The sequence below is a fragment of the Eschrichtius robustus genome, chromosome 11 (assembly GCF_028021215.1).
Source record: "Eschrichtius robustus isolate mEscRob2 chromosome 11, mEscRob2.pri, whole genome shotgun sequence".
Lineage (NCBI taxonomy): Eukaryota > Metazoa > Chordata > Mammalia > Artiodactyla > Eschrichtiidae > Eschrichtius > Eschrichtius robustus.
Window position 1 is genome coordinate 108,778,636 of NC_090834.1, and position 118,835 is coordinate 108,897,470.

The window sequence follows — 118,835 nt, forward strand, 5'->3', positions numbered from 1 at the left end:
TAACCAAATAACCATCCCCTACAAAGGACAAAGCCCCATCCACTTGCTGAATATGGTGGGAGAAGTCCTCTAGGCTAGGATTCCCTCTGTAGGCTCGGTCCTTGTCAGCTGTTCTGCTGTGTCTAGAGCACACCAAGGATGGGAAGCACCCTTCCTCCACCATCTTCTTGGTGAACATCAAAACCTCAGTAACTTCAAGCATCACCTCCTCCATGAAGCCTTCCCTGCCTGGACACCCCTCCCCCACAGCGACTTGGCCCCTCCCACCTCTGTGCCCTCACAGTATCCTGTACAGGCCGTGTATATATCCTGCATAGACCTGGCGTCCATCAGGGCACTTGTCTTGGATTACACCTGATGTGCATATAGTTATCATTAGACCCTTTCACTGTTTCAAAGGGTCTCAGCTTGGTGGTTAATTTATATGGTCACCTGACCCGCCCCAACGTGGTCTCATTCGCACTCACCTTGCAACCCCAGTGCCAAACACACTGTCTCAAACAGGCAGGTGCTCTTTCTTAGGAAGGAACGAATGAACAAATATTTGATCTGATGGTGAAAAATGCCATCAATCTGAGGAGTAGCAGCAAAAGCAACTATCAGAAGACATGGTTTATGGTTCCAATGTCATTACTAAACTAGCTGCATGACCTTGGCCAAGCTGCTTAACATCTTTGGGCCTCAGACTGCCAGTTTTTTAAAATGAGCAGGTTGGATTAAATGACCTATGAGCTCCATGCCAACTCTAAGATTCTATAATTCAGTGCTAATATCCCCTTTAAATAGAGGAGGACCTAGTAGGCACCATAGGGAAAAAGTTAATGCAGCACCTGAGTAAACACACCATGAAGTCCTGGAGGAGAGAGGAGTACTGCTGCAGCTCCTGGGGCTGTGCGGGAACTCTCTTCACTCCTCCTTTCTGAGCTCTGCCATGCTGTTGCTTGTCGCTGCAGGTTGGCATTTTTGAAATGGTCATTTTTTTCTTCTCTAAACTGTAAGCTCCTTGAGGGCAGGGTCTAAGTCTTACATTTTAAATCTTGAAGACCCAGCAGGTAGTTAGAAACTGGCATGTATTTTGTGGTTGCTGATGATAATGGTCATATAGAGATCCAGTCAAGTGTGAGACACTGGGTGGCAGATTTAATGAGTAATAAACCAGAGAATGAAGAGAAAGCCCTGGAAATTAGCAGCATTGTTCTACTATCAATAGCATTCAAATTGCATGCCTGTGTATTAAGGAGCAACTTAAATGCATATAGAAAGAAATATGGTCCCTTCAAGAGGAATAACGTGGATTCAGAACAAGGAAACCTCTGCCAATTCTATATTTATCTTCCAGCAAGCCGGAACTGAGAATTCAATTTGCCCACTTTTCTGAATTTGTTGACTATAAAAATTCATAAAATATAGGAAATAGTAAATAAGTACTTAATAGTGAAATGAAATAGAAAATGCTAAAATATATTATAAAAATATTAACTTTTATACAAAACATAAACCTTCACTGGTATAAACATATGCATTAAAAACATTGATGTGTAAATCTTGTAAGCAGTTTCAATAATAAAGGACTAAGGTATAGCTCTAGTATCTCCCACATTCCTTATACCAATAAAATTATACAGGAATAGAAAGTTAACTAAGGATATGCAGCTTACCAATAAGAAGAGAATTAGATCAACAGTAGCAGCAGATCTAGTAATTATGACCAAATCAAAACATGAACACTAAGCCGTGGCAAATCAAGCATAGCTGCAAAAAATATGTGGAAATCTCACCTTAAACGCAGTCAATAATTTCTTGCAGTCCCCCAGAGAGGGTAAAAATAGATTTAGCCAGAAAGAAAAAGAAGACTGAATACATTTCATAGTTTAAATATTTAGCGAGCATTTTGGGAAAAAAGGAGATTGTCATTTTAAAATTACATACTTCAAAGATAATGAACAGTAGTATAATTAAGAAACGTTTTGAAAAAAAGTTGGCTGGAGATATTAAGTCTATAATATTACATCAAAAGCTGTGCTCTGATGTGGACTCTATAGAGGACACCAGAAACTGGAGACGGCAGAGATAAGCAGAACAGAAAGACTAGATTACAAGAGAAGCTGGAATAAAGAGGGTGTAGTACTTGGCCTAAGATTTGCAAACTTACATTCTGGCTCGGTTTGCAGTAGTAGGGGTTTTAGTTTCTATCACCTCTATTCCAGCTGAAGTGACAGCTGCAGGAACAGTTTACCTGGAACAATTGCTATTACACCAACTCTCTGCTGCAGAACATATGTGCCTCTCTTACTCTGTCAAAATCAAACTTTTCTGCAAGCGTTCAAAGCCCTGCAGCCTTCACACTCTTCTGTCCCTCAGAAGCATCACTGCTTTCTTCATTGATTCAATAAACACCAATGAGTGAGTAAGTGCCGACTCTGCCTGGCACTGTTCTAGGCACTGGGCATGCATCAGTGAACATGAACAAAATGAACAAAACTTCCTGCCCCATGGGGCCTACAGCCAAGGGGAATTCTATACCCAGTTCTTATTGTCTACCTTATCTTCCAGTGATTCACTGTAATGACCAACGTTCTCTTAGTATGTCATATCTTCATGGCATCTCCTCCATGATACAAAGCCTTCAAGGGTAAAAGCCAAGCTTTCTAAATTTTCAAATCTCCTTTTTCCATCCAAGCCCTTAATTTAGTGTTAAGCACAAAGTACTCAGTAACAAAACAAATCCTTCTTGTAGGAAAATAAATAAATAAAAAGAAATAGTAGAACCAGCAATCCTTTCTTTTTTATATATATATAAATTTATTTATTTATTTATTTATTTATTTATTGTTTGGCTGTATTGGGTCTTCGTTGTTGCGCGTGGGCTTTCTCTAGTTGCGGCAAGCGGGGGGCTACTCTTCGTTGCAATACGCGGGCTTCTCACTGCGGTGGCTTCTCTTGCCGCGGAGCACGGGCTCTAGGTGTGCGGGCTTCAGTAGTTGTGGCACGCGGGCTCAATAGTTGTGGCTCGCGGGCTCTAGAGTGCAGGCTCAGTAGTTGTGGCACACAGGCTTAGTTGCTCCACGGCATGTGGGATCTTCCCGGACCAGGGTTCGAACCCAAGTCCCCTGCACTGGCAGGCGGATTCTTAACCACTGCGCCACCAGGGAAGTCCCAATCCTTTCTAAATATATTGTCTTCCAGCTTCCATAGGAAGCTGTTCATTAGTCCATTTGACTCCACAATAATCCTAGGAGGAAACAGGGCAGGAGTCATGATCTCTGTTTTATTAAAGAAAGAAGTCCCTTATAGGTTAAGGGACTGGACTAATAACACACAGCTGGTAAGGCCCCTCACGAAGCAGCTGAAACAGTACCAGACTTAACCGAAGCTGACAAAAGGCAGTGAATGCCTTCAAAGAAGATGGGCAAAGATCAGACCCTCTGGGAGGATCTAGGAACAGGCCTAAGTGTTTAGGCAACTAGCCCTTTGCGGATGTGGCTGGGGCACCCCACAGCTAACAGCCGTCACCAGATGCCAGCAAACAAGCACAGGGTTGAAAACACACCCTGGAACTCTAGGGTGACAGAAACGTCCCCCTACCAAATACAGGTGTCATGAGGCACAGGGCTCAGCATCTTTCAGGCCCACTCTCGGAAAGGAAGTCTCTCCCTTTTAGAAGTGGAAGTGAGGGTGGCCTGGCCCCAAGGCAAAGCTAAGGCTGCTAAAAGAGCGGGTGGATCCCAGATGCTGCTGCAGCTGCCCCACAGCCGGTCAACCCCATGACTCAGGAGAGGTGGGTCTGCACAAAAGCAGGCCAAATGCCTGGTGAAAATGGCAGCAAGGAGAGACTGGGCCAGGGAGGGCTTTTGTCCCATAGTCCCAAGGAAAGGGTCAACCGTGTTCCATGAAATTTAAAAGAATCTCACGTGCCACTGATGTTCAACGATACAAGAAACTGCAGGGCATTTCTGGCTTCCTTTCTTTTCTTGATCAATTCAGATTTTACTTTCAGACTCAAAAGAAAACTTTCTATCCTTTAAAACTCACAATCACCCAACACCTAATTTTTATCCCTCCTAGGGTTGACACAGTAAGTATCTGATATTGATTTTGGAAGGTCTTTTGAGGGACTCAGATGTGGCCTGGCCCCTGCCTTCAAGGAACTTACAGTCCAGTGAAGGGGGGTGGAAGAAGATGTTCAGGAAATGATTAAGTTACAAAACTAGAGAGCACACGATTAGGGTGCACCAAACATGGGTAAAGGGAAGTGGGCAAGCAAGGTCTACTCCGCTGATGACAGAGTGGATGACATGGGCATGGCTGGAGAGAGGAATGAACACAGCAGGTGGGGAGCAGCAGAGTGATGGAGAGAATGATGAAAAGAAAGAGACCTCAGGATGATCAGGTGATGATCAGGGAGAGGCAGACAGAGTCAGGGACGAGAGAAAACTGGAGATCAGAGACACCAGGGGTTGGAGAGGAGAGACTAGGATCCAGGAAAAGAAAGAGGAAAAGCTATGAATAAGTCACTCCTTACACTCTAAATTTGCTTAAACAGTGAAGCATCTGTACTTAAAACTTTCCTCGAAACTGGAGGTCAGAAACACAGTAAATGCTCATAATCCATGGCTACTATGTGTCAGACACTGGGCTTTAAGACATTATTCACTTCATCCTGAGAGTTAGGTATTTTTCCCACTGTATAGATGAAAAACCCAGGCTTTGAGGAGTTCATTAGGACTGACTAGCTGGTAGCCAGCAGAGTAGACCTTCTGTCTTTGACGCCAAAACTTTTTAATTACTGGCTATGCTACCTCCCAGGGGCTCTTCAAGACCAGTTCTTCTATTTCGGTTTAGACCTACACTGTCTGGGACATCCCTACTTCCTCCTGAACATTTAGGGAGTGCAGAGAAATCAGAAATAGCTTAACTTAATTGACCAGACTACAGGGTTCTCTTTTCTCTCACTAAAGTCTCTCCAAGGAAGTGGGTGATCTGAATTTTGACTCTCAGCATTTGATGGGTCTTAGCTTTGCTCAAGAAAGCAGAGGTTTGTTAATATCTTATTAAGGCACCAGCTTATTCCAGTCAGGGATTCTCTTCTCAATGCTTCTAGAAGGAATTTTTCTTTCCTTCTTTCCATCTACTACTCTCCCCCTCTCCCTGCAGCTGCAGGTGAAGTCAAATAGCTGTTCACAGGTCTAGCGGCCTTCTTGGGGAATCCCCAATCTCTGTTCTCCTTGAAAATGGCTCTTTTAGGGCAAAGCAGTGAGCCTCATGATATGCCCTTGCCAACCAGAGCCATTGTGATTTTGTGGGGAGGGGGGGAATCACTGGCCATCTGCCTATCTCTTATCTCACCCTGCACATCTGCTTTGGAATATTAACAAAGCCTGCCTGTGAAGAAACCACTGTGTATATGTTTAAACGTCATGTCGCCCAGTGCAGACTAGTTAACAAATGGTTTTCAACTGGAAAAGAGCTGGCTGCAATCTGACAAACCTTTACTAGCAGTCCTGTTCAAAGTAAGTATTACTATTATTGTTCTTGGAGCCTTCTTAGGTTTCGTCCCAGCATACCCACCTGAGTTAAACCTGTAGGAGGCAGCTGTTATCTGAAGGTGAGCAACTCAGTTCACTGATGGTTAATTACTTTAAGGGGTCCTGGATCTTAAGACCAAGTTGAGTTTCTGCTAGAGAACTCCTTCTCTCTCTCTTTGCCCCCAAGTATCTCATGGGTTTATAGGGATGAGTGGGAAGGAAATAAAGCCGTTTATTTTGCAAATAGCAATGAGGCCTGACACTTACTCAATCTGACAATGGCAAAAGTCTTTCTCTCCTTCTTAAAGACAAAACAAACAAGCTGCTGCCTTTTTCTATACCTGCAGAGAGCCAGATGCCTATGGGATCGCATCTGGTAGTGCCAATGTTAAAGACTGCTGCCTTTTAAATATATTTTACTATAGTCTGAAAGGCTTAGGCTTTAGGCCTGATAATTTTGGGTGAAGCTCTTCATTTGCTCCGAAAATCTAAGAAGTCTGAACAAAACTAGTATTGGAATAAAGAATATTTCCCAGTGACTGGAACGCAAGAGGGTGATACCATGTTAACAAACCTTTTGTGTTGTTTGTGAGAAGTTGCAGTCTGGTGTGGCAAAGCACTAAACTCTTCTCTGTTAGAGTAGTCATGCAAGCTGTTTAGCCTTTCTGTACTTCAAGTGTCTATCTTTGAAATGAGTGTAATGCTACCTGCACTTTAGCTTGTCCCCTACGGATGTTGTGAGACAAAGCAGAGAATGTCTGTAAAGCTCCCCAAGTTTGCATGTAGAAAAACCTCATGTGCTAATAAATAATGATACCTTGGGTTTACATACTGCCTTTACCCTAGAGTCCAAACGTTGACAGAAATAGAAGATATCATTATTTCAATTACTGTCTTTCTCTAACGTATTCCTAAAAGAGTTCCATGTTGTTCGTGGAAGTTATATGATTCACTCCATGCCCTCCCTCTCTCCTACATCCCCGGATCCCAGGAATCAAGAGTTTAAAAGGTAGGAAACCAAGGCAGGGAGAAAAAAGATCTGTGTGACACCTCTCAGCAAGAGTGTAGTGAAGCCAACAGAGCTGACCCGGGTGCGTAACGCCCAAGCCACGGTCCTTTACGGGATTTATAATTTAAACGGGCCCCAAAGCACGAGATTGGCTGGGGAAATGCCCTGATCGCGGATGGGCTGCTCGCATGGCGTTGCTCAGATACCTCTGGCCGGGCTCCGTCGACGTCCCCAGCCTGCTAGCCCGTCGGGCAGCTGTCGAGCCGCGGGAGCCCGTTCGTGGGCAGGGCTGGCGCGGCTCGGCGGCCGCTGCCCCGTCGCTGACCCTCGCGCGAAGCTGCGCGCACCGAGAGAAGACATCTTCCCGGCCGGGCCTCCAGCGACCGCCGCGGCCCGGGGCGGCGGGGTCGGCCCGCGGGCCGCGGACGGCTCGCGCACCCCTCCATGGGGGGCGCCCCGACTCGCCGGGGGCGGGGTCACGTCCCACCCGGGCCGCCGGGGGCACGGGCGCTGCGGAAACCTGAGCGTGGCCGAGGAGCGGGGGCTTGCAGGGCCACCTCCCCGGGCGCCTCGGGCCCGCGGTGGGCGCGCCGGCCGCCACCGCCCCCGGGCCGTCGCGGCGACCACTCGCGCGCCTGGTACCTGTGGACGCCCTTGTCAAGCGCCCGGAGCTCCCCCGGGGGAGCCGAGCCCAGGACAGACATGCTACTCCCGTTTCCTGCCCCTTCGGAGCGGCGAGGAGTGGGTGAGGCGGGGCCGGGCTGCTGCACCGAGGAGCCCCCCGAGCCGAGGGCGGGCTGGCCCCGCGGCGGGGGCGCCAGGGCCTGCCCGGTGATGGCGGGCAGGCCGGCCTCGGCCCATCGGCGGGCGCGCGAGGGGAGGGCAGCCGGCGGGAAGGCGCCCCTTCCCTTCGCCCCCTCGCCCTGGGCAGTCTGGCCGGCCGGGCCCAGCAGCCTGACCCCGGGAGACCCCGCTTTGAGGCGGGCAACGGCTGCCCTCGCCCAGGCCGCCCGGCCCTCAGGTTGTGCGACTGTGACGGGCTGACTCGCGCAGAGGGCGGTTGAAGGGGAATGGGGCGCTTCTCCCCTCTGCTTGGGGGGGTGTTGTGCTTTGTGGGGGGTCGGGGGTCACCACCCTCCCAGAAGAGGTGGGGGAGGGCCGCCGGCGCAGCTGGCCGGCGAGGGGCGGGGTCACAGAGGCGAAGTGTGTGTTCGAGCGAGGGCGTGTGGGGGGCAGGGCGCGCGCGGAGGAGGATCTGTGGCCTGCGCGCAGGCGCGAGCAGCGGGCCGGGCCCGAGCCCTGGAAGAAGGCCGACGGGGAGCGGGGGCGGTGGGCCGGCGGGAGGGCGGGCAGGCTGACGCGAGGGGGGGCGGGGAGCCGCCGTCGGCGTCGCGGGGGCGCGGGCGATTCGAGGCCGACGCATCCGCGCGTGCGCGCGCCGGCAAAGTGTCCGCGTTAGAGGGGAGTGACGCGTGCGCGTTCACGTGCACCCCGGAGAGCGGTAAGAAGCGAAGAGAGGCTTGAAGGGGGGTGGGGGGTGGAGAGGCTAGCCGAAGGAGGGGTGGGGAGGCGGCGCCTGCGCAGTGCGCCGCGGAGGAGCTGTGTGTATGTGAGAGTCTGACGGGTTCAAAATGGCGGCGGCTGCTTCAGCGGCTCCTCCTGTGTGAGGGAAACAACACCCCTCCCCGGCAGCGGCGGCGGCGGCGGCGGCTGCGGCTCGCAGAGCACCTTCCCAGCGGCTGGGCCTGTCGCCGCTCTGTCTATCCTGGGCAGGGGGCGCTCCGGGAGGAGGGGCAACGCCAGGGGGCCCATCCCCCGGAATCGCTCCTCTGCGACTGGGGAGTAGCCGGGGGCTCGTCCCGCAGCGCGGAGCCCAGGCTGAGGGGGAGACGCGAGGGGAGCCGGGGCCCCCAGCCCGGCGCGCCGCGCCGCTCCCGCCCTCTCCGCCCCCCGGGGCCGGGGCCCGCGTTCCGGGGGGCCGGGGCGGCGCGGGCAGCCTCGGGTCGGCCGGTCTCAGCTGATCGGCCGCCGCTCCCGGGCTCCGGAGGTGGCCGAGCGGTTGCTTGTCTCGGGCACGGCGGCCCCGCGGCCGGGGCTGGCCCGGGGCTCGGGCTCGGGCTGCTGACCGCTGGCCCGGGGGAGGCGGGGGCGCCCCGGGCTCGGCGCCGAGGGGTCGCGCTCCCCTCTCCTGACGCCTCAGACTCCCGGTCTCCAAAGCCAGAAGAGGAGGTTTGATTCAGCAACTGTTTCCTCTCTTTTCCGGGTCGCTGTGACCCTCTGGATACTGGGTTGATCCACGGAAAAAACCCGAAGACGACGTTTGGGATTTAATTTTTCCTCTCAGTTTTTGGAATCTTTTACTTCTCACTTGGACAAGAACTCACGAGCAAAATCCCCGGTGAGATTCCCCCTCCTGTCGCCCCCCCCCCTTTGGAAGTTTTGGTTCGCTGTGTTATCTAAAGACTTAATGTAAAGTTTCTATTTCTTTTTCCGATGGGTGAACGAACCATTGAAACGCCTTTTCCTGGGGGAACCCGGCGAGATTTTCCATTTTTCCTCTCCGGCCCTGGCTGCTCTCAAGCCCGGGCGGTCTTCGCCCAGGGGGTGCAAACACGGTTTCCCTCCCGACTTGGGGCGAGGGCTTCCTCCAGGAGGGCTCTGCCACGAACTGCTCTTGCAAACTGTGTCATTAGGTCCAGTGGTCTCGTAGCAGTTTTGAAAGGATGCTGTTAACGTGGCCTTAATGTAGTTACAAAAAAGAAAAAAAAAATCTGCATTCTCTATGGAAGCCATTATCCCTGAGAATATTTAGGAAAAAGAAAAACCTTTCTTGGTATTAGGGATCGGCCGTCGCGCAAACCGGTCTTTAATGTTTGGAAAAGATGAATTTACTTATGTCTCTAGGTAAAATCGTTTATTACTTTACACAGAAAGATCTGATAAATTTTTGTGTCTGATTTGCAACTCCCTTGAATTTGTTTCAGAGTTGTACACATCTTGTGTTGGGGTGGAGGGTTGGTTTGGGAATGAAAAGATCCGGGGAGTCTAGGAAGGAAGGCGACGATTGCATACGGATTTACTAGAGGTGTATGGGAAATTGTTTTGGAGTCTTTATTTAAATCCTGATTTCCTGTTCTCTTCTTATATAGTCAGTCTGTCCTTTTCTTTAGTTTCTAATTACGGGTGAGAGAGAACTAATTTGGTTAGGATCTGGATTAGTTCAGTGGCTGCTTCACCTGGCCAGCTCTCTAAGAGAGAAAAGTCCTGTCCACCCCCCGCCCCCCGCCCCTTTCTTTTTTTTTTTTTTTTGCTAATGCTGCCATGAAGGGGAGCCTTGCGTATTGTAATCCTGTGGGGAGAAACAAGTGGTATAGCCCGTCAGTAAGGAACTGAAACCAACATCTTCTTTTGCCTATAGGCCTCAGACAGTTGTAATGTGATTAATGTTGATCTTGACATGGAACCACTTACCCCAGAGCTGAGAGGTCCCAAACTGATGAAGAGGAACCAGATTTCTCAGGAAGCCTTTAACTTACACATATCCTAAACACTTCATTCCGAGGAAAGAAAGGTTGAGTTCGAGGATGAGTTCTCATCTCTGCTCATATCGTTATTCTTTAGTGTTGCAATCTGGTTCCTAAGGAGGAAGAGGAAGGCAGCCCTGGAGTGGTTTCTTTCTGTAATTTCAACAGAAGAGTGAGAGATGGAACCCGAAGAAGAAAGGATTCGTTACAGCCAGAGATTGGTTAGTATTTTCTTGTCTTTTTTTTTTCTTTTCTTTTCTTTTTTTTCCAATTTTGAAGCAGAATAACTATTTTGTTTCCATTTGTGAACATACTGTGATTAAAAATTTCAGGTGGCTTTTCTCTGCACCAGAGGAGGGAAGGTGTATTAGTATCTCATTTGAATTTTAGGCCAAGTAGTTAGAGTCTTAGTAGTCACCCTATTTGGAAATGGATTTATAGGTAGCTTTTAACTTCTGCTGAAACCGTTGTAAATCAAAGGATTTTGTGGATTACAGTGTGACAAGGATTCCTAATTTTGCAATACTGACATTGTAATAAATCTAATTGATTAAGTTAGATTTGAATGTAAATTTGAGGGGCAAAACTGTTTGAGGAAGGATAGTTCTGTATAATTTTTTTAGATTATTGTGTACCAAGATTTTTGGCTTTGAGCTGGGGAGTGGAACTGTGGATTTTTTTTTTTTTTTTTTTTTAACACAAATTAACACTGATAGGGTTGAAGGGGATTGATTGAGAGAAGGTAGAATACTGGATGCTGGTAAAGTTCTGTATTTTGTATTTTGGGAGGGATGTATGTGATATATCTTATAGAAATACATTTTTACTTAGTAATGATTTGGAAGGAATTAGCTTGTATGTGCATATGAATACTTTGTCCTTTAGGCCCCCGCTTTCCTCTCAAGGTTTCCCTACTGGAGTTTAAGAATATGATTTTTGTTTTCCCTAGTCAAAGAGAGCTTTATTAATATTCTCACCATATATTCGTTTCAGAAATTTGAATTTATGTTTGTAGAGTGGGGAATGAGGAAAGCCACAGAACTGTATGCATTATGTAAAATTTGGTGAACTGAAAGACCTAGAAAATTACTAAAGGAATTTATGCTGGTTTTATTTGGCTCTGCATTATAGACTGAATTTGGAGGAAAAAAGAGTGATTCTTTAATTCATTTTCTGATAATCTCCAGACTCTTTGAGAAAAGGCTGTTCTCCCCCGCGCGCTGCCCGCCCCCATGCCCCAGTGTGACTGTTGAAAAGGTGTGGTGTGTATTGGCAAGTGTATCCAGTAGGCAATATGTTCTGGCAAGCTTTATTTTAGAGATTTGCTTCTTGTCTCCTAATCTGTGTGTTGACATTATAATTCTTTAACTTTTAGAAATAAAGTATATCATCAGTGGAATTTTGTACGTTTAGGATTTATTTTTGTTTTGACATTTCTTGAATTCAGTTTTTTGGGGGGAAAAGAAAGAAGATGCTGCAAAACTCTTTTCTCGGTTAGTTACTGCTATATGGATTTTCATTTTTATCATGTCAGGCTGGTAGAGTTGCTGAGCTGTTTCATAAATATCTGAGAGATCTTGGGATCCAGTCTTTCAAAGCAAGTTTTCATATTTTTTAACAAGATAGGGAGGTAGTGGTAAGGAGATCCAAGGAATCTGTGATTTTTGTCCTGGTAAGATTTTTTTTTAATTGTAAAATGATTGCTACCTGTTGCACACATTAACCTTTTCCTTATCTAGCATATTTTTTCTTTTGGTTTATGTGCTTTTGTAGCAGTGTTGTGTAAGAGGGTACAGCAAATATTTTGGGAGAATCTTTCTCACTTAGAATTTTGAGCAATAATCTTGGAGTTTAGGGTGACTGATGTCTGTTTTCCTTTTTTAAATTACATGACAAAATTATATTCAAAGTGTAAATCCCTTCCGTAACAACTTTTGATATGAGAGCATATTGGTGGCTAATTTGAATGGCAGTCTGCCTACCAAACTTTTAAATTTATTTATTTTATTTTATTTATTTTTGGCTGTGTCAGGTCTTGTTGCTGTGCGCGGGCTTTCTCTAGTTGCGGCAGCGGGGGCTACTCTTCGTTGCGGTGCGCGGGCTTCTCATTGCGGAGCATGGGCTCTAGGCGCATGGGCTTCAGTAGTTGTGGCTCGTGGGCTCTAGAGCGCAGGCTCAGGAGTTGTGGTGTACGGCCTTAGTTGCTCTGCAGCATGTGGGATCTTCCTGGACCAGGGCTCAAACCCGTGTCCCCCGCATTGGCAGGCAGATTCCTAACCACTGCGCCACCAGGGAAGCCCTGCCTACCAAAATTGTAATGTCTCTGTGGCAAGTGCTTATATTACAGAATTCTCTATTGATGAAGTTAGATATTTGAGGAATTTTAAGACTAACATGAAGGCATAAAGGCTAATTTTTACAGTAGCTATAACACTGTATCTCTTTAAAGTAAGTCAAAGTATAGAATTTAGTTTTGTTTTGCAGTTACTGGCCATGGAACATAAAGTTTGAAAGAGAGACAAAATGACAGGTGTGCTAATTTGGCTTGGTGATTAAACTTTGTGTGGTCTCATACTATATGTTTGTCAGATTGAATTGAATTACCTAGTGCATTGATTATAGTGTTATTGGCTATTACTTCCATATTGTTTTAGAGGACAAAACCTAAATGGTTATCCCTCGGTGACATACTTTCAAAATAGCCTCTTGGGAGAGAAAATGTAGTATACCAGTATTAACAGTCTGAGGCCAAACTCATTTCAGAACAAGAGTGACTTTTTAATATTGAGGACCTTTTACCTATCTTTAAAAAAAAAAAAAAGTTGTATCCTTACTTATAAGAATATGTATTATTCATGATTGAATAGATCCTTTTTAATGCTTTTAACTGACATAGCTATTTCAAGTTCACAGACTAGATTTGATGAGATAAATTTTGATATGTTTGTATCATCTTTGTGACAAGCCATTTTTAAAAAAATCAGACATAGCTAGTTTTTAAAAATTGGCTTGTCTTTTGTCAAATAATATTTATCTATTACATGTGGAAGAGAATTATACCCTTGAATTTGGTATGTACGTGTAGATTTGGGGCATAAGCTCTTCTTTCTGGAACTAGAACATTTACTTATTTTGCAGTGTAGGGAATACAAGGGAGGGTAAACGCTGTTTTGACTTTTTTAAACAAGCCACTGTTTTGTTTTGTTTTTAATGAAAAGATTAGTAGTTTTGTGTATAGATTCCTAGAAGAAAGCCAGATAGATCTCCATGGGAAGTTGACATAGTTGAGGAGGTATTCAAGTGAGAAGGATAGAAGATTCAGTTTGGTGATGGGTGGATATTTGGTTATCCTGAGGTAACGATGATTTATTTCTGTATTTCTAGTAAATTAAGATGTAGGACCTTACTGAGGAACATGGACAGGTACTAATTTTAGAACTTTTTTTTCTTCATTTGGTTTCAGGAGCCGAAGTGTTGGAGTATTTTTGAATGTTTGTCACAGCCATGTATATTTAAGTGTTCGTTTATAGGGAATGTTCAACATAATATCTTACAGTTTCTTAATCTAAAATGTTAGTTAAATCCTCAGCAATTGTAGTCAATGATCTTTTAAGTTTTTGAAATCACACCAATTCTGAGTAATCCTTATTATTGCATAGAAGAAAATCAAGGGCAAAATAATGTGCATCTGAAGTAAATGCTTAAGGTATAGTTACATTTAGTATGGAAAAAATTCACTAACCCCTGCCAAAGGCAATTGTAGAAACAAATGAATGCCTAAATCAATGTAAAAGAAGGTGAAGACAATATACTTCAGGGTAAAAGAAGTTATATGACCTGAATATTTTTTTCCCTTGACTTCACCTAAGCCTAGTGCTGTTATCTGAAGGGAGAGGTGCTGATTTACTTGAGAATTCAGCTCGCTTGTCAATCTTGATGCTAAGATTAAGAGATTTTCTAAAGGATGTTATTATACTACTGGATGCTCAATCCTGTTAATGTGCCTTACATATGATTCCCTCTGAAATAGCTAAATCATTTATCTGTTGCAAGAAACTGAGGGCACTGAGTCCTTATAATAGTCTCACCTTTCTTTGGGTCATCCTTAAAATTGTCTCCCCAGATTCAGGAGCGATGAACAGATTATCCCTTTTACAAACAGTTGCACTTTGAATGTCCCCGCTCTAAGGTCTTTCTGCCCAGGAATAGACCAGGCAAAATAAAAACCTAATTTTAAGCAATTTTTTCCATAGTTTGTTAACAGTTAAAAAAAATTATAGATGGTCTAAATTGTTGAATTTGCTTATTTATCATTATTCCATTAGACTTAACTGTCAGTCTCTATTGGTGGAGGAGTACATTGTTCGGAGTGTTGCAGTCTCCTTCCTGGTGATGTAGGAAAAGCTTGTTGCCCATTTTTGGCATTCAAAATGCAGGTGATGAGGGAGCTAATTCTTTATACTTACGCATCAGTCTTCCACAGTTACCCGTATTTTGGGGACCCAGAATACAGGGCTGTATTTAAGCCCCATTACTTTCTCTTGTTTATTTTGCTGAGCACTAATCACTACCATACTTAAGTTTGTTTGTGCATATCTCTCCATTAGAGTACAAGCTCCTTGAGAGTTGGGACTTTGTTTTTGTTTATGGTGTCTACTGGATGCTTCGAATAGTGCCTGACACACAGAAAGTGCTCAATAATTAGCCTCGAAAAGAGAGAAGAAAGTACTCTCAGTCTGCAATGTAGAAAATGCTTAATAAGTATTTGTTGATATTGTTGAAAGCCCTCATAAGTATTTACTTTTCTTTGCTATGAGTTTTCTTGACTGCTAGGAATAGATCACTAGAATGGAGGAGAGTTTGGTATACAGGGATGAACAAAATATCGGGGTATTGGGTTCTGTAGTATACATAAGAACCAGAAGGCCTAAGCTCTAACAAATAAAAACTTATGCTTAGCACACATGCCACATGAACACATTTATAGTATTTAAGCCATTAGAACAAATAAGAAAATATTTAGTTAACTGTAAAAGCTCAATCTGAATTTTAAGTTTCCTATCTCAAATCCTGTCCTAAACCCTCCATGTTAAGGTTTTTGCTGACTTTAAGACAGCCTTAAAGTTGTGAAGTTGCAAGCGACGGTGTTTGTGTTACTCTCAAGTCTTGGTTTTTGTAAACTGATACAGCCACTATGGAGAACAGTATGGAGGTTCCTTAAAAACTAAAAATAGAACTACCGTACGACCCAGCAGTCCCACTACTGGGCATATACCCTGAGAAAACCATAATTCAAAAAGAGTCATGTACCACAATGTTCATTGCAGCTCTATTTACAATAGCCAGGACATGGAAGCAACCTAAGTGTTCATCAACAGATGAATGGATAAAGAAGATGTGGCACATATATACAATGGAATATTACTCGGCCATAAAAAGAAACAAAATTGAGTTATTTGTAGTGAGGTGGATGGAGTTAGAGTCTGTCATACAGAGTGAAGTAAGTCAAAGAGAAAAACAAATACCATATGCTAACATATACATATGGAATCTAAAAAAAAAAAAATAAAAGGGCTCTGAAGAACCTAGGGGCAGGACAGGAATAAAGACGCAGACGTAGAGAATGGACTTGAGGACATGTGGAGGAGGAAGGGTAAGCTGGGACGAAGTGAGAGAGTGGCATGGACATATATACACTGCCAAATGTAAAATAGATAGCTAGTGGGAAGCAGCCACATAGCACAGGGAGATCAGCTCTGTGCTTTGTTACCACCTAGAGGGGTGGGATAGGGAGGAGATATGGGGATATATGTATAGCTGGTTCACTTTGTTATAAAGCAGAAACTAACACACCATTATAAAGCAACTATACTCCAATAAAGATGTTAAAAAAAAAAGTCTTGGTTTTGACCATTAAGTCAGGGAATGGATACATTTGCTGTATACCATGCAGAGGGACATAACATTCTTATTTTATGTTCCTTTTTATTTTTCTTCTTGGGGAATGGACATCCTTAGTCAGGTTTTATTAATGTGCTCTCTTTATCTCATTTTTGGGATAATACAGTGTTTTTGCATTGTGCTTTCACATCAACAGAGGTTAAAATTCAATAAACATTTATCACGTGTCAAATACTAGGCTAGGTTCTTTCAAATGCGTTACCTTATTTAATCTTCAAAACAGCCCTGTAAGGTAGGTGGTATAGTTTCAAACCTTAATTTTTTGTATTATGGTAATGGAGGCTTGGGGAGCTGCCTTGACTTGACCAGGATCACAAAGTTGGTAAGGGGTGGAACCAGACTTTGAACCCTGTGTTTCTTCTTTCACACCTTATCATCTCTCTTGCAGTGTATTTCATACAGAAAACAAATGATAGGTACTCCTGTTGTAGGAAGTTGTAAACTGAGTACTTCATCTTTTTTTGAGGCTACTGTTACAATTTCTTTCCTAACAAATATCTGCTTAATATCCTAAATGAGATAGCTACAAATATTTGACAGCTAACATTTGATTATGTTTTTTAAAAATTGGCACGTTCTTTCTTTTTTGTGAACTTTGAACTTACTGCACTTGATCTATTAAAATAGCAATATTCATGCAGTTTGTGTATATGTCAAGCCTTTTATTTATGCATGTCACTCATATCATTGTTTTCTGTTTTAAATTTTAGATTCTTGGGGGTTTTCTCTATCTGTGAGTACTTGGTAAAAACTTAAAGCATAAAGATAAAAGGCAGCAGATAGTGACCAAATGAGTGGTTTTGGCAAATACAGTGGTGAAGGCCTCCTTCAGGTAGGTAGAAAGGAGGAGGGAAGAGGGTGGTCTTGTAGGAGCTAAAGAGAGCATAAGCTTTACTATGGAGTGGGAAGCCTATAGGCTGTTAGATTAGTAGGACTAAAGTAGAAGATTTGTTTGGGAGGTAGTGTTGATAATATAGGGAACACATTTTAAACAATTACGAAAGCCAGGTATGGAAAATAGAGAGCCGTTAGAAGCTGTGGTTTGTTTTTAATTGAACACTAATTTGATCAAAGTGGTTTTTTAGGAGTAATATTTTTGTAGTTTTAAGTCAGGGAGGTGTCTAGAAGAATACTGAAATAGATTACCTCTTGAGGTGATAGGTTACCTGAACTCTAGGGCAGTGGTTCTTGAAGTGTGATCCACTTACCAGCAAAGTAAACATTATCTGGGTGTCTGGGAACTAGTTAGAAATGCATATTTTTGGGCCCTGCCCCATACTTGCTAGATTAGAAACTCTGGGGTTGGGACCCAGTGATCTGTGTTTTAACAAGCCAGGTGATTCTGATGTGTGCAGAAGTTTGAGAACTACTGCTCTGGGGTATAGATAGTAGAAATGGAAAGGAAGAGATAGAAGCAAGACACTTCGGCAGTGAAGGACTGACAGAACTTGGTGAATGATAGATACCAGCATGTTAGGATGGAAAAGAGTGCTTGATTGGGGATCATGAGCCCAGAGTCCTAGTACCAATTCTATTACCAACTATAGTTTTGAGCAAGAGAACTGACCTGTTATTGAGGGAGTTGTACTAAGTGATTTCTGAGGATTTTGGAAGCAAAGACAAATGAATTAAGGTGGACTCTGGGATTAAGTCTGGATTATCAGGAAGATCAGAGGGAGGAGTGAATGTGGGTGGATGTTTTAGACATTTGGAACAGATTTGTTTAAAGCAGAGGTTCTCAGCTGGGGGTGATTTTTGCCCCCCCCCCCAGGAGACATTTGGCAATATCTGGAGACATTTTTGATTGTCAGACTAGGAGAGGACTACTGGTATGTTAGTGAGTAGAGGCTAGGGATGCTGTTAAAACACCCCATTAAACATTCCCTACAACAGAACCTGCCGTATAGCGCAGGGAGCTCAGCTCGGTCCTCTGTGGTGACCTAAATGGGTGGGATGGGGTGATGGTGGGAGGGAGGTCCAAGAGGGAGGGGATATATGTATACATATAGCTGATTCACTTCGTTGTACAGCAGGAACTAACACAACATTGTAAAGCAACTATACCCCCAAAACAAAAACAAATTGCCCATAACAAAGAATTATCCAGTGTTAATTGGGTGAGATTGAAAACTCTGATTTAAAGAGAGCTATCCAGTAGATGGGTTCTAGGTTTCCATCCTGATTATCTGCTGTTAATCTTAGAGTTTTAAGTCCAACACAAAACATCTTGAAAGCATCTCAGATTGTGTTTCTCAGGGCTTTGCCCAAATAAGCATGAAGTGGTTTTTTTGTTGTTGAATTTTTGCAAAAGGAACTTCATGGTCATGGCAAATCCTCAACCTAGTTGCAGATTTCTTTATTATTCCTTTTAATTTATTCTAAGATCCCTTGATTTGGGTAACCAAAGTAAGTACTCACTGTCTTGAGATGAATAGTTAAGTTATAACAATAAATCATCTTTTGGTATTCTCTTTGAAGTATAGCAAAAAATGAGCTAAAAGCTGTGGGTGTTGATGTGAACAAATATTGAAATACTTTTGATTACCCTGTGGCTGAATAAACCCATGGCCATTCCTGAGAAACAACCTCATGAGCTGGTTGTGGCCCTCAGTGTGAATTTAAGGTAGCCCCAACTTTAATTTATCTCTTTATATCCCTGGATCACAGAAGTTACGAAGTCTTTTGTGTCAGGTCAGTAATCTAGCCAACCCTTTCTTGTTTCTGACAGTAACTTCAAGAGAATGTAGATTCATAAATATGGTGATTGTATTATAGTACTTTAATCATTTCCAAAGTACCTCTGTGTTTATTGTCTTTTGATCATCTTATTCTTTTGATCATCACCATTGCGGGGGTTGCTAGGACATGGGGATGGTGCTACCATGTTGCACAATTCCTGAGGGACCCATTCACTTTTCTTAATCTATGTGAAAGATGCTCTTGGAGTTGGGCAGTGTGCAAAATAAAAAAAGGGACCCTTTCTGGGTGGATAAGATAAAAGGAAGGGCTTCCCTCAAGGCGCAGTGGTTAAGAATCCGCCTGCCAATGCAGGGGACACAGGTTTGAACCCCGGTCCAGGAAGATCCCACATGCTGCAGAGCAACTAAGCCTGTGCGCCACAACTACTGAGCCCGTGCACCTAGAGCCCGTGCTCTGCAACAAGAGAAGCCACGGCAATGAGAAGCCCGCGTACCGCAATGAAGAGTAACTCCTGCTCTCCGCAACTAGAGAAAAGCCCGTGCAGCAACGAAGACCCAATGCAGCCAAAAATAAATATAAATAAAATAAATAAATTTCTTTCAAAAAAAAGATAAAGGGAAAGCCACCTTGTATATTTGAAACAAAGGGAGAAAAGAGTCCAGTCTGATGAATAATAGCACACATTAATTGAGTGTATACTATGTGCTTGGTACTGACCTTTTACATATATTAACTACTTTAATTTTCAGCAGCCCTTTGAGGTAGGTTCTGTGATTCCCATTTTCTGGTTTGGAGACTGAGGCATAGCACAGTTAAGTAACTTGTCCCAGGTTATTCAGCTAAGTAGGGAAAGAGCCAGGATTTATAGTAGGCAGTCTAAGATATACTGCCTCTTTTTCAACTTTGTTGGAATACAGTTTGTAAATGTTCTGCTGTTGAATTTAGGGTGTTCCCCAAGTCATCTTTTCTCACTCAAGATATTCATTCACTTAAATGTTTGCTGAGTGCTTACACTGTGTCAGGCACTTAACATGGGCCTTGCTTTTTTAGAACTTCCAAATAACTGTGGTTTCAGGTAGTGCTGAATACTTTGAAGAAATTAAGAGGGGGATGAAATACTTGTAGGGTGGGGATCACTCCTTGAGTTGGGTCATCGGTAAAGGCTCCCTGAGAAGATGGTGTTTGTAACTGAGACCTGAGTGATGAAGAGCCAGTCTTGTGAAGGTCAAGGCCTTGGGGGACCATATCTGGGTCAGCAGAGCTCTAGGTTGAGGGACCAGTTAATGCAAAGCCCTATGGTAGGAATGAGAAAATATTACAAGCACTTAACCACATGTCAGACACCATGCAGGGCACTTGGGATACGGATACAGTGATGAGCAAGATAGGCATGGTCCCTCTATCATCAAGATTACGGTCTGTTAGGGAAGTCAGACACTAAATACTCACAATGTTAATTATAGTTATGCAAAGCACTACAAAGATAAATATAGGAGGCAATGAAAGTGTATAATAGAGTGACCTAATCTAAACTTCAGGAGTGGGAAGAGGCATCAGGGAACACTTTTCCTGAGAAAACCTTTAAAGCTGAGACCTGAAGGGTGAGTAAGAGGTAACCAGGCAAAAAGGAGAAGTGATTATCGTATGCAAAACCTCCGAGGTTGGAAGGAATCTGACATGTTTGAGGAGCCTACCAACCAAACAAAACCAAAAAGGACAGTGTAACTGGAGAGAGGAAGTAAGTGGTGGAGACAGTTAAAATCCTGACAAAGGTAATCAGGGGTCAGGTCAAGTAGGGCTTTATTCTTTTCTTTTTAAATAAATAAATTTATTTATTTATTTATGTTTGATTGCGTTGGGTCCTTGTTGCTGGACGCGGGCTTTCTCTAGTTGCAGCTAACGGGGGTACTCTTTGTTGCGATGCGCAGGCTTCTCACTGCGATGGCTTCTCTTGTTGCGGAGCACGGGCTCTAGGTGCACGGGCTTCAGTAGTTGCAGCACGCTGGCTCAGTAGTTGTGGCTCGCGGGCTCTAGAGCACAGGCTCAGTAGTTGAGGCGCACAGGCTTAGTTGCTCCATGGCATGTGGGATCTTCCTGGACCAGGGCTCAAAGGGTAGAGCTTTATTCTGAAGGCAGTGGGAATGCAAAGTTCAGCAGAGGAGTATAACATGCTTGGACTAATATCAGTAGCTGCAGTGTAGAGAAGGGATCAGGGAGAGAGCAAGAATGGATTTGGTGAGAACAATTAGGAGGCTACTGCGGTTCTGGTAAGATAAGATGGTAGTATGGTTGAGAGTGCTGACAGAATTATAGAGGTCTTCAGGAATATTTAGGAAATGGAATCAAAGGACTTTGGTTCATTGGTTGTGTGGAGGGTGAGGTTAAGGGGTGCATATAAGCATGACTCCCACGTTTTTCTCATGTGAGTGGTTTGTGGTGCAATCCTTTTATTGAGATACAGGGCGCACTGAAGGAAGAGCAGGTTTGGAGATTGAGGGGAAGAGCTTACGTTCAGTTTCGAGTTAAGTTTGGACAGGTTGAGTGTGAAGTGCCTGTGAGACATCCTGGTAGAACTGTTGAGTAGGTAACTGGCTGCGGTTCTGGGCTTCAGGAAGGGCTTATTGGCATATAGCTGGATCTTACTGGCATACGTGTGGTAGTTGAAGTTGGGTAGACAGGGAGTGACTTACAAAGGGGGTGAGAAGAAGGGACCAGAGGGATATGAGGAAAATCAGGAGTAGTGGTGCTGGGACTTCCCTGGTGGTCCAGTGGGTAAGACTCCTCACTCCCAATGCAGGGGGCCCAGGTTTAATCCCTGTTCGGGGCACTAGATCCCACATGCAGGCCGCAACTAAGAGTTCACATGCCGCAACGAAGATCCTGCATGCCACAACTAAGGCCCGGTGTGGCCTAAATAAATAAATAAATAAATTCTTTAAAAAAAAAAAAAGAGTAGTGGTGCCTTGGGGACTTCCCTTGCGGTCCAGTGGTTAAGACTCCACGCTTCCAAGCAGGGGCATGGGTTCAATCCCTGGTCGGGGAACTAAGATCCCACATGCCATGCGGTGGGGCCAAAAGATTTTTTTTTAAAAAAAAGGATAAACAGTGTTTATCAGGCACTGTTCTAACCATCAGTGTATTTTTACTCATTTAAAGCTTGTAACTCTATGAAGTAGGTGCTTTTATTATCTCTATTTTATAGATCAGGAAAATGATACAAGAAGGGACTGTATAATTTGCTCAAGACCACTGGGTAGTAACTGGAGAAGTTGGTTTTCGAACCCAGGTTTGTCTGGCTCCAGTTTGCATTCTCTTTTTTTTTTATAAATTTGTTTATTTAGGTTTTTTGTTTTTTTTTTTTGGCCGCGTTGGGTCTTCGTTGCTGTGCGCGGGCTTTCTCTAGTTGCAGCGAGCAGGGGATACTCTTCATTGTGGTGCGTGGGCTTCTCATTGCGGTGGCTTCTCTTGTTGTGGAGCATGGGCTCTAGGCGCACGGGCTTCAGTAGTTGTGGCACGTGGGCTCAGTAGTTGTGGCACGTGGGCTCAGTAGTTGTGGCTCGCGGGCTCTAGAGCGCAGGTTCATAGTTGTGGCTCATGGGCTTAGTTGCTCTGTGGCATGTGGTTTCTTCCTGGACCAGGGCTTGAACCCGTGTCCCCTGCATTGGCAGGCAGATTCTTAAGCACTGCGCCACCAGGGAAGTCCCCAGTTTATATTCTTAAACACCACTTTACACTAATAGTGTTTCAAAGAGGAGGGAGTGGTCAGCTGAGGTGGATGCTGCTTACGGGCTGAGTATACTGAAGACAGATTTCCATTGGATTTGGCAACATAGAGGTTATTGGTGACTTTAAACAGGAGTTTTGGTGGCATTTGGGGGCAAAAGACATTCTTCAAAATAAATGTGAGATTAAACAGAGACAGTGAATGAAGAGAAGTTTAGAGAAGTTTGGCTGTGAACAGAGAAGTGGAGCAAGTCGTTAGCTACAAGTGTAGGATGCAGAGAATGTTCTCTTCAATGTTTATTTGTTTGCTATGTTTTGTTTTAAGATAGAAGAGACCACTGCATTGTTTTGTTAATGGTGTTATCAACTATTACTCCTTCTTCTGTTACTCTCCATATTTAATCAGTTGCTAAGGCCTGCTGGATTTCTGATATTCATCTCTTTGTAGTTCCTACTGCCACTTCTAGTTCTTACTCTTAGCCTGGACTATTGTAGTAGCCTCTTTCTTAGATTTTTTTTTTTTTTTTTTTAAGTATCCTTTTTTTTTTTTTAAGTTTATTTATTTATTAATTTATTTTGGCTGTGTTGGGTCTTCATTGCTGCGTGTGGGTTTTCTCTAGTTGCGGAGAGCGGGGGCTACTCTTCGTCGTGGTGCACGGGCTTCTCATTGTGGTGCGTGGGCTTCTCTTGTTGCAGAGCATGGGCTCTAGGCTCACGGGCTTCAGTAGTTGTGGCACGCAGGCTCAGTATTTGCGGCTCGCGGGCTCTAGGGCGCGGGCTCAGTAGCTGTGGCGCACGGACTTAGTTACCCCGCAGCATGTGGGATCTTCCCAGACCAGGGCTCGAACACGTGTCCCCTGCATTGGCAGGCGGCTTCTTAACCAGTGCGTCACCAAGGAAGTCCCTCCATTATTTCTTATATTGTGCTTCTAAGGTTCTGATAATGTTATTCCCATCCTCTGTGACATTTCCATTCTATAAAGTCACTGGTGGCATGGGACAGACACTGGACCTTGGTTCATGAAACTTGGCTTTGAATTTCAGCTTATAAACTGTGTAATCTTGAGCAAGTTACTTAACCTTGATGAACTTTCATTTTTCATGTGTGGAATTAGTAAAAATAAAACTTACATTTTGGAAATAGCTTATTAGTGCTTGGTTAACTTTAAAGGTTTGCCACTATAGGCGCAAACTCCTTAGCCTGGTATTCAGGCTTTCCTGCACACTTGTGATATCCTGTCCCCTGTCCCTACCCTAGTTCTCATCCTCTAAAACCCATTTGCAGTATTGTTTTCTTAATCCTATATGTTGAAGGAAACCTCTTTTCTTAACACTCATAGTTTTTTCTCGCTATCTCTTGTGATATCTAACTGGATACAAGATAGAAAGTTTAATTATGTCTAGATTATATGCTCCTTGAGGATAGAGCATGGCACATAGATAGCACAGAACTATTTACATCACTGAGACTCTGACATTACGAGTTGGTTAACTTCGTCATGAACACAAGGTAGAATGTAATCAAATTAATTTACTGCATTCTCTTGTTAAGTGCTGACGGTACCGCTGTAATTATCAGGAGGGTGGTGGTCAGACAAAAGAGAAGGGAGCCAAGGAACAAGAATTTGCCACGTCTGGTTGCCCCACTTGTTCTGATCAGTAGAGAAAGGTGGAACAGACTGCTCCTGTTCTTGAGAGCATCCAATTACCTTATTTCTTATACTGTGCTCACCAGGCTACTTTCATAATTAGGTTGGTTCCCCTGTTCCTTGATATTGGGAAATGGGTTCCCTGGATAATGGGCATGAGTATTCATAGTGCTAGGCATTGTGAAGAAGTTAACTGACAATCCTTTTATCTTGCAGAGTTGAGTACTAGCCTACCAAGATCTCTCCTCTGAACCTTAAAGGAGACAAAAATGTCCACTTAACAGTAGTAGTGTCTACACTCTTCTTATGTACAAAGGTTTGAACACGGTGTGTAGAATGCTAAGGTACCATCATACCTTAGCTCAGACCCTTTTCTCCGGGGAGCATTTCTTTGACTAGGTCAGATCTTCCAGTTATTCTCATAGTATAGAATACCTCTTATGCGTAGCACTTCTCAAAATTGCCACTTTGCTTGGGTTATTATTTGCTTGTCTGTTTCCCTTTTAGAATATAAGCATCATTAAAGGCTGCTACAGTGCCTTTTCTCACCTTTTTATCCCCGTGCTTGGTACAGGTCCTGGTCCACAGTAGGTTCTTGATGGATTTTTTTTCTGTGAATGTGCATATCTAAAATGTTTTCCCTCCCACCCTATTCTGTCTTCTTGGGTAAGCTCTTAGTAAGCTCTTAATTGTCCTTTAAGACCCCCAGATGTTGCTCTTCTCTTGCGTTCTCCTCAGTTACACTCCCAAGACACTTCTTATGCATTTTTGCTCTGGGACTAGTCACTTTGTGTTGTAATTATTTGACCACGAGTCTCTTTTCACCCAGCTAGAGTAGACTCTTTTCCAGTTGTATTGAGAAATAATTGACATACATCACTGTGTAAGTTTAAGGCATACAGCATGATGGTGTGATTTACATATATTGTGAAATGATTACCGCAGTAGGTTCAGCTAATATCCATCTTCTCATACAGATACAATAAAAAGAAGAGAAGGGGACTTCCCTGCCGGTCCAGTGGTTCAGACTCTGCACTTCCAGTGCAGGGGGCCCGGGTTCAATCCCTGGTTAGGGAACTAAGATCCCACATGCTGTGCGGTGTGGCAAAAAAAAAAAAGAGAAGAAAGGAAAAAAAATTTTTTCTCGTGATGAGAACTCTTAGGAATTTCTCTTCTAACAACTTTCCTGCGTAGCATACAGCCGTGTTAGCTGTAGACATCATGTTGCACATTACATCCCTAGTACTTTTTTTTTTTTTGTAACATCCCTAGCACTTATTTATCTTCTAACTGTAAGTTTGTACCTTTTGACCACCTTCCTCCAGTTTCCCCTCCCCCCGCACCTCATCTCTGGTAAGCTCTAGAGTAGACTTCTTTAAGGCAAGAACCATGTCTTTTTCAAGTGCTCAAGTGCATTTTATTGTGCTTAGGTTTATTGTGCTTAGCAAATATTGCAGGTTTTACAAATTGAAGGTTTGTGGCAACCCTGCATTGTCAGATGATGGTTAGCATTTTTTAGCAATAAAATATTTTTAAATTAAGGTATATATATATGTTTTTAGACAATACTTTTGCACACTTAATAGATTATAGTGTAGTATAAACATAACTTTTATGTATCTCCGAGGTATGCTTGTATGTCTATTGAAATGAACAGAAATGTGTTGTGCACTTCCTTGAAAGTACATGGACCATCATATATAACATAATAACCCTAACAATTAAAAAAACCTTAGCTTGGTAATCAGGAAGCCTGTATTAGTTATCTCAGCTTTATTTTATTTACCTGCAAGGTCCTTCTCAGTTCTAATAGTTTAAACCAGTTGTTTTCAAAGTGTGACCCAGACCACGTCATCTGGGAACTTGTTAGAAATGCAGATTCACAGGTCCTACCCCAAACTTACTGAATCGGAAACTCTGGGAGCGGGACCTGGACTTGTTTCAACAAGTCCACCAGGTGATTCTGGTAGATGGTAAACAGAACCACTGAAATTATTTTAACAGTTAGTTTTTCTGTGCATTAGAAAAAAAAAAAAATAGAGTTAACGACCTTAATTTAAACTTCATAGCTTAAAGTTATTTTTAAAACTTTTCTTTATATGTGTTTCGTACCAGTTGAATTTGAGGACATTCTTCTAAACTAGTTGTAGCTAAATATCAAGGTATCTTTGAATCAGAGGCAGTAGATTCAGAAGTATTTGAAGACTGCTGCTTGCACAAAGTATGAGTGTGTGTATGTGCTTATATTTATATCTGTATATATGCATCTAGCATACATACATGTTTTTCTCTCTATCACTGGAAAATTCTCCATGATGAGTGGTTAAAGGAAGGAAAGGGTACAGTACAGGCCTCTATTAGGCAGACTTGAATGAGTGGTATGGCAGAATAAGAAGTATCAAAAAGTAGAAGTTGCTTTTTTACAGTAGCAGATACACATCTGCTACACAGAGTCGGCCCTCTGTGTTCTTGTATCCTGCATCCATGGATTCAGCCAACCATGGATTGAAAATACTCAGGGGAAAAATTCCAGAAAGTTTCAAAGAGCAAAACTTGAATTTGCTGCGGTGGCAACTACTTACATAGCACTTATATTGTATTTACAATCATTTATATAGTATTGTATTAGGTATTATAAGTAATCTAGAGATGGTTTACAGCATACGGGAGGATGTGCATAGGTTATATGCAAATACCACACCATTTTATGTAAGGGCCTTGAACATTTGTGGATTTTGGTATCCCGTGGTGGGAGGTGGGGGTTAAGGGGAGTTCCTGGAACAAATCCCATGTGGATGCTTAGGGACAACTATATTTACCTCCTATACCAAGGAGCTCTCTCAGCAACAGATGTTTACCTCTGTGCTACCTGCAACGGGTTGTTGTTGTGGACTGAAAGGTACTGATTATTGTTGATGTTCATTTACTTCCTGTAGAGGGAGTTGCACACTTTACTATTGGAAACCATAATAATGGCATATCTCAGATGCATATTTTGTGTTTGGCACTATGCTAAGTGCTTTTATATGTGGCCCACTTCCACCACTGTTGTTTTGGCTTAATACCTTGAGTTTAAATTTACTCTCCGTTAAATAAAAGGGAACCTTTTGGAAATAGAGTTCCTAAAAAGAACTCCTTTTTTTTTTTTTTTTTTAATAGAGTTATTTATTTTTGTTTATTTATTTTTGGCTGTGTTGGGTTTTCTTTGCTGCGCGCGGGCTTTCTCTAGTTGCGGTGAGTGGGGGCTACTCTTCATTGCGGTGCGTGGGCTTCGCATTGCGGTGGCTTCTCTTCTTGCGGAGCACGGAATCTAGGCGTGCGGGCTTCAGTAGTTGTGGCACACGGGCTCAGCAGTTGTGGCGCACGGGCTTAGTTGCTCTGTGGCATGTGGTATCTTCCCAGACCAGGGCTCAAACCCGTGTCCCCTGCGTTGGCAGGCGGATTCTTAACCACTGTGCCACCAGGGAAGCCCAAGAACTCCTTTTAAGATACCTAGTTGAACAGTTTCAGGATTTAGTAAACAGTATCATGTTTGCTTCATTTACCTCTTGTACCTTTTTTTGTGTGTGTGTGATTCATTATTTTTATAGATTATACTCCATGTAAAGTCATTACAGAACAGTAGCTATATTTCCCTGTGCTTTACAATATATCCTTGTTGCTTATTTATTTTATACATAGTAGCTTGTACCTTTAGTTTATTACCCATCTCATACTTTCTAAATTGAAGAAGCCTGTTTTCTTTCATCTTTCCTTACATGGAAGTTGCTTCTTCTTTTTTTCTTTAATTACTGTAATGGCCTTTCTCCAAGTCTTTTCTACCTATTAACTATTTCTTAGTGTGGTTACCAAAACTATAAGAATTGTCATAGGTTCAGAAGTTTTGTTGTTTTTGGTTTTTTGCTCATTTATTTATTTATTCAGCAAACATTGTTGGGTGTACTGTTGATGTTTAATGCATGTGCTGGGTATACAGAAATGAATATCTCTACCCCATCTTCATAGTCTGGTAAGAGCCATATAAACAAATAATTATGCTCTACTGTGATAAATGAAATTTAGGAGGTATAAAGTACCAGAGGCAAGAGAAAGGAGGGTATGACTGAGGAAAGAAGGTCTTCAAAGAGGAGGTAAACTATTTACTAAGTTCGATATTGGAACATTAAGGGTTGTCCAAGAGGACAGAGGGTGAGGGGGAAAATTCCAAGCAGAGGAACCAGCATGTCCAGAGGCAAAGAAATATGAAACAGCACTACAAGCTCAAAACAGCATTGCCAGTAGTTCAGTGTTACTAGCACATACAAATGGGAGAGGATCTGAGATCTGAAGACTCCTGTTAAGTTGTTTGTACCTTATGCAGTAGGTAGTGAGGAGACATTATCGGAACTAGAAACATGGGGATACTTGATGGTATCTGTTTTAGAAAGATCGCCCTGGAAGGGTGTTGTGGTGGATAGACTAGTGAGGGAAGAATTGCAGCGGTAAGGAAATCAGATAAGAATTTATGATAATATTTTAGAAAGAAATGATAACCAAACCTTGGTACCAAGAATGGAGATGGAGAAGAGACTGAGTCGAGGTGCTTTAGGACAGAGTTGATGGGACTTGGTGATCCTGTTAGATGCCCTCGGAGAGGAAGATGACTCCTGAGTTCTTGGCTTGTGTTCCCGGTTGATGGGTGGTGTCACTCATTGAGAGAGAATACCATGGTTCTATGCAAAGGCAAGAATGTAATTTTGATATATTTATATTGATCTTTATGTCTACATTAGCGTATTTATTTATTTCTTTAATTTATTTATTTAAAAAATTTTTTTTCTGCGTTGGGTCTTCGTTGCTGCACGTGGGCTTTCTCTAGTTGCGGCGAGCAGGAGGGGCTACGCGGGGGCTACTCTTTGTTGCAGTGTGCAGGCTTTTCCTTGTGGTGGCTTCTTTCTTTGTTGCAGAGCACGGGCTCTAGGCGCATGGGCTTCAGTAGTTGTGGCATGTGGGCTCAGTAGTTGTGGCTTGCAGGCTCTAGAGCGCAGGCTCAGTAGTTGTGGCTCATGGGCTTAGTTGCTCCGCGGCGTGTGAGATCGTCCTGGACCAGGGCTCAAACCCGTGTCCCCTGCATTGGCAGGCGGCTTCTTAACCACTGCACCACCAGGGAAGCCCTACATTAGCGTATTTAAATCACCAATTATTTTTTGGGTCTGCTCTATGAAGAGAATCTCTTACTAGAGATTCTGGGCTAATGTCACGAGGTATCAACATAGATTTGGATGACTTTTTATTAGGTAAAACTAGTTCAGAAACCATTGTATTTTTTAATTAATTAATTAATTAATTATTTACTTATGTATTTTGGCTGCACTGGGTCTTAGCTGCAACACTCGGGATCTTTAGTTGCGGCATGCAGACTCTTAGTTGCGGCATGCCTGCAGGATCTAGTTCCCTGACCAGGGATCAAACCTGGGCCCCCTGCACTGGGAGCGCAGAGTCTTACCCATTGGACCACCAGGGAAGTCCCAGAAACCATTGTATTTTAATTACTACATGGATTAATTATTTTTTCTCTAGGCCTTTTACTTTAAACTTGCCCAAATCAAGGGCAAATCGTATAATACTGATTCATGTGGCTTTTTAAGCCCTTTCTCAGTTCATCTCCCTCTGTTTGGAATATTACTCCATGTTGTCTGCTATATCATTTATGAAAATATTCGGAACTGTCCCAAACATTATATTGTGGGAAACATAAACATCTGGAAACATTCATTTACTTCTGTTCCTTCTTTTTAAGTTTTTTTACCAGTTCTTCATATATGATACAAAATTCTTCCAGATTCTATGTTTTAAAAATTCTATAGAGAAACTTTGTTTGTTAAGAATTTTTATAATTCTAAATAAATTATATTTCTCTTGAGTTTCTCCCTTCATGGAATCCATGTGGCCATTCTAACAGCACATTTGGGAAAGCCCCTGTTGATACTTTGCCATCCTAAGTCAAGTTGGAACTGTGAGGAACTCTCAGTTAACAGCCATGAGCCAACGAACTCTGCTTTCACTGGGTAAAAGTAGAATAGGAGTTTATAGTGCCATGGTCAAGTGTCAAGTGGGTGGTGGTGGTAGTTTTAGATCTGGGAATGCATCACATCTCTAGGCCTCTCAGCCTTTCCTGTGTGAGAACAGGCTTCTTTCTCATTTTTTATAGATTGAGAGTTTTCTAATCACCTGGATACAGCTCCTTAATTTGATGACTTTTTTGATGGGTTTTTAAGACCCATTTGAAAACCGAAAACTATTGGCTAAAATCTCTCAATCTTGTTCTATGTTAATAATCATTTGAATGACTTATGTATGCCCACCCATATTAATCAAATTCATTGGCTTCTGCTAAAGCTCTAATGGGAATAGAATGGCAAGCTGACACATGTCCATTTGAATCAAAACTTGTCTGTTCATTTCACAAGTGACTGATAGGTTCATTACCACAGGACTTTAAACTAGGCACACTGGCTTACGTGTGAAATAGGCTCTATTCGGTTTCTGAAAAGGAGGAGTTCCTTTGGGTATAATGCTTCTTTATATGCTATTAAATCCTAAAAATAGTCTATTGGTTAGTTGTACTATGGGATTAATATGACTCCTATTGAAATTGTAATTAAATACAGGAATAATACAAAGGAATGGAGAAAAATTCAAATAGGATTTTCCCATGGGTAAGATTTTGTTTACCTTTTCCCATACTGATCAGTCTTTTGGAATGTAATACTGATGACTCTTCCACAATTTATTAGTGTTTTTGCTTTCTTCCCTCAACTTTGATAGAATCGATATTTTGGGTGAGTGAATGAGGAAGAAGTTTAAAGGATTTTACCCTGTCTAGTGATAAAAGGTACACATGCTGGTTGTGAAAAATACAAGACAATCACTCATAATCTTAAACTTAACCATCATCAGCATTTTAGCATATCTCCTTCCAGTTTTTTTTCCCATGCATAAAAGTATTTTTATGTAGCTGGGATAATGCTTGATATCATTTTATATCTTGCTTTCTAAATTTATCATAATCATTTTCCAGTCACTAAAAAATCTTACAAGAGTTTTTAGTGACTAAAGGTATGCTGTGATTTCCTGTAGTTTATTTGCCCATTTCTGTTATCGAACATTAGGTTGTATCTACTTTTGGGGAGCATTAAAAATAAAAATACAGTGAACTTATATATTTTTTTATGTTTCTGAGTATATCCTTATCATTCCTACAAGTACAGTAATTAAGGTTATGAACATTAAAAAAACTTACTGTTGAAAATTTAAACATACGCAAAATAAATAATAGTGTAATGAGCTCCATCACCAGCTGTAACGATTATCAACATATGGAACTCTTTTATCTGTATCCTCCGCTCCCTCTCAATTATTTTAAATTAAATCACAGATACTTTTATTTAAGTAATTTATTTCATCTGTAACATCCTTCAGTTATGTATATCTGAGTTTTTAGTAAAACTTACCTGTTTGTGAAATATAAAGCACATACAAAAAAGAATGTAAAACATAAATTTCTAGTTCAGTGCATGATCACAGAAAATACCCTTGTAACTACCACTCATCAAGATTTGGAATTGCCACTACCTCAGGAGCTTCCTCATGCCTCTCCCAGTCACTAGTTCATTTTTCTTTCCCAGTGGAGACTTCTAGCGTTATAATTTAGTTTTAGTTGATTTTGAACTTTTAAAATTGGAATAATACAGTGCGTATTTTGTGTCTGGCTTGTTTTACCCAACATTTTGAGATTTATCCATTGTTGCTCTGTAATACAGACTTTTAAAAAGCATAACAGCATTACTGGGCTTCCCTGGTGGCATAGTGGTTAAGAATCTGCCTGCCAGTGCAGAGGACACAGGTTTGACTAGATTTGCCAGTTTTCTTCCCTGGTCCGGGAAGATCCCACATGCTGCGGAGCAACTGAGCCGGTGAGCCACAACCACTGAGCCCACGCGCCAGAACTACTGAAGCCTGTGTGCCTAGAGCCTGTGCTCTGCAACAAGAGAAGCCACCGCAATGAGAAGCCCGCGCACCGCAATGAAGAGTAGCCCCCGCTCGCTGCAACTGGAGAAAGCCCACACGCAGCAACGAAGACCCAGCGCAGCCAAAAAAAAAAATGGATGAGAAACAACATTACTAGTATCACAGTAAATGCACAACTTCTTAATACCTTCATTGTTCAAATTTCCCTAATGGTTTTTCTTTTTTTTTTTTTTTAATTTTAATGATTGGTTTGTTTGAATCATGAGTCAGACAAGGTCCATCCACATGTTGTGTATGGTTGATATGTGTCTGAAAACTCTCTTAACCTATAAGTCACTATTCCCCCCTTTTCTTTTTCTTGTATTGTGGAAAGATCTGGTCACTTGGCCTGTAGAATTTCCCACTTCCTGGATTTTGCTGATTGCATATCCATGTTGTTTTTTTTTAAATTGAGATATATGTAACATATAATGAAATATACAGGTCTTGTGTTCCGTTTGGTGAGTTTTGACAGAATAATCACTATTCAAAATAAGATATAGATAGAGAACATTTCCATCTTCATGGAAATTTCCTTTGTGTCCCTTTGTATTTAGTGTCCTCTTCCATCCCTATATCTGACTTCTATCACCATAGACTAAACTTGCCAGTTTTCATAAATATAGAATCACAGCATGTGCTCTTCTGTGAGGGGCTTCTTTCACTTAACATTACGTTTTTGAGATGTGTCCATGTGTTTCCAGAGTTTTTTCCTTTTTATTGCTGAATATATTCCATTGTGTATATATACCATAATTTGTTTATTCTCCTTTTGATGGACACTTTGGTGGTTTTCAGTTTTTGGCTATTATGAATAAGGCTGTGATAAATATTCTCGTATAAGTCTTGATGTGGACATGTTTTCATTTTTTTTTTTGAGAAACTACAAAAGAGTGGTTGCTGGGTTATATGGTAAATATATGTATAACTTTATAAGAAATTGCCAAACTATTTAAAGTGCTGTTCCATTTTATACTCCCCCAGCAGTGTATGAGATCTGCACTTGCTCCATATGCTTGTCAACCTTTTTTTTTTTTTTTGGCCGCGCCATGTGGCAAGCGGGATCTTAGTTCCCTGACCAGGGATGGAACCCATGCCCCCTGCATTGGGAGCACGGAGTCTTAACCACTGGACCACCAGGGAAGTCCCCTTAACCAACATTTTTGACATTAGCGATTCTAGTGAGTGTGAAATAGTATCTCATGATTATAATTTGTATTTCTCTGATAACTAATAATGTTGAGCACCTTTTTATGTGCTTACTGAGCATTTGTGTATCTTTGATGAAGTATCTGTTCAAGTCTTTTGCCCCCTTTTTTATTGGTTCATCTTTTAATTGTTGATTTGTAGTTCTTTATATATTTGGATACAAGTCCTTTGTTAGACTTATGTGCTGCAAATATTTTTATCCAGTCTGTGACTTATTTTATTTTTTTAATGGTGTATTTTGGTGAACAGAATTTTTTAAATAATTTTTTTTTTGTTTTATGGTTTGTTACATGCTTTTTAAAACTTGATCTATGAGATAACCCTTTGAGGGGAAATATGGTAGTGTCCTCATTTTGCTCATTAGGAAATAGAGGCCCAGAGAGGTAAAAAGACTTGTCCTAAAGTTATACAACTAATAAGTGGTAGAGCAAAGCTTGGAAACCAGGTCTTTTTACTTCGGGTTGAATTTCTTTCCATTACACCTTATTCTCCCTTTCTCTTTTCCCATTACCTGAAAATGGTACTGTACTCAGCTGCTTTCTTTTTCTTGAAGTTCTCTGTCCTATTTTACTTTGGGGCCTTTGCGTATGCAGTTCTGAGTTGAACACTTTCCTTCCTCTCTCGAATTTGATTTATCCTTCAGATTTCAGCTTAGATGTTACATCCTTTGGGAAAATTTTGACATTTCTTTCTTTTCCTGCTAGATAAGGTACCTCTTCTCCCTGTTTCTTTAACATTAGATTTTTCTGCTGTCATAACAAATAATACCCTGATTGTCTTTCTACTTACTCTCTCTAGATTCTGAGGGCAGGAACCATTACCATCTTATTTACCAGAAAATTGACAATGTCTGGCACATGGGAGATGATTAAAATATAATGAATTCGATTGAATATAATTCTCTCTTTATCTACTAGTGACAGATTTTTTTGTACCGTATACTTAAACCCTATTGTGTACTTAATTTAGCATTTTTGTGTAGTGTCATGATGTTTCACTTGTGATTGCTGAATTCCTGAAAGGATTGTAACATATTTTAAAGTGAAGATGATAAAAATTTATTTTTTATTCCCTATATACCTAAGGAGCATTAAAACTTATTGAATTGAATATTTGACTAGCTTTAGGAAGTTTTCTTTATCCATTTACTTTATTTTTATTCATTTACTTTTACTATTGACAATGTCTTAAACTGCATATTTAAACTATATAATTGCCTGAAAGATATTATATCTGAAAAACTAATTTATACATTTCACAGCAGCTGCTATCTTTGACACTGAACAGCAGGCATAGACTCCATCTTTTATTCCTAAAGAGTAGATAGGTTCTTAAAAAGTAACTTATAGAATTTACTGACAACTGGTCTGTGGTGTGGTTAAAAAAAAAATCCTTATTCTTAGGAAATGCACACTTAAGTATTTAGGAGTAAAGGGCCATCGTATATACAACTTACTCTCAGATGGTTTGGGAGTAAGTGGGGAAAAAAATACACAGCTGTGGAATGTAAATTGGTGCAGCCACTGTGGAAAACAGTATGGCGGTTCCTTAAAAAACTAAAAATAGAGTTGCCATATGATCCAGCAATCTCACTACTGGGCATATATCTGGAGAAAACCATAATTAGAAAAAATAAATGCACCCCAGTGTTCACAGCAGCACTATTTACAATAGCCAAGACATGGAAGCAACCTAAATGTCCATCGACAGATGAATGGCTAAAGAAGATGTGGTGTGTAGGCACAGTGGAATATTACTCAGCCATAAAAAAGAATGAACTAATGGGGAGTTCTCTGATGGCCTAGTGGTGAGGATTCAGCCCTTTCACTGCCATGGCCTGGGTTCAATCCCTGGTCGGGGAACTGAGGTCCTGCAAGCTGCATGGCGTGCCCCCCCAAAAAAGAATGAAATAATGCCATTTGCAGCAACGTGGATGGACCTAGAGATTATCATATTAAGTGAAGTAAGTTAGAAAGAGAAAGACAAATACCATATGATATCACTTATATGTGGGATCTAAAGAATGACACAAATGAACTTATCTGTGAAACAGAAACAGACTCATGGACACAGAAAACAAACTTATGGTTACCAAAAGGGAAAGAAGGTGGGGGAGGGATAAATTAGGCAGATACAACCTGTTATATATAAAAGAGATAAACAAAAAGGTCCTACTGTATAGCATTGGGAGCTATATTCAATATCCTATAATAACACCATAATGGAAAAGAATATGAAAAAGAATATGTATATATATGTATAAGTGAATCACTTTGCTATATACCAGAAACTAACACAACATTGTAAATCAACCATACTTCAATAAAGAAATAAATAAACAAAAATTCCACACCTGTATACACACACACGCACTCTTGTGTATATCCTCAAGCAGTCCCCACTTTGCATGGTAGTGTGGGACTATAAAAACGACCATGAAGACTAAGGCCATGCAAGATGACCAATGGGAAAAGTTATGATGTGCCCTTTAAAATTTTTGTCAAAATATTAAAAACGATTTCATTGTTGGTATGAGGAAATGAAAAAGTAAAACTAGTATTTATTTGATACACTGTAATCTAAAGCATTAGAAACATTGAATATTAAAGTGTTCTATATCTTTGTTAAAATTTATCAAGAGTAGTTTGAGCAGTGTTTGCCTGCTTCTTGTGCTATAACTTAAGATATGGAGCAAACATCTTTTGGATGCCTTGGTTTCCAGCATTTTATCCTTTGTACTTTCTTTTTTTTTCTTTTTAATAAATTTATCTTATTTATTTTTGGCTGTGTTGGGTCTTCGTTGCAGCGTGTGGGCTTTCTCTAGTTGTGGCGAGCGGGGGCTACTCTTTGTTGTGGTGCGTGGGCTTCTCATTGTGGTGGCTTCTCTTGTTGCAGAGCACGGGCCCTAGGCGCGCGGGCTTTAGTAGTTGTGGCTCACGGGCTCTAGAGCGCAGGCTCAGTAGTTGTGGCTCATGGGCTGTAGAGCGCAGGCTCAACAGTTGTGGCGCACGGGCTTAGTTGCTCCGCGGCATGTGGGATTTCCTGGACCAGGGATCGAACCCGCGTCCCCTGCATTGGCAGGTGGAGTCTCAACCACTGCACCACCAGGGAAGCCCCTATCCTTTGTTGTTTTTTTTTAAAATTTAATTTTATTTATTTATTTTTTACAACAGGGTCTTATTAATTATCTATTTTGTACATATAAGTGTACATATGTCAATCCCAGTCTCCCAGTTCATCACACCACCACCACACCCCACCCTACCCCCGCCACTTTCCCCGCTTGGTGTCCATACATTTGTGCCCCCTATCCTTTGTACTTTCAATGTCATGAAATATCATTGAGAGTTCCTTTTTTTTTTGCTGGTGTCAGTTCCTCTGGGACATCCTCATCCTTTTCATCATCATCATCATCACTTTCCTTATGTGTATGTTGATAAGTTTGCCTGTACTAAGCTCCTCTGATGCATGTTAACTCTGTTTATTTTCTATTCAGATTTTACTTTCAGCATTACCACTTTTTACCTCTTTGCTTCATTTTTATCTCTGTAGGCCAGTTCCCTTTTTTGATTATCCATTTTTATAAAATGTCACATGGGTTTATTACTGGAGACCAGGAGTCAACACAGCTACACGCTGTGCTGTCTGTGTGTGAACTGAATAGCATGCCCAGTGACTCATCACTAACAGACTTTGAAAGAAGTGATGTGATTGGTCACTGGTCATAATGCACATCTTCACTTACATAGCCATTTCTGGAGTGAAGAACTAGCAGTAAAATTTGTACTTGAACCTAGGGGCAGGACAGGAATAAAGACGCAGATGTAGAGAATGGACTTGAGGACACAGGGAGGGGGAAGGGTAAGCTGGGACGAAGTGAGAGAGTGGCATGCACTTACATATACTACCAAATGTAAAATAGATAGCTAGTGGGAAGCAGCCGCATAGCGAAGGGAGATCAGCTCTGTGCTTTGTGACCACCTAGAGGGGTGGGATAGGGAGGGTGGGAGGGAGACGCAAGAGAGAGGCGATATGGGGATATATGTATATGTATAGCTGACTCATTTTGTTATAAAGCAGAAACTAACCCACCATTGTAAAGGAGTTATACTCCAATAAAGATGTTAAAACAAATTTGTACTTTATGCAGCTACTTGTGGTTCATATACCATGGTAACTGAAATTTGAACTATGTTGTTGGGAGACTGATGTTATTTAACTAAAGTGTGGCTACTGAAATTTGGGCATATGGGATTGTGGAAAACAAGTACTACCAGTAAAAAGAGCATGTGTGAATGAGTGCAAATCCTTCCATTTTTATAATGTTAAAAGATTAATAACTCCTTGCAGGAAGATTTATGTCATTGTATTCACTTTTAGTGACTTGTAGCTGTTATTTACAGGGAGCATCAGATGATGAGACACTGTATGTATATAAAAGTTTTTTGTTAATCGTGACATATTACAGAGAACAATATATGGTATGATAGGGCAACCAACATTTGCTGAATCGCTCTAATATGCCAAGCAGTATTTTAGATATTTTACATTATTAGATATGCCATTTAATCCTTGTAACAATCTCTGAAATTGGTGGTATTTTATATAACCTCATTTTATAGAGGAGGAAACTGAGGCTCAAGGCTTACGTAGGCTTAGTAAGTAACAGTTCCAGGATTCAAACTTAGGTCTGCCTGGCCCCAAACCCACTCATTCTACTACCCCGTTTTTCATGGTGGTTGTTGGCGCTCCACCAGAGTCCCTTTGATCGTGACTAAACTGAGACTAAAACATCAGAAAGGAGCACTTTAGATATATTTCAAGTTTATGGAGCTTTAGATGATTAGCTTCAGGTTAAACACATTGGCAAAAATACTACATAGGTCACCGCCTGTGTTTATTTATTGCATCATACCAGGAGACAGTTTCAGGTTGTCTCATTTTTGGCATTGCTGTGTTTGATCACTTTGTTACAGGTGCGACTGTCATATCTTTCCTTTAAAAATGTGTCTTCTTTGTAATTAGAAAATAATTTGTGAGATGGTACTTTGAGATTCCCAACAACTTTTTACTAATCATCCGTTTATTGTCCTTGCTGTGGTATACTTTTTTTTTTTTTTTTTTTGTAGCATGGATCAGTATGTCATTCCTTTTTATTGATGAATAATACCTCATTGTATAGATATACACCATTTTATTTATCCACTCATCAGTTGATGGATATTTGGGTTGTTTCCACTTTTTAGTTATTATGAATAATGCAACTATAAACATTCACATGCAAGTTTTTATGTAAATGTATGCTTTCAGTTCTCTTGGGTATATACCTAGAGTGGAATTGCTGGATCATATGGTAACTTTAATATTTTGAGGAATTGCCAACTATTGTCCAAAGCAGCCGCTGTGGTATACTTTTATTGATATCTTTAAAAGTTTATTACCAAAAATTTAGAAAATTAAACAAATAATGTATTTTTCATTGTAGGAGATAATAGGTGATCTCCAAAGAAGAGAAAAAGTTCAAAGGCACCGTTGAGCTTTTATTCTTTTATGATACCTTTGCAATTCCTAAATTATTTTTGAACTGTGTACTCTGAAGTATGTCAAAGGCACTGTTCTGTATTCTGATTGTTCTCTAGTAGAACACAGCACAACACACACACACATTTGGCCTGTTAAACCTTTCTGAGTTTTCTTTTTAAATAATAAATAATCAATAATCAGAATATAGCACTCAATTGCAGAAACTTTCAGGAGAAGACAGAATTTAAGATCTACTGATGTAGTGGCAAAGAAAAGAGAAGAGTTATTTTATGGTTATAAATAGATAGAGCTGGGTGATTGTGATGATAGGTATTCAAGAATCAGAATTAAATAATGGCTTCTCTGGAAATAGTGGATCTTAAACTGGTGAGGACAGAGAGCCAGAGAAATAATTTTAGAAAGTAAAGCACAAAAGGCACATCTTAGAACTTAGTTGTCTTGAAATTTGAGTGAATTTACTGAGACTCAGTGAGAGGGTGAGAAGGTACCTTGATAATGGGGGTAGGATGAAAGAGGCAAGGGTTGGCCCAACATTGTGGCGAAGAAAAACTATAATTGCTAGGTTTTAAAGTTTTGATGTTCTTTATAAAGTAAGTCACGAGGTCATCATTTGTAAGGAAAGGTGGTAGAACTGGGAACAGAGTTTAGGAAAGGAACTTGAAACAGCATGTGTAATATAAACCGAAGCCACTGAATACAGAATGAGCAATATTGAAATGGTGGATGGAAAATAACCATTTATTCTCTCTCTCTCTCTTTTTTTTTTTTTTTTTTTTTTGCTGTAGAAAACTCTTCAGTTTAATATTGGTTATAAAAAAAATTGGTTATAAACTATAATACCATGCTTTCCCCCCTCATTTTAGTGGGTTTTATCTATTGATTTCTTAACATGAGTATAAAAATGTTTTATAAAAGCTTTTAAAGGTACATAGCTTTTTTATTTCATTTGGAATTGGGTTAATATGTTTGAAACTCCCTCAGAATCCTGCCCAGGACTAAAGTTAATTTGTAGCACTGGCAGTAAAAATTTCCTGAACCAGATACGGAACTTGAAATAGAACTAAGATTTGTGAAAGTGTCTGACATATAAGTCCAGAGTATGTAATCAACTTAAAAACAATGTTGTGTGGAAGACTTGGCATATGGGAGTAGAGATAAATCTTGTTTTATATTTCATCCAGGCTTAACCACAGCTCTTGTTCCATCCTGGGAAAGGTCAGGTTAAAAGAGATGCCCTTCACTGGATTTCAGGAGTCAGTGAACCTAGCTAAACTTGATTAAAGTGAGAAGGAAAGAGAATTTCAAGGATCATGAGCTTCGGAGACACTGTATATATTTCCCTTACATTAGAGATTCTTGTAGCAAGACTTCTAGCTGATCTTCTAGTGGTAATGTAACTTGACTGAATACACACATATCAATTGATTAAGTTAATTTTTACTAGATCAGTTATAGTTGGTACAAATACTTGTCATTGTTGCTGTCCTTTAAGAAAATTATGGGGGTTTTGGTAGTTAAAACTCAAATCATAGGGTTTTTCCTTTGTCAGAAACAAATAATCCACACCCTAAAGTGCAATCCAGCTGAATTTATCTGCTGTACTTTGCTTAGAATTAACCAAAAGAGCTGAGGTGGGGGCTGGTGGTACATGGCTTGTCACTACAGCTCTACTTACATCTCTCAAGCTTTCAATAGGTTCAGGACGCTGCGGCCACGTTCAGCGGAGTTAGTAAGCCAGTCAGGAGATACCGCAAAGTGGTCTTATGGCTTCTTTTACTCAGTCTGGCAGATAAATAAGCAAATTTTTTTCTTTAACAATAGCAAAAGTTAAAAAGTGTTTTCTCTTTACTCCTGAATTAACTGAATATTCCCTTAGCAAGGCTATAACTAATCTGTCAAATTCCCTGTGGATTTGCTTTAGTGTGGTTTTGGGGTCCCTTCCAGACCCTGACATTTGTGTGACCTTAAACAGGGCACTTCTTAACCTCTCTGAGTCTCAGTTTACTCATTTCTAAATTGGGGGTAATAATGATACTTGCCTTTTTAGAGTTGTTTGAGGATTTAATGGGATAATGAATATAGACTGCTTTGCAAACAATGACCTTTGAATAAATGGTATCTGTTATAATTTTCAGAACTTAAGTTATATAACCAGCTAGTTCTACATATTTCAAATCTGACTTTTTTTTTTTCTTTTTAAACTTTATTTATTTTATTTTATTTTTGGCTGCGTTGGGTCTTCGTTGCTGCACACGGGCTTTCTCTAGTTGGGGCGAGCGGGAGCTACTCTTCGTTGCAGTGTGCGGGCTTCTCATTGCAGTGGCTTCTCTTGTTGCGGAGCATGGGCTCTAGGCACACGGGCTTCAGTAGTTGTGGTACGTGGGCTCGGTAGTTGTGGCGCACGGGCTTAGTTGCTCCGAGGCATGTGGGATCTTCCCGGACCAGGGCTCAAACCCATGTCCCTTGCATTGGCAGGCGGATTCTTAACCACCGCGCCACCAGGGAAGCCCCCTGACCGGTTTTTAATTATACAAATAGAATAGGAACACATTATTATATAAAGTTAAAGTATTATAGATAAGGCTAAAGAGCCCCTTAAATGGCTCTAGTCCCAATCCCTTCCCCAGAAGTAACTATTTTATCAGGTCATGTATCCTTCCATGTCGTCTTCTTTGCCTTTAAACACACATACACATGCACATGCGCACACGTGTACACAAATAATACACAGGTATATATATTTTCTACTTCATAGATCTATAAAAAGATAGTGAGTTAGTAATTTTGTATATATTACAAGTACTAGTTATTAGAATCTGTATTTTATAAGCTCAGTAAACAAAGGATAGCAAAATTCAACAATTTTTAATGTAGTGTCAGATCTTAGGCCAAATTATAGAATTCTTTTTTATTATTATTATTATTAATTTGTTTATTTTTTGGCTGCATTGGGTCTTCGTTGCTGCACACGGGCTTTCTCTAGTTGCGGCGAGCCGGGGCTACTCTTCGTTGCGGTACGCGGGCTTCTCATTGTGGTGGCTTCTCTTGTTGCAGAGCACGGGGTCTAGGCTCGCAGGCTTCAGTAGTTGTGGCGCATGGGCTTAGTTGCTCCGCAGCATGTGGGATCTTCCTGGACCAGGGCTCAAACCCGTGTCCCCTGCATTGGCAGACAGATTCTTAACCACTGCGCCACCAGGGAAGTCCTAGAATTCTTATAACCCTGGAAAGGTTTATTCAAAGGGAAGAAGCTGGAAGAAATAAGAAATATAGTTTCAGTCATTTAGCTCAAAAATACACATTTGCTAAAAGGCCAATAAAAGATCAGAACTTAGGAAATTCACTGTCTCTCAGTTTACCTGAAGCTCTACAATTGGGGGTCAAAGATACTGTTTGTTAGTCTGACAAGTAAGAAATGATGTTTCCTTTTTTCAAAAATGTGAAAAATTTGCTCTCATCTTTGTGGGGCAAGGGAGACATTTGAGGGGGGATAGTAGGGAAGAGTAATTGAAACTACTATTTGTATATAATTGATCCTAAGTACATTTAAATTATATTTTGTTGCCTGTGGTATTTTTGAAATAGATAGACATTGGGAAGTGGATTCCAGGCCACTTATGGAAGGAGATTGATCTTGAAGTGATGTTAGTTCCTCTCCTAAAGCCACTTTCTGGCAGAATTTTCTTTTTAAGTAAGGGAATGTCAAGAGGAAGAGGCCACAGTTACTTTGGCAGCAGGAATCTAAGAGTTGGAGAATATGGATTTAACATGATCTCTCTTCTCTGGGGAATTGGAGGTCAGTTGGACAAAACAATGGGGGAAGGGGTTAGTAGACAAAGACAAATGCCAAGGTAAAATGGTGCTAATTCTAACCATTAGCACCTTTTTCTTTTTTCATCCGAGTCTTCAGACTGAACCTAGTAATGAAAGCCAAAGGACAGAACTCCCAGGCCCACCCAGTATGTGTGTAGAGGATGTGGAGTAAAGCCTCCCCTGCCCACATAGAGATGTGATAACCCCCTTTGCTTAGAGGATATCGTGGAGGGTACCAGAGCAGGATTGAGTTTAGTTTGTAAATTAAACCTTGGTAAATGGTTGTTTGGCTGATTATCATATGTAAATATAGAACAATTCCAGCATTTGTTGCTTTTGGAGATTCATATACATACATTAAATCCCTTTCTTGGTAGCTCACTTTCTAAGCTTTGCTTCTGTCGCTTCTTCCAAGAGCTAGATTGTTTTGTTCAGCATAGTAAGCCACTAGCCACATGTGGCTATTGAGCACATGAAACGTGGCTAGTGTAATTTGAGATGTGAGTGTAAAATACACAATGAACCCTGAAGACTTAATATGAAAAAATAAAGATCTCAGTAATTTTTTATAATGATAACAGTGAAATGATATTATTGATTACATATGAAATGATTTATTGGATTAAATAAAATATATTATTAAAATTAATTTCACCTTGGGCTTCCCTGGTGGCGCAGTGGTTGAGAATCCGCCTGCCAATGCAGGGGACACGGGTTCGAGCCCTGGTCTGGGAAGATCCCACATGCCGCGGAGCAACTGGGCCCGTGAGCCACAACTACTGAGCCTGCGCGTCTGGAGCCTGTGCTCCGCAACAAGAGAGGCCGCGATAGTGAAGCGGCCCGCGCACCGCGATGAAGAGTGGCCCCCGCTTGCCGCAACTAGAGAAAGCCCTCGCACAGAAACGAAGACCCAACACAGCCAAAAATAAATATAAAAATAAATAAATAAATAAAAGATTACTATTTTTTAAAAAAATTAATTTCACCTTAAAAATATGGCTACTAGAAAAAATTTACATATGTGGCTCACATTACTTTCTGTTGGAGCCCGCTGGTCTAGAACAACCTGCACCAGTGATGAGTACTTGCTGTAGAATTTCACGTGGGTCATTCTTGCTGTAGAATTTCATGTGGGTCAGTCCATAGACATTGAGTGATTTTAGTTCAGTAAGAACATTTAAGCCATCATTTAACTTTTATAGTCAGAGTTTTTCCCTTGGCTGGGGAAACAGCATTTGAAATTTAATTTTGTAAGTCAATGAGAATATAGGATTGCAGTGCCAAATTGTGTGTGTGTGTGTGTTACGTGCATGCACGTGTGCATGTGTTATTTTTCAGGAATTCCTCTTGCAGTGCTTGTGGTGCATCTTATACCCATGTCCACAAGGAATGGGTCCTACCAATCTTCCTACCTGATTAAGCCTGTCCTTGGAAAAGCGATGCTTTTCTGTCCCAGAAAAGGATCCTAGAACCAGGTATATTCCTCAGTGCCGTTCTCATAAGTCCTTACTCCCAAGGAATTTGGGACATTAGGCTTAATATGTTGTCAACCTTTGTATTCAGCTGTCTAGAGCCAGTTTTCTACCTTCACAAAATAAAGTTGCTCCCAAACTTTTTTAGTTTGAAAAAGCTCTAATACAGAAAAGTTGAAAGAGTAGTATAATGAACATCTGTATATTCTTCCCCTAGAGTCCCCAAATGCTTTTTGAAAATTGCCACGTTGTTTCTATATATAGTTTTTTGAGGCAGAATTATTTGAAAGTAATTTGCACATCATGACACATATTTATCACCCCTAAATATTTCAGCATGTCTTCCCTAAGAATAAGGGTATGACCTTATCACAAATCTATTGTCATAACCTAAGAAAATAACAATAGTTCCCTGATATCTAATATTCACATTTTCCTAAATAGCTTTTTTCTGACTTTTTAAAACTCTGGATTCAGTCCAAGTTTATGATTTGCATTTAATTATGACTCTTTAGTCTCTTTTAATCTAGGATAGAGGTTGACATACTACAACCCTTGTGTCAAGTCTGGCTAGCCACCTGTTTTTGTACAGCCCTCTAGGTAAGAATAGTTTTTACATTTTTTTCCCATATCATTTTTTTTTTTAATTGAGGTAAATTCTCATAACATAAAATTAACCATTAACCATTTTAAAGTATTCACTGCATTGACGTTTGGTACATTCAGTACATTCTATCTAGTTGCAAGACATTTTAAACATCCAAAAAGGAGACCCCATACTGTTAAGCAGTGTCCCCATCAACCCCTCCTTTCAGCTCCTGGTAAGTACTAGTTCACTGTCTGTTCCTGTAGATTAACCTATTCTGGATGTTTCATATGGACGGAATAATATAATATGTGACCTTTAGTGTCAGGCTTCTACTCAGCATGTTTTCGGTTTTTTTTTTTTTTTTTTTGTGGCTGCGTTGGGTCTTCGTTGCTGGGGCTCTCTCTAGTTGCAGCGAGCAGGGGCTACTCTTTGTTGCGGTGCGTAGGCTTCTCATCGCAGTGGCTTCTCTTGTTGCGGAGTACGGGCTCTAGGCTCTCAGGCTTCAGTAGTTGCAGCATGCGAGCTCCGTAGCTGTGGCACGTGGGCGCTAGAGCACGCGGGCTTCAGTAGTTGTGGCGTGTGAGCTCAGTAGTTGCGGTGAGTGGGCTTCTCAGTGCAGTGGCTTCTCTTGTTGCAGAGCACGGGCTCTAGGCGTGTGGGCTCAGTAGTTGTGGCACACGGGCTCTAGGGCACACGGGCTCAGTAGTTGCGGCGCTCAGGCTTAGTTGCTCCGCGGCATGTGGGATCTTCCCGGACCAGGGCTCGAACCTGTGTCCCCTGCATTGGCAGGCAGATTCTTAACCACTGCGCCACCAGGGAAGTCCCCATCAGTGTGTTACATTTGTTACAATTGATGAAACTACACTGACACAACATTATCACCCAAAGTCCATAGTTTATATTAGGATTCACCCTTTGTGTTTATAGTTCTGTGGGTTTTGACAAATGCATAATGTCATGTGTCCACCATTACAGTATCATACAGAATGGTTTTCACTGCCCTGAAAATCTACTGTGCTCCACTTAGTCATCTCTCCTCCTCCCTCTCACACCAGCAGCTACTGATGTTTTTATTATCTCCATAGTTTTGCCTTTTCTAGAATGTCATGTAGTTGGAATCCAAATACAGTATTGCAGCCTTTTCAGACTGGCTTCTCTCACTTAGTAATAAGCATTTAAGGTTCCTCCATGTCTCTGTGTCTTGATAGTTCTTTTTATTGCTGAATAATACTCCATTGTATGGCTGTACCATAATTAGTTTATCCATTCACCTGTTGAAGGACATCTTAGTTGCTTCCAGGTTTTGACAGTTCTGAGTAAAACTGCTGTAAATGTTTGTGTGCAGGTTTTTGTGTGTGGACATAAGTCTTCAACTCTTTTGTGGATGTTATTTCCCAGTCTGTGATTTCTCTTTTCATTCTCTTAAAAGAGTGTCTTTCACAGAGCAGAAGTTTTTGATTTTAATGAAGCCCAACATAACAAATTTTTATTTCATGGGTTTTGCTTTTGGTACCGTATCTAAAAACTCATTGCCAAACCCAAGGTCACCTCGGTGTTTTCATATTATCTTTTAGAAGTTTTATAGTTTTGTGTTTTACATCTAGGTCTATGATCCATTTTGAGTTTATTTTTGTGAAAGGTATAAGGTCAGTGATTGTATCTTTTTTTGTACGTTGACTGTCTAGTTGTTTTAGCCCCAATTGTTGAAAAGACTGTCTGTTCCACAGGAAAACGTTGAATTGCCCTTGGTCCTTTGTCAAAGATCAGTTGACTGTACTCATGTGAGTGACATTGTCTTTTAAAAAGCCCTACATTCTGGATTTGTCTCTTTCCTCATTGTATACTTTAATTTGTTTTCCTAAACTGTACTCCTCATCAACTAGAACTTGAGTCTAGAGGATTAGATTTATGTTAAACATTTGGGCAAGGATGCTTCCTGGATGACTGAGCACTTCAAATTGTATCAAGTCAAAAGGTGCACAGTGCTAGGTTGTCCCACTGGTAGTGATGGTTAAGACTGGTTAAGGTGGTAACCAGCAGATCTTTCCATTGTAAAGGTATATTTTTCCCTTTGCAATTAGTAAGTACTCTAGGGATAACTTTGGCCATGTAACAGATGAATATTTGAATCTATATTTGTCAGGCATGTGCTAGATTCTTGGGAGGCAGCAGTAAAAAGAAAGATTTCTGCTCTCACAGAATTTGCCTTTTCCCCTCCCAAGTTTGAAGACAGTAGTGGGATTGGATCTATTCTTGGACGGGGTGCACTTGGAACTTAGGGTAGGCTGATATCGGAAAAATAGGATCATTGAAAAAGTATATGCCAGTAAGTATAGAGTTGCAGTATGGGATGATGTAAAACTTCTGGCTGGAGAAGGATAGTGGTGTTGGTTGCATAATAACGTGAATGTACTTAATGCCACTGAACTGTACATTTAAAAATGGTTAAAATGATAAATCTTGCATTATGTGTACGTTACTACAATTTTTTAAAAGTATATGCCATTATGATGCATCACTGAACTCAGCCCTGCCTCACTGCCTTTTCTCTGATAATTTTCATCAGGCTTTTGTTAGTCTATTTGGACTAATTGAGAGAGAAACTGTTTCTGAGATAAAATTCTGCAGTTCAGTTCTGGTAGAGAGGAAGAGGCAGTGATGTTATGTTTCATTCACTGCCTCCAGTAGAGTTTGTCTTTGTAGCCTCTCAGGGAGACCATTGTTGAGATCTCTGGGTGTCCTGGATTGTGCCCAGGCTGTGGGTGGAGCTTCAGCTGTTGGTGCAGACAGGCTCTGCCTTTCACTATCTGCTGTTTCCATTTGTTGCAGTTTGCCAGATGCAGGCCTGCCTTTGCCAGGATACAGAGAGAGATCTACAACTTGAACCATTGTCTGAATGCTGCTGTTTTGACCCAGGAAATCCTATAGATTCAGGATGAGAGCAGTAACCATAATGCCAGCAGCGAAGTGATTGTTGACCAGTTTGCTGTGAAGGCAGGCCCTTCATTTAGGAAGTCAACCTGTGATTAAGAGCAAGAGCTCTGTGTAGAGGGAAGGGAAGAGCACCTTTATTTGTGGCTGATGGAGCCTGGATAACTCTTGCGTTCCTATTTACCTGAACTGACTGTGGAAGCAAAGGTGGTAGGAAGGCTTTAGTGGTGGCTGTGGCAACAGCGTGATAGCGTGGTGAGGTGACCTGTGACTATTCAATTTATAGAAATTGTATCCACCTGAAACCTTTATTTGCCTTCATGTTGGAGAATATCTAGCTTATCACAAATTCTCAGTTTTTAGTATACAGATTGTAGGTTATGTGTGTATAGCCTCTGCTTTGGCAGTAGTATAGGGAAATTAGTATGTTGTACAGTGTTTTTCAGATTTTGACTGAGCTGCAGTAGGAAATACATTTTCTTTTTTTAAAATTTATTTTATTTTTGGCTACGTTGGGTCTTTGTTGCTGCACGCGGGCTTTCTCTAGTTGCGGTGAGCAGGGGCCACTCTTCGTTGTGGTGCACGGGCTTCTCATTGCGGTGGCTTCTCTTGTTGAGCACGGGCTCTAGGCGCACGGGCTTCAGTAGTTGTGGCACGCGGGCTCAGTAGTTGTGGCTCGTGGGCTCTAGAGCGCAGGCTCAGTAGTTGTGGCGCACGGGCTTCCTTGCTCTGCGGCATGTGGGAACTTCCCAGACCAGGGCTCGAACCCATGTCCCCTGCTTTAGTAGGTGGATTCTTAACTACTGCGCCACCAGGGAAGTCCAGGAAATACATTTTCTGTTAGGACCTAGTGCACTCATACACATGGGTGTACATAATTTTAACAACAGTTTCAGGAAATGGTACTTAGCCATACTGTGTTTTCTGATACTCTCCATTTCATTCTATTCTATTATTTCATTTTAAAAATGCATATCTGACCTACATTGATTTTTATGACCCATGATTTAAAGAAGATTGGTGTGGAACAGTGGTTCCCACAGTATGATATATACTCAGGATTCTTTTATGTATAGGGATCTGTGAAGTCAAAACTATTTCCATAGTAATACTAAGATGTTATTTGCCTTTTTCTGTCTCATTCACTAATAAGTGGAGATTTTCCAGAAATACAGTGGAGTTTTCCAGAACTTACATGATGTGTGATGACATCACTCTCAGGGTTAATAGAATGTGTATTTGTGTATTCTTGTGTTTTCTAAAATTTTGTAAAGTAGTAGGATTTAAATGTGTTTTTTTCAGAGATTAACTCAGTTTTCAGTACTCATATTGTGCTCTTACTAGCTACTTTTTGATTATACATGCTGTAATCTCTGTAACTTCATTGTGGTCCAGTGAAATCCTGAAGTTTTCCTTGAGCCTTTGTGGAAATACAAGACATTGTCTTGTTTTGCAATTATATATTTAGAAAATTCTTCCATTTTAATTTGTAATCACTAAATATTGACCTATGTAACCCACATATACAAAAGCTATTTGGGGTCCTCAGTAATTTTTAAGAGTGTAAGGGATTCCTGAAACCAAAAAGTTCGAGAACTTCTGGCATAGGGGTAAGAATGTAGGCTTGTTTTTTTGGTTTCGTTTTATTTTTTGTCTGTGTTTTTTTTTGCAGAAGGGGAGTCACACTTTTTTTGTGTGGTTTAAAAAAAAATGTGTATATATATATATATATATATGTATGTATGTATATATAAAAAACCTGAGATCTGTACTCAACAAGTTTTTATTTTTTTATTGTTATTTATTTATTTATTTATTTATGGCTGCATTGGGTCTTCGTTGCTGCCGCGCGGGCTTTCTCTAGTTGCGGCGAGCGGGGACTACTCTTCCTTGCGGTGCGCGGGCTTCTCACTGCAGTGGCTTCTCTTGTTGCGGAGCATGGGCTCTAGGCAGACGGGCTTCAGTAGTTGTGGTACATGGGCTCGGTAGTTGTGGCGCACGGGCTTAGTTGCTCCGAGGCATGTGGGATCTTCCTAGACCAGGGCTTGAACTCGTGTCCCCTGCATTGGCAGGCAGATTCTTAACCACTGCACCACCAGGGAAGCCCTCTCAACAAGTTTTTAAATGTGCAATATTGTTAATTATAAGCACAGTGTTGTACAACAGATCATCTTGCATAACTGAAACTTTATACACACTGAACAGCAACTCCCTGTTTCTTCCTTCCCCCAGTCCCTAGCAGCCACCATTTTACTTTCTGCTTCTGTGAGTTTGACTTAGAATATAGGCTTTTTTTTATAATAGTTGGCTGGATTTGAGTCCCAGCTTAGCTACATGTTGAGTAATCCTGGCTTGTTACCCAACCTTTTTAATTCTTTCTTCATAACTAAAATTGACATTTTACTGTCTTCATAGGGTTGTTGTGAGGATTATAAATGAGCTAGAAAAATGGGCTCGAAAATGCTTAGCACAAGGAAGCGTTCATATGTTAGCTATTATTATGATAGAAAATGTAGTAACATCTAGTCACATTGATATTTAGCTGTAGCATTTCATAGCAACACTCACCTGTGTGAAATTGGATTGTCTAAACCTACTCTTAAGTTCTCGTTCTCATTCTGCTCTTGCCTATGCCTCTAGTCTTTTCTTAATTAAGTGGGTTCTGTTTTCCAAACAAATTATGAGCTTCTTGAAAATAGCCGCTCTCTTCTATTTATTTCTGTTCTGTCTTGGACAGAACTCAGCCTATAGTAAGTACTCAGGATATGTAAGTCCTGTAAGTCCTAGTACAAAGGCTGTGGGACACACAGGCTTAGAATCTCTATGAGGATGATGGTGGGAAAAGAGCTTTTTAGGTCCCTGTTCTGATTCTTTACTCTGTCTCTCTCAGGAACTTCCTTCCACTACTAAACAAGCTTCCTAACAAGTATAGTGAAGGATGAATTACAATTTATTAAATCATTTCAGTTTATTTGGTTATTCCCCTTTCTCTTGGCAGTATTAAATTCTAACATAATTGTATGCTTTTCACCAGGGTTTTCTTTCATTACATCCCAACAATACAAGAGAATCATAGCAATAGATGATTTAATTCTTGTTTTCTGTAAATGTACATGATTACTTCTATAGCACTTTCTGAGATTTTAGAGCAACACAGGCAGGCAGGTGTGAAATTTATTTTACGTCAAGAATTGAACTGTGTTCTAAACCTTCTAGTTTTGTTGGTCAGTTCTCTTTTCTCCTTTAGTCTGTCTTCAGCCTTCTGTCTGTCTGTCTTAATGTCCAAAAACTTGTTCTTATATAAGCACATAGCTCCTCTGTCTTCTGGCTCTGCACTTCCCCTGTTCACATATGACCATTCCTTTAAGTTCCTGCTACCCAGAAATCAACAACAGTAGAGCCAGCTCTACCGCTTAGGCTTTTAGGCTTCTCCCAAATAACACCTTCCAGAAATGACCACTTCATATTAAATTGCTGACAGTGTGGGGATGGAGAGGGTACAGTTGCTGCAATTCCTGAAATTTCATCCCTAGGATTAGATATTTGATGTAAGGAGATAGAGATGGTGAAACCATAAAAGAGCTCCTGAAAGGGATAGACTTAGGAAACTTATTAGAAGCTTTGCCACTTGGGATGATAAGGGAGGAAAAAATCTTATCTGATGTTTAATGCTGTTTGAGAAAAGGCATGTGAGGTATGACTTGTCTCTAGCCGCATAAACCGCTCTTTTTGGGAAAGGTAGTTTGTTTCCCAGTCCAGTGTTGATTCCTGTTCAAAACCATAATTGCTAATATTTTTGGACATGTGCTGGCTACTTCACGTCTTTTATCTCACTTAATCCTCATACAGTCCTGTGTGATGGCTTCTATATTAATTATTAATGTAGCTCATGTACAGTGAGAGGCAGAACCATTATTTGAACCCTGGACTCTGCCACTACTACATTCAGCCTTTTTTTATGTATGGGATGCTTTACAGTTTGAAGAGTACTTGTGCATATGTTCTCATTTAAACCTCACCACAATCCTGTGCATTAAGTGAAATTCTTGACATTTTCACACAAGAAAATGGAAGCTTCCGGAATTTGAAGCTCAAAGTACCAGTACCTAGACCAGGCCCACACCCACTCTGACTCCAGTTCCTTTGTTCTCATTATGTAGTTTTGCTAAAAATAATAAGTAATAAACAGGGTCATATCTGAAGGTGAATTTTCTAAGATTGTTCACTTGGTTGAAGGTGATTGGTAATGTTTTAGATGTCTGGAGAAGTTAGCAAATATGTGGTCATTAACTTGTATTATTGGTTTCTCTCATAGCTTGAGTATAACTGCTTTATCTAAGTATTCCTTTTGCTCTTGGGCTTCTCAGTGCTATGGGTCAGTTTACCACTCGTATACTAACATTTCTAGGTAAATTCAGAAGTGAAGACATAGTTTTCTGTGCTTTAACCTTAGTTGGCACAAATGAGTGACTGAAAGATGAGAAGGAAAAAGGTCTTGCCAGGATTATAATATAATCATGGTAGTGGGTGGGCTTCCCTGGTGGCACACTGGTTAAGAATCCGCCTGCCAATGCAGGGGACACAGGTTCGAGGCCTGGTCCGGGAAGATCCCACATGCCTCGGAGCAACTAAGCCTGTGCGCCACAACTACTGAGCCTGTGCTCTAGAGTCTGCAAGCCACAACTGCTGAGCCCACGTGCCTAGAGCCCGTGCTACACAAGAGAAGCCCCCGCAATGAGAAGCCCGCGCACCGCAATGAAGAGTAGCCCCCGCTCGCCGCAACTAGAGGAAGTCCCTGTGCAGCAACAGAGACCCAATGCAACCAAAAATAAAAATAAATAAATTAAAAAAAAAAAATCATGGTAGTGGGAAAGGGGAGGAGTATATGTGTTTGTGGGGGACAGTTTAAAATACCAGCTCTTCATCTTTTGCCAGTTCCTTCCAGAGCTTCTATTCCTAAACATGAAATTTCATGACTCCTCTAAATCTCAAGTTTGACAGTTTGAAAGAGGTCATGTGTTGGTGAAGAGATTGACCTTTGTCTGTGAATCAAAGCATTAATCATAGCTCCAGAGAGGAGGGCCATAGAGAAAAGCATCCTGATCAGAGGAATATAGCCAGGCTGGAGATAGGTACATTTATGTAATATCATCTGGCTTCAAGTGACTGCTTGCTGTCTCCCCAAACTCACCTAAAATTTAGGAGAAGCAGCATGTGGGACACATTTAATGGTTCATATCATTTACTGAGTAAATGTCTAGAGTTAGTGTTTTCCAGAACAAGCTGTCCTTTTAGGTTTGCAGTACCTTTCTCAGTGACTGGCAGAAAGGTCACACTCTTACTTCCCCATTAGATTTAAGGTAAACTTCTAGGGGCTTTTTCTTTTTCTACAAATTGTTTTGCCTAACAAATACACTAGTCTTTATCTTCTAGGAACTGAAATGGCATGGCTTGTGCCATGTATCATACTAATGACTTACAGTTGCATCAGTTACAGAAGATGGTGAAAAAACTAGGCATTATCTTTGTTTCTGGATTCTGGGTGTCTGTTGCTATAGAAACAAACCAGGCAGTAAACATGAGTGTTTAGGGAGTATTTGAATCTCAGTGGATGTTCATTGGCTAATGAAAATGAAGTTAAGAAATTTGTTGAGTTGAGGGAGAAGCTGAATATTTCTGAGTTCATTATTGTTTCCATTTTTGGTGGGTGGCATTATCCATTTTGGTTGTGTGCAGGTCATTTGAAGATTATTTCCTAGTGATTAGGCCTTCCAAAATTCCCTTTTCTGATCTAGGAGGTGGACAATTAGAAAAAGCAAACATTTTTATATTCCTTTTGGGTAATGATTTCCCTTAATTCAGATTAATTTTGGGGGGGGGTTTGGCAATGAGTAGATTAATTTTTGAGTGTCATATAGTAAGAGTGCTGAGTTTAAAAATCATTCTATGGTTACTAAAAGGAGGTGAAGATTTGAAAGCGGGATAGAAGGTAGAGTGGGGAATTACACATCTTTATTTCCCAGTTATTTAAGAAATAAATCCCCCTTGGGACTTCCCTGGTGGCGCAGTGGTTAAGAATCTGCTTGCCAGTGCAGTGGACACGGGTTTGATCCCTGGTCCGGGAAGATCGCACATGCCGCGGAGCAACTACGCCCGTGCGCCACAACTACTGAGCCCACTTGCTGCAACTACTGAAGCCCGCGTGCCTAGAGCCTGTGCTCCAAAACGAGAAGCCACCGCAATGAGAAGCCCACGTGCCACAACGAAGAGTAGCCACTGCTCGCTGCAACTACAGAAAGCCCACGGGCAGCAACAAAGACCCAACACAGCCAAAAATAAATAAATAAACAAACAAATAAATAAATTTTAAAAAGAAGTAAAACCCCCAACATGACTTGGACATTGACAAATGTTGTTACTTATTTCCAGTTTCTCTGATGGCTTGACTAGGCTACTTTGGGAGGATAAATGGATTGAACATTTGCACGTTGATAGTGTAATATTGCTGATTACTACTTTTGCCAGTATCCAAGAAGAAGAATGTATGTATATTCTAGTAAAAACCTTTAGGGGAATAAAAATGTGCTTTTTCTATAATGTCTGAACTCAGGTTATTTCTCTTAAAGACGGTGTTGAGATGCTTGTCTTCATCCTGAATTTCAGAGAATGATTTTGCTACTTGTAGCCACAGTTTTTTTCTTTACAGAATTGTGGCGATATCATGGTTACTTGTGCAGCAAGCACACTGAACAGTTGATTATACCACATAGTATGCAGAAAAGCAGGGAATGTTGGTGGAAGAGATCCAGCACTTTAACTCATTTCTCAGCCAGTTGGTTTTTTGGAGGACATGTTTGTGGTTGAGTAACTGTATCCTGACTCAGAATTTTAGGATCATTCTGTATATAGTAGGTATTTGACATTAGTTCTGAGGGAACTTTTAGGGGAAAAGTTCACTTTGTGTTATGTATCCCTCTTCTTTGGAGCATTGTGCCTTCTCAGCTATCTTTTTTTTTTTTTAAATCAAAGAGACTTAGGTGTGAATAAGCTTCTTGCCAAATTCTATTTATGGATTACTCTGCCTTGTTGGAATTACTGTGATCTGCTAACGTTTTTCATATATAGAGAGTGCTCTGTGTACTGTTGATCTCTGCAGAAGGTGCTCTTCAGTTAGCCCAGAAAATATTTGAAGGCTGAACTGTCAACAAAAGAAATGCAAGCTTTTCAGCCATGTCAGTTGATCAGTACACATTCTTTGTGATACATTAAAGCAGTGGTGTTAAAACTAAGCATGTGCCTTCCTTTATCTTTGTGGTCAGGCCTCTTATTTTAAGGCCGGTAAGTGTTAAATCAAAAGGTAAAAACTTGGGCCCAAGGTTCAGTCACTGTTAAGGCAGTGGTTCCTACTGTTTTTGTACTACCTTAGGGTGTTCCCATTAAAATCCCTCATGAGGTGTAATGAAATTATCACATTTTCTAAACAAAGATTATAAGCTTTTATTTTTGAAAAATGTTATCCACACCCTCTCAGTTAATAAGGAGGTCCTGAGTAATCCAGTAGGGTAAGGGGGAAACCCAAAAATGTTTGAAGAGGTCACTGCTATAGAGGAGCAATATAGAGTCTGTATCTATAGTCCTTGGCAGTTAGTAGGTGTTCAGTAAAGTTATTATGAATGAACAGACATTTCTTCTCTTACGTGGAGCCTTCACCAACCATTCTGTTACTTCTTCCTCTTGGACTTTAATAACATTTGTATCTACCTATCTTAATACAATACATATCACATTGAATTGTAATACTGTAATTTATTTACATATCTGTCTCCCCCTACTGGCCAGCAGTCTCCTTCAGGGCTAGGACTGTGCCTTTTATCTTTGTATGCAGAGCATCTGGCTGTTACTCCATGTTCAGTGTCCTGTTTTATGAATGAGTAAGTGTTCAAATAATTTTTTTTTAAGAACTTATTTTTCTCATTCTTTTTTTTTTTTAAGATTTTTTTTTTTTTTTTGATGTGGACCATTTTTAAAGTCTTTATTGATTTGTTCTGTTCTTTTTATGTTTTGGTTTTCTGGCCACGAGGCATGTAGGACCTTAGCTCCCTGACCAGGGATCGAACCCCCACCCCCTGCATTGGGAGGCGAAGTCTTAACCACTGGACTGCTAGGGAAGTCCCCTCAAATAATTTTTATAGCACAAACCACACATACACACATAGGAAGGTGGTAGGCAACGATCAATCTACATAGGTGTGATCTTACAGTAATGACGGGTTTTCAAAACTACGGAAAGAAAGAAAATGAGAACAACACTTTAAAGTTCAGTTGATTTTTAGGATATGTATACGTTCATACTTTTGTGATAGAGGCTAGTTGAGAACCTCAACTTCTTTCTTTAAAGATGTATAAGAGCTTATTAAGCACTTATCAAATAGGGGTTTTGGTATACGTTGGAAAGATTCAGATTTAATCCACATAGCTTTATAAATTTATAAAAAGATGCCCCCAAACTTTTTTTTAAAGCAGTATCATGATGTGGGCATGAAAATCTAGTTATTACTTGGCTTCTTATACCATCACCAGCAAAGAGGCTGTGTAAATAAAAACTTTTCTATCAGGTAGTGGGGTAGATCTATCCCAGATAGATCAGAATCTTAGAGAAAATAGGAGACATAGAAACGAATCTTGGTAAAAAAAAAAAAATGTTGGCAATTTCATCTTTACAGAAGGTGTGTAATAAATGTCACTGACTACAAATACAGAGAATGAGAACAAATTTTAATACCATACACAATAAATGTACTAAGTTCAAAGCACTCTGATATAAAATGGTCTCTGGTTAGGAATAGCAGTATTTTTATTTCAGCCAGAATAGCTGAATGTCCAGTAAGATAATTTGTCAAGTAAAAGCTAGAATTAGAAGTCAGGAATGGTGGAATGTTAAATAAATAGTGGCATAGCTAGAAATGTAGTATCCCTTAGCAAATATCAGAAACCTCCAACCTTAGGGAAGATCTTTTGCTCATCTTCTTTCTACCAAGCATGGTTTTCTGATTTATAGATAGTCTCCTTTGTTGCCAGTAGGTCCCACCACTTTACCTCCTCTCGCTGACAGAGCCATTTCAGCTGTCTGGGTGTCTCCTTCCTTTGACAGTTACTTCCAGCTGTCTCAAGCTACTGGTCTGGCTGAAGTTTCATTCCAAAATGATTTCAGTAGTATAGGGTGGTTAGACCATTAGTTCTAAAACCAAAGTGCCTGGGTTCCAATCTCAGCTGCACCAATTACTAACTTTGTAACTTGGGCAAGTTACTTCTATCCTACATTTGCCTTTTTTATTCTTATAAAGTAGAGAGGATCATATTCTTATATGTGTTGATACATGCATAGTGCTTATTACAGTACTCGGTATGTGGTAAGCACTCAAATGTTAACTACTATTACTACTGTTATTTTGCCCTGGCATCATAGTTCACCTTCAGAGCAGTAGCCCTTGTGGGTGTCATTAATAAAAAACTAACTGCCTTTTCATACTTTATACAATTTCTTCATTCTCTGACTCCTTTGTATCCCTAGGGGAGTGGGAATTGCCTAAGCTCTCCAGAAAGAACTGCCTCTAACATCTGGTTGATTGAGATACACGGAGGTTTGTTTAATATGGGGGGTAGGCAGACAGCAGGACGATGTGGAAGTCCCTAGGAGGGCTACCCTGCCAACCCACCACTGGTCTCTCTCAGTGTCCCTGGTCAGGACACAGAGGGCTAGGTCTGGAATTTAGATAGTCTATGAATAAGGGCAGACAGACTTGGGGGACCGGTATGTAGCAAAATTTCAACATGGTATAATGTAAAAGGGAGCAAGGCTGATATCTTAGATGGAATCAGATTGTTGAGGACTTTATTTTAGAACACAAAGGGACCTTGAATTATTTACCTCCAGGGGAAAACTAGGATCTAAAGAGGTTAAATGATTTACTTAAGTGCCTAAGATCACACAGCAAAGTAGCAATAGTAGAATTGACACTAGATAAGTTCTCCCTTTAGACACTTTTGCTTTCTTGTTTTTCTGCTGTTTTCTAAGAGAGTTAACTTAGGTCAGTTTTTTTTTTTTTAAACATCTTTATTGGAGTATAATTGCTTTACAGTGGTGTGTAAGTTTCTGCTTTATAACAAAGTGAATCAGTTATACATATACATATGTTCCCATATCTCTTCCCTCTTGCATCTCCCTCCCTCCCACCCTCCCTATCCCACCCCTCTAGGTGGTCACAAAGCACAGAGCTGATCTCCCTGTGCTATGCGGTTGCTTCCCACTAGCTATCTATTTTACGTTTGGTAGTGTATGTATGTCCATGCCACTCTCTCACTGTATCACATCTTACCCTTCCCCCTCCCCATATCCTCAAGTCCATTCTCTAGTAGGTCTGTGTCTTTATTCCCATCTTGCCACTAGGTTCTTCATGACCTTTTTTTTTCCCCTTAGATTCCATATATATGTGTCAGCATACTGTATTTGTTTTTCTCTTTCTGACTTACTTCACTCTGTATGACAGACTCTAGGTCCATCCAACTCGCTACAAATAACTCAATTTCGTTTCTTTTTATGGCTGAGTAATATTCCATTGTATGTATGTGCCACATCTTCTTTATCCGTTCATCCGATGATGGACATTTAGGTTGCTTCCATGTCCTGGCTATTGTAAATAGAGCTGCAGTGAACATTGTGGTACATGACTCTTTTTGAATTATGGTTTTCTCAGGGTATATGCCCAGTAGTGGGATTGCTGGGTCGTATGGTAGTTCTATTTTTAGTTTTTTAAGGAACTTCCATACTGTTCTCCATAGTGGCTGTATCAATTTACATTCCCACCAACAGTGCAAGAGTGTTCCCTTTTCTCCACACCCTTTCCAGCATTTATTGTTTCTAGACTTAGGTCAGTTTTACCTTTCTTTTTCTTTGTAAAATAATGCCGTCATATTTCCTGATTCTCACAGGTTGATTATCTTAGCAAGAAAAACTATTTGACATAAAATGATAGAATTGTACAGTGACTCTTTTTTTTTTTTTTTTTTTGGCTGTGTTGGATCTTCGTTGCTGTGCATGGGCTTTCTCTAGTTGCGGCAAGCGGGGGCTTCTCTTGTTGTGGAGCGTGGGCTCTAGGCGCGCAGGCTTCAGTAGTTGTGGCATGCAGGCTCAGTAGTTGTGGTTTGCGGGCTCTAGAGCGCAGGCTCAGTAGTTGTGGCACACGGGCTTAGTTGCTCCGCAGCATGTGGGATCTTCCCGGACCAGGGATAGAACCCGTGTCACCTGCATTGACAGGCGAATTCTCAAGCAGTGCACCACCAGGGAAGTTCCTGTACAGTGATTCTCAAAGGGAGATTTTTGATACATTACATTACTAATTTTTAGAAATTGTAAAATCTTTATAACAAAACTTGCCATTCTAACCATTTTTAAGTGTATTAATTCAGTGTACTACCATCATTACTGTTTCCAAAACTTTTTTTCATTACCCCAAATAGAAATTCTGTAATCATAAAGCAGTAACTTCCCATTCCTCCTCCACCCAGCCCCTGGTAACCTCTAATCTACTTTCTCTATGAATTTGTCTATTCTAGGTACTTCATAAGTGGAATCATACAATATTTTATCTTTTTATGTCTGACCTGTTTCACTTAGCATGATGTCTTCCAGGTTTATCCACGTTGCTGCGTGTATCAGACCTCCATTTCATTTTATAGCTGAATAATATTTCATTGTATATATAAACACCACATTTTGTTTATCTGTCAATGGAAATTTGGGACTATTTCCACCTTTTTTTTTTTTTGACCATTGTGGATAATGCTAATATGAACGTTGGTGTCAAGGTGTCTGAGTCCCTGCTTTCAGTTCTTTTGGGTATATACCTAGAAGTGGAATTATTGGATCATATGGCAATTCTGTGTTTACTTTTTTGAGGAATTGCTAGACTGTTTTTTTACACAGGTTGCAAACAGCAATGCATAGGGTTCCAATTTCCCTACTTCCTGGCTAACACTTGTTATTTTGTGGTTTTTTGATGATAGGAATCTTAATGGATGTGAAGTGGTATCTCACTGTGGGTTTGATTTCTAGTGATGTTAGACATCTTTTCAAGTGCATATTGGCCATTTGTGTATCTTCTTCGGAGAAATTTCTGTTTAAGTCCTTTGCCCATTTTTGAAGTGGGTTTATTCTGTTGTTGAGTTGTAAGAGTTCTTTATTTATTCTAGATACTAATCCCATATCAGATATATGATTTGCAAATATTTTCTCCCTATGGTTTCTTTTCACTCTGTCATTAGTGTCCTTTGCACAAATTTTTTTTTTTAAAAAATATTTATTTATTTATTTATTTATTTAATTTATTTGGCTGTGCCGGGTCTTAGTTGTGCACGCTGGATCTTCTTTGCCACGTGCAGGATCTTTAGTTGCGGCATGCAGGATCTAGTTCCCTAACCAGGAATCAAACGCAGGCCCCCTGCGTTGGGAGCACGGAGTCTTAACCGCTGGATCACCAGGGAAGTCCCCAAATTTTTAAAATTTTGATGAGGTCCATTTTGTCTGTTTTTTTTGCTTTTGCTTTTGATGTCGTTTAAGAAATCCTCGTTAAAGCCAATGCTGTGAAGATTTTCCCATGTTTTCTTCTAAGAATTTTATTATAGTTTTAGCAGTTATGTTTACGTCTTTGATCTGTTTTGAGTTAATTTTTGTACTGTATGGTGTCAGTAAGGGTCCAACTTGATTCTCCTGCCTGCAGATACCCAGTTTTCCCTGCATCATTTGTTGAAAATGTATTTAATCTTAATTAATTTAAGTCTCATAGTCACATGTAACTAACATTTTGGATAGCTCAGATCTAGCTGATCATGTAATTTTTCTCCTTTAATCTGTTAATGTGGTGAATTATATCAGTAGATGGAATGGAAATTCTCAGAACTAACAAACTGCTTCTGCATTTTTGGCACATCATGGTAGTTCATTAAATACTTAATAACTTTTTTTAGTCACTTGTCTGTGTGTCCTTTCATATAAAATCAACTGAAATGTCTGGAAATTGTTTAGAAAAAGATTTTGCTTTCTCAAAAAAATGATATCAGGCAATGTGTCTTCTATTGGTCTACATCAAACTTTATTCTTATATCATAAAAATACATTGCTTTACTTAAACATGTACGTTGTATTACCTTTATTCTTTTACAGCTTGCCCATCATTATTTTGTATTGAGGTAGAATTCATATGCTAGGCAATTCACCCTTTTAAAGTGCGTAATTCAGTAGTTTTTAGTAAATCCACAAAGTTGTGAAAACATACCAGTATCTAATTCTAGAACATTTTCATTACCCCAGAGAAACCCAATACACATTAGCAGTTATTCCCCATCTCTCTTCCTTCCAGCCCCTGGCAACCACTACTGTGTTTTCTGTCTTTATAGATTTGCCTATTCTGTACATTTCAGATAAAGGTAATCATAAAATATGTAGTCCTTTGTGATTGGCTTTTTTCACTTAGTGTGTTTTTCAAAGTTCATCTGTGTTTGTAGCATTTATCAGTACTTCACTCCCTTTTTTTGCTCAACTGTATTCCATTGTATGGATATATACTATATTAGCCATTTGTCAGTTGATGGACCCTCGGGGTGTCCATCTACTCTGGTTATAATGAATAATGTTGCTATGAATGTTGGTGTACATGTTTTTGTGTGGCATGTTTTCATTCTCTTGGGTAAATACCCAGGAATGGAATTTCTGGGTCATATGGTAACTCTAACCAATTTGAGGAACTGCCAGACTGTTTTCCAAAAGAGTTGTTCTGTTCTCCATTTCCACTAACTGTGTATGAGGGTTTTGCTTTTTTCACATCCTCACCAGCACTTATTACCTAGTAGGTGTGAAGTAGTATCTCATTGTGGTTTTGATTTGCATTTCCTTAATGACTGATGAGCTAAAGACTAATGATGTTTCATGTGCTTATTGGCCAGTTATATATCTTTGAAAAATACTCTTTCAAACCTTTGCCCACTTTAATTTTATATTTTGTCTTTTCATTTTTCAGTTGCAAGAGTTCTTTATATATCCTGGATATTAGACCCTTATGAGATACATAATTTGCAAATATTTTCTCTCATTTTATAAATTGCCTTTTACCTTTCTTGATAGTGTTTTTGAAGCACAAAAAGTTTTAATTTTGAAGAAATCTAGTTAATCTATTTTGTTGTTGTTACTTGTACTTTTGGTGTCTTATCTAAGAAACTGTTGCCTAATCCACAGTCATGAATATTTACACCACAATTTCTTCTAAGAATTGCATAGTCTTAGCCTTTACATTTAAGTCTGATCCATTTTAAGTTAGTTTTTTTGTATAAGGTGTGAGGTAGAGGTCCAGCTTCATTCTTTTACATGTGGATATCCAGTTGTCCCAGCACCATTTTAAAATTTTTTTAATTTTTAAAATTTTTATAGTTTTAAAGGTTGCTTTCCATTTACACATGTTTAGAAAAGAGAATGCCAGATGTTTCTGTGTAATAGTGGATACCTGTTTGCATCTACTCTTGCACCATTGTCTTTTTTTTTTTTTTGGCCACGCTGCAGCTTGTGGGATCTTAGTTCCTCCACCAGAGATTGAACCCGAACCCTCAGAAGTGAAAGCGTGGAGTCCTAACCACTGGACCGCCAAGGAATTCCCACCATTGTCTTTTCTACAGCTAGCCATCTAGGAGAGTATAGTATAGTATAGTATAGTATAGTATAGTATAGTATAGTATAGTATAGTATAGTAATCTGTAGCCCTTCATCTTATCTGTCAGTACTTGAGTTAATCTAAATATTCCATTTATGTGGCCGTTTTTACCATTTAATATAGTTAATTACCACCTGACCAGGAGTGGTAAATATTTTTTTAAGGCAGTTTTAAAATTTTTTTTTTTTTGGCTGTGTTGGGTTTCTGTTGCTGCGTGCGGGGTTTCTCTAGTTGCGGCGAGCAGGGGCTACTCTTCGTTGCGGTGTGCGGGCCTCTCATTGCAGTGGCTTCACTTGTTGCGGAGCACGAGCTCTAGGCGTGTGGGCTTCAGTAGTTGCAGCACGCAGGCTCGATAGTTGTGGCTCATGGGCTCTAGAGTGCAGGCTCAGTAGTTGTGGCACACGGGCTTAGTTGCTCTGTGGCATGTGGGATCCTCCCGGACCAGGGCTCGAACCCGTGTCCCCTGCATTGGCAGGCGGATTCTTAACCACTGCACCACCAGGGAAGCCCCTAAAATTCTTTTTATTATTTGAATTCTGGAAAACATGAGTTTGCTATATAGTTTGGTAATCTAAATAGAATAAATGATAATTGGTTATTCAGGAGTAAAACTCACTGTTAACCCTGGAAAGTACAAATTGCTTTTGAGTGAAAATGTGGTTGGAATGGATTTCATAGTTCAGTTTGTGCCTGCTATTTACTGTGACACTGGGTTCAGCAAGGGCTGGTGTCTATAGGAGGCCAAAAACATCCTTTAGGTTGTCAAAAAGCACCTAGAATTTAAAAAAGCACAGCATGCTAGTTAAACCATTTAGAATTATTTGGTAATGTTGGTAGGCTGGAGGAGATTGGTGGCTGCTTTCCTTAGTGTTAAAGTGGCATTGCCTTGAGTTTCACCTGTAGCAGATTGTGTCATTGACTACTGATTTCCAGGGTTATTTTGAGGATTGAATATGTTTTTTAAGCACTTAGAGATTTGCCGCAGATGTTTACTTTCACCAGGGTTTACATATAGATAGGAGAATGGAGGCGGGGAACCCTTATCCTTGACAGTGTTAAAACCAACACAAGTAATTTCACATTACTGTTGACCTCCCAACTGCAACAATCAAAAGAAAACAAGAATTTAATTTTTCTGTAGTCCTTAAGAAATGGGCATAGCTTGGCTGGGGCAGGAGTATTCCTTATATCCTTACACTTTCCCTATTGAAAGTACAAATGGAAGAATAATTGTTCTTGAATATAGGAAGAATAAAAGCATGTAAAAAGAAAGAAGAGACAGAGAACTTCTGGCTACCATGTTAGAAATGTTGGGATAATCAAGATGATGATTTCTTGACTGAAAAAGAGTAATAGTTGACCTAGGAAACGTTAAAGTTTGAAAATATGACTGGGATATTTTGATGTGCATATTAGAATTTATGCAGAAGAATGCTTTCTTTTCTCTTTTAAATTGAGGTATAATTGACATACAATATTATATTAGTTTCAGGTGTACAACATTCAACATTTGTATACATTGCAAAATGGTTACCACAATGGTTTGTTACCATCTGTCACCTTACAAAGCTAATACAGTATTATTGACTATATTCCCCCATGCTGTACATTACATCCCCATGACTTGTTTATTTTATAGCTGGAAGTTTGTACTTCATAATCCCATTCACCTGTTTCACACCACACCCACCCCTCTGGCAACCACCAATCTATTCTGTTTATGACTCTGGATTTTGTTTTGTTTGTTTTGTTTTTTAGATTCCACATACATGCAGTGTATGTCTTTCTCCACCTGATTTATTTCACTTAGCGTCATACTCTCAACCCTCATGTTGCTGCAGATGGCAAGATTTCATTCCTTTTTATGGCTGAGTAGTATTCCATCGTGTGTGTGTGTGTGTGTGTGTGTGTGTGTGTGTGTGTGTGTGTACACACACATGTACCACATCTTTATTCATTCATCCATCAGTCAAATCGACACTTAGATTGCTTCCATATTTTGGCTATTATAAATAATGCTGCAGTGAGCATAAGGATGCATATATCTTTTCTTTTTAAAAATTATTTATTTATTATTTATTTTTGGCTGCACCAGGTCTTCCTTGCGGCACGCGGGAAATTTAGTTGCAGCATGTGGACTTCTTAGGGGTATCATGCAGACTCTTAGTTGCGTATGCGGGCTTCTTAGTTGCGGCATGCGAACTCTTAGTTGCGGCACGCATGCGGGATCTAGTTCCCTGACCAGGGATCGAACCCAGGCCCCGTACATTGTGAACGCAGAGTCTTACGCACTGGACCACCAGGGAAGTCCCACATATATCTTTTCAAATTCATATTTTCGTTTTCTTCGGTTAGATACCCAGTAGTAGAATTGCTAGATGATATGGTAGCTTGATTGATTGATTGATTGATTGATTGCTGCGTTGGGTCTTCATTGCTGCGTGTGGGCTTTCGGGGGCTACTCTTCGTTGCGGTGCGCGGGCTTCTCATTGCACTGGCTTCTCTTGTGGAGCACGGGCTCTAGGCACGCAGGCTTCAGTAGTTGTGGTACGCGGGCTCACTAGTTGTGGCGCACGGGCTTAGTTGCTCTGCGGCATGTGGGATCTTCCCGGACCAGGGCTCAAACCTGTGTCCCCTGCATTGGCAGGCGGATTCTTAACCGCTGCACCACCAGGGAAGTCCCAGTTTTTTTTTGTTTTTTTTTTTGCCATGCTGTGTAGCATGAGGGATCTTAGTTCTGCAACCAGGGATCAAACCCACACCTCCTGCAGTGGAAGCATGGAGTCTTAACCACTGGCCGGCCAGGGAAGTCCCTGTTATCTTTTTGATAATAGCCATTCTGACAGGTGTAAGATGATACCTTACTGTGGTTTTGGTTTGCATTTCCCTGATGATTACTGTTATTGAGCATCTTTTCACGTGCCTCTTGGCCACCTGCGTGTCTTTTTTGGAAAAATGTTTATTCACATCCTCTGCCCATTTTTTAATCAGTTTGTTTGTTTGTTATTGAGTTGTATGAGTTCTTTATATATGTTGGATGTTAACCCTTTTTCAGATACATGATTTGCAAGTAGCTTCTCCCATTCAGTAGGTTTCCTTTTTATTTTGGTGGTAGTTTCCTTTGCTGTGCAGAAGCTTTTTAGTTTGATGTAGCCTCATTTGTTTATTTTTGTTTTTGTTTTCCCTTGCCTTTGGAGTCAGATGCAAAAACAAGTTGCTAAGACCAGTGTCAAGGAGCTTATTGCCTATGTTTTCTTCTAGGAGTTTTATGGTTTCAGGTGTTACATTTAAGTCTTTAACCCATTTTGAGTTAATTTTTATATATGGTACAAGATAGTGCTCCAGTTTCATTCTTTTGCGTGCAGCTGTCCAGTTTCCCCAGCACCATTTGTTGAAGAGACTATCCTTTCCCCGTTGTATATTCTTGCCTCCTTTGTCATAAATTAATTGACCATGTATGTGTGGGTTTATTTCTGGGCACAAGTGAATGCTTTCTAAAAGTGATTATTGTGGGAAACTACATTTATTCCGATGGTATTGTTCCTGCTTTTTGACATACTTGGAGCTCATCTTTTGGAGTTCTCTTCAAACACACATATATGAAATAAGGTGAGGAAGAGAACGGGGTGGTGTCTTCTAAAAAAGAAACCCATTTAAGAAATTGTCAGTGAAAATACCACTCCCCCTTTCAAATATAAAGGTAACTAAAAATATTTTGAGCAGTGATGGCATTTTTAGAGTGAGAGGTCTACTAAAATTAGGTCTTTTGGCCTTTGAGCTGTGATTTATGGCAACAAAGTGCTAGGTAAGAGTGTTATAAAGTTTTTTGTGGGTTTTTTTTTTTTTAATATTTATTTAATTTATTTATTCTTTTTGGCTGTTGGGTCTTCGTTGCTGCACGTGGGCTTTCTCTAGTTGCCCCGAGCGGGGGCTATTCTTCGTTGCGGTGCGCAGGCTTCTCATTGCAGTGGCTTCTCTTGTCGCGGAGCACGGGCTCTAGGTGTGCAGGCTTCAGTAGTTGTGGCGCGCGGGCTCTAAAGCGCAGGCTCGGTAGTTGTGGCGCACGGGCCTAGTTACTCCGCGGCATGTGGGATCTTCCCGGACCAGGGCTTGAACCGTGTCCCCTGCATTGGCAGGCGGATTCTTAAGCACTGTGCCACCAGGGAAGCCCGAGAGTGTTATTTGGTTTTTTGCCAAATATGGAAAAGATATCAGGTATCTATCAGTGTTTCTACCTAAAACTGGTAAGTTGAATCTTCCTCTCTCCTCTGGTGTGTAACAGTCAATTTTATTTCCTGTAGTTTTTATTTCTTATGACTTATTTCTGCCCTTTCCCTGATCCCATTCCCTAAGAGACCTTTCTACAGTGTCTCATTTTCTTATGTGTTTATATAAATTCAGGTGCCACGTAATCAGTTCTAGATCATCAATAACTTTAAATTCCAGGTTTGGTTGTTCTTAGCACATACTGGAGTAGGGCTGCTTTACCATTCATTGCCTCCCACGTGAATTGTCCTATGTGTATGTATTCAAGAAACTTCGACAAATTTTAACACTGGCTGAAGTAAAATATACCAAAAGGTAAATTTGCAGCATAAGCAACGTGTTATCTTTAAAAAAAAAAAAAAAAAAAGCTTACAAGATTATTCACATACCATAAAATTCACCTGTTTAAAGTGTACAACTCAGTGGTTTTTAGTATATTCACAGAGTTGTGCAAACATCACCACTATCTAATTCTAGAACATTTTTAATTGCTCCCAAAAGAAACCCATACTGTTAACAGTTACTTTCTATCTCTCCCTCTCCCCAGCCCATTGCAAACATTAATCTACTTTCTATCTCTGTGGATTTGCCTCTTCTGGACATTTCATGTAAATAAAATTATGACTTTTTGAGGGCGGTGACCGAGTCTGGAGCTGCCCCAGGAGCCGGATCTGTCGTATCCTCTCTCTTCCACTTCCTGTTGCAAACAATAAAGGGCGTTCGTACAGTAAAAAAATAAAAAAATAAAAGTGTGATTATGGTCTTTTGTGTTTGGCATCTTTCACTTAGCATGTTTTTAAGATTCTTCCATATTGTAGCACATATCAGTACTTCATTCGTTTTTATGGCCAGATACTATTCCATTGTGTAAATATACCACATTTTGTTAATCCATTCATCAATTGATTGACATTTGGGTTGTTGCTGCCTTTTGGCTATTATAAATAATGTTCTGCTATGAACATCTGTGTACAAGTTTTTGTATGGACGTGTGTTTTTAATGCTTTTGGATATATACCTAAGATTAAAATTGCTGGGTCATATGATAACTTACTCTGTGTTTAACTTTTTGAGGAACTGCGAAACTGTTTTCCAAAATGGCTGCAACATTTTACATTCACATCAGCACTGTATAAGGGTTCCAGTTTCTCCACATGCCCTCCAACACTTGCTATCGTCTACCTTTTTGATAATAGCCATCCTAGTGGGTGTGAAGTGGTGTATCGTTGTGGTGTTAATTTGTATTTCCCCTAATGACTAATGATCCCGAGCATTTTTCATGTGCTTTTTGGCCATTTGTATATCTTTCTTTGGCAAGACATTATCCTTAATGCTAAGTATTGATGGTCTGCTGTTTGGAATACTATTGTTTAGATGAACTTTCTTTATCTGCTGTAAAAGAGTTTCTGTTTCATTAATTCAAATGTTTTAGTCTATTCTTGAAGGTTGTTTTAGAAAGCTAATCTAGAAAGAGCCTTCCCCATGAAAAAATTATGTTTTGTATCCTGGCCTGTAATGTCTATGAAGACAGTTTAAGCAATGGTAGACAAATAAAATGTTTAGTAGGCCCGATTTGGTCATATTTTCGTTGTAAATTTATATCTCTAGGCTCAAAGAGTTAGCAGTGGTAAAATTTACAAGTAGGAAACCTAGTGACTCATTTAAAATTTTGTACATTCTGAGAATATTAGCTCAACTTTAGTTGAGAAAAAGATCTATAAGGCAAGGAAAATTGATGCTTAACATAGCAACTGAAAGGCATGAAAAAGTACGTGATTTCATCCTTATGTCCCTCTCTCCCCAGCGTGGTACCATGCGACGACGCTATGAAGATGATGGCATTTCAGATGATGAAATTGAAGGAAAAAGAACTTTTGACTTGGAAGAGAAACTCCACACCAACAAATATAATGCAAATTTTGTTACTTTTATGGAAGGAAAAGGTCAGTATCATTTGGGTTTAGACCTGCAGCCCCTTGATGTAGGAAGTTGTAGACTCTGGAAGCTGTGGGCTCAGCATCTCTGCAGCCAGAATACTGCCTGTTGATGCTGTGATGCTATTTATCTGTATTTTCTCTTACTACTCAATGCCACTCATGCACACACGCCCCACCCCAGTCCTCCCACCCTGTGAGTCATTCTCTGCTATATTGGAAAAAGCAAGCGTTTATTAGGGCAAGAATGTTGGAATTTTCCCCTAAAGGCCTCTTCCTTCTTCTCCCATCCCTTGGTTTGGGTTTAATTAAGAATAGTATAATAAAAATCCTTTTATGCATGTACCTGCCCCACCAAAACTGAGCTCCACGTGTATCATGCAGCTTTGTTCCTTGGCAAACTGACAAGGATGTCATGGTATGTATTGTAGTGGACAGAGTTACATATTTAGGCTATTAAGTGACAGGGTGATGATTTCTGCTTAGGATTTATGAGATGACTCAATAGTACTATCCCCTGTTGGTTAAATTCTGAATTACTGTGGAAGTAAAGATTTAGCAAACCCCTTGAGCCCTGCTTCTCAGTGTGCTCTCCCTGTACCTTAGGAGATGCTTCTTCATAACAAGCATGTATTATCTAACAGCAAAACTGTATACACAGAAATAGCAAATACCATCTCTACTTTATTACTTAGGATCCTTTTTATGGTCCTTTTGTCTTTTTCCAGCTAAACCTTTTGCCTTTCTAACAATTGTTTTCCTATGGTGACAGATTTTAATGTAGAGTATATCCAGCGGGGTGGCTTAAGAGACCCTCTGATTTTCAAGAACTCCGATGGACTTGGAATAAAGTAAGTGTTTGCTGTTTGATTGGATGTGGTTGCAAAATGGCCACGTTACACCCAGGGCTATAGACAATGCAGTATTGATAATCCAAGGCATAGATCATTGAAAATATCTAGAAGTGTGTTGTTATAGGTAAGTGAGAAAATATAGATGAGCTATAAAGAAAATAAATTTAAATTTCGTAAAATCTACCACCCTGAGATAATCCCTATTAACCTTTTCTCATATATTCTTTTTTCTTATGTATATATGTACATATATATACATTTATATTTAAAATATATTTTAATCCTCAATATGAAGATTGATATGTCTTGACTGGGGAGTTCTTAGTTCTTTAAGAAAAAACTCACCTGACTAGAGTAGTTGTGCTTCCCATTATACTTACTAGTGTTTGTTTCATAGGATGCCAGATCCAGACTTCACTGTGAATGATGTCAAAATGTGTGTGGGTAAGTATTAAACTTGAGGCCTTTGAGTGTCTTTGAGGCAAAGATCTAAGATTTACAACTGAGTCTTAAATCTCTTACTGAGATTTAAGGCTTAGGAACGTTGAACTATATATTTGATTGAAGTATATACTACTTGAAATAGTTTCTTGATTAGAAACTACTGTTTAGCAACTGAGGATTTTCTCAAAGGCAGTTATAGAAGTTGCTTCATTTAGTACTACTCATTAGACATACAACATCTGAACATCTGCTTCTTTCCTACCTACTATTTTTATCATTGTGCATCCTTCCTTCTCTCCATGAAGAGCCTACCTTCCAGGGCAAAATTTCAAAAGTGAAATTTTATATCTCTGAGCCAAGAATGAAACTTCATTTATAATTCTCTTCCTTTCCCTAAAAGCCATGGAGAAATTTCCAGGAAATTTTCACCAATGCTACATTTGGTAACTTGGCTCAGGTTTGAAACTTTGTAAGCTGAGAAGTAGATTCATTAAAATTTCTCTTCATCAGTGATTGGTTAACTTGAGTCTTAATCAGAATTGTATTTCTTTTCTTTCTTCTTCTTTTTTTTTTTTTTTGGCTGCACTGGGTCTTCGTTGCGGTGTGCGGGCTTCTCTAGCTGTGGCACGTGGGCTCTGTAGTTGCAATGTGCAGGCTTAGTTGCCCCATGGCATGTGGGATCCTAGTTCCCCGACCAGGGATCGAACCCTCATCCCCTGCATTGGAAGGCAGATTCTTAACCACCGGACCACCAGGGAAGTCCCAGATTTGTATTTCATTATATTGAAAGTTTAGAGAGAAAAAGCAAATTAGAACAGTCTAATTAAAGAAGAAAACTTCCTGGGGTCAGTAAGGGTTTGGTCAATTTTTTGCAGATCATTGGTGTTCAGTGCGGCCCTGAGACGTGCCAGGATCCTTAGGAAGTCAGAGATGGTTATTCTCCTATACATGATAAGGCAGTAAAGTGGATTAAAATATTTTAGAAATGTTTCTGGCAGGACATGAAACAAAAGAAGTTTTCAGATGCTTTCCGCCTAACACTACAACTTCTATTATGTTTTGTCCTCTATGCTGAAGCTCCAGTGCAGTCTCTCCCTTTGAAATTAAGTATTGCAGTACTGTCTCTTGGCCACTTGAGGGCTCTTTTTAGACAGCTGGATAACTTCCGTTTATCCAAGAGATAAATGTCCTAGGTAGAGGAAGTTTCTCTAATTCCCTGTATTTTTCACTCCCCTACCTGTTTCTATGTTAGATTCCAGCTATCTGCCTGTCACTATGTATTTCCTATTACTTAGCACAGTCTCTGGAGTATAGTAGATACTCAGTAAATCTGTTTAGTAATTAAAATGCTTTCCTACTCTTCACAAGGCAGGGTTCTCAGGGGGCCTCAGAAAACCTAGTACTTGAGTTCTTATCGGTCCATCGCTTGACTTTTTTTTTCCTAATGGACCTCCAGGAAGTAATTCCTTGGATCCACAAGTTAATGGACCACCACAGCTTTTCTCTATTGGTCAGGCATTCTTAGGGGTTTGTGGTCCACAGATGACCTGCAGCATCTGTGATACTTGTTAAAAATATAGACTTCTAGATCCTGTCATAGACTTACAGTATCCAAATTTCTGAGCTATACAGCTATAAGGACTGATTCACTCACTAGCCTTCTTTTGCATTCCTTCTCACTTATCACTTTCTCATGTCCTCAATATGTTTTCTGCTAATAATGGTCTTTAGAGCCCTTCCTAACCTTATATTTTCCAAATAGACCTGTGGATGGTCTCAGATATCTTTGTTGTGATTTAAAATAAAGCAGTGATTATATTTAAACTGACAGACTTATCAGAAATTTCAAATGATGATTGTTAAAATGCAGTGAACAACATACTGGTGATTACAATAACCCATTATTACTAAATGTACTTTGGCTGATCCATTCTTCTTTTCTACCTAAAGTAGAATGTTACATCTCCAGTGTCAGTTCGTGTCCCCAAAAGATAGTACACGTGTTCTATTGTGTAAACTTTATATAATGGGATATATTGATTTTAAAGTGTGGACTCAAACAAAACTGGCTGGTTTCAAATCCCAGCTCCACTAATTACTACCTGTGTAACCTTGAGCAAGTTACTTAAATGTGAAGAACAGTGTCTGGCACATAGTATGTGCTCAGTAAAAGTTAGCTATTACTATGACTGTCATTATTTTATCTGAGTGCTCTGGTAGCATTGGCAGGGTGGAACTGTGTTTGCCTTATCTACATTTCTAAAGGAAAGCATTCACTTTTAATTTTTTTTTAAATTATGGTAAAATACAAATAACCTAAAATTTATCATTGTAATAATTTTAAAGTATCCAACTCAGTGGCATTAAGTATATTCACAGTGTGCAACCATCACTAATACCTACTTCCAGAACTTTTTCATCACCCCTAACAGAAACTCCATACCCACTGAGTAGTCATTCCCTGTTCTCTCCTTCCCTCAGGCCCTGGCAACCACTAATCTACTTTCTGTCTCTGTAGATTTGCCTATTTTGGATATTGCATGTAAATGGAATGATAAAATATGCAGCCTTTTGTGTATGGCTTCTTTCACTTAGCATAATGTTTTTTAGGTTTATCTATGTTGTAGCGTATAACAGTACTTCATTCCTTTTTATGGTTGAATAATCCATTCATTGTATGGGTATACCACACTTTGTTTTTGGTTTTGTTTTTAATTCCTTAGTTTTTCATTTATTTATTTGGTTGCACCAGGTCTTAGTTGCAGCATGCAGGCTCCTTAGTTGTGGCATGCATGTGGGATCTAGTTCCCTGACCAGGGATCAAACCCGGGCCCCCTGCATTGGGAGCACAGAGTCTTAAACACTGCGCCACCAGGGCAGTCCCACCACACTTTGTTAATCGATTCATCTGTTGATGGACATTTGGGTTATTTCCACCTTTTTGCTGTTGTGATTTAGAGCAGCTAAGAACATTCATATGTAAGTTTTTGTTGGAACACTTGCATTTGATTCCTTTGGATATATACCTAGGAGTAGAATTGCTGGATCATGTGGTCATTCTCTGCGTAATTTATGGAGGAGCTACCAAAGTGTTCCCATAGCACCTGCACCATTGTACATTCCTGCCGGCACAGTCTGATTTCTCTGCACCCTTGCCAGCCCTTGTTATTTTCCCTTTTTCAAAAAATTTAAATTGTGGCCATCCTAGTGGGTGTGAAGTGGTACTTCAAGACAGTTTTGATTTAGTGTTTGCCTTTTCTTCCAAATAATGAAGAGTAGGTTCAATCCGTTGTCTTACATTATCAGTTATCTTTTTATGTGTATTCTGCCATATCTGCTTCATTATGGCCATATTCTTGTCCTCTTGCCTATTATGTCTTATCTCTAACTAGACTATAAACTCCTTGAGGCAGGGGACCAGGTCCTAACACTACTTGGTATATCCACCAAGCCAGGTATATATAGTAGGTGTTTGTTAGTTTCTTACAAATTGAACAGTATTCTTAATATTTCAGGGGCAACTTTTTATTCTCTCTCTCCCCTTCTTGACCACCATTTTCTTAACTTTTTTGGTGTACTGCCTCTCCATATCTTCTCTTATGCTGTTGCTTCTGCTCGGAATTCTCTCTGTTGAATCTTGTTGAAATTCTATTTATTCCTCCAGGCTCAACTCAAATGTTTCTTCTTCCCCTTCCTTTTTTTCTTTTTTTTAATTTATTTATTTGGCTGCATCAGGTCTTAGTTGTGGCATGCGGGATCTTCGTTGCAGCGCTCAGGCTCTTCATTACGGAGCGCGGGCTTCTCTCTAGTTGTGGCGCGTGGGCTCTAGAGTGCGCAGGCTCAGTAGTTGCGGCACGCGGGCTTAGTTGCCCTGCGGCACGTGGGATCTTACTTCTCCGACCAGGGATCGAACCTGTGTCCCCTGCATTGGAAGGCAGATTCTTAACCACTGGACCACCAGGGAAGTCCCCCCCGCCCCTTTTTCTAAAATCCTTCTCTGGTCAGTCTAGTTTAAAAAAATTTTTTTTTAATTTTTCTTTTATTTTTACTGCTGTTTAACTGAGCACCTTTTTTGTGTCAGACATTTTACCTCATTGACTAAATCCTCACAATGGCCCACAAGGTGATATTATTCCCAAGTTACAGAAGAAGATATTAAGGTTCAGAGAAGTTAAATAACTTGCCTAAGTAATATTAGAGCTGAGGTTTAAACTTGGGTCTCTGGCTCTGAGGCTATTGTTTTCTCCCCCCTGCTATTTTATGCTGCCTCTGTGACATTCTGCTTTTTGTTGTGATTGTTATAGTTGGTTGAGAATCTGATGCACATCTTTGTATCCATTAAGATGTCTTTATCATTCAGTAAACATTTATGGAATGAATGAAATTTCTCATCTATGAATGGTACTTAGTATTTAGAATTGTTAGGATTGAGTGAGATATTGAATATAAGATTCAATGCCTGACCATATAGTAAACATGCCATAGGGAGTGATTGTTGTTTTTAATATTAACCATTGTCTTTGTCATTCTTTATGATTTGATTTTCTGTTGATTTCCTTGAAAGTGATAGCTATAGCCTGTCTATTAGTGAACACTGTAAAGAAGAAAGGATAGTTTGTTTACTTTCACTTGTGTCTTATATTCTTAATATATTTAAGGATATTAGTGGCTCAGTAGAGATGATCAATGCATCTTTCATGGCAGGGAGTCGTCGGATGGTGGATGTCATGGATGTGAACACACAGAAAGGCATTGAAATGACCATGGCTCAGTGGACACGCTACTATGAGACCCCAGAGGAGGAGCGAGAAAAACTCTATAATGTCATCAGCCTAGAGTTTAGCCACACCAGGCTGGAGAACATGGTGCAGCGGCCCTCCACGGTTAGTCTAATCATTTTCTCCACATTGTCTTTGTCACCAAGAGGGTTGATTATACACTGGGAGAATTTATAACTTCTTAAACATACCAGGATAAGGATGAACAGGACAATTTGATAAGAATAACTTGTATTTTTAGAAGGTTCATCATTTTCCAACATCACTTAGTTTTTGATAGGGAGAGGCCATTCTGATAATTTAAGAACATTGGCCTTTGCATGTAATGGAGAAAAGTCTTAAATTCATTCTGATAAGAACTGTGAATAGGAAGTTTGCCTAATAAATTTCTATCCTATAGGTTTATACTTGCAGAGATGCTTGGGAGAAAACTGATTTAGAGCCAGGTGATTGTATGAGATGGTTTCTTGAGTAGATTCTGTTGGATGACTAGTAGCAATAAATTGACAACCCATCCCGAGGGGAAGTTAGTTTTTGATGCTTAACTTTCCTGAGGTAGATACTGATTTAACCCATCTCTTATGAAAGTGGCTGTCTACAGGATGCTGAGAACACTCATTTCCCTAAGTGGGATTGGTTTCACTTTTAAAATATACCTAGTCATTTTTCGACCACTTTTGTTCCTGTCTCAGAACTCACTTGAGTCAAGTATTCCACCTGGAACGGTGGAATTTGGAATGTACTAATGGAAAAAATGTACATTTTTTTCGAAGTCAAGTAATCAGTGTTGTATCCTATCTCCATTTAAATTATCCTAATTGTACCCTTTGACTTTCAAAGTTGAAATGTGGTATTAATTGGTTATAATACTGTTTTATATATACATTTATATACATACATAACCTTCAACTTACTAGTTAGTTGCATTGTTTTTATCACTAACACATTGGTATGTACAGACCAAAGGGAAAATGTTGTCAGTGTTATGTGAAGAGACAGTATAACTTTTGTCATTGTTTCTTGTTATTGGAGGTGCTACAGCAAATACAGAATTTCTCAAGAAAACTTTTCCCCCCTAAAATGGCAAAAATCCTTTTTATATTAATTGTCATTTGTTTGGTCATGTGGAAATACAGGAAGACAGGTGGTTAGAATTTAGCCTTGTTATTAGCCTAACAAGGTGAACTTAATAAATAAAGAATTCAATAAGAGAGATAGTAAGAATCATAATAACATTGTTTATAAATGTGTTCCTTAATATTTTTAGAATTTCAATTTAAGAGTGGTAAGATTGTAGCTGTGAAAGTAAAACTTGGCCTGGATCATACTTTTCCATTCTTAAAATTTAGAAATGTGTTATTCACACATGAAGCCTTCTTTGTAACATCCTTAATTTATTCATTTTGCCCCTAGTTTTAATGATAAAAATGCTACATCATTTTATAAAAATTAGAAAAGTACTCCACCATTAAATGGAGGAATAGAACCCATGGAAGAGCTCAGAAATAGAAAATTTTCTAGAGGGCAGAGAACAGTGCACCAGTATCTTCTAGAGACCTAAAACAAGTCCAGAAAGATTGAGTGAGCTATTATTACCAAAGTCACCTCCTAAAAGGAAGCAAGCTTTTTATGACCTTGCTATGTAAGCAGCAACATTCTTAATCTACTAGGGTGTTATTTATTTACTGGGGTATTTTCCCCCAAGGTATATCCCTCCATTTATCTAGGTCTTTTCTAATATATCTCAATAATGCTTAATAAAAAACCAACTTTATTGAGGTACAATTGGTATACAATAAAGTGTACCCATTTTAAGGGTACATTTCAGTGAGTTTTGACAAATTATTCATTCATGTAGTAATCTTTTACATAAATTACATAATTTCTTGTTCACTATGATCTTCACACCTTCAGGGTGAGCTTATTGGTTTAAGTGCCTGTTACATGCTAAGTGCTGTGCTTAGGTGCTAGAGGTACAGTGGAGAACAAGATCATTCTTGTCCTCAAAATGCTTAGAGTCTCATGGGGAAGAAAGACCAGAGAATTGGCATTTATAGAAACTACAATGTGGTAAGTGCTTCTAAAGTGAATAAGTACGGAATGTTGTGGGAGCCAGTAGGAAGGACCCACCTAACCTAAACTGGAGGAGAATTGGGCGAAGTTTTTTGGAGGAAGCGGTACCTAGGCTTGACATGAAAGAAAAAATGAGGCAAAGAGAAGGAAGACCAGAATCCCAGGCAGGAAGAATAATATGTGCAAAAGTAGGTGCAGGGAAAGTAAGGTGGGCAACTTTTTTTTTAATAAATTTATTTATTTTATTTATTTATTTTTGGCTGTGTTGGGTCTTTGTTGCTGTGTACAGGCTTTCTCTAATTGCGGCAAGCGAGGGCTACTCTTCCTTGTGGCGCGCGGGCTTCTCGTTGTGGTGGCTTCTCTTGTTGCGGAGCATGGGCTCTAGGCACACAGGCTTCAGTAGTTGCAGCACGTGGTCTCAGTAGTTGTGGCTCGCAGGCTCTAGAACACAGGATCAGTAGTTGTGGCACATGGGCTTAGTTGCTCCGCGGCATGTGGGATCTTCCCGGACCAGGGCTCGAACCCATGTCGCCTGCATTGGCAGGTGGATTCTCAACCACTGCACCACCAGGGGAGCCCAAGGTGGGCAACTTTTAAGTGCCCATTGTGGGTGGTAGCATAAAGTGGGATTCTCTAGTGAAGAGAGAGAGGTGATTTCTGCTGTCATCCCAGCAGTAACTGAGAAGTAGATGAAAAATAGCAGCAGATGTAATGTGCAGATTTGTTTGGTGATGGGGAAATTAGTTCGTGGAAGGCCATGAGCTGTTTTTGCACAGTGTATGAATAGATTATGTCTTAGGTATTGCACTTCTTGCCAGTTTGGCCCTGTATTAGTACGGGACAGGTAGAAACTGTGATTATCTCTGCTGGAGACTTGCTATCATATGGATGAGGCCATTTAGCAAAAGGCCTATCCAGAGCCTAAAGATTAACCTAAGAAAAAAGTATGAACACCTTACCATAATATTCTCTTGATAGTCAGATAATACCCAATAATATCAAATAAAGGGAGGCCAGAGAGTGACTTATTGCTGCAGGTGAGAAATTCTAGCCAGAGAAGTTCATCTATCTCTGAGTGAACACTTGACAAAAAATACTCATGTGTTCCTAACTTTTCCTCTCCCTATCCAGATATAAGAACTTATAGTGAGTATATTGAGTGAGTCACAGTTTTTCTTTATTCTGTTAAAGGCTTTCCAAAGGACAGTACCAGGAGATGGAAGAAAACTAGCCACTACATTAAGAGAGCAGAAAGTAGATTTTGTTTGATTGAAAGAAGAATCTGGGGCTCATTCAGTGTTCTTAGGCCCAGTGGCTGCTTGGTTAAAACTGTTGGATCCCTGAGTGGAAATTCTTTGAAATGGGGCAGCAAGTTAACCTTCATAGTTGTTCCTCATCTTGCTTATTTAAACTTGCACATTGGGACTTCCCTGGTGGTCCAGCGGTCAAGACACCGTGCTCCCTATGCAGGGGGCCTGGGTTTGATCCCTGGTCAGGGAACTAGTCCCACATGCTGCAACTGAAGATCCTGCATGCTGCGACTAAGACCCAGCGCAGCCAAATAAATAAATAAATATTAAAAAAAAAAAACAACAACCTTGCATATCATCGGTGACCCCTTCCAAACACTCTCCCACAGTTTACATCTGAGTGTCCACTGGACATTTGCCTCATATCATTATGCACAGATTGTATGCATTTATCTAGATCTATGTTGTAAGGAAATAAATGATCAAATGTATACATACGTAAGTTGTAAAGCTTACCAGGTACATGTTTTTTATAGCCATAAGTTAGATAATTGGAACACCAGTGCTATGCTGAATCCATGGTTATTTGACTCACACTTTATCTACCTAAGACTGTTTCTTGGAGTTCAGTGGTTGGGTGCAGTCATTTGAAGGTACAGGGCACGTTACAATTCTGTGTAAAGTGTTTAAATAAGTTCATACTGTTTTCATTTCTCATTTCTTTCAGCACATATTGGGTTGGCCAAAGAGTTCGTTCGGGTTTTTCTGTACGATGTTCCGGAAAACCTAAACGGACTTTTTGGCCAACCCAATATTTAAAACAGATTCCTGGACTTCCCTTGGAGGTCCAGTGAATAAGACTCCGCACTTCTACTGCAGGGGGCACGGGTTCGATCCCTGGTCAGGGAAGTTCCCCATGCCGCATGGTGCGGCCAAACAGATTCCTAAACTCTGATGACATTATTTCAAAAAAATTTTAACATGTATTTACATGTAATCCTCACAATATTCCTTTGTGGTAATTATCCTTATTTTACAGATAAGTTCCAGAGGCTCACATATGATCTTCAGAAAACAAGATAGACCTGGAACTTCTGATTCCTAACCCAGTAGATTCTATAGCACATTGCTCATGCAAGCTACAAACCCCTACTGGAATTCTTTTCTCCTCCCCTCCCCTCCCCTCCCCTCCCCTCCCTTCTCCTCCCCTCCCCTCCCCTCCCTTTTTCTTTCTTTTTCTTTTAAATTTATTATCTTAACCATTTTTTTTAATGATTTTATTTTTTTAGATTTATTTATTATTTATTAATTTTTGGCTGCATCAGGTCTTTGTTGAGGCACGCAGGATCATTCGTTGCAGCATGTGGGCTCTTCGTTGTGGTGCGCGGGCTTCTCTCTAATTGTGGTGTGCGGGTTTTCTCTTTCTAGTTGTGGCACATGGCCTCCAGAGCGCGTGGGCTCTGTTGTTTGCGGCACGCGGGCTCTCTAGTTGAGGCGCAGAAGCTCAGTAGTTGTGGCACACGGGCTTAGTTGCCCCACGGCATGTGGGATCTTAGTTCCCTGACCAGGGATCGAACCCGCGTCCCCTGCATTGTAAGGCAGATTCAAAAAAATACAGCTGATTATACTTCTCTCCTCTTCTTTTTTCTTTTCTCTTCTCTTTCTTTCTTAAATGATATCTTAGCTGCTGTAACAGTAGTTATATCTTTTGGTAAGTTTATAGGTACCTTCCAGGCAGTGCCTTTTATTGGACCAAAAAAAAAAAAAAAAAAAAACATTACAGCTGGTTATACCAGTACTGACACAGAAGAGAGGGCTTGGTTGGATACTACTGCATCATTTAATGACTTTGTTTTGATTAGTGCTACTTTTATGATCATGCTGATGGAACCATTAGTCTTTATTTTCACTTAATAATTATTTCTAGAATGTTTGCCTATTGATCCTAAGATTCACCAACATATTATTTGTTTGCTTAAAATTAAATTGTAGTCTTTCAGTGTGTGTTTTGAGAATTTCTATGTTTCTTGACTTTAGAATTCTCTTTAATCCCAACCCTTCCTTTGAAGCCTAAATGTTCCTCCTCCTTTTTAAAGGTGGATTTCATTGACTGGGTAGACAATATGTGGCCAAGGCATTTGAAAGAAAGTCAGACTGAGTCAACAAATGCCATCTTGGAGATGCAGTACCCTAAAGTGCAGAAGTAAGTGGCTTACCCTGCATTTTCCTCAGTGTGCTGTGGGAGACCAAAGTGATAGGCTCTGGGTCCCAAGTGATCAAAAAGGTGAATTATTTAAAGAGTAGACTTTAGTTCCAAAGGGAAGAGTGTATGTAAGAGTACCATAGCCCATGATGACATAAAGACAAAAAAAAGTATCTTCTGATAATATGATGGCTTGAGATTGCATTCCTCTCACCGACTGGAGTTTATTAGGTGGAAAATAGAGGGAGTGGAGTACACAAGGGGAGAGGGTGGCATTGTGGTGGGAAAAGTCCTCTTTTTCTCATCAGTGCACTAATGCTACTGCTTTTTTTGGGTCAGGTACTGTCTGATGAGTGTTCGAGGCTGCTATACTGACTTCCATGTGGACTTTGGTGGTACCTCTGTTTGGTATCACATCCATCAAGGGGGAAAGGTACGGTACGGTCATAGTTGTGATGGGGGTTGGAATCTGAAGCTGGTTATATGAGTTTCCTTCAGTTCCTGCATGCTTCATATACCCTGGAAACGAGTCTATTAGGGGATTGTCCCCACTCGTATCTGGAGAGAATTGTAGATTAAGTTGACCTTCTTGGCTAGAGTCCAGTAGGAATTAGTATTCATCTAGTCCATTCTTATTTTACCAGTATTGACACCACTACTTAGTAAACCTCAATGGTCCTGTTTCTAGAGTCCCAAAACAGAATTCTCCAAATGAAGGCAAGGAACTGGTTTTAGGAGGACAAGATAATTTCTCTACATGAAAGGGTAATAAAGTAGTAGAAGGGAACACAAATTGTGGGTAGATTCACAATGAAATCAAATTGGGATCCAAACCACTTTTCCCTATATAGAGGCATTGGTCTGAAATGTAGCCATAGGAAGCCTTTAAGTCCTGTCAGAGGCTATAAATAGATTTTGAAAGATTATCCTCATTCATAGAGACCTTTGTTCCAGCTTCTCAGAATGCTTCTGAATGCTGTGCAAGAATGGAAATGTAGAATTAATATCAGAGGTTTATAGTATTACTATATTACTATTATTATAGTATAACTCTTATCGTTACCCTTTTTTCTCGTAAGAAGTGAAAGCATTTGTGAGAGAAAAGTAGAACTGGAATGAAAACAGATGATGCTTTTAAAATATGAGGGCCGAATCTAGAACAGCTGTACCTCCAAATCCAGAGTCATTTTGTTTACTTTGGATCCATTTAAGTGGTATCTTAAGTTCTGTCCTTTCAGTCTTGGTTACTACCTTGGAATAAAGCAACTCAGGCCTGTGTTTTGGAGGTAGTGTACCTAACTAACTATGCTTCTTAGGACCATTTAGGCCAGCCAGCCAGGGGCAAATAAGGGACTGCCTAGGTGACAAGCTAAATGCCCTCCTTCTCTCTGAGTCCTGTATAGGTTCCGGGTTCTACAATCAAACCCCAGGGAAGCCCTAATGCTGTTTGATCAAGTGGAGGACAAAAAAGGTTTACTTCCTTGAGGCCTCTAGAATTTCCCAAATGGTCAAGTTCTGTAGGCTGGGAGGATTGCTTGTTTCTCTTCTACCTGTTGGTCTTAAGTTTGTACCTGTTTATCAGTTGAGGGAGACGACTGGGTCATGTCAATGGCTGTTAACAGACTGAAGTTTTTTAACTCACAGGTCTTCTGGCTCATCCCCCCTACAGCCCACAACCTGGAGCTGTACGAGAATTGGCTGCTGTCAGGGAAACAGGGAGACATCTTTCTGGGTGACCGGGTGTCAGATTGCCAGCGCATTGAGCTCAAGCAGGGCTATACCTTCGTCATTCCCTCAGGTAAGCAAGATGCAAAAAAGTGGGTTGTCTACTCTAGCCACTTTCTTTTCTTAAAAATAAATTGATAGATTACCACCAACACCAAGAATGGTTATGATGCTGGAGTGGGCAGAAAACAATGGCGTGTTCTTTCTTGTCATTACTGAGTAGATGCTAAGAATTTATCTTCTTTTTTAAAGTCTATGATTTTCCACTAAGAGTATGTATCAGAATTGCCAGTGGCGGCTTTTCAGATCTACATGTTTGAGCCCCACATTAGCCCTAGCTCTTCAGAATCCTAGGGATAAGACCTGTTTTGCAGGTGATAAACAGCCCCCTATTAAGAACTACCTACTCTGCTAAGGGATAGCTGTGAAGGCTAGAGTGCTAAATCAGTAACAGTTTTTATCAGGTAACTACGTTCCAAAATAAGTACTTAGAGGGAGCATAGATTTTGGAGTCACAGACCTGTATTAGAATTCTGACTATGCATTTACCTGCTAATACTACTTTGGTCAAATATTTAAATCCCTATCTTATTTTGTTGTGAGGAGTGAATGACAATACATGTAAATTCTCTTGTACTGAGCCTGGTTCATATTAGGCGCTCCAAAAAATGCAAGCACCGTTTATTGAAAGTTTGTTATAAACACTTTACATGTACTTTCTCATTCAGTGCTTACCAACCGCACATATAAAGTATAATTTATCCTGGTTTTATAGAGGATATTGGGGCTGCAAGAGATTAAGTAACTTGACCAGCCGTGAAGAGGCAGAATTAGAGTAAAAAGTGTGATCCAGAAGTCTTGTACTAATGCTCTGAGAGAGCCATGTTACAACGTGTGCTTATAGCCACTGCCCTCCATTCCCTTTCTTCTAGGCTGGATTCATGCTGTGTATACTCCTACAGACACATTAGTGTTTGGAGGCAATTTTTTGCATAGCTTCAATATCCCCATGCAGTTAAAAATATACAACATTGAAGATCGGACACGGGTAAGTAACTCTATGTAATAATTGGATTTGAAGAGGTTTCTTATATCTTTCTTTACTCTGCTTACTATGTAACACTCAAACTGTTATACTTTAATATATAAATGTGTATACTGCCTTTCTCAGCTGGGGTTCTGTGAGAGAATTAAGCCCTATAGAAAATGATTTGTGTGTCTTGTTTTGTCAGTTTTCCATAGGATGTTACATAGCTGATAAGCCATTCTGGATATATAGGGGGAAAGTTACATGCAGTGGATACCTTAAGGCAAGAGTTGGCAAACTTTTTTTGTAAAGGATCAGATAGTAAATATTTTAGGCTTTGTGGGCCATACAGTATCTGTCACAAGCACTTAACTCTGCCTTGTAGAATGAAATACTTAAATAAGTGAGGATGGCTCAAATAAAATAACATTTTATTTATGGACACTGAAATTTGATTTCATATAAGTTTCTCATGTCACAAAACCCTCTCTGAGTTAGGTTTTCTTCCCACCCCAACCCCAGCCATTGAGAATGTGATATGTTAACAACTGGTGAATCTTGGAGACGCTGTGGAAGTCTTAGTGGTACTGCTCTTTAAACTTTTTGGTGGATTTGAAAGTTTTCAAAATCAAAAATCAGAAAATAACAATTAATGAAGAATTCACAACTTTTAGAAGGAGTAGTCACTGACCAATTTACTGTGAACATGATCAGTTAACCATTTTGGTGCCTATTTTGAAACATTTATTCTGGTTGGAGCTATTATACTATATGTTAGATATAAGATTGGTATTGTTGGAGTTATAGGGATTGCCCTGTTAGAATTGAGAGGATGCAGTGCTTTTTTTTTTTCTTTTTTTTTTTTTAAAGAGAACCATCTCTTTTTTTTTTTTTTTTTTTTTAATTTTATTTATTTATTTATTTATTTATGGCTGTGTTGGGTCTTCGTTTCTGTGCGAGGGCTTTCTCTAGTTGTGGCAAGCGGGGGCCACTCTTCATCACGGTGCGCGGGCCTCTCACTATCGCGGCCTCTCTTGCTGCGGGGCACAGGTTCCAGACACGCAGGTTCAGTAATTGTGGCTCACGGGCTTAGTTGCTCCGCGGCATGTGGGATCTTCCCAGACCAGGGCTCGAACCCGTGTCCCCTGCATTGGCAGGCAGACTCCCAACCACTGCGCCACCAGGGAAGCCCGATGCAGTGCTTTTTAAATAAATTTTATAGACGTGAACTTCTGCTTGTTTGTTAAAAGTAATGAAACTACAGAAAACAGTAAGTAGTTTAGTAAGTTTTAAGTTATAGTAACAGTAAAAATAGTTTAAATGTTTCAAAAGAGAAAAATTACATAATTTCATAGTAAAATACTCTTATTTAACTCAAAATCATTCTAAGAGGTAATACCACCTACACTGCTGTAAGATTCAATCTGAAAATGTTTTTAAAAAACATTCCCTTTTTTTGGCTAAAAATAGCTATTATACCCATAGCTTAATTGTTTGCTCAGTTTGAGGGAAGAAAGGGAGAATATATGTTCAATGGCGTAGGTAAAATGAGCACCTTATCTCTGCATGAAAAATTTCCTTCAGACAGTTAAACTGGTAATAACTGATGTTGATTTATCTGTCTAATTTTCCTGGACTTTATCAGAAAATGTCAAATTTCAGTATCTAACTGCTATATTATTCCATTTTTCCTAAGAAGGGCTTAATTCTTTCATTCCAAATAGGAACCCTTCCGTGTTTCTGTAACATTTCATTGGGTCCTCTACGTATGTACACACAGAGCTTTTTTTTTTTTTTTTTTTTTTTACTTTCTACACCAAGCTTTTACATTGCCAATACCAACTTGACATATGTTTATTATGTTACTAACTTCTATAAACTTACAGAATTTAACTTAAAAGAGAATGTGTAGAGAATGCTTTAGGAAAGAAATATAAAGTGTTGTAAATTTAAGACAATGTTCTGGTTACTTTTGCCATGCCAGTGTAGAAATATACTATTTGAACTTGATTGTTGGTAATTATTCTATTGATAGCTCTTAAAGGCTCAGTAATTTTATAATGAGTATTAAAATTTTTTCTTCCAAAAACATTCTAACCCAGTCTTAGAAGTTGCTGTGCTCTGTGGTGTCTAGCAGCGTAGGTAAAATGTAATGGCACAGTTTGGGTGTGTGATGTCTTGGCTATTATTAGTACAGTCTCTTGAGTTCCAAGTGAAAAATCAAAAGTTTAATGCCCATTTTATATTTTATTTATTTATTTATTTTCTGTCAGTATTACTCCACTCTCAACAGAGTCCCAGAGGTTTTAGAATTTTGGGTTGTCCTGAACTTTTAATAAAGACCTTTCAGAAAAGTGTTAATGAAACTTAAAAGGCGAGCAGAGAAGCCCAGTATATTATGTTTAATTTGGGGGGGATCAAGTATCTATTAATTCTTGTGTTCCCTCCTACTGTACCAGAAGTAAATTAATTTGATTTTCAAATAAGGGTGGATAAACCTCTTATAGTTGTTAAAGATGTAGTGGCAATAAGAGACCGAGATTCAGAGCCTGAAGCCTCTGCGTTTTAAAGCTAATGAAAAGTACACGTGTCTCCTGCCTTGCAATGAGGAAAGTGATCTCCTCATTCCACAGTGATGCCCTGTGACCTAGTGAAGGGTTTTGAAAAGGGACTCCCATCTGGGTCTCCTTGATTGGGGAAGACTGCCTGACATGGAGCTTTGAAAGGAGGTGGGAACATCTTCAGGAGTTACATATTCAAAACAATCCTAAGAGTATTGTTTGCCTTATCCTTTTGAGAGATGGCCTCTCTAAAAGAAGGCGGGCAGAATATACAGACATACCTCAGAGATATGGCAGAGTTGGTTCCAGACCACTGCAATAAAGCGAATATTGCAGTAAACTGTCACATGAATTTTTTTGGTTTCCCAGTGCATATAAAAGTTATGTTTACATTATATGTAGTCTGTTAGTGTACAGTAGCATTATGTCTTAAAAAAAAGTAGATACCTTAATTAAAGTATACTTTATTGCTAAAAAAATGCTAACCGTCATTTGACAGTGCAGCGTTGCTACAAACCTCCAATTTGTAAAACTCAGTAAAGCAAAAGCACAATAAAATGAGTTATGCCTGTATTTAGGATAGTCCCCATGGTTGATCTTCCTCACTCGTTGATCCACGCTGATTTGCCATTTCCTTGACTATGGTAGATCTAAAGGGCAATTATTTTTATTATAATTCAGCTGGAATAATTTCATGCTACTTTTGGGGAGAATTGGAAAGAAGACTAAAGATAGCAACTGATTAGGCCACGTGGAGTAGTAACCTGATTTGTGGACATACCATCTTGGTAGACTACAATGTATGAGACAGGCAAGCTGAGAGTTAATAGTGGGGGAAGTACTCAGTCTCATGTCCTAGACTAGATATAGCTTGAGAATGCATCTCTAATCATACTTTCATATATGTAAGGACATAATAAAAACATATAACTTTATCTCGTGTCCTGATTTTCCATTATGTTCTGTGTTTCATGGCCTTCTGGTTCAGGGTAAAACCATAGTAAAGGCAAGAGTGGTTGGTATGCCTTTGTATCCTAAGAACCCTAAAACAATTTTCTCAATTAAGTATATTGTGTCTTCCTAACATTTTACTCTCTGTCTCAAAACTTGTTTTTGGTGCTTTCCCACTCAACAAGACAGCTTCTTGATAGTTCTAAATGGTCTTTCCAAGTACCTTTTATCTTCAGTGATTATTTCCCAAGACCAACATTTTCTAAGTTGACGGATCCACTTAACTTCTTGCTCCACATGACAACTTAGGTTTACAGGTTAACTGGAGAGTGTTTTTCCTGGGCTAATTATTGCAGTGATTGTTTGTTACTCTCTTTCCTTGAAAATTGTTATCAGCTTGATTTTTTCATTATTTTTTTCCTGTATAGGTTCCAAATAAGTTCCGCTATCCATTCTACTATGAGATGTGTTGGTACGTGTTAGAGCGCTATGTGTACTGCATAACCAACCGTTCCCACTTAACTAAGGAATTTCAGAAAGAGTCCCTTAACATGGGTAAGTGTTCCACCTACATGAACTTTCAAGATACTCTGCAGGACTGAGGGTGAGACTGGGACTATTCCGTAGGCTGTTGCTCAGTAGTTTTGTTTTGCTTTGTTTTTAATTAATTAATTAATTTACTTATTTATGGCTGCGTTGGGTCTTCACTGCTGCGTGCAGGCTTTCTCTAGTTGCGGCGAGCAGGGGCTACTCTTCGTTGCGGTGCACGGGCTTCTCATTGCGGTGGCTTGTCTTGTTGTGGAGCACGGGTTCTAGGCACTCGGGCTTCAGTAGTTGTGGCACGTGGGCTCAGTAGTTGTGGCTTGCGGGCTCTAGAGCGCAGGCTCAGTAGTTGTGGCACACAGGCTTAGTTGCTCCGCAGCATGTGGGATCTTCCCAGACCAGGGCTCGAACCCGTGTCCCCTGCATTGGCAGGCAGATTCTTAACCACTGCGCCACCAGGGAAGTCCAGTAGTTCTGTTTTTATAGTTTGTCTTTTTTACTTATCTACTTAGAAGTACCAAATCCATTCACTGAAGCTGAACACTGGTTACAGCTGATCCTCCTACCCAGATGTGAATTACTAGGGCTAAATGAAATATTCTGGATCTCATCTTTGTGTGAGTTGTTAGTACTTAGCTCCTCACGAAAGTAATCAGTTGGAAATTCCCTGGTGGTCCAGTGATTAGGACTCCGCACGTTCACTGCCATGGCCCAGGTTCAGTCCCTGGTGGGGGAACTAAGACCCTGCAAGCCACACAGCGCAGCCAAAAAAAGAAAGAGTAATCAGTTGTCTAAAATGTTTTATTGTATAAAGAATGGTCTTTGGCACAATAAAAACTAGGATCGTATCATCATAATTACTCTTACTATATTCCAGGCACCAAACTAAGCAGCTTATATACATTAAGTTATTATTATTACCTGTGAGGTGTAGGTATTGTTGTGCATATTTTACAAATGGGGACGTTAAGGTTCAAGGAGATTAAAAAACTTGTTCATGAGCTAAGAGTTAATAAGTGGGAAAGCTACAGCTGAAACCATGTTGGTAAGATTCTAAAATGTATTTTCTTAACATCTGTGCTTTAATGTTTCCCCAACTTCTATCAAGAGAAATATTTTACTGGATGTCAAGATAGTTTCAGTTATACATTTTTAGGCTATTCCATGCCTTAAAAATAAAGAGGAGCCAACACTGTAGTGTCCTGTGGTCATGTATTTAATGGAGAGTCTTCAATCCAAGCAAGATACTTTTTGCCTTAGCATTTCGGAAACATGCTCACCAATACATGAAAGCAAGATGCAGAATTGTACATACAGCATGATCCTAATTTTGTTTAAAAATACATCAAGTCGGGCTTCCCTGGTGGCACAGTGCTTAAGAATCCGCCTGCCAGTGCAGGGGACACGGGTTCGAGCCCTGGTCCGGGAAGATCCCACATGCCACGGAACAGCTAAGCCCGTGCGCCACGACTGCCGAGCCTGCGCTCTAGAGCCCACGAGCCACAACTACTGAGCCCACGTGCCACAACTACTGAAGCCTGCGCCCCTAGAGCCGTGCTCGGCAACAAGAGAAGCCACTGCAATGAGACGCCCACGCACCGCAACGAAGAGCAGCCCCCGCTCGCCACAACTAGAGAAAAACCCGCGCGCAGCAGTGAAGACCCAACGCAGCCAAAAATAAATAAATAAAATTATAAGGTTTACAAAAAAAACATACATCAAGTCTTAGTCATACACATATGTATAGGAAAAGATGGACAGAAGATACATCACACTGAGTTGTTATCCAAGGGTGGAGAGATATGGGCTGACTTATTTACTTCTTTGCACCTTCCTGTATTTTCTAAAAAATTATTAATAGTCAACATGTGTTACTTTCATAATAAAAGATCAGTTAACATTTTAAAATTCTTCTTTCATTAAAACATTTATTTTCACTTCGTTTTGATTATCAAAATCTTTCTTTTAAAAAATATTCACTTTGTTTTATTAGCCATGTTGCTAAGATTTCAATTCCAAAGCTTAATTTTATGGTGAAACCTTTGAACAAAACTACTTTTTAAATATGCTTCATACTATTTTTTTAAAAGATAATGAAATCCCATAATAGCCAAATTAAGTTTGAACTTGAAACTAATTTACAGCTGTTTTCATAGGTAACTTATTTCTAGCACACAGTTTAAAGACTGCACCCTTCCCAATCTTTTAAAAATCTAGTTGACTGTTACCTCAGTTGTCCTGCTAGCTCAGGATCCTATTTTTACCTGTAAATGGTTTTCAACAGTGGACAAATGGGTTGGAATAGGGAAGACCATTTTTAAAATGTGACAGCTTTGTCATTTATAACCTCAGGGCCCCTCCCATACTACCTATTTCTCTTGTTGATCACATGGCCATGTGTCATGTTCTTACTGCATTTTCTCTTCATACTGGCAGATTTGGAGTTAAATGGGTTGGAGTCTGGAAATGGGGATGAGGAAGCAGTAGATCGAGAACCCCGGCGCTTGAGCAGCAGGCGTTCTGTCCTCACTAGCCCTGTAGCCAATGGGGTTAACCTGGATTATGATGGACTGGGCAAAACCTGCCGAAGTCTTCCAAGTCTGAAGAAAACTTTGTCTGGGGACTCATCCTCTGACTCTAGCCGGGGCTCCCACAATGGCCAAGTATGGGATCCCCAGTGTAGCCCCAGAAAGGACCGACAGGTGCATCTGACCCATTTTGAGCTTGAAGGCCTTCGTTGCCTTGTAGATAAATTGGAGTCTCTGCCACTGCACAAGAAATGTGTCCCTACAGGGATAGAAGACGAAGATGCTCTCATTGCTGATGTAAAGGTAAGGGTTGGTTATTTTGCATGACAGCTATTGATCTGGCTAGGGCATTCAGTTTCTGGATTCTGAGAGAAAATTTGGGAGTTTTGGGTAGTCTTGGTTCAGCGAGAAAGAAGTTAATTGTGTGTGTGTGTGTGTGTGTGTGTGTGTGTGTGGGCTGTGCAGTGTTTCAATTCCTAGAATGAGGTAGTTCCCTGTTAAGAAAATACTAACATTTGTACGTTCAGTTAGGACTTAAATCTAGTCCTAAAAATCCTGATTTCAGGCTGACCCTAAAAAAAAGAAGAGCCCGAGAAAATGTTTGTATTAAGAAATGTTACTTTGAACTTAAGTTACACTAAGATAAAGAGGCCTATTGCAGAATAAAAGTGGCCAATAACAATCTCTAGCAGTCTTACCCCAAGCAGATTTAGAGGAAAGAAATAGAAATGTTGGGTTATGTTGAGCATGTTTAACATATTTAGCTTCAAATTTATCTAGTATTAAGACTTAAATACATTGGGGCAACTTTTGAGAAAAGTGTCATTTTAAACATAATTCATCCTATTGCTATATCAAGTTTCTTCTTGTTGTATATTTTTCTTCTTTCTCAATAAGTCTCCAAGCATTAGTAATCTTCAAAGCCCAGCCCACCCCTCATGTATTGGTCTCAAAGAAATGAGCTTATTTTTAAGGAATCCAGATTTGAGCTGTCTGAACTGGAGAGAGTTCTATTAAATCTTTCGTTATACATAAACATTGGGGACTTCCCTGGTGGTCTAGTGGTTTAAGACTCCACGCTGCCACTGCAGGGGGACATGGGTTCGATCCCTCGTCAGAGAACTTAGAACCCACATGCCACCCGGTGCGGCCACACACACACACACACACACACACACACACACACACACACACACACACAAGTAACCTTTAATATGAACACCAAAAAGTCTTTAAATCACTGTTTGGAATTATGTCTTGGATGCAGGGCATGGGTATGTGTATTAGAAAGCTAGTTCACCATTTGTAGTAAGTGTTATTTTTCAAACCTGTCATATAGATTGTTTTAAGCCACAGAAGAATTTATAAGGAATAATTTTAGTGACCTTAAGGAAGATGGGCGAAATATCTCATAGTACATCTTTTCCATTGCTGATTCCTGATTCAAGTTTTCCCTTGGCCACCACTAACCAACCAGCTGAGGTGCTCCCTACCTTCTGCCAGATACCTCAGGAAAGAATTCCAAAGACTGGGATAGGACCTAGACTTTTAATTTTTTTAATTTTTTCTTTCTTCGATTGACATTTTAATTATATCTTACTGTTTATGCATCAGTGAAATGGTAAAAACTTTAAGAGACTAAAAGGGGTGGTACCCTAGTGAGGTTGGTCCTCTCCATAGTGATAGAAGCTGGACAGTTGGTTTTATAGTTTGGTTTTATAAAGCTGTTCTAGACAAGGCAGGTAGTTATCATTGTGGCTTGTATTTATGGGAGGAAATAACAAAGTTCCAGGTGGGTGTGGTCCTATATCTGTAATGATTAATGTGCAGCAAAACAAACTTAGCCTACTTTTCCAGACTCACAAACCAGTTCCCAAACTCACTTCCCACCCCTGAGTGAACAAAGGGCACTTACATTTTTTCTTTTCCATTGTGATGGGACATATATAATTATGTTTCCCTGAGACTTTGAGTGTAACATCATCTTTTTTTCTGCAGAAGTTTCTCCTTTTTTTTGGCCGCGCTGCGCGGCTTGCACGATCTCAGTTCCCTGACCAGGGATTGACCCCAGGTCACGGCAGTGGAAGCCTGGAATCCTAACCACTAGGCCACCAGGGAACTCCCCAGAAGTTTCTTTTTTCATGTAGCTATTCCATCATGGATGCATGTAGGAAACATTAAATCGTGACTTTGGCGACTTATTAACTTGTATAATTGCCTTTAGGAACCCTAAGAAGAAAGATTTGTAAGTTTATCTCTCACTAACGTTCTTGTGGCCTGGGGAATCTGTATCTCTAATTCATGAAAAAGAAAAATATCTTTTTTTTTTTTTTTTTTTTGAAAAATATCTTTTTAATCCTAAAGGCTGTCTATAGATGGATTTGATTTCATTGAATTCAGTTGTAGGAAGTCATATTATAATTCACTAACCAGTTGTACAGGTCCAATGTCATGATAGAAATACACAAACTCCCTTAACTAATGTAGTTGAATAAGGATATTTGCAGAGGCAGAGTGGTAGGGGAAAATGTAGAAAGATTTGTGTCAAATATTAAGCAGAGTAAAAGGAGGCAGCAAGAAAGGGAATGAGTTAAGAAGAGCCATCTAAAGAGAACTGTTAACACTGTGAAAAGTGTCTAGAGAGAGCTTCCTGTTTATCAGGAATCATGGAAAATATGGCTGCCATTGCTCACTAAGACAGAGTGGCATAGAGACCAGAGCATGAGGAACGAGTGGCCCAGTAGGATGACTGCATAGACTGACAGTGTTTGAATTCTTCCTTCTCTTGTTTACCCAATACCATAGTCAAAATGTAGCTGATAACAGAAGACAAAAGATTTAGAACCCAGTTCTGCAGGTAGTTTCACTTAAGATCAAATGGATTATTCCTACATTTGACCAGTTATATTTAATCTGAGCTTTAGATAACACTGAGTTTATGGCTTAAATACTTCAAGAATCTAAGCATCACCAAAAAGAAAAAAAAGCATTGGATTGGGTGGGTGCCGAATCACTGCACAGCTGGAGACTGCAGTGCTAGAGAACTTGGTGCTGTGGTAGCACAGAAGGCTACACTGCAGCAAAGGACAAAAGCAAGCCCAGAGTTTACCCTTCCTGCAGAGAGAGGGATTGTTTCTTGTTGTAGCCTATATGACTCTCACAAATAACTAGGAGAAGAGATGAGAGGAAAATTGGTGGATATCTCGAGACATCCGTAATTACCTATTCCCTGGGAGAAAAGTCAATTTTACTGATGTGGTAAAAGGGCTTTGAAGATTCTAAAATGTTCTACAGTGTTGAAGAAAGATCATAGAGTATAGAGTTTGAAGGGAATTAGATGAAAAATGAGGCATTAAAAAGTGTTGATTTATTGGCAGAGTTCAGGGGAAAGTAATGAGCATGTGTAAAGTCCTATTTGGGAGGGGTGTGAGTAACCTTGGCTCCTAATCTAAAATTGAGAGGCCATGTCCTTGAGAAATGTTGAATAAAGAGGCAGGACCTGGAGCAGTATGTATAGTGCAATCCCATTAATGTAAGAAAAAGTGTCTTTGTTTGTATGTGCATTACAGCGGGGCTGGAGGGGGGCCTATCAGCTGCTGACAGTGAGTCATAGCAAGATGGTGGGAGTCGGCTGGAAGACTGAAGTTTTAATCAGACTTTGCTGTTCTGTTTGTGTTTATTTTGGTAATAAAGGAGCTCTTAATGTATGTGTGTGTGTGTGTGTGTGTGTGTGTGTGTGTGTGTGTGTGTGTATATAAAGAAGCTTTTAATATATCAATACATTTGGCTGCCCAGCTCACTTAATGAAACAATTTCAGGGTTATTGAATATTTGTCTACTTTCCTATTTTCTCTAAAACATTTTGATAAGCTTGGCAAACATGTGACTTTTGGGCAGGATACTAGATCTATAAAAGCATGTTTTCTCCTCTGTAAAATAACATCTACCTCAGTGGGGATGTTGTGAAAATTAATGATAATGTTAGTAAAGTACTTAATAAACAGTATCATTATTACAGAAAAAAATTAACTGTTACAAATCTATGAAATTCACTTATTCCACTAATGTGAATAATGCCTGCCTACTCTCTGCCAGGAACCAGGCTTAGAGTTGGTATAAATATGCGAACATACTGTGGACCAAACCCTCAGGGGGCTTACAGTCCAGTGGTGGAGCAGGCATTTTAAGTGGGCTAAGAAAGTAAGTGCCTTCTAGGTTTACAGGTGGTCGATTCTGTTCTAAGGGAAGGAGGTGCCAGTCTTTTTAATTTACCAGTTAATAAACTTTCCTGTTAGATGATACAGATTGATTACTACAACATCATCTAAATGATGAAAGCTCTCAATTTATAAATTTGAAATTTTTTCTTTGTGGTACAATTGGCTACTGCTGCTCTGATCTAAGATTCTAACATTTTATTTTGTAACTGTGATGTAAAAATTTACACTAAGCTCCATCCCAGGAGTATGATGGGACTGAAGCAGAGAGTTACGGTTGTGAATAAATACAGAAACACTAATCAGAAATTTCCTTCATCTGACACTTTGGGAGTGATTCTGCCACTAATAAAGAGAAGAGCTGATTGAGGACCCAGTGTAATTAGAACTTAGTCCATTAAGCCAGATGAGGAGGGAAAAAAAAGAACTTGTATAAATAAAACTTCATTTGCAATTTCTACTGACAAGATATTTGTAATAATTCACATAGTCTTACTGACTAAAAAGTTTTAAATAATTTAACTCAGCTCCAAGGCATATAGGTTAGGTTAAAATAGATACAATTCTTTAAAAATATTTTCATTATATTCCTGTATTATATAACGTTATATTCTTATTCTCATCTTTGTTGCCTATCTTTTATTCTGAATTAATAGGAGAAAAAAATTAGGTCTTATGTAATGTGTGATTTGAAAACTTACCGGGAGTGAGTTTCCTAGTGCCCTGTCTGGTTTTTGTCCTTTTCCGGTGGCCTTTAGAATTTCTGCTCGCTACAACTTGAACTTGTGTTTTGTTTTGTTTTGGAGTAACTTGTTTCTCAAGTATTTGTGCATACTTCATCATCCCTCTAGGTTAGATAACACTAAGACCAAAACAGGCATTTTCCAAGAAGACCTCTCACACTGTTAAGGAAGGTTTTTCTAACATAATAGGCTAGGGACTTCCCAGGCAGTCCACTGATTAAGACTAATTACACAGGGTCTCTGAGTCTTAAGATAAAGTGCAAATGAGGTTTAGGATTAGAATGACCATTAAAACATTTCCAGGAAGAGCTCCACAGAAGAGCACGAAAGTCCCTCCTTTTCCTTGGTAAACTACTGTAAAAATTAAAATATGCAGTGCCCGGCATCCAAAGCCCCAGGCCCCAGAGAGCCTATTAGGCCATTGACTGCACCAGAAACTCACTGAAACAGCTGTCCTGGAATAAGCTAGAATAAATAAGCATGTTTCCAGTGGTTAAGAGCTAGGTTCTCAGTGGCCTGAGATGTTTATTTCAAAGCAGCTTCTGTCATTTCCAAAAAAGCCAAGTTACATTTATTAGAGTCTAAAAATTACATAAATCTGGTCCCAATATATGGGACACTGTAGCCTGAGAGAGTGCTCATTCCGTCTGAGCTTAACCCTGACCATGGATCGGTGCGTGGAGAGTGGGTGACACGTGTCACTCGGGTGGCTGTCAGAAGTGGCATGAAGGTGTCTGACAGGATGTGAGGCTGACTGCTTCATCCAGGGAATATCAAGAAAGAGGCAGGCAGAACAGACGACTGGCATAGGCATAGGAGATGTGCGGGAGGGCTGGTGTCCTGAGGGTGGGGTAGTCCAAGGGGCAGGGTCCCAGGAGACTGGCAGGTGTGGAGTTGGCAGCTGCGCTTCCCCTGGTTCCCTGTGCCTGGTTCCGAGGTAGGAGAGTAAAGCTCCTTGACCTGAGATTTCTCCTCAGCTGGTCTGACTTGGTCACGAGGGAACTGCCAGCAGAGCTGCCCAGGCGGTTCTCTCACTGTGGGAGGCTCCCCGGGTGGTGAGCAGAGGCCGGGATCTGTTGTGGAAGTAGCTGATATTAAACAGACGTACTGTATTGAATACCTCAGTATTGGTTGAAATGTGTCATTCTGAAGGTTTTTCTGGGAACGTTTGCTGGTTCTGGATTCTGGGCTGGGGGAGGGGCAGGTGAAGCAGGCCGGTTGTTCAGGGAGTGAAGGTAACTCCAGAGGAGCTCAGCTCCGGGGCCTGACTCAGCTGCAGAGGCTGAACTTCGGGCGACTCTCGCTGTCTGCCTGAGAGTGGGGAGAGATCGGTGTGTGCAGCCAGTGAGAGCACCAGCCGTGACCATAAGAGGTGACCCTGAGGGGAAGGGTGTGGACCGAGGCAAGGACGAACGCGGGACCAGACTTGGAATGGGTTAAAGCCTTGCCTTTGCTGGCGCCTTCCGAAGTCAGCCAGCCAGAGCCCTGGGGGCCGGCCCTGGGTTCTCCTCTTGTGGTGATGGTGGGAGGGAGAAGGCGGGGCGTGGCCGGCTCACCTCCCCGGCAGGCTCTCCTCCAATCGCCGGGCAGAGAGCGCCTGCCCAGCACACCCCCTCCTGACTCTGCCGCAGGACGCTGGGCCCTCTGCTGGCTCACTCACTCGAGCTCGGCTCCCCTCCTGCCATCTTCCGTTGCAAAGCATTTCTGGGAGCTGCATGTGGGTGACGCAGCAGCATTGTTCGCAGTCACAGGAAGCCGCGGCTGAGCTGAAGGGCTCGAGAAGGAGCTTAGAGCACTGCACGCCGCTCCCTCTGGGTAACCTGAAGGGGTTAGCCCGACTCTCCTGCCTTAGCTGCTCTGGGAGATTTCAGAATTTTCAAGTAAATTGGGATTTCTCCTAGAGGCAGAAAACCTAAGTCCTTCAGCACAACTTCCAATACAGAAAGCAAAACAAAGACGCTGGGGAAACTTCAACCAAGAGCCTCGGCAGCTCCAGAGCGACGAGAAACGCAAGGTCAGGCAGGCGGGCGGCAAACCCTTTCTGGTTCGGGGTGTATGTAACTGTAGGGACTTTGTCTCGGTGAAGAGGCAGAAGAACTGCCTGCCGAGCGAGTCCGGGACAATGCTTAGGTGTTGGTTGTGCCGTCACTGCACTTGTTCCCTCTCCTGGTGGGATGTGCTTTCAAATTGGGTCGTTTGGCTTTTGGGAATCTTTTCCCCTTCTCTACTTAGGCGCCCGCGGTTCTCTTCCCCTTCCTGGGCTGTGTCGGGTGTGGGCTTGTGCTTGAACATTCTCTCGAATGCCAGGAGCCTAGATAGGCGTCAGCCTTTCCGCACTCCACCCCCGCTCCCTGTCCCAAACCCCCTCTGGTGAAGGGTGGTGGCTTCTTTATATGGTTTCTTGAAGGGCCTCAGCTGGAGTCTGCCTTTTCTGATGAAGGCAGGACGTGCTTGGTCGTATGGCCCCGGTGAAATAAGGCTTAGAAGGAAATCTGCATTTCCCTCCACACCCACACAGACCCTAGTAACTGAGTCGTGTATGTGTGAGCAGCTGCCCCCCTCCACCCGCCCCGCACCCCAACACAGACACAGTTCCTCCACCTACCCTTCCCTGTCCCCCACAGAAGTCTTGCAGGTAGACTGCTTTTGGTGAATAGTTAGGTTCCTTTTCTACTCTTAAACAATTGCGGATCTTTCTGTGTAGTCTGTTCTGCTGAGAGTGGAAAGTCCCTGTTTGTGGACAGCTCAGTGCTTGCAGGCAGAGGAAATGGGCAGAGTCCTCCTCCTCGGCAGTGCGAAGCGGGGGAGGGGAGCCGTGCACTCCCTAGCACACATTTTGAATGGACCTGAATTTTTCACCCTGGGGAGATTAGGAGCCCGTACCAGAGCCTAGTCCCACGTGGCACTGCACCCCGCCTCTTCACCCCCACGCAGTGTGGTGCTAAGAGCAGGCTCCAGAATAGGGTGCCATAGCAACTCGAAGTAAATAAAACGTCTGCAAATGAAATCAGTTTGGGGGAGTGTGAGAGGCATCTGGAGATTTGGCAAAGGGGATCATCGTGGAGGAGCTTCATGGGTATGAGTTAAAGGGTCTTTCTGAGTCCCAACTCTGGATTTGCAGCATGATCCTTAGGTTAAGGATGAAAAAACTTGGTAGAGAAATGCCTCATGCTTCAAAAAGTCCTGGTCTCTAGGCACAGACCCCACAGGATTATGAGAATTATTATTAAAAATGGCCCAGGCATGCTGGCCTGTCCAGGATCAAAGTTTACTTTTCCCTGAAACAGTTAATATCCTGTATACACCTAAAGCAACCAGAAAGAAATTGTGTAACTTGTCTTCTAGATTTGTGTTGTTTTTGCAGTTGCCATTGCTTTAGGGCTCATGCGGTCAGATGAGGAGGGATTTTGTTCGTTCTGCTAGAAGGTTTGGGACTCAGAAATTTCTGTCTAAAACATAAAAGATTTGTTTCGAAATAACACTCGACCAGTGTGACTCACTTGAGTGGCAGTTTCTTACTGTAGAATTGTACCTGAAGTCATTCAAACTAGATTGGCTAAAGTCATGGGAACTATTGCCCCTAAGGTTGTTCCTGCCCCCCTTTATGGGAATAAAGGCAAATAACTCTGTGTGTGTGTGTGTGTGTGTGTGTGTGTGTGTGTGTGTGTGTGTGTGTGTGTGTGTGTGTGTGCGAGAGAGAGAGAGAGAGAGAGAGAGAGAGAGAGTTGAGATTGAGATTTCTGTAATCAGCCTTAGAAGAACAGAGCCCGGGGTTGAATCAAGACATTAAGACCCTGCTGTTCATATTATTAATTCAGTATTAGCCAATCCTTTTTTTTTTGCCACTTTGCCAATAACATCTGCAAAATGAAGGCAATATTTAAATACATGATAATACTCGTTAACTGGTGTAGAAGAGTAATGGGGTGAGGTAAAGTTTTACTGTCATATATAGAACTGTGTGACAACACTTTTCACAGCGGTAGCGTAAGTGGTTACAGTAAGTACACAAGTATGGGGTTGGAAACAAAAGTAAATTTGAAGTCTTGATAGTACTGCACTCGTTTGAGTTCTTTTCCATCTTCGATTTGTTTTGCAGTGAGTCTCTCTCTATATGAAGGGAAAATGTAGACAGTTGCCAGCCTGCCCTTCACCTTGGTGCTTAGGGGGACTGAGGCTAAGTCTGGATGCTGTTAGGAGTGGTTGGCTCTTTGTTCACTGTGTCCTTTTTTCCCCTCTTCTCTCCTATCTTACCCTTAGATTTTGCTGGAGGAGCTTGCCAACAGTGATCCCAAGTTAGCCCTCACTGGAGTCCCTATTGTACAGTGGCCGAAAAGGGATAAGGTAAGACATTATTCTTCAGGCTGCTGAAACATTTTGCTGGCTAACCATTACTGTTCCTGGAAGAAAAAAAACAACTAGAGGCAGACAGCTTTGGTTGCATTAGTGTAAACTGACAGAAAATCATTACTCAGTTCTGTTTTGCCTCTTAAGTCAGGATAATTGGCTATCTTTGGAGGTGACTCTCTTAACAGAACTGTCAAACTAGGAGACCTGCCTCCAGGTTCAGATGCCAAGAATGGATCAGTTCCTATCCTTCTGGCCCAGTGACTCAATTATTTTCATACATTTGATGTAAAACTAGTTAAAATAATTGCATACACATTTAAAAGGCTAGAATGTGTCTATATTGGAGCGAGACCACACTCTCAAGGTTCCCCTTAATTTGGACTTTTCAGTATTGAATTGAAAAGAGAGGAAAACAGTTACCCATTAGTTAATAAATTGTCAGTTATGAATTTTCATGCCTCTTCAGTCAGGTCCTGTATAGTTTTTTCCCATATTGTTCTTTGTCAAGGTCAGTGATAGCATTCTGATCCTGGTCGTGAGTCCGGCAAATAAATTAGGCCCTTCTTTGGTTCCCCAGCTAAAACTTGCAGAGCCATCACATTCCAGGAACGTTTAGGCAGAATATAAAGGTGTGGAGCTAAAAGATGTCTTTGAAGAACCACTTCCTCCTTCCTAAGTAGTGTCGTCCCACTTGGCTCATGCATGGCCACGTGGGACTGCCTCAAAACAGCATTTCTGGCCCTGGCTGTTGAGTGTTCTGTGTCAGAAAAGTACTTAAGGCACAGTGGGAAATTAAAGAAGTGGAAGACATAGTCCTTGTTCTTGAAAAGATAACCAGCGGGGTAAAATAACAAGTGCTAAAATTAATAAACATATACCTTAGAGATTTATTCCACCCTTAACTATTATTGGAGTGTCTCCTGTGTACCAGGTTGTAAGCTTGGATTTGGAATAATAAAGAACAAGACTCGTCTCACCCTCAGGTAGTTTACTGTCTTCTTCAGGAATGTATTCTGAGTAGTAATATTCAGGATAAGGAAATATTAGAGTGCCCCTGGAATGACTTTGGTACATAGAAAGCTTCAGGGAAGGGCAGCTCAGCAGAGTGAGAGGGATGGGGCTGAAGTAGTCTGAAGGGATTGGCAAACTTTTTCCGTAAAGATAATATGTAGGTAATAAATATAATAAATAAAGATAATTTTTTTAGGTTTTGCAGGCCATACAGTCTGTTGCAGCTTCTCAGTTCTGCCACTGCGCTTGAAAGCACCCACGGACAAAACATAAACAAAGGAGCATGGTTTTGTTCCAATAAAATTTTATTTACAAAAACAGGCAGTGGGCGGTTTGCCCTCCGGCCATAGTTTGCCAAGCCGTGTAATGTTCTACCCCCTCCAGTCCTTAAAGCTACCTGATATGTTTGACCTCACTGCTTTCTCTTTCTAGCTTAAATTCCCGACCCGGCCAAAGGTGCGGGTTCCTACCATTCCCATCACAAAGCCTCACACTATGAAACCAGCTCCACGCTTAACACCTGTGAGGCCAGCTGCTGCCTCCCCCATAGTGTCAGGAGCCAGGCGGAGACGAGTGCGATGTCGAAAATGCAAAGCCTGTGTGCAAGGAGAGTGTGGTGTCTGCCACTACTGCAGGGACATGAAGAAGTTTGGGGGCCCTGGTCGCATGAAGCAGTCCTGTGTTCTCCGGCAGTGCTTGGCAGTGAGTGATCTGCTGGGTAAAGAATATGGGGGAGGGGGGGTGGTACCAGGGGACCGAAATACACATAGTGTAGACTTCAGAGTTGGGAAGACAAGGTTTTGCTCTCTTTATGGCTTTCTTCATTTTGTCCCTTTTTTCTCTGGGTTTAGAAGGAAGGTATCTAATATTTAAAATAATCTAATTTAATCTTTCAGCCTTAGCCAATTTTCAAATGAGGGACCAGCATTTGAAGGGCAAATCACTGCTGTCTGTCCCCTCTTTAAGTGGATTAGAAAGGAAGGACCTGAGAGGCCAAGGACAGGCCAACTGAAAATAAACTGATCTCTTTTGGTCTCTTGTCCTCAGCTAGTTGACGCTCCCCATTTTCTTCCTTAGTCTTTTTTCCTGCCAAAACCTCTCTTCTCACCACCCGGTCTCTGTGCTCTCCAAGTGTTTACTAGAGAATTACAGGAACCAAATCGTCCCATCTTCGGTTAAAGGGAAGCTGAAATGATAAGGATCTAAGCCTGCTCTTTTCTTGGTTTCTGTCTTTGTCCTCTTGTAGCCCAGACTGCCTCACTCAGTCACGTGTTCCCTCTGTGGAGAGGTGGATCAAAATGAGGAGACACAGGACTTTGAGAAGAAACTCATGGAATGCTGTGTCTGCAACGAGATTGTTCATCCTGGCTGCCTCCAGGTGAGGAGAGGCCTAAGGGGCCCATGAGGTCTCGGCTGATAGAATGTCTAAAGATACTGAGTGGAGCAGGGGAAAGTGGAACATCTGTCATGAGAGGCTGCCAGCATCCCTACTGTGGGCCACCAGCTGTGGGTCATGTAGTGGTCTGACATCTGCTCTTGATTCAGTATCTGTATTCAATGTCAGGCACTGTGCTAGACCCTGAGGATAAACCGGTACACAAAATAGTCCTGGTTCCTACCCTCATGGAGCTTACAGTCTGGCCTCTGGTGGGTATGTTTGGAGTCCCCAGGCCATCATGGAATAGCCTAGTCTGTTTTGGAATGCCTCATGCCTTTCAGCGCCTCTGTTACATACTTCATTGTATCTCTGGACATTAGTTCCTGAAAGATGGTGAGAGTAATACTGTCAGCTAACATTTAATGTGTGTTCAGTCTGTATCAGGCTTGGTGCACACCCGGAGAGCTTTAAAAAAAAAAAAAAAATTAGTAACAGGAATTTCCTGGCGGTCCAGTGGTTAGGACTCCGCACTTTCACTGCCGAGGGTCTGGGTTCAATCCCTCGTCAGGGAACTAACTAAGATCCCGCAAAGCCGCACAGCACAGCCAAAAAAAGTAGTTAGAAGGTTCAAAAAAAAAAAAAATAGGTTCAGACCTCAACCTCAGAGGTCGAGTCAACTCTTCTGTCATGGACTCTGGGCCCAGGCATGTTCAAAAGCTCCCCGAGTGATTCTAATGTGCAGCCGGAGTGAAGAAGCACTCTTTTACATGCACTCCCTTGTTTAATCTTTAAGACAACCCTGTGAAGTTGGGTCTGACCTGTTTCTTCTTTAAGTTTTCTTTAAATCTAAAGTGCATTGGTGCTGGTACTTTCTTGGTCTTCCTGAAGGTGTCAGCTATGTTATGACTGCCACCTGGCTGACAGTGATTATAAGACACTGTTAATTGTGAGAAGCAGCCCAATTTCAGAAGATTCCAATGTGAAAATATGCATCTTAGATTTGATAAAATAAGGTATTATCTTCATGATGATGACAATGGTTAATACAAAGTGTTTACTACATGCCAGGCATTTTTCTAAACATTTTACATAGTATGTAATTCATTTTATCCTTACCACTACCCTGTAAAATGGGTATTGTTATTTATCCTCACTGAACAGTTGAGTCACAGAGACCCCAAACCATAACTAAGTCATAACCATTATGCCCCACTGTCAAGATCACACTGGCACTGTTCCTGTGTGTCCAGTTCCTTTTACAAAGTGGCATGAGACCCTCAGGAGAATGTATGTGTCAGGGGAAGAGACCCCAGATTGACCCAGACTCTTCGGAATCTTCTCTTGGAGTCTAAACTTGATCAGGTAACCAAGAGTGAGGATGGCCAGTTTCCCACTGTCTGGGAGTGAGGCCAGATGGTTCTCTCTCTTTCTCCCCTGTGGACCAGTGTGTTAAAGAGTGGGTAACTCTTCCCAACCATGTGGCTGTGTTATTGTTTGATAAAGGAAGCTAAAGAGACAGGTTGGGTTTTGTCTGTTTTTTAAATGAGACAGATTTTTAACATCGTTATCTGCCTACAGATGGATGGAGAGGGTTTGCTTAACGAGGAATTGCCAAATTGCTGGGAGTGTCCAAAGTGCTACCAGGAAGACAGCTCAGAGAAAACCCAGGTAAGGGAACTTTCTCCAAACTTGCACTGTGAGAAGGAAGGAAGCATCAAGCTCAGGATAACGTTTGCCTTTGCATCTTTATATGCAAGATTATTTTTTATTCTGTTTTGTTTGCTATCTTTTTTTTTCCTTTGGTTAATTATATTTCTTTTGAATTTTAAATTTTGTTTTTTTGTATTATTGAATATTGTCCCCCTTGGGGGTCTGCAAATTCCTGAGGTTCTTTTACAGTTTGGGGCCCTTGATAAAGAAGGAGCCACAGCTGGGCTGTTTGAGGAGGGAAATGAGGTGAGCTTGGGCTGCTCATGAGGAATGAAACTTGAGGGGAGGCAGTGACCTGAGTCAGCTGGTAAATACGGTGGTATACTGGAGTTTCCAGTTAGGCAGGTTACATTTTTGTCATCTTCACCTTTGTGGCAGAAAGCCCTGCCCTCGTGCCCAGTTGTGTCCTACAGAGGCCGTCCCTCCTCTGGAGGGGATCAGTGCCATGACCTTGGCCCCAGGCTACTACTGTTGCTGGTCCAGTGGTCACCAGTCATGTCAAAGGACCAAAAAGACGCTGGTTACTCCAGCCAGGAAGGCAAGACCTGTTAAGGGCACATACAGAGGAGGCCGTTGGCCTCGTGTCAGTCATCCACGCCCTGGTGGATGATTCCAGGTACCCTGCGCAGGAGTCGGGACACGTTTCCTTGTTTTCTTTCTATTTCTTCCCACTTAGGCACTGAGGTCATTGAATTTTCAGTCTAAATATCTTTGAGGGCAAGGATTTCTGGAGTTGACTAGTGCTAAAGTTCTCCTTATTCCAAGTTCTTATACTAGCAGCAAGTTCTTTTAGTAATAGCTTTTACATGTGTCTTCACTGGTGGTGGTGGTGGTGGTGGTGGGCGCTTGCTGTAGCAGATGGATTGGCAGAGACTGTGTTTAGTATTACCTTCTAATGCATTGTAAAAGCCAGCACCCAAAAGTTGGTCATTCTCTTCCAACCATAGTGATCTAAGAATATAAGGAGAAAAGGGAGCAGAATTCTTGCATAGGGACACAAAATGTCTCCTTAAGGAAAATCTGAACTACTGCTACGATACCTAGTGGAACACATTGGTTAGGCTTCATTGCAGCACAGCCAAGGTGGGCTCCAGGAAGGGACAAGTGACCGGTGAGCACAAGTGGCAGAGGGTGAGGTTGTGCTTTTTTTGTGAGATGTTGGCTTCACCAAACTTGAATTCCTCATTTTCATCCTGAGGAGATTCCTCTAGGAGCAGTGCAGTTTCTCGTTCTCGGCTTAATCTCTCACCTGTGGTTGGTCTCCCGGGACAGCGTAGGGCGCTGAGTGGAAGAAGCAGCCTGGTAGGGTCGAGCTTAGACCCTGGTAGAGCTAAAAGTCAGTAGTGTTTACTGCTATCACAATCAGCATCCTAGTTCACATATATATGTAGGCTGCTTTTCTTCCGACAGAAGCATCTCTTGGGTGTTTAAAGTGGTCAGATGGCATAGGGGTAGAGTTGTGGCCTCTTTAAAGGATTTCTTTACCCAGGGAATTATAACCAAAAAATTGGGACAAGAGATGAATAGGGCAGGCTATGGAATCATGCAGCCCAAATTTGGATCCCACTCCTCTATACTTGGACACAGACCTTTCTGTCACAGGTAGATTTCCCAAGTGACCTATTTCGAGGGTTTTGCTCTGTAATCAGCTTTCTCCAGCACAGATGTGAGCTCAGTTGCTGATCCTGGCAGAGTCTAGATTGCAGACGGAGGAGATGACCACCGTGCAGCATGCAGAGATCCCTTTCCCCATAGAAAAGCAGTGGCCTGCCTTCTCGCTAGGCTTCTGAGAGCAACAGTGAGGTTGACCCTGTAAGTGTAGAGGGTTTTGAAGAAATGAGGCACTGACGTGGCGTTTGGGGGCCTGTTTTGCAGAAGCGGAAAATGGAAGAGAGCGACGAAGAAGCCGTGCAAGCCAAAGTCCTGCGGCCCCTGCGGAGCTGCGACGAGCCCCTCACGCCCCCACCTCACTCGCCCACCTCCATGCTGCAGCTCATCCACGACCCGGCCTCCCCCCGGGGCGTGGTGACTCGTTCATCCCCTGGGGCCGGCCCCAGCGACCACCACAGTGCCAGCCGCGATGAGCGCTTCAAACGGCGGCAGTTGCTGCGGCTGCAGGCCACAGAGCGCACCATGGTACGGGAAAAGGAGAACAATCCCAGCGGCAAAAAGGAGCTGTCTGAAGTTGAGAAAGCCAAGATCCGGGGATCGTACCTCACTGTCACGCTACAGAGGCCCACCAAAGAGCTCCACGGGACATCCATTGTGCCCAAGCTGCAGGCCATCACGGCCTCCTCTGCCAACCTTCGCCATTCCCCCCGTGTGCTAGTGCAGCACTGCCCAGCCCGAACCCCCCAGCGTGGGGATGAGGAGGGGCTGGGGGGAGAGGAGGAGGAAGAGGAGGAGGAGGAGGAGGAAGATGACAGTGCAGAGGAGGGGGGTGCAGCCAGGCTGAATGGCCGGGGCAGTTGGGCTCAGGATGGAGACGAAAGCTGGATGCAGCGGGAGGTCTGGATGTCTGTCTTCCGCTACCTCAGCCGCAGAGAACTTTGTGAATGTATGCGAGTGTGCAAGACGTGGTATAAATGGTGAGCAGGGATACAGGGATCAGGAATAGGGGTACGGGAGTAGGTGGCAGGTTTCCATATGAGAACAGCATGTGTCTTGGCATCTGGAGGCTTGTCGGGTCCTAAAGGATTAAATCAACCCAGTCTGTCCCCCAGACGGTGGGTCCTGTTAAAGATGTGGCCAGCTGTGCCTGCAGGTGTCATCAGGGAAATTTGGCCCTTTGCCTCCTCTCCCTGCTACTTTCCCATCTCTCTTTACTGGACTTAAGAATGGATTTGTACATTTGGGCCTGTGGGATGGATTTGTAGTTTGTGCTAAAACTTCAGAGTCATAATCCCCCTACCCCACAGTCAACTGAACTTGTTATGCATTTGCTGAGAGCCTGTGATACGCCAGTCACTCTCCTGGTGCTGGTGACACAGATGACTGCTGTTAAGCCCCTGCCTCAGTTATGTCTCCATCTAACGAGAGAGGTATACATGCTTTTAAAAAACTCTGAAGGTGCTCACAGGCTCACAATTTTCCATAGTTTTAATTCTCACCCTCTAAACCTGGATCGGAATTCCTTTCTCCAGCAAGCAGTTCAGTTTTGAAGCTTCCTGAGACTTAGTTGTCCTTCTTAATGAGACCTGCCATTTCTTCTCAAGTTAAACGTTAAGACAAGGGAGGGGGGGGATCCCTAGAGGTGATAAACAAAGATTTCCACTGGGCATTGTTTTCCCTTGAGCTCCTGGACCCTAGGACATATCCTTTATATCTGGGTCAAATCCCATTGCAGTAGTTTTCAGAGTGTGATGCCTGGACCAGTGACATCACCTGGGACCTTGTTAGAAGTCAGGTTTTCAGGGCCCATCTCAGACCTACTGAATCAGAACCTCGGGGGCGGGGCCAGGCAATCTGTTTTTAATAAATTCTCCACCAGGGGATTCTGATACACATTAAAGTTTGAGATCCCCTGCTCTATTGTAAGCAGCCTGTTTCTGCCATAGAAGTTTCATGTGCCATTGGTGAAGTTTTGTCAGTCTTTAAATAAAGACTCCATTCTTTGCAAACTTTTTATTTCCCAAATCTGAATTAATGTGTGATCTACCCAAATTCTCCTAATATTTCTCTTCATAGGGCTAGTGGGCCTGCCTGGCTCTATTCCTCAGTTTCCAGGCCAAGCCACATAAGACTCGCATTATGTGCCGTCTCCTCTTCCCCTGCCAGCCAGACTCTGAGCCAGGCTGGGGAGCAGGAACTGTAAAATATGAAACAGAAGCCTGCATGTTGCAGTGCTATTTGTGGCCTATGGACTTGTAGATTGCAGTGGAAGGGCAGGCCTCTCCCTTTCAGTTCTGGTCTGGACTGGCTAGAAAATGTAAAGATAGCACTGAAACCCAAGGGTGGTAGAGGACTCTCCAGGCCTGATTTTAATAAAGAGCCTCTTTCGACCTGATACAGTAATGGCTCTTTGTGGAGCTCAAGGCAAAATGAACTGTGGATGTGCCACGTAGCGCCCTGCGTCTCAGGCAGCTGGGAGAGACTGTGATGAGGGAGAGAGTAGAGGGAAGCCTAGTAGCTTCCAGCAGTGAGAAGTCAAGAAATTTTTTAATGTTCCCTTATATATACTTTGATGGGAGCCATACCATTTTAATGCAAATGAGGGGTTATAGTATATTGTTTTATTGTGTGTCCCTAACAATTGTGCTGTGTTCTCAGCCCATCCAGAGTAAATCAGGGTGAACTGGTCAAGTAATCCCTATTCTCTGAGGCAAAAAAATGACAGGGCATGATCCTTGTATGCATGTAGAAGAATCTAGGGAAGGTGAATCCTCCAGGTGCTCTGCTTTTCCCAGAAGCCTCCAGCAGCCTGTGGTGAAGTTCCTCTGACAAGGGACATCAGGTATCGACAGCTAGTTCTCTTTCCTTCTGTCACAGGTGCTGCGACAAGAGACTTTGGACAAAAATTGACTTGAGTAGGTGTAAGGCTGTTGTACCCCAGGCTCTCAGTGGCATCATCAAGAGGCAGCCAGTTAGCCTCGACCTCAGTTGGACCAACATCTCCAAAAAACAACTGACGTGGCTCGTCAATAGGCTGCCAGGTGAGCAGCCCTGCGCTGTCCTTCCAAGGGCAGGCAGGGAAAGCTGCGTTGTTGGCAGCGCTTCTTAGAATTGCTTTAGGGCAATTTAGGGCAGCAGTCTGTGCCATTGTTGCCTTTCTGCTTAGCAAGAGACGTAGCCTGGGCCACCTTAACTGCCAGTCCCCACGGTGCCACTCTGGACTGGCGGGCCAGTCACTGCGGTAGACGATGAAGGGAACGGGGTCAGGTGCTGCTGCCAGCCCTGCAGGTCTGCTCAGCGTAGCCACTGAAGAGGAAATGTGAGTAAGATGTTGCCTCAATCAGCCCCTTGTAAGGCCTTGTTCCCTTAAGCATTTTGAGGTCTTGGATAAGGAGGAAGTCACTCACACTTACATGACTCTGGTAGGAACTAAGCAATCCATTTTACCACCAGAGTTAGATGTAATTTAGGAAAGCATAGGAGTCTTTGAGCTGGATTACTAGAGTAGGATTAGGACATGGTCCCTCTCTCCATTAGACTGGGGATCTATTTACCTTGGTCTGATCAGCTGGTAGTTGAGGCTTTGGATGGGCCGGTAGAGTGTATTATTGCGTGTCTGTTTCCTTCCATTGCAGGACTGAAAGACCTCCTCCTGGCAGGCTGCTCCTGGTCTGCAGTCTCTGCCCTCAGCACCTCCAGCTGCCCCCTTCTCAGGACCCTTGATCTTCGGTGGGCAGTAGGAATCAAGGACCCTCAAATTCGGGACTTGCTGACTCCACCGGCTGATAAACCAGGTATGCTCTGGGCCTGACTTCTCTGTGCTCCTCTTGGGGTAGCTTTGTCTTTCAGCTGAACTTCATTCCCAGAAGCTAAGGTTCTGATGCTGTTGAAGAGTAGAAAAATGCAAATTGAAAACAGAATGATGGACTGCGTACAAGTACAGGTTACCTGTTTATAGATAACTACCAACAAAGAAAGGAGTAAGTCCATTTTGTGGGTTAGTGGAGCTTGGGGCTTAGAGAGTATAAGCCCGAGGAAGTCCAGGAAGGCTTCACGGTTGAGGTGGAACATTGAAAGCTGTTTCCATGATAGTCTAGAAAAGTGCGGGAGTGTGGGAAGGAGAGGAGCATTCCACACATACCCCTTTGCTGTGTAAGTGAGGCACAGTCCAGCAGCTGGGAAGAAAGAAAACGTGTCTGGTTTCCTAGAAACGGCCCCCACGCACTGCTCACTCCCTGAAGGGAAGCGTGTGGGCAGTTCTGCTTATTAACCCCTGCAGGGGGGCCTGGCCAGCAAGTAGCTGAAGCTGCCTGCAGCTTTGGAGCTGGACTAGAGTTGAGAATTTTGATCTAGGCCCTTCTCTTGCCTGTGCAGGTCAGGACAATCGCAGCAAGCTCCGGAACATGACCGACTTCCGGCTGGCGGGCCTTGACATCACAGATGCCACGCTTCGCCTCATCATTCGCCACATGCCCCTCCTGTCTCGACTCGACCTCAGTCACTGCAGCCACCTGACAGATCAGTCCTCCAATCTACTCACCGCTGTTGGGTCTTCCACTCGTTACTCCCTCACAGAGCTCAACATGGCAGGTATGGCGCTGTGATGTTTTGTGACAAACTGCCCCCTGCCTCCCAGAAGCCCAGCCCTCCTTGGAGCTTGACCAGTAGAACAGAAAGAACATGGTCTGTTGACTAAACCATGATAATTTGTTTCCTGACATCTGGACAAGGACATGGAACTCTATCCCTTGTGTAGCTAGCTGATGGGAACTAAGGCCTCGAGCAGTTGTCAGGTGCCTAAGAGCACGGACACCACCCAGCTGCAGTTTGGTGAGCCTTGCAGCGCAGGGAGTGCGGTGGCAGGGGGCCTTCAGAGGCCGCCGTGCTGATGGCACTTCTGGTCTCTGAGCCAGGTAGTTATGGGAAAAAGGGGGCTTTTGTTTAGCATTTTGAGGGAAAGCTGGGAAATTGAGGCTCCTATGGCTGTGTGTACATAGCATTGTCCTTGTGGTCACTTTCCCCACAGGATGCAATAAATTGACAGACCAGACCCTGATCTACCTACGGCGCATCGCCAACGTCACCTTGATCGACCTTCGAGGATGCAAGCAGATCACCCGAAAAGCCTGCGAGCACTTCATCTCAGACTTGTCCATCAACAGTCTCTACTGCCTGTCTGACGAGAAGCTGATACAGAAGATCAGCTAAGACACGCCCAGCCCAGACTGAACAGGAAACCGATCTTCCCCTGACTCCCCAGCCAGGAGAGCCTCTCTCCCCGACCCTGCACGGGCTCTGAGGCCAGTGTCACACTCCCTCTCTGCTCTCCTGTCCCTTGAGCCCTTCCCTTACAGGCGGGGCAGAGAGGGTGGTGGACACCAGGCTTACCTGCCTGTTTCTCTCCCTCCTAAGGAGAAGGGGGTAGCAAATTGATCTGAGGGGAAAGCACAGGCTGTGTGCTGTCACAGTGCCTGCTCGCTTGCTCACCCACTCGCTCACTCGCCTGCCTGGAGGCTGGGCTCTCAGTTTGGGGTGTCTGTGCAACCATCATCTGCACTGGGCCCTGGGGTCCTCCTCCCCATCCATGGTCCCCAGCAGTGCCTGGTTCTGAGCAAACTCCCAGGGAAGAAAGTGGCCCTGTCTCCGTGGCCAGGTTCTCCTTATGGTGTCCAGTGCGTGTCTCTCCTCCGTCACACTCTCCCGGCTTATGCAGGAGGGGCCAGCAGCCCCAGGAATGCCAGCCCCATGCAGATCACACTGGTGCTGTTGAGGTGTCTAAAACCTCTTGTTGTGTCTGTGCTCTCCCTCCTCTCCTCTCCTTTAGCTTGATCCTGTCCGATGCTCGTGGTAGTTCACATAATGAGGTTCCCCCAGCCCAGACTTGCCTGCTAGTTTCTGTGAAGTCCTTGTTGCACTTATTGGGGTTGAGGCTCTTCAGAGGAGCTGGAACTGTCTACCCCAGGGACACCCCCATTTTATTGCTTCCCAGGCAGATTCTGAGACAGGCACCATCTCCCCGTTCCCCTCCTCCTTCGGCCTGCCCTGCCCTGCCCTTTTCCACACTTACCTTATTCCCGCCTGAATAGGGCTTTCCCAGGATGCGTGTCCTCAGAGAGAGCAGCCTATCTCCCCCAGCTGGGGGGGATCAGAGAGCTAGGCCAAGTCCCCACCTGCCTCCCAGCAGGCTCCGGGCCTCAGGTGTCCCGTAGCCACCAGAGCCCAGGCCTGTGTCTAGCCCCAGTGGCTCACTGATGTGGCACCTTTGGAGGGGTGGGAGGTCCTGCTTAGAAGCCAGTCACCTGCCCTCTGCCTGCAGCCATGGAAGGGGGTGTGCATGTGCCTCTGTGTGTGTGGCTGAGTGTATTAAGCGTGTGTGTGGAGGGAAGGAGGGGAGCGTGGTATCTCCCACTCCACCGCCCTGTGTCGAGCCCCATCAGCTGCCCCCTCTTACTTTGCATTGAACGGCCTGTCCAAAGATCCTCTCTCTAGGGCAGCAGAGAGCTTTTTGCACTTTAAAAAAAAAAAAAAAAAAAAAATGGAAAGAAAGGTCGGAATTTCTTTTGGGTCAATATTTAAGTGTGTGAGGAGATGCTCAGTAGCAGCAGCCTGTGGCAAGAGCTTATAAATGATAGACGCGGATTTGCACTCTGCTCCCCATCTGTAAGGATAGCGATAGCACAACCTTGCCCCACCTTCTCGTCCTCCAGCCCATCCCTTCCTGGCCCCTTTCCTGCAGCCCAGTCTCAGGCTCTCCTCCTCCTGAAGCCCTCGGGGGGAGGGGAAGGAGCCCAGGCACCAGGGGTCTGAAGTGTGAGCCACCCCAAGGAGAGACGCCACATGCACCCTTGCCACTTCCAAAGCAATAGAGGCAGAGGGGCTCCCTCTTTGCCACCTAGCCCAGCTTTGACCCTGGCATTGACAGGCCTCCTAAGAGAAAACTGGGTCTTGGGAGGGGGTGGCATTGTGTCTGTTTCTTCCAATCTGCTGATTCTCTTGGCTGCACCTTAAAAGCAGCAGTCTACTCCCGTGACCCTCTGCCCCTTCCATTGGTCTCCAGGCCCCAGCCAACTGGGGCTGAAACTTTGAGGAAATGCCAGTGACTTATTCCAGAGTGCCTCAGTTAGGGGAACTTCTCTGTAAAGAACCCTGGGTATTGAGCAAAAACCTTATTAATATTATTGTTAATGACCTATAATTGGAAGCTTCCTGCCTTTTTTTGGTTGCTCCTGTGGAAAATACTGAAAAGATTACTTTGTTTTGTTTTCTTGTCTTTTTATAAAAGGGGAGGTGGAGAGACCCCTTCAGAGCAGGGATTGTGCCGGGAGAGTGCCTCTGACTTTGGGACATTTCATCTACAGAAATTTCCAAGCTGATGGTTTGTTTTGGGTTTTGGTTTCTATTTTTGTTGTTTTTGGTTTGGAAAAACAAGCATTTTTACCGCGCACGTAAATTGGTCAGCAGAAAAGGGAGCTCACGAGTGGCAGCCAATGGACCTGTGCCCTTGCTGGGTTTTCCTTTTCTCTGGGACTGTGAGGGGGAAAATGGTTTTTAGAGGTGAGGGTTGGTCCATGTGGAGGAAAGAAATGTCTGTCTTTGGGGACAGAGGAACCTGGGAGTTCTGCCGAATTTCCTGCAATCTGCTCTTAGACACGGCCTTGCCAGGAGAGCCTGCCTTCCTCAGACCGCGGGACCAGACACCCTGCCTCCATCTTTCCGAGCACCGGGGCGAAAGACCACAAGGAAAGGAAGAAAATTTATATATATATATAATATAAAATCACTTGGTGATTAAAAAATAACTGCTCCATAAATAAAACTCCTAAAGTCACTATGTTTAAAGGGTTTGGTTGTGTTTTTGTTTTCGGAGAAATATTGTAAATATATATTTTTTGTTGCTGATTTAGAGTCAATCTCCAATGTTGTGCTAAAAAATTAAATTAAATGTAAGCATTAAGGGGACAAGTCATGCTATCTCAGTTGACACATTGGGGTTATTTTGGGCCAGGGAAGGAGGGAAGCTAGTTGGACTTTTGTTTTCTAAACGTTCTCCACTATTGGTTTTAGAAAGAGCAAGGACATCTTTCCTCTGACATGTGGGAATGGGAGATATTTGTGTAATAAAATTTTTAAAAGACAAAAAATGAAATAGCCTCCAATGGGAAATATTTTGATTTGGTTTTTTTTTTTTTTTTTTAAATAAAAAGGTTTAAAAAACAACAACAACAACAACAACAACAAAACCTTTTCTGCCTTGGTGTGTGTGTGTGCGCCCATGTGAAAGAGGAAGAGTCAGAAGGTCCTGCAGGCTCTCGCCTCCCACTCCCCCCCCTCCCCCCACCCCAGGCCCGCAGTTCCTGCTTCATCCCTGAGTTAGCAGCAGAACTGCTATGTGCCTCTACTACTTGTCTTGCATTCTTTTTTTGAATGTCAAAAAGCAGCACTTGCTTATGGAAACACCAAAACGTTTTACTTCATGAAGGGGAACTTCTTAATAGATGTGAAAATTTTAAGTATGAGGTTACTGGACCCCCACCCCTTCCCCACAAAGCAGTGCTTGGAGTGGCCCTACAGAGTCCTCAAGGAGAGCTGGGAAGGACCCCTGTGATGCTCTCCTGAGAGTGGGCCTGGGAATTTCTAATCTTGCCATCCTGGACAGCCATTAGCCAAGGCCAACCTCCAACCACTATAGCTGTAGAACAGGCCTCTCAAGGACAATGCTGTTGGCGGTCACCGCACAAGGTGTGTGCCAGACAGGCTCCATTCGGCATTTGTCCCACAGTGTCTTGCTGCTTATTGAGTACAGGCTTCCAGCCTTTAGACGACTGTGCGACGTGCTGCCCTCAGCCCTGACTGCACCATCTCAGGAGAGCTGAAATCCCACCCGGGAGGTCCTGAGGAGGCTCTCATCACTACCTTCAGGGCATCTGGGGATCCCTGCCCATCCTACTCAACAAGCTGTTAAGGACCATCTCCAGTTCTGCTGCACGTTCTGGACAAGCACGGAGTCCTGGACGGTGAGCTGGTTCCCAGGCCACTTCCTGAGGTTGGATGTGGATGTGGCCATGTTCCATGTTGCAGGGGGAAGGCAGAGTGTCAATTCTGCCATCTAAATATCACAAGAGCCCCATCGTCCACCTCTCGATGACCTCATGCCTACCACCCTAGGTGAAGCCAGCATTGTCCAGAACCTTGACCCCAGCAGGAGCCCTGAGGCTTCCCAGCCTCTAGGCCAGCCCCCTGTCCTCCATGTTGGCAGCCAGAACATTTCTCTTAGATTTGACTACTTCTCTATTTAAAACCCATTAGTGTGTTTGTCTCAGGATGAAGTCCAAGCTTCCTCACTCACCATTTGCCCCTCCTACTCCCCTCCACCCTCATAGCTAACTTCAGTTCCACCATCTCTGGGCCTTTGCTGTTCCCTCTGTTGGTACACCTTCCGTAGTTTACATGTTACTTCCTCTGGGAAGCCATCTCCCACCCTGCTCAAGACTGGATCATATGCTGCCATAGCACCCTACTGGTTTTTAGGACTCCTTTAAAATCAGTCACCCCAGCTAGCTGGGAAGCTCCACCAGGACAGGGGTCAGACTGTCGCTCACCATGTCATCCCCCACAGCTGGCGCAGAGCTTGGCACATAATAGATGCCCAAGCAACAGTGTTGAGTGTTCCCAGTAGCTTGGATACCCAGAGGCCTGTGCCTCCGCAGTACAGCCAGTTTGTTGCCATGTTCTCCAAATTCACTACCTCATACGTCTTTCCCCTCCTTTCTTGTGTTAATGCTACCAGCTTTTTATTTTTTTTGGCCTGTTTCCAATCTAACCTGTATTCAGCTATGAATTAATCTTCCTAAAGCACGCACAAAAATCTTCAGTCTTCATGTGTAATACTCCAGAGTCATGTGTAAACTCATCCTGCCACTGGCATCTGTAAAATGAGAAGCACCAGGTTGGTGGTAGGTGCTCCTAAGAGGCCTCAAACTGGACACCTCTGTAGTCACCAGGCTTGCTGTGTCCAGGGTGTGTCACCCTCACAACTATGAAAATCTATCCTTCCTTCAAAACACCTCTTCCTCCAGAAGCCCTTCCTGTTTCCCCACCAACCAGAAGGGATTAACCTGGACATACTGTACCTTTCACAGGCAACAACATAGTAAAAACAGCTGGCATCTACTGAGCCTTACTATGTGTTGACCATTGTTCTAAGCACCTACATGAAGTAACTCCTAATCCTCGCGGCAACTCTACTTTTTTTTTTTAAGGATAGTTGATTTACAATGTTGTGTTAGTTTCTGGTGTACAGCAAAGTGATTCAGTTATACATGTATATATACATACTTTTTCATATTGCTTTCCATTATGGTTTATTACAAGATATTGAATATAGTTCCCATACTATACAGTAGGACGTGTTGTTTATTTTATATATAGTAGTTTCTATCTGCTAACCAAGCTCCTAATTTATCCCTCCCCCACCCCCTTTCCCCTTTGATAACCATAAGTTTCTTTTCTATGTGAGTCTGTTTCTGTTTCATAAATAAGTTCATGTCATATTTTATTTATTTATTTATTTATTTATTTAGGCTGTGCTGCGTGGCTTGTGGGGTCTTAGTTCACTGACCAGGGATTGAACCCGGGGCCATGGCAATGAAAGCACTGAGTCTTAACCACTGGACCACCAGGGAAGTCCCTTGTGTTATATTTTAGATACCACATATAAGTGATATCATATAGTATTTGTCTTTCTCTTTCTGACTTAATTCACTTAGTATGATAATCTCTAGGTCCATCCATGTTGCTGCAAGTGGCATTATTTCATTCTTTCTTATGGCTGAGTAGTATTCCATTGTGTATGTATGTACCACATCTTCTTTACCCATTCATCTGTCGATGGACATTTAGGTTGCTTCCATGTCTTGGCTACTGTAAATACATAGCAAGTCTATTATTATCTTCATTTTAAAGATGAGAAACTGAGTTATAGACATTCGCCTAAAGTGTCTTTGCTAGTAAAACCTGGAGACTGGCTGCAGAGTTGGTCCTATCCGCCCTGCTCCCTAGCCTCTGTGTACAAGCAATGGCATTTCACGCCCATACCCCACCTGGGGAAGGGGGTGGTGGGCAGGTGCCTTCATTCTATAAAGCCAAGGCTCAGAGAGGTAGAGTGAAGGGTCAGTGGCAGGGCTGGGACATACGTGAATTCTGGGCCTGGGACTCTGGAGCTTGAGCCTTTACCCCAGCTCCCTCGTGCCTGCTGAGCAACCAGGCTGGGTGTTTGTCCACACCCCCTCCCATGGCACTTTTTTTTTTTTTTCCATTTATTTATTTTTGGCTGTGTTGGGTCTTCGTTGCTGCGCGCGGGCCCTCTCCAGTTGCGGTGAGTGGGGGCTACTCTTTGTTGAGGTGCACGTGCTTCTCATTGCGGTGGCTTCTCTTGTTGCGGAGCACAGGCTCTAGGCGCACAGGCTTCAGTAGCTGTGGCACGTGGGTTCAGTAGTTGTGGCTCACAGGCTCTAGAGCACAGGCTCAGTAGTTGCAGCGCACGGGCTTAGTTGCTCCGTGGCATGTGGGATCTTCCTGGACCAGGGCTTGAACCCGTGTCCCCTGCATTGGCAGGCGGATTCTTAACCACTGCGCCACCAGGGAAGCCCTCCCATGGCACTTTGAACTTCTTAAGGGTGGGGCTAGACTTAGCTAGCTCTGCTTCCCCCCTTCATCTGCCCCGGGAGTGGAGGGATAAGGAAATTTACTGAGCATAATGAAAAGTGGATTTATAGGAGAGGGAAGCAGGACCAATTTCATGGGTGAGTGACCCACGCAGTCACACGGGGCCCTGCCCTCAGATGGACCCCACACTTAGTTTAATGCACTGTTGTCACCATCTTGAAATTCTTAATTTTTGAGCAAGAGGACATGCATTTTATTTGCAGTGGACCCCACAAATGATGTAGCTAGACCTGGGGAGAGGGCCAATACCAGCTCCCCCCACCCTACCAGGCCACCTCTGTGCTAAGTGCCATTTGGGTGGCCAGCAGCAGAGCAGGCCTGGCACCTGCTGGCTGGGGAGGCTCGCCCTACCACCACCTTTCCAGGTGCCAGGCCGGAAAGGAAACCTCAGCGCTGACACCCATGTACGGGCAGGAAACAGTGAGAGCAGACACCCAACGTCGGAGAGGACCTGTTTTGCCCTCAGCCTGGCGCTTCTGCCTCCCCACCCGCCCCACTCCAGAGAGCTACAAGGGGGGCAGGAAGTCCAGCTGCTATGCCCCCAGACTGTGCCATGACAGTGCTAGGACGGCAAGACAGAGGGAGAGAAGCAGAAAGAGACCCAGACCCAGAGAGAAACACCCTGAAAGACCCAGAAAAGGAAAGGCAGAGAAAGAGGTAGAGAAAGGAGGAGGGGAGAAGAGAAATGAGAGAAAAGAGACCATGGAGGACGCTGAGAGAGAGGCACAAGTGAGGCCCAAGGTACTCAGGACAGTGGCCACTCAGCAAGCCATCTCCCTCGGCTCAACACTGCACACACATCATCTCCGTTTATCCTCAAAACAATCCAGTGAGGCCAGGAGGGAGGCGCCCCGGGTACAGATGAGAAAGGCAGTGCTCAGAGAGGTTCAGTAACTTGCCTAAGGCACCCAGAGCGGCAGCAGGAAGTGGCACTAGCATTTGACCCCAAGTCTTTTCCGCACACATCCTCCCTCCCTGCCCCTGACACGGCAAGTACCAGTCGCCACAGTGGGGCCGGTGGGGGCTACGAGACCCTGACTGGGACACTCACAGGCGGGCTGAGAGGGTCAAGGCACAGACACCCACAGCGGGAACGCAGCAAGACCTAGCGCTAGGCTGAGCCTCGGACGTCGAGGCGCATGCGCGCTGGGACTGGCCCCCCCGGGCGGGCGCTGGGGGGCGGGGCGGGGCCGGATTCAGGGGCGGGGCCGGATTCAGGGGCGGGGCCACGTTGCGCTGAAGCTTCAAGGCGGAAAAGGAGACTGGGGCTCGGGGCAGCCCTGGGGCTAGTGACCTTACGGAGGGTTCCGAGGAGAGCCGCTGCTCCAGGGAAGTGCGTCGGGCGGAGCCAGCGGTCTGGAAGCCTGGCGCAGAGTTGTGGGCCATCAGAGGTCCTTGGACTGTGCGGGAGGGAGCAAAGAGCCTGTCTCCTGGAGATGTAGGAACCTCCTGGATAACCAGGCTCTTTGCTCCCTCAGGGCCTGTGCACTTGCTGTTCCACATGCTTGGAAAGCTCTTTTCCCTGCCCCTAACAAAGCTGCTTCCCTCCTAGCCTAGCTCTGGCAAAAGTGCCAGTCCGCAGAGGTTTCCCCGACTTCACCTGAGGAGGCTGCTGGCTCTTACAATAACTTGTCACTTGCCTCATAAGGATGTTTTGAGCATTAAATGAGATCATCTGGGTTCTAGGAACAGTGCCCTGCACGTGGGGAGAACCCAGTAAGTGTCAGTGTTTATTATTATGTATGGTTTGCCCACAGATTCACTGTCTCTCTCTACGTTGGATCCCCAAGGCCAAGCACCAGTGCCTGGCATGTAGTAGGAGCTCAACAAATATTGTTGGATAAGTGAGTGAGTAAATGAGGTGAAGTCCCAGCAGCCTAGCCAGAGCCTGGCACTGTCTGAGCCCCGGACATCAAAGAGGTGGCTGTCCACTTTAGGCAGGAGTTTCTCCCGGTCAATCTGCACACCCCTGGTGAGGTGTACAGATTGGGAAGCCCTCAAGCTCATCCTCCTGGATCTGCAAACCCCAGGATGGAGACGAAGAGGTGAAGCCCCAGCAGGAGGAAACTTGCACCCCTGGGCCTTGGCACATGCCAGTCCTCACCCCCAAACTCACTCATGCTCACATGCATACAATGTCAAGTTCAAGACCTTCCCCAACTCTTCCCCTGACTCTCTTCTCCTGAGCGCCCCATCTCCTCACATTATAGCTCTTGCCAGGTTAATTAGAGGCATTCATTTAGGGGTCTTCTTCCTCACCAGACTGGGCCACCACTGAATCCTGTTTCTCCTTGTGGCCCTAACTTTGTGCCCAGCGCCATGGTGGGGGTTGAAGAGTGCACCAGTGACCACAACAAACGGGGGCACCCGGGGAGAGCCCCCTGGACAGGAACTTTTTTTTTTTCACTAAGAATGAACAGGAAGTTTTCAGCCCTCGGGATGCAGGGTGAGCAGGAGTCTTTCTTGCCGGAAAGGAGGGAAAGGAAGGTCATTCCAGGCAAGG

General features: G+C 42.0%; 1 protein-coding gene across 1 annotated transcript; it reads left to right on the forward strand.

Annotated features, from left to right (window-relative positions):
* Nucleotides 1-8,137: 8,137 nt before the first annotated feature.
* KDM2A (lysine demethylase 2A) lies at nt 8,138-110,262 on the forward strand. The gene is made up of 21 exons (XM_068554111.1): nt 8,138-8,932; nt 10,156-10,279; nt 68,522-68,660; nt 69,424-69,502; nt 69,903-69,949; nt 74,654-74,832; nt 80,147-80,253; nt 80,593-80,686; nt 81,898-82,051; nt 82,911-83,026; nt 86,946-87,072; nt 89,497-89,891; nt 98,809-98,892; nt 100,342-100,611; nt 101,156-101,287; nt 102,866-102,955; nt 104,873-105,585; nt 107,486-107,649; nt 108,244-108,402; nt 108,983-109,198; nt 109,635-110,262. The coding sequence occupies exons 2-21, from the start codon at nt 10,238-10,240 to the stop codon at nt 109,814-109,816; spliced, it is 3,489 nt and encodes a 1,162-aa protein (XP_068410212.1). The 5' UTR covers nt 8,138-8,932; nt 10,156-10,237; the 3' UTR covers nt 109,817-110,262.
* The last annotated feature ends 8,573 nt before the right edge of the window (nt 110,263-118,835 follow it).

Bases quoted from the DNA above. Each gene is read 5' to 3' on its own strand.
- KDM2A (XM_068554111.1), top strand. From the start codon at position 10,238: ATGGAACCCGAAGAAGAAAGGATTCGTTACAGCCAGAGATTG. The intron at 69,503-69,902 runs GTAAGTGTTTGC...TTTGTTTCATAG, and splicing joins TCCGATGGACTTGGAATAAA to GATGCCAGATCCAGACTTCA. The intron at 109,199-109,634 runs GTATGGCGCTGT...CTTTCCCCACAG, and splicing joins CACAGAGCTCAACATGGCAG to GATGCAATAAATTGACAGAC.